At 38.1% G+C, this 144,179-nt stretch overlaps 1 protein-coding gene across 17 annotated transcripts; it reads right to left on the bottom strand.

Annotated features, from left to right (window-relative positions):
- Nucleotides 1-24,150: 24,150 nt before the first annotated feature.
- Nucleotides 24,151-125,586, bottom strand: C2CD5 (C2 calcium dependent domain containing 5). Of its 17 annotated transcripts, none has more exons than XM_080661264.1 (29): nucleotides 125,387-125,586; nucleotides 125,103-125,221; nucleotides 116,508-116,594; nucleotides 115,514-115,685; nucleotides 113,265-113,360; nucleotides 109,794-109,949; nucleotides 105,394-105,592; nucleotides 96,750-96,874; nucleotides 90,216-90,301; nucleotides 89,567-89,599; nucleotides 81,884-81,992; nucleotides 78,893-78,958; nucleotides 70,455-70,569; nucleotides 67,235-67,330; nucleotides 65,218-65,409; nucleotides 58,497-58,683; nucleotides 52,459-52,623; nucleotides 48,161-48,301; nucleotides 46,160-46,223; nucleotides 45,497-45,558; nucleotides 45,184-45,282; nucleotides 43,842-43,931; nucleotides 43,418-43,505; nucleotides 39,472-39,558; nucleotides 30,250-30,300; nucleotides 29,286-29,387; nucleotides 27,798-27,988; nucleotides 26,672-26,818; nucleotides 24,151-25,454 (listed from the first exon to the last, which is right to left on the bottom strand). In XM_080661264.1, exons 2-29 carry the CDS (start codon nucleotides 125,190-125,192, stop codon nucleotides 25,323-25,325), a joined length of 3,228 nt encoding a protein of 1,075 aa, XP_080517390.1. In that variant the 5' UTR covers nucleotides 125,193-125,221; nucleotides 125,387-125,586; the 3' UTR covers nucleotides 24,151-25,322. The 17 variants fall into 17 exon arrangements, with proteins under 17 accessions (XP_080517390.1, XP_080517380.1, XP_080517395.1 ...); XM_080661254.1 differs by lacking the exon at nucleotides 96,750-96,874 and adding an exon at nucleotides 95,608-95,759; XM_080661269.1 differs by lacking the exon at nucleotides 78,893-78,958.
- Between the last annotated feature and the right edge of the window lie 18,593 nt (nucleotides 125,587-144,179).

The following is a 144,179-nucleotide window of genomic DNA, read 5'->3' as shown; positions in this document are numbered from 1 at the left end:
AAAAAGAAAACAGGTCTTGGAGAGGATATAGTGATGTTCATCATTCAGGTCTAATAAGTAAAATAAAAAATCATTTTTAGAACTACAATTGACTCAATGGGAGTTAGTGCCTGGACCAAATAAGATTGGCAAATACTTCTAGAGTTTTGTGTGTTTTGGTGTGAAGGAAGCAGCATTGCCACAAGATTGTCAGACAAGGGAAATAATAAGAAAGAAGATGGAGCATTCTCTGTTTCTCTAGAAAATAAAGAAGGCCTTCTCCTGTAAAGGCTGGAAGCAAAAGTGAAACTAAACTCACCAATGAAAGGTAAATTAGGCTCCCTTTTCTTTTAAGTCTATTTAGGTTTAACTTTATTTCCCGTAATTGCTCGGTCATTCAGATGGTCTCCCCTGTCAGAAGGTGTCTGAGTGTGGAGTTGAAAAGGAACTTGGGGTAGGGGCTCTGGACGTGGGTCCTGCCCTGTGTGCCTGGCCCTCCCTGACCTCTGTGAGACTGTTCCTTTCTTTTCTTTCTTTCTTTCTTTTTTTTTTAATATGTTTTATTGATTTCAGAGAAGAAGGAAGAGGGAGCGAGAGAGAGAAACTTCAATGATTCTCTCTGAATCATTGATCGGCTGCTTCCTGCACGCGCCCCTCCCCCGCCCCCCCCCGGGGGGGGGGGTGGGGACTGAGCCCCCAACCTGGGCATGTGACCTCCTGGTTCGTAGGTCAACATTCAACCACGGAGCCACGTGGGCTAGGCATGTGAGGCTGTTTCTCATCCTGTCTGGGCACTGGGCATTTTTCTGGTATCTGCTGCTGAAACCCACAGTAAGGGAAACTAATAATAACAAACAAAAAAAACCCATAGTATTCATGAGAAATGCTTAACACCTTAGTCATAAACAAGCTCTTAGAAACCACTAACAGAGACACTATAATTCAAAGGGACTGGAAAAAAAGAAAATGTAATAATACAAATGACAATTAAAAATTAAGAATATATGATGATTGAACTGAACAGTGACAGAATTTCTCTGTAATATCACACTGTCACAGGATAAAAACACTGATAGCTAATGTTGTTCAGTGTTGAACTGAACTTGGTGTTGGTTGGATAGAAGAAGAACTGACTCTCTTTTCTGCTGGGAGCCCCCCTTAACCATTGCAGCCTGCCACCTGGGATGCACCCTGTTGGTTGTTCCTCTGAGAGGGCTTGAAATCCCAGCCTGTGCCCAGGGAAATGAGGAGAAATCCCCTGTTCTCTTCTGTACCAGAACCCTTTCTTGTTTTTCACGTGTCTCAGCCCAGGGCTTGCCCTGAAGCAGGGAGGAAGAAGTCATAGATCCAACCACATTCTCTTTCTTTCCTCTTCGACACTTACCCTGGAGATCTCTAATTCTTTCCCACACAAACAGCAGCCTTCCGACCTCACAGCCTGTATCCTCTCTCTTCCTGAAATCCTAGTATGATATAAATGTCAGAGCTTCAATCTTAAGGAGTTTGAACATGTAGAAATCCTTTTGTCTCTCAACAAACCTTGCCTCTCAGGAGCCCGCTTTTACAAGAGCCCTAAAGGTGTCCATGCAATGAATAGCCTGTTCTGTCCTTCCTCTGAAGCATTGAAACCCTGGTTCTTAGGTGAAAAGCCCCAGGACATTATGATCTAAAGGGAAGGAAGATACATCATTTCACTGTGTCAAATGCATATCTATTTCCCTCTTAAGGAAAACTGCTAAAAATATTGATGATGTTTCATTCCCACACATATTCTCTCAATACCACTTGTAACAAATGTTGTTGGTGGTATTTGGTGACATCATAACTTTCCTCTCCAGGACAAGGCTAGCATCTTAGATGGCTTTCAAGTCCAATATAACACAATCAACGTCCAGTAATTACTTCTCTGGCCCTTTTGCCCAGATAAGTGGTGAGTAGTGTCCATTGTCTTGGAGCCACACTGAGAGCATGAGTTTGGTTATTTTCTATATACTAGAGGTCCGATGCATGAAGATTCGTGCAAGAATAGGCCTTCCTCCCCTGGCTGCCAGCACCGCCTTCACTCCGGCCAGAGCCACCTTCTGCCTCTTGCCTTGTCGTGTCAATTTGCATATTCCCTCTTTATTGGCTGTGGGTGCCACCATCTTTGTCACAGAGTTATGGTCAATTTGCATATTCCGTCTTTATTAGATAGGAGGATATAGAAAAAGAGAGCCCTTGTCTTACTAGAATGTTAACTTATTTATGTCAGTATTACAATTAAGAGGTCATATTTTCTTGTTTACCAGTATGATTTCTTAATGGGATTTCTGAAATGAGCCTGCTCTTTTGCTAGAAGTCTGGCTCTTAAGGTCAGAAAAAGTAAAAACTTCCTCCATGTATTTGACTCCTCTTAACCCATTTTGCCTTCATTTCACCCCTCTTCCCCTTGGATAACTACCAATCTGTTGTCTGAATCTATGAGTTTGTTTTTGTATACCCGAAATTTACATAATGTTATTAACCAATGTTACTACAGTTTAAAAAGAAAAAAGCAATCTCAATTAGAAAATTAGGAAATATAATTATAGCAGTTTGCTATTCTAAATTCTACTGTGAAGAATTGCCCTATGCTGGAACTCAGCAGGGCGGTTTGCTGACTGCCCTGAAGTGTCCAGTGTCCAGGTCCCAGTCTCGAGTGAACAGAATTATTTGGGCAACCACGAGGTCAAACAGTGGGTGTGAGGAGAGAGGAAGGAGATGAGGAGTCCTCTAAACTGGTAGTTAAAGATCCGAAACAACATCCTCACTACACCCTTGTCAGAGAGACGTTTGCTTAGCCACGAACCATGAGGAATATTTTGTACTTACATATCATGAAAACTTTTTCTGACACTTACCTAATACCAACGTTCTGATTCTTTGAGCTATATTTTTAGCTGCCTCTGAGTAATAAATTTCTTGTCACGGGAAGTATTCAAACAGAGGCTGTTGAAATATGAAAATAGATTCCTTGTTAATGTACATTATACAAGATCTATAGTCCTGTGGGATCTCAATCCAAAAGAGCAAAAGAACAAAATAAGTGTTTGGGATATTTTAAAAAAAAAATCATGTCATTCCAAAAAAGTTTTGCTCTTAAGAATGGAAAGATATCCCTACCGGTTTGGCTCATTGGATAGAGCATCGGCCTGCGAACTCAAGGGTCCCAGGTTGGATTCCGTTCAAGGGAATACCTTGGTTGCGGGCACATCCCCAGTAGGGGGTGTGCAGGAGGCAGCTGATTGATGTTTCTCTCTCATCGAGGTTTCTAACTCTCTCTCCCTCTCCCTACCTCTCTGTAAAAATCAATAAAATATATATATTTTTAAAAAGAATGGAAAGATATTATTCAATAATTAGAAAGTGCTCTTCTATGCATGCATATAAGCCTAATCAGTGGACGCAGACAACAGGGGGGTGAGGGCATGTATTGGGGGGGTGGAGGGTGGGGGAATAAGGACACATATGTAATACCTTAATCAATAAAGAAATTTTTTAAAAAAGTTTTTTTAAAAAAGTGCTCTTGTTGGTTTCTCATAACATTTCCCCACATCTTTATTTTTATAACCCAACAACACAAACATCAAAGCACCTTGGCCTCCACAAAGAGTACCAACAAGAAGTTATTTTATATGTAGCCAGTAAGAGGCTATCAGAAGATTTTTTTTCCACATCTGCTGAGCATTCACAGTAATTTGTTTTAGCTTCCGATGATCTAATGTGGAATAGACGCCAATGTGCATCTTTGTTTTGAAAGAATTCTAGATATCTGAAATGCCACTGATTCGGAACTGCAGATGCCCTGGAAACCCTCCAGCTCTCTTGCATGTCTGTCCACCCTCCCCCCACCTCCCCTCCACCCCGTCTCCCGTCCCCCTAGGCGAGCCACCTCCTTCCTCTCTCAACTGCTTCATGCCCCTGGAGTAGCATCAGTAACTTCTTGTTATTTTGCCTTTTGGGTATCGAGTTGGTATCCCAGGGGAGAAGCACTTGCTTATTCTATTGTATCACTTGGCCTTTTTCTTTTCCTTGTAGCACAAGAGAAAGCAATAGAAAAAGGATATGAAAATAAAAACAGAGGTAGCTGTGGTCACCCACATTGGTAAAATGGATCCATAGAACTTTGCTCAATCTTTATTGCAATGATGAGCTCAGAGAGTTTAAATTGAAATGATAATTTTGCCATTACTGGTTGTGGTACTTTAGGAAACATTATTAATTTCTTTGTGTTTCATGGAGCACATGAAATAAAAAACAAGGAGAGCAAAATTCCTCCCTCATAGAATTGTTGTGAGGATTACAAAGTTCACAGATGTAAAGAATTCAAAGTATTGTCTGTATATAATAAGCATGATATAAATGTCAGCTATTTTTGCTGTGGTTTGTTCAGGTAGAAATAAAGGACAAGAAAGGTGAAGCTGGGGTCCTACCTTCTATTATGACTTAAGTGTATTTCTTCCTATTTGATCTTCAGAAAAACTACTGACTCCCTCTGTCCACCTCAAGGCATCCACATTCCCCTTTTCATTGATTGCCTTTTCTTTATAGCTACCCATCAGCCAGATGAGGTGATTATTAGGCAGCCTATAGCTTTCTCTACTCTATACTTGGTAATTTCACATCCCTAAAACTCATCTCATATATTTTCATAGCAGATGGTGGATTATAAAATTTATACCCTACGGTTACAGCCCACAAATTTAACACTAATAACACTGCATAATCCAAGAACTGCCCAAATCACAGTCAATAAATAATAACTGAAGGAGTTCACGCTAATAGAATTAGCTTGACCACACCCCCAAAATATAAAATTACATATATATATTACATGTCCAAACTACATGAAGTGGCTATATTTTGAGAAATATTTATATTTTCACGTAATTAAAAAGTAATTTCTATGTGAAATGTGATGCTGCCCAGTTAGGCAGGATTTTTAAAAAACTGGCCATTTAAAATTTCCAACTTCTTTTCTCTCTAGGTGAATCCACTTTTTCAACTTGTTCAGCATTTTTGTTGTTGTTGTTCAAGGCTCCACATCTCACGGTTTTTCCACAATGATGCTGTGTGTCAGCAACAGAAGTAATAGCAGCTGAAAAATGAGTCTTGCAATGGATCCATCTGAGTCTTCAGGTCCTTCCTCACCCGGCACTTGGACATAGGACTGGCCCTGTTGGACTAAGTAAGCCTTAGTTCTTACACATGTGATGGGAGAATAGGAGAGAAATGCATGAAGTCCTGCTAATTTGAGCAAATGGGTGACTGAGAAATTACTATGAAGATTAAAGGAGATAATTATTATGAGAAGACAGTGCCATGGAAGCCAAGAGAAGTGAGGGGTTCAAGCAGAGCATAGTGGTCAACAGTGTCCAGAGCTACTGAGATTTGAACAAGATCGTGAAAGGTGCCTTTTAGCCATCCCTTGGACCTATGGTTTAGATCATCAACCTGTGAGCACAGTTTCAGCGGGAAGGTTAAGGTAGAAGTCAGATTTCAATGAACGAAAGACTGAATGGCAAGTGAGGAAATAAAGAGAGCAAAATATACCATTTTCTGAAGAAGTTTGTTTGACAAAGAGAAACCCAGTAGCTAAAGACTGACATGGGGAAGAGTGGGAGCATGTTTGTATGTTGAGATTAAGAAGAAGTAGACAGGAAATCTTGAATATGAAACAGATGGACTAGAATTAAGAGGAGTTTTAGGAGGAAACTGCATGGATGTGACTTAAAATTCAGGGTTGAAACACAGAAACTAGGGTGAGAAAAGAGGAGGGACAGGTAAGATTTGAAATTGCTACTGGGAGGAAGGGGAAAGAGAGCAGACCAGAGACAGGATGAAGTCTTCTATGAATTGCTCACTGCTCCAGCAATTTGCAAGAAAAGTGCAGAGAGCCAGAATGGTCCAGAATTGGTATCTTGTCAGCTGCTATGGCAAAAAGACAGATTTTAGACTTGCCCAGCCAGACCACATACTTAGATAATTTCTTGAAATAAATGTGTGCGTGTGTGTGTGTGTGTGTGTGCGTGTGTGTGTGTGTAGACATAGATATAGACATAGACATATATCCTAGTGTTTTGGTTTCTCTGGTAGGACTCTAGCTGACACAGACATTAAGTAGCTTCCTCAATGGTACACTGGCGGTAAGTGGTAGAGTTACTATTCTGACCTTGGTGGTCTGGGCCTTAAACCAATGCTCTTAACCCACCATCCCACACTGCCCCTCCTGTAAGTAAATTCCAGTCAAACTGAATATTCAAGACTTGGCCCTGTGGGGAAAAAACAAAGAGAAAGAAAAACAAAGCATACATAATTGAAAATAAATACAGTGTAAAGGAGCTCATTGTGCATAGGGATATGCAGAGTAAAGAGAATAGCACTATTCCCTATAGGAGAGATTTTGAACTATTTTAGGGAATAAAAATGAAGAATGTGTATTTGCTTATAATAAGAGGAAAAAACAGTCTATGTGGAGTGTATGACACACTCAGAAGCCCAAAACAAATAATGTAGAATTTGGCTATGGCAAGCTTCCAAAATGAACAGAGAGCATGAAATCTCTATTAGTTATCAATTATTGCATAACAAAATGAGGTCTGAAATCAACTCCTATATCTGGGAGTTATGCTGGTTGTCTGGGGTTGGTGGCCTCTTTTTATGGTCTCTTCAGACGGCCCATTTGAGCATCTTCAAAACATGGTGCCTTGATTCCAAGGCTGAATATTGAGAAAAAGAGTGGAAGTGTGGGATGGGGTAGGAACTGACTATATCACCTTTTTATAATGTACTTTTAAAAGTTATCTTCTCTGCTTTCTTTATTCCTTTGATTCTATTTCTAATTTTAAGTGGAAAAGAAATACTTCACTTCTTGGTAGGGAAAGGTAATGTTCTAAAGAGCATGTGGAACCGGAAATATTATAGTGTCCATGTTGGGAAATAAAACCTGCCACACAATAACTCATGGCAGATTAGTCCCATTATTAGCCAGGCAAATACCTGTTTTAAAACTTGGTGGGAGAGTGAGGAGGGTGTATTACCCTCCTGTTTACTTATAGTTCCTCCAATGAACATTCTTCAAACAGTGATCTGGCTTTTAAACCAAACCATTTACTTTCACACCTCAACATCAGAGAAACGTAAAGTGCACGGAGGTACTTTCTGTTGGTGTTTTGCCATATCACCTGTGAAGAAGGGAAAGCTCATGCTGAGCATGGGAGCACAGCCCATGTGGTCAATACCCAGCTCCCACAGAGGCTGGAACTGGAGCAAGGATGAGGCAGGTATGGTTGTTTCCCTTCGACCTAGAAAGTGACTTCCACTCATGGGAGAAGCACTAACAAAATCTGAACACACAGGTTAATTATTCTTCCTGTTGACGGCACACAAGCCTGGGTTTTCTAATCTCATTCAGCGGTGTGTGATAGAATATGCTGTCACACCTCCTTCGTACAAGTGAGACTTAAAGACATCACAGATTTTCCAATCTAAGGATGTGTGACATTTTGCCCTAGTTTGAAGATGTTATCAGTGATTCACCAGGTTTCCCTAAACACTGCTTCTTTACCTTACACTAATTGAATCTTGGCTAACTGAGTCACTCTGTGCACTGTTACCTTGCTTTCAGAAGGATGGTGCTAAAATTCTCACTTTCAGACTAAGTGGAGCCACTGACTTTTTTATCTTTTCTGACTGCAATAAACACACTTTTCCCACCTAATTTTGTACCAATTAATTTTTTTCAAGGCCTCCAACAAGCCACATTGATTGACTTGCTTATTTTATCAATTACTTCTACCAACTACTAAGGTCCTAATAATCTAATATCAAGAATATGGGAACCCTAGCCTAGCCATTTTGACTCAGTGGATAAAGCGTCAGACTGCGGACCAAAGGGTCCTGGTTTTGATTCCAGTCAAAGGCACGTACCTAGGTTGCAGGCTTCTCCCTGACCCAGGCCCTGGTCGGGACATGTGCAGGAGGCAATCAATCGATGTGTGTCTCTCACGTCAATATTTCTCTCTGTCTCTCCCTCTCTCTTCCACTCTCTCTAAAAAATCAATGGAAAAATACCCTCAGGTGAGTATTAAAAAGAAAAAGAAAAAAGAATATGGGAGTCCTAGCTGATTTGGCTCAGTGGATAGAGCATTGGCCCATGGACTGACTGAAGGGTGCCAGGTTCTGGTCAAGGGCACGTGCCTCTATTGCAAGCTCGATCCCAGGCCTCCATCAGGGCTAGTGCAGGAGGCAATCAACTGATGTGTCTGTTTCACATCAATGTTTTCCTCTCTCTCCCTTTCCCTTCCACTCTCTCTAAAAGTCAATGGAAAAAATATCCTCGGGTGAGGATTAATTTTAAAAAAAGGAATATGGGAGTTTTTAAAAAACTAATAGAAACTGGTGGAAAGTTTCTGGAAAGAAGATAGAAATCAAAGGAAAAAAGTAAAGGTACTTTGAAAACTATAAAGCATCTTTATTTAAATAATAACATCTATGTGCATATAAACATATTTTATGTATACATATGTAAAACTTTTCCATTTTTTGTAGAGTTGTAGAAATATTTATTAAATAGTTATTTTGTGAGGGACCTTTGGTAGTTGAAGCAGAGGAAGCAGGAAATACGGGAGGAGAGAGGTAGGAGCTGATGTCAGAGAGGGTGTCAGGGGACAATTCTTATAAAATATTGCAGGATTTTAACTGCATCCTAAATATAATGAGACATCAATGCAGAGTGATGGGGTTAATGGAGAGAGCTTGACTGGAGCAGCTCTGTGTTCTAGATGTCACTATTATAATTGTACCCATTTTTGTTGTTGTTATTTAACGTTTTGCTATATTTGTTCTGTATATGATAACATTTTAGGATTTCTCAGGGTTTTGAACATTTATATTTGAGACTAGTTTTAACCATCTTTCCCTAAAACCTGTAGCAAAGGATAAACGGAATGGACCGAAGATTGGTCTGGATGACCTAACAGCCTCCTCCAGGCATATAATTCCATCCATTATCCTTTGGGAAACTTCCTTAGATGGGAAGCAGGGCACCTGGCAAAAGCATCCCATCCGATCCTCACTAAGTGTCGCCTGCAATTGGTAAGTGGTGTCTTTCATGTTCTCAGGAGACACATCACCTCCATTTTAGGCCTAATCTATGGAGAACAATAAGTGATAAAAACACATTTTAACAGTTTACCCAGAACATAAATCTTTTAATTTTTTATTTTTAAAATATATTTTTATTAATTTCAGAGAGAAAGGGAGAGAGAGAAAGAGAGAGAGAGAGAGAGAGAGAGAGAGAGAAACATCAATGATCAGAAAGATGCATCAGTTGGTTGCCTCCTGCATGCACCTCCGACTAGGGCCAGGGATCAAGCCTGCAACCGAGGTATGTGCCCTTGACTGGAATCGAGGACCTTTCCATCCTCAGAGCAACGCTCTATCCACTGATCCAAACCGACCAGGGCAGAACATATCTTGTATCCATCTTCCATTTCACTTGTTTATCATGCATCTGACAATGAGTTGTGTCAAATCTTTTGTTAGTCAAATTTCACTAATGTGTTATTTTTCTTATATTTTAAGCTTTACCAAAAAGTGTTCAGTACCTTTACTATTAAAAAAACAACAGTTGACCAGGAGTGAAAGATTGTTCCAAATGCTCCTAATATAAAATAGCATTCATGTGGTTTAAAATGTGACAGGTGATTAGTTTTCCATAATGTAGGATTCTGGAACTATGACAGGTAATTAGTTTTCCATAATGTAGGGCTCTAATTTATAATGAATAATAAATATATCTGGAAGAGCACAACCATTAGTCTGAACCTCTGGGCTTTGCTGTTTCAAAGGAGAAAATATATTCTCTATATAATTGCATGGCATTTTCAGTGGCTGCAAAAAATGCCAATAACAGTATCTTTGATTATCACATTAACAAAAAAGTGTCAGGGTACTTAGCAATTTTTAGTAAATGTAATGCATTCATAATTGGCAGGATATGGTGGTCGTTAAATCTTGAAATGAACTGCTTTCTGATTCTTCTTTGACTCTGACATAGAAGTAGAAATTTAAATTACGCTGGTGAGAGAAGATTCCCACACCAGTGTGAAACGTTAGCATCATGCCAAGTATCCAAAGGAGTCTGTGAGGGAAGTTTAAGACAATTCTCTCTGTGTCATGTAACCAAATGGGATGATTCCTGAGGCATCAAACTATGATAACTTACTTGATCCAAGATGGGTTTTAAAAAAGGGATGTGATGATTTTAGTTAATAATGTACTCCATTGTTCTTCCTCAGCTCTCTGGGGAAATATCTCATAACTGAAGGAAAGAAACAGGCAGGGAGCAATTAATTATACTAGAGTCAGGTACTTTCAGTAATAGAAGAAACAGTAGAAACCAATCTCAATTTTTCTTATTCTAGTTCAGTCTTTTCACTGGTATGTGGGAAATCATGGTCTCCAAGATCAGACCTCTTGAAACACAGTGAGATGTATAACAAGTTTCAGGCCATAGAGATTAACTGGTGTAGGTAGCCAACTTGGGCAGGACCTTTAGCCATCTTTAGCTGAATGGTGTGCACTTACACGCGTCATCTGGTGGATTATGGGAGTGCTCCCCAAATTCGTAGGCATTGACTTCAGCCTTATAAACAAACAATTCTGTATGTACAAAGTGGAAATTAAGCCACATCTAGAGACATAGGATCCTGAGGGCTGTGTATAGACAGGTCTTACTTGCCAACTAAGAATGTTTAACTTCTGCCCACAGACTCACCTGCAGCCAGGCCAGATGTTGGCTAGAGAGGCCACCGTGCCTTCAGACAGGCGTCTGACCTCGGCTTGGTGCCTCCAAATAATTTCTCACTTGGGAAAAGAGTCCAGAAGTGAACCCTTCCCTACATCCTGGGAACTGAGTCATATAGCATAATGTAAAGCTAAGCATACATTCCTTCCTGTTTGTAAACCCTCTCGTTGATTAGTTTTTCTCTCTCTAATGACAGTGATGCGTGGGATGTATGCCAATCCGAGATAACCTGGGAGAGAGAGAATGGGGCCAGCCATGTGACAAAAATCCCCACACATCACATAACTTACATCTTCTGAGATGAGCTCTTGAACCTCTCTTCAATTATCTGAAAGGACACCTGGGGGGATTCTTACTGTTTGACTTGGAACCCTGGACCCTTGAAGAGCAGATTGGACAGATTATTTTGTAATAGTTCTCTAAAAGTATATTGCCTGGCGTTTATACAACTTCAGCCACTTACAAAACACCTATGATGTTTTTCTTTTATCAAAGAAGGATTTTAGAGGGCTCTAGTCTAACATCTTAGTTTTCTAAATGAGAAAAATAAAGCTCAATGAATAAAATGGCTTGCCTAAGGACACAGAGAGTTGACAACAGCCATTTATTTAAGCATTCAAAAATTATTTATTTATTGAGTCCCTACAACCCTATTTTTGTGACTTAAGATGTGTAATTTTTCACATTTTGATATCTCTGAAATCAGGGTGAGCCTTAGAATTGCAGTTAGCCAGGCATTGACCGCCCATACACATCAAAACCTGCAGAGAAAATGTCACTATCTGGCGGGGGGGAGGGGGAGAGGGGAAGGGGGGAATCTCAAAGACATAAATGGAGCAATCTTTTAAGAAATATTGCTTCACCAACACTCTTGATGGGACAGACAATGACACTATGTGGAAAATGGTATTTATTGGCAACTTTTCACTGAAAATTGATACTGAAGAGTTGGACTCTTGAGTGAAAAGTTGTTTCGTGAATTGCTTAACCATTTTATTTTGCTTATATTCTCATTTTTAGAGTGCACAGTAAGATAAGTGATAAATCCATGTCCTTTCTAAAGGAATCTAAAAGAGCTCTTCCATAAATAAAAAATCTAAAGTGACAAGAAGGCATTGTCCCATAGCTTAAATGGTGGCATTTAAATTTTTTATATGTACATAAATTGATGGTGTATCCTACAGTTGATGTCATCTTGGATGCCATGTGATATGGTACATTCCTGGCTCTCTTCTAAATACTGGATATTCAGCACTGTAAAGAGATGGATAAAGTCTCTAAAGCTTAAATTCTAGGGGGATAATCAAAAGAAACAAACAAAATACAAAGTGGTGAGTGATAAGAGCTGTGTAGGGAATTAGAATTAGGTAAGGTGGCAGTGAGGACTGAGTGGCTTCATTAGATTATCAGGTTTCTCACTTCCTGGAGTGACTTTAAGCTGAAGAAGTAATATTACTAGATGGGTGCAAGACCCAAGACTAGAAGAGTCTCCTGAATACAAGCTCTGCCCAACACATCTCCACAGCCTGGTGATACCATTATTGTGCCAAAGCCGATTCACAGTTCTTCATTTCACACTGGTGGCACAGTTTTATATTTCAAAGTGAATGTGGACTTTAGAGGAAACTACTCCTTTATCTGGTCATTTTAAGAGGAAACATAACTATCTTAGGTGGTATTTTATGCAACAAAACACATTCAACTTTTGATGCAATAAGAGACATTGGGGGGATAAATCTTGAAAAGCCTGTGAAATGCAAGCAGAAGCAGGAGGAGGAGGAGGGGGAGGAGGAGGAGGAGGGGGAGGAGGAGAGAAAGAAGGAAGGAGAAGAGAAAGAAGGAAGGTAGACAAGGTCAACATTTTTATTCATCAAAACTGTTGCCAAAGCTTTACATTAGAGAAAACCACTATTAGAACTGAAGGTATCAATTTTGAGTTTGAGTAAACAGCTAATTGATCTAACTGGCTTTTTATTATTTTCCTGATTGATTGTTGTTTAGATAGCAAGTATTAAAACCAGGGTGTGGAGAAACCAAGATGGCAGCATAGGTAAACACCTAAACTGCTGCCTCACACAACAATTTCAAAACTACAACTAAAAGACAAAATAGACATCATCCAGAACCACAGGAATGCTGGCTGAGTGGAAATTCTACAACTAGAAGAGAAAAGCACACTGAGACTCAGAGAAGCTGCAGGAGGCAGAGGTACTGAGACACGCGCACAGAGAGGACTGGCAACTGAATGCGTGGCTGGCTTTCTCAAGCAGGAGGGAGACAAAAGCTCCCAACAGTGCTGAACTCCAGTTCCAGGCGAGACTTTGGGGACCCAGACTCATTCGGGGAGAAACTGGACTGTCTGGCAGCGGGCGGAACTTGAGGGCAGCTTTCTCTCAGAGGTGCTTGCAGCAATTACCATGGGACACTGAGACACAGCGGCCTATTAGGGCAGGGCTGACGGGAAACCAATGCTGTCTGCTCCACCCTGAGACTCTGCCCCATCCAAGCTGAGCACAGAGCCTTTTGCAAGTCTTGTCTCATAAGGTTGTCTCCAGCACAGAAGTTCTCCCAGCGTAGACATAGCTGATCCTCACAGCCAAGTGCCCTGGAGGTCAATTCCTCCCAGTGATACCAACAACAATCAAGGCTAAACTACAAAAAGACTGTGCACACAGCCCACAAAGGGGTGCACCAAGAGTGTCCACCTCAGGTAACTGGGGAGGCTGAGCCACTGGGCCCTATAGGACACCTAGCACACAAAGCCACTCTATCAACTCAGGGAAGCAACCAAAATGCAGAGACAAAGAAACAGATCACAAATGAAAGAAATGGAGGAAAGCAAATGACTGGATATAGAGTTCAAAACCACAGTTATAAGGTTTTTCAAGAAATTTCTAGAAAAGGCCAATAAATTTAGTGAGACCCTTGAGGATATGAAAAGGGACCAATTAGAAATTAAGCATACACTGACTGAAATAAAAAATATTATACAGAGATCTAACAGCAGACTAGATGATCACAAGAATCAAGTCAAAGATCTGAAATACAAAGAAGCAAAAAACACTCAACTGGAAAAGAAAAAAGAATCCAAAAATATGAAGATAGTGTAAGGAGCCTCTGGGACAACTTCAAGCGTACCAACATCAGAATTATGGGGGTGCCAGAAGAAGAGAGAGAGCAAGATACTGAAAACTTATTTGAAGAAATAATGACTGAAAACTTCCCCCACCTGGTGAAAGAAATAGACTTACAAGTCCAGGAAGCACACAGAACCCCAAACAAGAGGAATCCAAAGAGGACCACACCAAGACACATCATAATTAAAATGCCAAGAGCAAAAGACAAAGAGAGAATATTAAAAGCAGCAAGAGAAAAACAGTTACTTGCCTACAAGGGAGCACCCATACGATTGTCAGCTGATTTCTCAACAGAAACTATGCAGGCCAGATGGGAGTGGCAAGAAATTTTCAAAGTCATGAATAGCAAGAACCTACTACCAAGATTACTCTACCCAGCAAAGCTATCATTTAGAATTGAAGGTCAGATAAAGAGCTTCACAGATAAGAAAAAGCTAAAGGAGTTCATCACCACCAAACCAGTATTATATGAAATGCTGAAAGGTATTCTTAAAGAAGAGGAAGAAGAAAAAAGTAAAGAGAAAAATTATGAACAACAAATACATATCTATCAACAAGTGAACCTAAAAATCAAGTGAATTAAAAACCTGAGGAACAGAATAATCTGGTGAATATAATAGAATCAGGGGCATAGAAAGGGAGTGGACTGATAATTCTCAGGGGGAAAGGGGTATGGGGGGGGGGGGTTCAGGAAGAGACTGGACAAAAATCATACACCTATGGATGAGGACAGTGGGGGGGAGGTAAGGGCAGAAGGTGGGGTGGGAACCGGGTGGAGGGGAGCTATGGGGGGAAAAAGGAGAAACAATTGTAATAATCTGAATAAAGATTTATTTTAAAAAAATAAATAAAAATCAAGTGAATAAAAAAATCTGATGAACAGAATAAACTGGTGAATATAATAGAATCAGGAGCATAGAAAGGGAGTGGACTGACAATTCTCAGGGGGAAAGGGGTGTGGGGGGTGCAGGAAGAGACTGGACAAAAATCATACACCTATGGATGAGGACAGTGGGGGGGTGGGTAAGGGCAGAGGGTGGTGGGAACCGGGTGGAGGGTAGCTATGGGGGAAAAAAGAGGAATAATTGTAACAATCTGAACAATAAAGATTTATTAAATTTAAAAAAAAACACTTTGATAAAAAAAAAAAAAAAAAAGATACAGCCTCTGCAGACGGGCATGGGAATGAAGAGTTCACTTGTTTTAACTTTGACAGCACAGGAAGTGTATAAAGCATGTTACTGGTGATTCACAGAGCACTCGTTGTTAATATGACAGTAGTACATTACGTGTTTTGCATGTAAGTGCTGTTTTCCCTAGTAATTTTAGGTTGACTTCATTAAAAAACATTATCAAGTCTGAAAAAAAAAATAAAAAAAAAAACATAAAAAAACAACAGGGTGTTTATAAAAGAACTAGAAGCCCAGCACACAAAATCGCACAGCCCCGCCCACCCACACTGGTCTTTGGTCATTATGGTGTTAGGGCCACAGGCCTTTTATAATATAGACTAGTGGCCCAGTGCACAAAATTCGTGCATGGAGGGGGGTTGCCTCAGCCCAGCCTGCACCCTCTCCAATCCGGAACTGCTGGCTCCTAACCACTCACCTGCCTGCCTGCCTGATCGCCCCTAACTGCCTCTGCCTGCCTGCCTGATTGCCCCCAACTGCCCTCCCCTGCTGGTCAATTTGGTTCTGATTAGTCAGTTTCTATGCCAGTCAGCATCAAAAGCTCCACCTCCTAGGCAGCCATTGGCTCCTCACAGTTCACCCAGATTTGGTTCTGATTGAACAGTTTCTATGCCAGTCAGCATTTCCAGGCCTATCTCTAAGCCTGATCAGAGAGGTGGGGCTGATCAGCAGCCCCCGCAGAGGCCCAGAGAGAAACAGAGGCAAGGCTGCTGGTGAAGCCTGGAGAGAAAGAGAGAAGCAATGGCTGATCAACAGCTGCCACAGAGGCTGCGTCTCAGACCCTGCCTCTCTCTCCAGGCCTTTCTCCAGGCCTGATCCACAACCCCCTCGGCAGTCAGTGCTGGGTCGCTGCACCCTCACCGGCAGCAGTCAGTGCTGGGTTGCAGGACTGACTTCCAGTGTTCAGTCGAGCCTTCAGTCGGTCATTATGAACCCTGAGTTTTTATATTATTAGGATTATCTAAAAGATTCTTGGCCAGTGACCTACTTTAAGATACCAGGTTAAGATTCCAAAAACAAGACTGTGAAAGAAGTAATAACGTTCAAATACATCCTAAAATTTTGGAATCAAAGAATAATAAAATGTTAATAAAAAAAAAACAACATACAAGGTAACTCCTGAAAGAGATTAAAACTTATGATACTAAAGTGGTGATAAGCTATTAGGGACACATAAACACTAAGAGGAGCTAACTGGTTTTTAGCTTAAACAGATTTATACTTAAAAGCTTATCTTGGACCCTAACCAATAGCATTTTGAGTTTTTTAAGGAAGAAATAAAAGCATTTATTCATTTTACCTGTAATAAATATTTACTGTGCCCTTATAATGTACAATCACTGTGCTGGTGGTGATAGAATACTTCTCAACATGCCCAGATCAGCTGAAGCAATATAAAAGCAATGTAAATAGGTTATTAATAGTTTAAGAACTAAAATTTGAGAGTAAGGTAATACCTATTCCATGCTATTCAGTATTAGAGAAAATTGGTCTCTAGTTGGGACCATTAAGTGGCAATCCCTTGCTTATGTTCATGCCTCTGGAACATGAGAAGAGATATGAAAGGCCTTTCTGGAAAATGTCCAAGAGGACAAACAATAATCAGTCTGCTAAACCCAGCTGCTTCCCACCTCCTTCCACCCATTATGAATTGATGCTTCAGCTTTCATCTCCTCTTTTATAATGGTGTACTTAATAGAATGTTGTATAATTTTCAAATATTTAGGGATTTTCCAGGTATAAATATATGCATGTATAGGTAGCGGTGAGTCAAGAATTATACAATCACCTAGAGCTTCTTTGAAAAACCCACAGATAACATCATATTTAATAATGAAAGGCTGGCTGAATGCCTTCTCCTTGAGATCTGGAACAAAACTAGGAAGTCCACTCCTACTACTCTACATTGTATTTAATAGTTCAATATGGTAATCATTAATAAAGCCAATTTAGTAAGAAAAAAAAGTCAGATTGTAAAGGAAGAAATAAAACCATAACTATGCACAATCATGACAATGATTGTCTACATAAAACCCTTCCCAAATCACCACAGGAAACCGATTGGAATCAATATGTGGCTACAGGACACAAGATCAATGTGAAAAATCAGTTGTATTTGTATACACTAAAAATTAATAACTACTGGAAATTAAAAGTGCCCATTTATAATAAGATCAAAAAACATGAAGTACTTAGGTATAACGTACCCCCTACAAAAAGTTTTCAAGATTTGTATACTGAAAACTACAAAATATTCATGAGATAAATCAAGCAAGTCATAAATAGAGAAGCATATTCATGGATTGGAAGACTCAATATTAATCTGTGAATGCTCCCTAAATTTATCTACAGATTCAACACAACCTCAATTTTAAAAAATGTATATATACCAGCAGGTTTTCATATAAAAATGAATAAGTGCCCTGACTGGTTTGGCTCAGTGGATAGAGCATCGGTCTGCAGACTGAAAGGCCCCAGGTTCGTTTCCGTTCAAGGGCATGTACCTTGGTTGCGGGTACATCCCCAGTAGGGGGTGTGCAGGAGGCAGCTGATCGATGTTTCTCTCTCATCGATGTTTCTAACTCTCTATCCCTCTCCCTTCCTCTCTGTAAAAAATCAATAAAATATTTTTAAAAATTTTTTTAAAAATGAATAAGCTATTCTAAAATTTATATGAAAAAACTAGAATTATATTTTCATCACAATTCAATCGATGGTTGAGTACTAGGACCTGAACTTGCCAGGCTTTGTTGGATGGAGTAGGCAGGGACAAAATAAGTCTACCTGCTAAAAAATCCTGAAAACCTATATGAGTCATGGTCAGTGTGGGGTCATAACTGCTGAAGACCAGCTTCTTCTGTTCTACTGTGTGGAACCCATTACAACAGCGACACCATGTGGCAGTGGGAAGCAAATGCAATAATGTACCAAAGAGGTTCCTGTGTTGTCACAGCTTGGATGTGGAAGCTAAACTTAACTTCTGGGGACTGCATTGAGCCCCTAGAGTTCATGGACAGTTCTAAGTGTAGATAACTTCAAAGGAAGGAGATTCTGGATTTCTGCTAAATCAGTCAAGTGGGTATTTAAAAAATTAAGAAATAAGACTGTACTTGTATCCCGAGATTATGGAAACATTTCATATTCAATGGCATCATAAATAGCATAACTATATTGTAACTTGATATATCTCTAGAATTTAAATTTATAAGAATCTATACTAATAATAGAGGAATATGCAAACTGGTTGGGACACCCTCACGCAACAACTGAACAGCAGGCTGCATGAGGCAACCAGGCCGGCAGGGGAGACAGTGAGGGGTGACCAGGCCAGTGGAGGGGAGCAGTTGGGGGCAACCAGGCAGGCGGGGGGGGGGGGGGGGGGTTGGGGGCGACCAGGCCAGCAGGGGGGGCAGTTTGGGGGGAAGTTGGGAGCGACTAGGCTGGCGGGGGGAGGTCAGTGAGGGGCAACCAGGCCAGCGGGGGCAGGCAGTTAGGGGCAACCAGGCCGGCAAGGGGTGCTGTTAGGGGTCATCAGGCTGGCAGGCAGAGGCGGTTAGGGGTGATCAGGCTGGCCGGGGGGGGGGGGGCAATTAGGGGTGATCAGGCAGGCAGGCAGAGTGGTTAGGGGCAATTAGGCAGGTAGGCAGGTGAGGGGTTAGGAGCCAGCGGTCCCAGATTGTGAGAGGGTTGTCCGAGGGGTCCTGGATTGGAGAGGGTTCAGGCTGGGCTGAGGGGACCTCCCTGCCGTGCCCAAATTTCGTGCACTGGGCCTCTAGTTTTATATAATGTCCTTCTTTGTCTCTTACTTTTTGTGTATGGGATGACACTCCAACCAACTGAACCACCCAGCCAGGGACATCCCTTTATTTTCAGTCTCTGTAATCTTTCATTCTGAGGTGGGTCTCTTGTAGAGAGCATATATATGTATATAGTCTTGCTTTCTTATCCATCAGCAACCCTATGTCTTTCAATTGAAGCATTTAAGCCATTTAAATCTAAAGTGATTATTGATAGGTAAGTATTTATTGCCATGTTATGCTGTATAACTATGTTCTGTTTTCTTCTTCTTTTTCTCCTTCTCCCCCACTTCCTCCTTCTCCTCCTTTTTCTCCTCCTTTTTCTCTTCCTTCTTCTTCAAGAAGACCTTTAACATTTCTTGTAATACTGGTTTTGTGGAATGAACTCCTTTAGCTTTTTATTGTCTGTAAAGGTCTTTATTTCTCTTTCAATGATAAATGATAGCTTTGCTGGGTAAAGTAGTCTTGGTTGTAGGTCCTTGCTTTTCATCACTTTGAATATTTCTTGCCAATTCCATCTGGCCTGAAATGTTTCAAGTGGGAAATCAGCTGACAGTTTTATGGGAGCTCCCTTGTAGGTAATTAACTGTTTTTCTCTTGCAGCGTCAAGATTCTCTCTTTGTCTTTGACCTTTGCCATTTTAATTATTATGTGTCTTGGTGTGGACCTTGTTGGGTTCATCTTGTTTGGGACTCTCTGCACTTCCTGAACTTGCATGTCTTTTTTCTTCACCAGGTTAAGGAATATTTTAGTCATTATTTCTTCAATTAGGTTTTTGATCCCTTGCTCCCTCTCTTCTCCTTCTGGTACCCCTGCAGTGCAGATATTGTTATGCTTCATGTTGTCCCACTTATCCCTTTTTATTATTTTTGCTTCCCTGGTTGGGTTTTTCCTGCTAACTTGTCTTCCAAATTACTGATTTGATCCTCTGCTTCAACCAACCTACTGTTCATTCCTTCTAGTGTATTCATTTCAGAGACTGAATTCTTCATTTCTGACATGTTCTTTTTTATGGTTTCTATGTCCTTTTTCATGCTATTGAAATTCTAAGTTTCTTCAGCATTCTTATAAACATATTTTTGAACTCTTTATCTGGTAAATTGCTTTCCTCCATTTGATTTAACTCCTATTTATTTATTTTCTTATGAGATTTCTCCTTTTTTTTTTTTCATTTGGGGCATGTTTCTTTGTCTCCCCATTTTTGCTGCCTCTTTGTGTTTGTTTCTATGTATTAGGCAGATCTCCCAGTCTTAGTAGGGTGGCCTTATGTAGTAAGCATCCTATGGAACCCAGTGGCACGGTCTCCTTGATTACCTGAGCTGGGTGCTCCAGGAATGTCCCTTGTGTGGTTTGAGACCTCCTATTATAGGAGGGACCGCTGGCTCCTAACCCCTCACCTGCCTACCTATAACTGAGTCTTGATTGCTATTGGCCCGTTTGTGTATGGGATTGATCCTCAGGCTTGTTGATGGTGAGAGTTGACCCTGACCACATATACAAGCTGCTGTGTAGGTGCTGACCAAATGAAGTGAAATTTGCCTCAGCAGTATCTGCTGCCTAACTAGACCTTTATTTGGATATGCTGCTTTGTGAAACTAATTGGATCCTGCTCTATTGTTGTCTGAAGCTGGCCACTGGGTGTGTCTCTCCTGGGGCTTTTTGGGTAGGAGTCTGGTGCAAGTCAATGTCACACGCTGCCTGTGCCTAGCCCTGGATAACCTGTTTGTAGCTACAAAGAAATCCACAGTTTTTGGTTGCCTCTGCTAGGCCTGGATGTGTGTGGGAAGGACCAAGCTGTACACCAAGGCTGGCTTCCACCAGCACCAAGCCCAGGGGCAGGTCAGCAAAAGGTCCCAGGCACCCAGAGATCCTCCTCTGCCTGCTGGCTGCCTGTTAGGTTCAGTCACTGAAAGAGCCACCCAATCATTCCTAACATTTCCTTTGGCCTGGTTCCTTATTCCCCTTCATTCATCTTATACTTGATTTAACCTGAGGTCAATGAAGGATTTCAATAAACCTCCTGAAGCAGTGAGCAAAATTTTATGTGTTTGCTTATTTTTCTGGAGGAAAGCTCCAGAGCTTAGATCAGATTCTCAAAGTACTCTGTAAAAAGATCCCACCCTGGAAAAAAGAAAAAAAGAAAAAACTACAACAGTGTTTGTAAATAGTTGCTTTCACACAACATACATTTTCTTATTTCCTCATTTTTATGCATCTTGTTCTATGAGACTGGATGGTGTAATGGAAAGAGTATATATATAGGCTTTGGATCTCCCGCAGTATCTGACTTAAACTAAAACTGGCTAAGTAGTGATGAAATTTATCTAATAAGAAATAATGAAGAGTAGCATATTTGATGGAGAGCCACTGAGAGTAAGTGAAATTACAAGCACAAGATCCCATTTACATGGTAGGGGAGGTAGACTGACTACCAAAGGACACAAGGGAACTCTCTTGAGGAGATGGAAATGTTATCTTGGTTACATGACTGAATCTATTTGTCAAAACTCCTTGAAGCATACACTTAAAATAGATTTTTATTGAATAAACATTATACCTCATTAGCAGATTTTTTATATGCAAGGATACATACTAGGTTATTAACATTGGATTGGGAGGCATATAATGGGGAAGGAGAAAAAGGTAATAAAGTAAAACTATTTAAAAATGTATGATCCCAATTATGCATTTATAAAATAACTAGAGGCCTGGTGCACGAAATTTGTGCACAGGGAGGGGGTGTGCCTCAGCCCAGCCTGCACCCTCTCCAATCTGAGACCCCTTTAGGGATGTCTGACCGCCTGGTGGGATCGGGCCTAAATGGGCAGTTGGACATCCCAGTCACCCCTAACTGCCCTCCGCTGCAGGCCTGGTCCCCCCCCCCCCCAACTGTCCTCCCCTGCTGGCCTGGTCTCCCCCAACTGCCCTCCTCTGCTGGCCCAGTTGCCTCTAACTGCCCTCCCTGCTGGTCTGATTGCCCACAACTGCCCTCCTCTGCAGACCTGGTCTCCCCCAACTGCCCTCCCCTGAAAGCCTGGGTCCCCCCCAACTGCCCTCCCCTGCAGGCCTGGTCCCCCCCAAATGCTCTCCCCTGCAGGCCTGGTCCCCGCAACTGCCCTCCCCTGCAGGCCTGGGTCCCCCCAACTGCCCTCCCCTGCAGGCCTGGGTCCCCCCAACTGCCCTCCCCTGCAGGCCTGGTCCCCCAAAACTGCGTTCCCCTGCAGGCCTGGTCCCCCCCAACTGTCCTCCCCTGCAGGCCTGGGTCCCCTCCAACTGCCCTCCCCTGCAGGCCTGGTCCCCCCCAAATGCTCTCCCCTGCAGGCCTGGTCCCCCCAACTGCCCTCCCCTGCAGGCCTGGGTCCCCCCCAACTGCCCTCCCTTGCTGGCCTGGTCTCCCCCTACTGCCCTCCTCTGCTGGCCTGGTCACCCCCAACTGCCCACAACTGCCCTCCCCTGCCAGCCATCTTGTGGTGGCCATCTTGTGTCCACATGGGGGCAGCCATCTTTGACCACATGGGGGCAGCCATTTTGTGTCTTGGAGTGATGGTCAATTTGCATATTACTCTTTTATTAGATAGGATTATGGCCCTAGCCAGTTTGGCTCAGTGGATAGAGCATCGGCCTGCGGACTGAAGGGTCCCAGGTACGATTCTGGTTAAGGGCATGTACCTCAGTTTTAGGCTCCCTGCCCTGGTTGGGACCATGCAGGAGACAACCAACTGATGTGTGTCTCTCACTTTGGTGTTTCTGTCTCTCCCTCTCTCTTCCACTCTCAATGGAAAACAAGTCTTTGAGTGAGGATTTTTTTTAAAAAAACTGTAAAAAAAAGTATAAAATAATTATGTATATACATAAAAAATCTTGCCAGATATCCACTACTGCAATCCAATGCTTGTATCCTTGGCATGTTCAAATTCAGGAGCAGTTCAGGAGATGGAAGCCAGATGGTCATGGATTACGAAAGAATAGGAGGTGGAGGAAGTGGGACAGTGAATGTAGAAACCTAACAAAGTATTGAGATTGTGTAGTTTACCTTTGGAGCAGCAATGAAGAAGGAATGAGATGAGGTATGCTGTAAATATTGTAAGCTGCCTTATATTCCCAGCATGTTTTAAATGATCATGTCTCTCGAGAGAATCCACACAGCAGCTCCTGAGACACGGGTAACAGTAGCTTTTCTGGAAGGAGCCAATCTTTGTGTGAGCTGATTGCAAACCCTGAGTGGTTAAGGAAACTCCAGCTTTTCTAAAAATCAGCCTGGGCCTCTGCAGAGTATACAATTGTTCATACCAAAATGGAGATAATGCCACCCAGCTAGTTTTATATTTTAAGAATTAGAATAATGTGTATGCACAGGATATGACACAAAGCAGGTACTCAATTAGTGGCAGTTCTCTCATTATCCCCCTGCCTAGAAAGGGCTCTTAAACATACTAGACAATTATAAAATAGTTGGGTGGATGAATAAAACTATGAACAATAGTCCATTTCAGTGAGCTGCCTATTTTTCCAGACTGAGCTTAACTATTATTATTTCCTTTGGGAAGCTACCTAGCTACCCTTATCCCAAACATTTTCTCACTTAATAGTGTAGGTATCAGAGTCAGGTTGCTGGTGCTTGAATCTTGGCTCCACTACTTATTGTGTCTTGGATGTATCACATAAACTCTCAGCTGCCTCAACTATAAAATGGGGCTTACCAATAGTATCTACCTCATCGGATTTCTGTAAAGGCTTACCACAAAATATATTTATTAGATCGCTTGGCATGTAGTAAGCATTCAATAAACATTAGCAATCGTTACAGGGCTATAAATCACATTTTATAAATTACTTTATGTGTAGTTCATGAAAATAAGCTTCATGAGAGCAGTAACTTAGGTGTGTGTTTTTTCACCGTCTAAAACTATACCCTGGGATCTGTAGGCCTTCATAAATAGTTGTTGAATGAATACCTACCTACCAAAGACACAGAGTGCCACAATTATATATATATATATATATATATATATATATATATATATATATATATATATATATATATATATATTTTCCCCCCCCAAATTAAGAACAGGGCTTTGCATAGAGTAGATGCACAACAGATGTTTGTTGATTGAAGGAATGAATGGAGATGATCAAATGACAAGTGACTCCAGACTACTGACAGTAGTGCATCCAGGAGGCAAAAAAGAGATTAAGGAATATCCCAGTTTATCTTTATAAACATTTTATTTAAAAATAAAATTATAAACAAAATACAGAAAAATATTGACACCTGTGATAACAAGAAAATGACTCCTAATCTTTAGGGCAGTTTGTTATCCTGGAAGAGCAAAATCATAAGTTTTATAAAGAAATTTCATTGTGCAAAGGAAGAGTGTACTTTTTAAGGTTCATTTAAAACAGGTATTTGGCATTGACAGAAAAAGTATCCCTATGCATACATTCAACATTTTGCAGCATATTTACATTCAAGTTACATTTCCAAATTCTATGCCAAATACAGTCTAACTCACCATCAAAAGTCCCTAATACATTACTAAAATTCTATTTGGTAGAAGTGCATTATTATTTTATTAGAAAATAATTTTATGTTCCTATTATATCAATTATGTTTTAACTATTTCAACAAAATTCACTGACCTTTTCTTCCCTGGTGAAGCCAAACCTCTTCTAGACAAATTAAGCACCAACTGAAATGGGACACTTATAAAGTTAAGTAGTAATTTATTTTCCTCCCTCCTTAGAGATATCATTAAAACTTTCAATAAAAGGACACAGGCACCGATATCTGTCTTCTTTCACAGTAGCTAAAACATATGGATACAAGCAGTGGAACTGGAGCTTCTTTTTAAAAGATGGCCGAAGCACTGCTCCCTTCAGTTGTGACCAAATTCTTCATCAAAATAAAACGCATTAAGAAACCCACATCGTTTTCTGAAAACTTTTCTCCATTTTCCCACACATTCCTCAAATCAGACTATTAATTCATTAACCATTTGTGAATCTGTTGCTTAACTTTCCTAAGTTACACAAGGGCAGCTATTCTAGTTTCCTGATGATCTTCCCATTTCATTTTGTGAATTATGATTTTAATAAAATCAACATAAACTGCAAATATCGTCCACCTACAGTTCTCTGAGAAACTTAACTTACTCAAGGGTCAAGATTCCATGGGGCCTGTCTATCTAGACTTGGCAAACAAAATGTCAAGATTAGAAAATTCTCATGCTTCCAAGAGATTCTAGACAAATCAAACCTACTCATAATGTATCAGTTCTTTTTGAATTATCTCAGATCAAGTTCAATTTTTTAAGAAGTCTAGGAAGATAATGACAAAACGATGGAGACATAAATTTCACGTAGCTGAGCTCTTTCTTTCCAATTTACTTCAGGTTGTAACTTCTCCTCCAGGACATGACGACTGGCAGTTGGCAGTAGGTGGCTGAGATGATACCACTTCTAATTCAGATTCACGGACAAAAACCACTGCATCACCACTTACATTTATAAGACACTGTGCCTATAAGAACAATGGGACATGTTCAGTCACAAATTCAACAATATGCTCATACTCGTCTTTACATTAGGGGTACCACATTCATTAGAGAAAAGATAGACAACCCCCTAGAAAAATGAGCAAAGAATAAGAAGGGAATTCATAAGAAAGTAAACTCAAAGAAACAATCATTATAGTAATTTAATTTTTAAGACTCTTTAACAATTTTAAGTGAGTTATCTTAACAAAAATGACAAAAGAAATTTATTCTAAAATTTAACCTAAGCAATACACTTTAGGCCCCATTAACAGAATTACATTACTTGTTTAAAAACAAAACAAAGCAGTGTGGCCCCATTATGATGTACTTTTCATCAGCATGGCAGTGAGAACCTGATGGTATCATAATCCAAACTAGAGGAGGGCTTTTTAAATATATATATTGATTTCAGAGAGGAAGGGAGAAGGAGAAAAAGACAGAAACATCAGTGATGAGATAATCATTGATTGGCTGCCTCCTGCACACCCCTCAATGGGGATCGAGCCTGCATCCCAGGCATGTGCCCTGACTGGGAATCCAACCGTGAACTCCTGATTCATAGGTTGATGCTCAACCACTGAGCCATGCCAGTCGGGAGGCATTTTTAACTCTCCTCGGTCAGCCATCACTGTATTCCAAAGACCCACCAAGAAGATGATGAAAAAAGTAGTAAATTAGAAGCGAAACTTCTAGAAGTATTTAGGAACAGCTGGTTACCTGGGATGTGAAAACTGCATCTGACCTCTGTATGACCATGGTTATCAATATACTACAGGCCTGGTGCACGAAATTCATGCACCGGGGGTGAGGGGATTTCCCTTAGCCTGGCCTGCGCCCTCTTGCAGTCTGGGATCCCTCTTGCAGTCCAGGACCCCTTGCTCCTTACTGCCCGCCTGCTCACTGCTCCTCACTGCTCCTTACTGCTCAGCTCGCTGCTCCTTCGCGCTGCCGCGGAGTCAGGTGAAGCTCCTGCCACCGCCGCTGCACTCGCCAGCCGTGAGCCTGGCTTCTGGCTGAGAGGTGCTCCCCCATAACGGTCGCTTAGGCTTTTATTATAAAGATTCTTTAGAACATGTTCTAAGCATCGAGAATCAAAGAGCTTTATAAAGAGCAAATCTCTTTTGCAGGGGAGGGTGGCAGGTGGGAAGGCCATGGGGGACATTCCCACGTTCCCGGTCAGAGGTCTTTAACTACCTCTTACCTGGTTCTTATTTGGATTCTCCATGAAGACACACTGCTTCATGATGTAGGAGACAACAGCATTCCCTCCTAATGCAGCAACATGAGCTCTCACCATTGCAAACACCTCAGCGACAAAAGCATGAAGAAAACCACTGACTCCTCCTTCCTACATAATAATGCACAGGAAAATCAAATTATGTACTTGTATAAATAAATGAATATAAAAAGTCAAAGAAGATATATTAAAATTTTTTCAATGATCTTAATATAATGGATTATTTTTATGTCCTTTGTGAGGACTTGTTGCATGAATGAACAAACCTTTATTGAACACATATCTATGAAAGGGATTACTCTCCTTATTTTACAGATGATGAAGCTCAAAGAATTTGTAATTTGCCCATGACTAGCTATAATAATATGACTAGTAAATAAATGGCAGAGCAAGAATTCAAACTGTTCCTCCATCTTCAACATCTCCCTCTATCAAATTGTTTCCATCCTCCTTCAAGTAAATTAATGATAAATATAAATAATAAAACCTCCCTGCTATCCATATCTCCCCTTCTGAACCATGTTCTAGTCATGTTTACCTTTTATCAGTTTCTCAAAAGTGTCAAGCACTTTCTCTGCGTCGAGGTCTTTACATATGCTGCTCCTGAAGGTTCTAAGGATCGTTACCCAATTTTCTACCAGGATAACTCATATCTAGTTCTTTAGGTTCTGGCTGAAATGGAACTTCCTCAGAGATACCTTCCCCAAGTCTAAAGTGAGTTCCCCTGTTATATTTTCTAATGGCCTCTGTTATATTTCTTTATATTACTTACTATCACTAGTGGTTACATAATTATTTGTTTAATGTCCACCATGCTCCAGTTTCACTAGACTGTAAATTCCATCAGGTCAGGGGCTCCATCTGTTTTGTTCATAAGTCTTATGATAATACTAACTACTGTGTGAAATTTGGTAAGTCTAATCGAGAATCAATCCAGACAGGTTATTGGAAAAAAAGAAAAAAAAGATGTGTTAACTTTTGGCAAAAAAAAAACAATAATAATAATAATTGAAACTTGTTTGGTTTTGTCACTAATATCTTCAATCAGAGAAAATTCACAAAAATAATGAAATAACATCCATAAAATTACCTCACGTAGAGAAGTGGTTTCCCGAATAAAAAACATGTTAATTATCCCAAGATATTTCGTTATTTTTGCTCCAGGAATGAAAGAAAGAGGTGTCATCTTAACAACCCCAACTGTAGAATTTGCACAAGGTGGAGCAGAACGATTCCGGAAATTTCCTTCACTCATTGGACTTGCTTTTTCAACTGTCACAGCTAAAAATTGAAGAAAGAAGAGAAAGCACCAAGATCAGATGCTAGTAACTCAATTACTCCCCAAGGTTTCCGAGTAAGTGGTGACAACATTCAGCTGTCAGTGAGGCTAAGCCATGTCATGAAAGTCAAGAAATTATCATGCAGTGCATGCAATTTAAAGAGAGAGAGAAAGAAAAACGTAAGAGAAAATGCTGGAATGGAATTCTTTTGGAAGAAAAATGGCATTCCTGCAAAAGAAAATGTTGATGCGGTGTAGCTATACATACAATGATCGTTAAAAAGTGAAGAAAAAGAAAAAGCGGCAGAGCAATTAAAAATTATCTGCTGTGGGAACAAATTATTACAAAGAGTGTGAAAGTTGTTATATTTCCCAGTTTTTTTTTCCAACTTTTTCAGATGACTTCATCATTGTCAACTTGTAGATAAACCTTGTTAACTAGTTGTAATAGGTTTATTTTCTAAACCATTTTTATCAAACTCATAATTTTAAAAACTTAGAAATAACCTTGGCTATCTAAAAGTTGATTGTTATAAAATATAAATAATAATAGCTACCACTTATCAAATAACTATTATAAACCAGGCACATATATACATCTAATCCTTACAACAACCCAGCAACCTAGGTTTTATCCCCATTTTCAACATGAGGAAACTGAGGCTCAGAGAAGTTAAATAACTTTCCCAAGGTCACACAGCTATTAAAATGGCACTTCTAAGATTCAAAACCAGATCTAACAGGTTCCATATCCTGTGATCTTTCCTCTAAAACATAGTTCCTTCCGTATTAATGTACTGTAAACTCTGACACTCAAATAAATGTACCTAAGAATCTACCAAAACACATGGAGTATAGATAAAGAGCATCTGATGATCTTGATTCTAACAGTGAGATAAGAGCTTACTTTCTCTCTAAAAATACCTCATTCTTTCAGCACTCTGGATATCACACTGATAAACTGACACATGCCATATGCTAGATAGTACCTTGGGTCCTGGAATTGTATCTCTTCAATAAGAGAGCTGACAATTTCCTTCCACTAGAATATAATATCTATTTACATACTTTTAAGAATACCTTCACAAAAAGTAAAATTAAAAAAAATTCTACAGTTAAAATCAAGAAATCTAAAGGCCCTTCAATAACTTCTGCTAAATGACCATTAGTCTGCAGCTTTCACACTCCAACACATGATTGATTCGCAATGTTATTACTGGGTGGAAAAGTCTAGCCTTCACCACTGGGAAATCAGGGATATGCTTCTCAGATCATAATGTGGTAGAAACATCCGCCTACTTGTCTTAATTGATCCGCGCCTTATGGTCTGAGCTTTCAGTTTAATGAGCTCTATCCAGCTGCTGCATCTGTCTGCAAAGGAACTGTAATCAACTGACGTTGCTGGAAACACAGACAGAAAACAAAAGAAAAAATATGTATGACGTCTCTTACTCGTCATAACACTCCTTCTGATGATGTAATTTAACTGTAATACAGAAAAAGAATGGTCCCTTTCAAGTCAGATAAGAGAGACAGTAAAGAGTCAAGCTTTAGACACTGATTTGTCCAAAACCAATTTCTCAGTTAGCTGGCTGAGCGTTTTTGGTGATGTCATAGTTGTGTGGTCTCTTAGGGAAAACGGAAGTAGGGTTTAACAGAAATATCAGGACCATATACCACATTTTAACTAACTTTCTCCGCATTCTTTTTACTTTACAATGTTTTAGCTGTTTACACTTTAGGACTTTAATTTGCAATCCAAACTTTGTGAATAATTGCCTTCCTATGTCTACTTTAAAATCAAAACAAAAAATAATGAGTTAAATTTTGAAGATTAGATGAAAAAAATCACTAGTTGACTTATCTTTTATTAAAATACCTTCTTTCTACCAAGAGTAACAGGAAAGCCAAAGGATCGCTTCTGTCCATAATCTCTTTTCCATGTATGTTTATGGCAACAAAGCTTCTCATAACACACAGGAGGGCAGCAGGTGTGAACCTAACAAGTTCTCCTTTTACTGAACTAAAAAATATATATTAAAAGGCTAAAATTTTATTTTTAGAAACTGGAAAACTATGAAAATGCTTTAAATTTTTAAAATATTAGTTTTATTAATGTTTTTGAGACACAGTCTAACTACAATAAAGCCACATTTTGGTGTCTGAATTCCACTGTCCAGTGCATTTTTCCAATGTCTGTATGTTTATGCACCACCACACTAGAATTTCACACCTTGGTGACTATTTGATTAGACGAACTCACCTCTCTGTGCAGCTGGTATACCTGAGTTAGAACTTGCACTCTCCAGGTGTTCTAATAAGACAATATGAACAACATTAGCTTGTATGCTAAGTATAAACCAGTTTCTCTTCTTTGTTGTTTGTAAGTACTCTCTATAAGCCAGAAGAATAGGAGGAAATCTTTATGGCTTCATTGTAAAAGCAAACCAAATAGAAGTATTTAGATTCCTAATGCAATTTCTATTGACATATGAAAACTAGCTCAGTTAATAAATACCATGCCAAGGAAGACTACTTGTTATTATAACACAAAAAGAGTTTCAGAAATTTTATAGGCATGAGAAAATATAAACACAGTAACAAATAGAATGAAAGCAGGATGTGAGAAAACTGAGCAGAGAAAAGGATCAATGAATTGGGAAGAAAATCTGAAATGAAACATGGAAGGGAAATATTTGTGTGGGGAAGAGCCAGTAAGATTAAAAATTACAGACAAGGCAATGAATGATGTCTCACAGACAAACACAAGCTCCTTACTAGCCATAACTCTCCTCCTTACCACCAACCCCTTCATTCAAGGATATTACTGTCAGCAAAGTCCTCTGGTGGTATCAAGATTTTGTGGAACGAAAAAGTGACTGTTCTCCATAGAAATAACCAGGAATCCCAATCACTTCCTTTCCAGTTCCTCATACAAATAGTATCCAGAATTCTCTGATATTTTATATTTTTATAGATTTTTAAGGTATTGTACAAACTTAAACAGTACTATAAAAATCACCTATTCCTAATGTTCAGGATCTATCCACACTAACACATTTGAATTTTTGTTTCAAAGAATTTTATAATTGAAGGAATAGTGTTGTCATGTAGAAATAACCCATAAGAAACACGGAGAATTATTTGGGTCAGCCAGTTGTTTTTTTTAATTTATAAACTAATTAAATACATATTTTTGTCTCTGCCTAATGGGTTGATCGTTTGGTACTATTCTTAAGTTAATAAAATTTACACTTTCCAAAAGTAAGATTTGTATAGAATGTTTCTGATAATTGGGTACAATGGAAGTATCTCCCATGCCGCCCACCCCACCCCCCATTTTTATAGGTCAAGTGACCACTAGCTAATACTGAGAGTGTACAATGGTTGACATTCCTCTTACAATAGAGAGCTGATAAATAAACAGGGTCACTAAGTGGGGTCCACAAAATGCCTGTGAGGGTGCTAAGCTGTGGACATGCCCGGATAATCATGGCCTCAGACTGGAGATCCAGACAGGGAGAGTCCTCTGGGTTCCGGATCTGGAGGGGCACTGGAAGCCCAGGAGGAGATGAAATCTACAGGAAGAAGGCCAGAGCTGACATCTTGAGACTGACCAGATCTCTAGGGGACAGCTCAGCACAGCAAGACCCAGTGCTGGGACAGCCGGAGACCTACCCCAGGCTTCCATGTCCCAGGAGGGTCCCAGGGTTCTCATATGTCCTTGGTGAGCATAGAGTTATAGAAAATTGGGAATTCTGTGAAAATTTTTAAAATGTAGGGGCAGGAGAGGAAGCCAAAAAAAAAAAAAAGTGAAAATCACTGAAGTAAAATTATCTTCTGTACCTCATTATCTGGGAAATATGGGATTCCCCAGTAGGAACTATATATGTTAAAAGCAAATGTCCACAAAAAGAGTTTAAATGTAAAAAGTGTCTGTTCCCTCCCAGCCAGTGTGACTCAGTCAGTAGTTGAGCATCTATCCCAGGAACCAAGAGGTCATGGTTTGATTCCCAGACACGGCATATGCCCGGGTTGCAGGCTCGATCCCCAGTACAGGTGTGCAGGAGGCAACAGTCGATGGTGTTTCTCTGTCATCTATGTTTCTATCTATCTCTCTCCCTTCCTCTCTCTCTAAAAATCGATAAAAACACATTTTTTTAAAAAAGAACTTTGTCTTAAAAAGAAAAAAAAAAGTATCTGTTCCCATCTCTAAGTTTAGCAAGTGAAAAGAAAACACAAAGGTACACAATGATGTGTATAATATTTGTGTTTTTAAAAAAGAAAAATATAGAATATATTTGCAAAGACAGATAATAAGCTATTAAGAGCAGTTGCCTCAGCCCTCGCCAGTTTGGCTCAGTAGATACAGAGTGTTGGCCTGCGGAGTGAAGGGTCCCAGGTTCGATTCCAGTCAGGAGCACATGCCCAGGTTGTGGGCTCAATCCCTGGTAGGGGGCGTACAGAAGGCAGCTGATCAATGATTCTCTCTCATCACTTACGTTTCTGTCCCTCTCTCCCTCTCCCTTCCTCTCTGAAATAAAAAATAAAGAAACAACTAGAGAACAAGACCAGAGCAGAGCATCAAACTCTCTCACGGATGTTTCTCCCTCTCTCTCTCAAATCAATAAAAATACATATATTTTTAAAAAGAGTAGCTGTCTCGCCTGTGCCGTGTGGTTCACTGGTTGAGCATCGACTCATGAACCAGAAGTCACAGTTCAATTCCCAGTTAGGGCACATGCCCAGGTTTCTGAGTTCAATCCCCAGAAGGGGTCATGCAAGAGGCAACCAGGCCATAATGTTTCTCTCATCAATGTATCTATCCCTCTTTCCCTCTCCCTTCCTCTCTCTGAAATCAATAAAAACATATTTAAAGAGTAGTAGTTGCCTCTTGGGAAGGGAAATGAAGGGAGATGAATGCTTTATTGGACTATATGATTTTTTGGTAGGATTTGAACTTTCTACCATGTGCATTTACTACTTATATCCCATCAAATTTTACAAAGGAGAGGGAAGAGGGAAAATAAAAGCAAAGGGAAATATTTATTCCTGGCCCTCAAATATGAATGTGTTGGAATTAAAATCTGGAAAAAAATCAGTTTTAAAATTGGAGACATTCTTAAGGGAAAGGGCGAGAGAAAAGATTTATCTCACTTAAGAAGAGCAGGTTCATCTGTTAATATGCTAGCTATGACCTTAATTTTTTCTCTCCGAGAAAAGGCCCAAGGTGAGCTGGTCCTGGCAGCACCTTGCACTGGTTTGACTACTTCAAATATTGGGCTCTCTGTCACACTGCTCCTTCTGATTACAACTTGCGTTCCCAGGCAACAGGCTTTTCAGAAGAGAAGGTACTACATATATAAGCTGTCTGGCTCATTGACAAACTAGTAATTTTGATTAAAAAGAAATCTTATTAAAGTCATTTGGGCTTTGTTGAGGGCTAATGCTTAGTGTGGGCCATTTGTGTATCCATGTGAAAGAGTTTGAGACAAACACTTATGTTAGGTCCCCATTCTAGCTGTAAAGAGAGTCTCAATCAAGCCACATGGCAGCCTACTTCTCTTACGATTTCCTTTCCCACTGAATACAAGAAAAAGATTATTTTGTTTTAAAAAGCACAAGTAAGTGATAACCCTATTATCCCCAAATAAACAACCCTAGAAAGTTAGCCTGGCACTCACACAGCACATATGGCTTTCTTATTCTCTTAGTACATTCTAGCAATATTTAACAAGCCCTAATGGTGTGGGGAGAGGGACTAACCTTAGTCAAAAGCAGTTTAGTGAAAATGAGCAAAATGATGACAAAGAAAAAAATGTGGCAAGAATTCTTCCTCAATTATACATGTTCCAATGCCTCTGAAGGTTGAGGCTTCCTTATTTTCCTAATTAATCTGTCATACCAATGACAAAGGTGTTGATTAACTATGATAAAGTTCTATACTGACCACTAACTCTTCTGACCACTTACTCACTTTATATCATTAGAATTCACAGAATATCTTTGCTCTTAATAATTAAAAAATATTTGAGACAATCTTACATGGTCAACCTAAGAAAATTACTAAAACTGAAAAAATTCCTGCAAATTATGAAAAAGTTCTCTGGCAGATTAGGCATTTCCATCAATCTATAATGCACTGATTAGCTAAGTCATATAACTATAAAATCTGGATTAATAACCAAGTTAGATAAAGGATGTATATGAACATTTAGCATAAACTTTGTCCATAATTATATTCAAATACTGGTGGATTGGTAATAAAATGACCATATTATAGCTAAAAATTATTAAGGCATAGAAAAAGATAGAACTTCAATTTGGACAGTCCATAAGGAAAAAATTTCAATTATAAAGGTAATACATATGCTAGAGGACAAAGACAATTAAGTAGCTTCTCTATCGGGGTCGTTAAAGCTTCCAGCTAAAGGTGTACAACATCCTAAACCACTTGTGCTTTTCCTTCAATCACCCTTTATTGATTTCCCGCCTCCATTACCAGGTACCCACTCCTCCTCATATCGTCTCTTCCAAATAATCCCTGTTTTCCATCAGTAACTCAATTCAATTTTTCTTTGCTTTTTTTTTTACTCCCTACTCCAGCTTTTACTGTCCTCAAGCTACCTTAAAGAAGCTAAAATTCCTTAACCCTACTTCTTTTCTTCCTTCCTTCCCATTTTGTGGGTAAGTTTTCCACACACTTTGCTCTCTTTAGTTTCTATTTTCCTCTCATTCTCCTTTCCCCTCAGTATCTCTCCCTTTCAAAATCTCCTGTGGATTGTCGTGGTCATCAATAGCATGGAGAACTTTCTATTGTTGATACCAATGTGACAAAATATATTTTAAAGAGAGAGAAAAAACAGGCATGCAATGAGTTGTTAATATATAAAGATATTTAGTTAGTATAATGAATTATTTAGACTTGTAAGAATTTAGAGCCGTTAGTTGGCAGAAAAAAAAAATGAAAGCTAACTTTAAAGGTTTCATAGATTTGTATTTCTAATAGCTAGTTTAAAAAAATGTGAGGGAAGTCATTAAATTTAAAAAGTTAAGCTATCTTTTAAAATCAAATTTGATTTAACAAAAAGAAAAACTAATTCTTATAAACCTACAATAAAAGATTAAAAAAAAAAACTTCTGATGTGGATACCTAATTATGGAGTACAACATATTAAAGGAATAAGCCAACTTGTTTTCTTTTATATTGAAACCCAGATTTTGTCCTATGCTTGTCACATTAGTCAGCAGCTGCTTAATGAAAAGAGTAATCTTGGCAGCATATAGCTTATGCCACTGAGCATGAGGAAATCACGCCAGCATAAAGCAAAATGAAAGCAGGAACAAGATGGGTATTATAAAAACTTTTCCTCTATACAGTTTTATCCAACAGTATATAAAAACTAGGATCGGTTTAATCAAACCTTTAAAGTCTTAAAACTCTCAAAATTTTAATGAAAATACTATCCTATTATAGATTAGATTTGTAAAGTATTTGAAATTTATTTATAATAGGATAAAATTCATACACTTTTATCATTAATGTAAGTCCTTAAACCCTACAATATGGTATCTAATATCTCAAGATTTATATCTTTATAAATGCATCTAAAGTAATATGCCAATCTTTTATGAAAATTACATGTTTAAAATTCTTGAAATCAACTAGTTTATGAGAAAAATCTTACTTATTTTTTTACTTTCCACGCAAATTATATTCACTCAGATTCCCCATTTTTACTATATTTGATCCCTTTTTTCCTATATATATCATTTTATAAGTCTCTTGAAACTATTTCGAGAAAAACTGAAGTCTAGATATTAATAGTTAGGAAAAACACTATGAAAGTGGCATAAAAATTCACTATAGCCATCTTTTTTCTCGTAACACATCTTCACGTGAAAATAATTTATGTCAACGCCACATCATCTATGATTCTCATAATATTCATCAAAATATTTGGATGACCTTCATATGACAATATCCTTTAAGAAATTATTTCAGCTCAGCACCTTTTAATATTTCAAATCTGAAAAATCAAGATAACTAGCAAGGTAACATCAAGCCAAGCATAAATTTGAGACATACTTCAAACTATTTTGTTACCTTGAGAAACAAAACCAAATATAACAAAAGATGGAAGAAAAAAATTGAACATGGATGGACAATTCAGGCCCAGGCTTACTCTATACACAGAAATAGGATACATATAATTGAAGCATCTTTTCTTCACATAATATGCACTCATTTCCAATAACATGAAAGGATAAGAAAAGGTTTATCTACAAGTGAAAAGATGGAAGTATTAATAAACATACTGTGCTTAACTTAGCTCTTAAAACTACTCTGTCAACATAAAAGAAAATGAACATTTTAACAAATTATCCTATTTGTGATAGAATCCAAAATTTTCAGAATTAAAAAAGAAAAGCTCCATCAGCTTAGCTAACTGAAATAACAAAACTATAAAAACTATATATTTATTTACTTCTTACTATTAGTAGTTGACTTTTAAGTCTCTGTGGGTTGCATATAGAAAAGTAGAGAAGAGCCCAGCTCATGTAGCTCAGTGGTTGAGCATCGACCCATGAACCAGGAGGTCACGGTTCAATTCCTGATTCCCAGTCAGGGCACATGCCCAGGTTAGGGGCTCGGTCCCCAATGTGGGGCGTGCAGGAGGCAGCCGATCAATGATTAATTCTCTATCATCATTGATGTTTCTATCTCTCCCTTCCTCTCTGAAATCAATAAAAATATTTTTTTAAAGTAGGGACATTTTTGAACATTTATTCCTAGCACTCTTATCTTGCCCTCTCCTGCCTGTTTCCTCTGAATTGTTATGCTTAATTTTTTCCAGATATTTGTATTCTCTACTCAAAGCCTTTTCTTCATGTTATAATGCCCAGTAGCTACATTCATGTAATAGCACTCTATTATAACAATTTTAGGATCTTTACAAAACTCATCCTATCCTCTAATATTTGAAAATACTTTCTTTAAAATAACTTTTTCAAATATATTTAGTATAGTTCATGTCCTCCTAAAAAGACTTTGAGGGAACAAAGACAATAAATAAGCATGCAACATAAACCACAATTTACAAAACTGTTTACAACAGATACAGATAAACTTTTTAGTGCTTACTGATGATTCAGAAATGCAATATTCATGGAAAAGCATACAGGTTTTTCAGTTAAGCACTTAGTATAAAAAGTTTTATACACATTAGTACTGGTTGTGATGATGTTGATCATTATGAACAAGATGATGGTGATAACAATGATAATAAAGGTGAAATGATCTGATTCCATTATTTCCCAACTTTGAAACCCTTTCTTCAAACAAAATCACATGTAGAAAACAGATACCCAAAAACACACTGATTGGGGGCTGCTCTAGTTCAGAGGTAGGGTAGGGGGTCCAGAGACCTATCCCCTCACATCCCCAACCCTTTTCAGCTCCCTCCCTTCCCACCCTGCCTCCTGGGAAGTCATGAGGCACCTCTGAAGAAACACTATGGTGTAAAAATTATTGGTTTAACTAATTAGAAGCTATTTGGAAAATTTTAAGTTCAGTGTGACCATAGGCATAATTTAGCTTTTGATTTGTTTTTAGTAATGGGAATATGTTAATTGAAGAACCACAAACTACAGAAACCCAGGGAAGTGGAGAATTTAAAAGGCAAGAGGGAACCTTAATCCTTTCACGTTTTACAGATGAGGAATTGAGGTTTAAGTTGGCCTAAAGTCTCACACTTCTGAGTAGCAGAACTGAGAAGAGATCCCAGGTCTGTTGCTTTATTACTCCACCCATGGCCCTTCTCTACACTCCTTAAATTGAATTGCAAATATTTTAGGTATTGTTCAGATATTACTTATTCCACTCAAATTCTTCTTTCCTTATTCTTCAGTTCACACAGTATAATTTACACAAAATATACTAATGACAAGAAATACTAGTTATAATGACCTTTGAAAGGACTGCAGATACTGTGTTATCAACACAGATAAAGCAAACTTAAGAGTTTAAATTTGATCTACAGAACTCAGTAGCTATTAACATGGTAAAATACAGCTAACAGGAACCCCAAGAACACATATATATTCCAATAGATTAACAATTGATGAAATCTTTTTTGTTAATTCGTTTTTTGTTTTGTTCCTCCCCCCCGCCCATACCGAGCCCCCCACATTTTAGGGTAAGGATGAATAAAAATGATACCTAAAAGTAGTTTGGAACTAACCCTGCATTAAATACACATTTCTGTATAAAGTAGGTATTTAAAAAAAATCCTGTCTAGTCAGTTCAAGGGAGCTTCTTAACAGTTCTACTTTTTATTCTGGGAGCTATATTTATTTTATAAAGCTGAACTCAGATTATCTTTGGATTTGATTTTTCCTCTCTATTCTTTCAAGGAAGTTGAAGTATGCAAAAATTCTCCATGGAGTTTTAAATTAGAATTTTAATTTAGACAAAAAGGAAAAAGGACCACAGTTACCATGTCAGAAAGTTCAGAATTTGAAAGTACCTCATCTTTCCAACTTCAAAATAAGAGATGGGATCTACTTATCTATATGGACAGGCTTTGCACTGATTTAGTAAAGATTATTAATATACATGCAATGTGAGTATAAAACTATTCCATATTACATCTAATTTGGTATCAGATAATAATACCTGACAAGTAGAAATCATGAAATAATTTCACTTGTATTATAAAATATAAAAATCAGAAAAGTCAATATGGTTTTTTAAATAACAGATGTACCATTTTTCAGAATAAAACATTTAGGAAAAACACAAATTACATTTATTATATATGTAATGCTATGAAGTATAATAATTCTATAAATTTTATAATAAAAATTGCATTGAAATCAGAAGAAAAATGAAAGAACTACCATTTTCTCCCAAGAGTGTTAGATCTAAGTAGATGTACTGTTATTAAGAGATGATCATTTTGTATTTGAAAAAATGGCAGCATCTTGTAAGTACCTAAAAATGTTCCTCAATTGTACCCAATATACCTAAAAGAGACAAAAACACATTCCTTTCTCACATTACTGCTGCCACCCAAAACCTCTCCAAATACCTCTGGAGAAATTAAGTAGTTTGTTGTCATTTTCAAAATGAATATTTTTATAAGGTTTAATTGTTGCTAAAAAAAAGTACCAAACGTAATATAAATTTCAAATATATCAAATAAATCACTATGGGAAATCCAAATCTCTGAAAATAAAACTTTAATACATTTGATATATAAAAATTGAGTCTCATATGAAAAATTACCTTAATATGTGCTGACATTACCTGAGAAATTAAAATGAGAATATTACTTTCCCCCCCTTTATGAATATGAACATAACAATGAAAGAATGAAGAGTAAATCTTCATCTCAAGATTCTAAGATTATCTACAATAATGAAGCAAGTAAAAAACACTAGAAACTAGGATTTGGGTTTGCATTTCCCTTATTTAACCAACCTTTAGCTGGTGGAAAAGGATGAGAAGGAAGTGAATCTGAACAGAGTTCCAGTGGAAACTGCAGAAGTTCTTCATTATCTGTAGAGGCTTAGGAAGCAAGAAAAACACTAATTATTTAGTAGTAACTTATTATTAATTTTTTAAAATTAAGAATCTGGTATAACAGATTGTAAGAAAATACTTTGAACATCTATATGCCAACAAAGTGGGCAACCTGGGAGAAATAGACAAACCCTATGTACAATCTGCCAAAACGTAACCAGGAAGAATCAGAAAACCTGAATAGGCCAATAGCAACTAATGAAATTGAAGCAGTAATCAAAAAACTCCCAGCAAACAAAAGCCCTGGACCCGGTAACTTCACAGGTGATTTTTACCAAACATTCAAAGACGAATTAACACCTATCCTCCTCAAACTCTTCCAAAAAACTTAAGAGGAGGGATGACTTCCAAGCTCTTTTTATGAGGCTAGCATTATCTTAATTCCAAAACCAGATAAAGACACTACAAACAAAGAAAACTATAGGCCAAAATCCCTGATGAATATGGATGCTAAAATCCTCAACAAAATATGAGCAAATAGGATCCAGCAATACATTAAAAAAATCATTCACCATGACCAAGTGGGATCTATTTTAGGAATGCAAAGATGGTTCAATATTCACAAATCAATAAATGTGATATGCCACATAAACAAAATGAAGGATAAAAATTGTATGATCATATCAATAGACACAGAAAAAGCATTAGACAAAATCCAGCACTCATTTTTGATAAAAACTCTCGGGAAAGTGGGAATAGAGGGATCATAAATTAACATAATAAAGGTCATATATGACAAACCTACAGCTAACATCATACTCAATGGTCAAAAACTAAAAGCATTTTCCTTAAGGTCAGGAGCAAGACAGGGATGTCTGTTTTCACCACTTTTACTCAACATAATACTGGAGGTCCTACCCAGAGATCAGACAGGAAGAAGAAATAAAATGTATCCAAATTAGAAAGGAGGAAGTAAAACTATCATTCGCAGATGACATATATTGCACATAGAAAACCCTAAAAGACTCTACCAAAAGATTGCTAGATTTAGTAAGTAAATTTGGCAAAGTAGCAGGATACAAAATTAATACCTGGAAATAGATGGCATTTTTATACACCAATAATGAACTCTCAGAAAGAGAAAAAAATCCCATTTACCATTGCAACAAAAAATAAGGTATCTGGGAATAAACTTAACCAATGAGGTGAAAGTCCTATACTTGGAAAACTATAGAACACTGAAAAAGGAAAGAGAGGAAGACACAAACAAGTGAAAGTATATACCGTGTTCATGAACTGAAGAATTACATCATTAAAATGTCCATACTATCCAAATCCATCTATAGATTCAATGAAATCCCAATTAAAATATCAAGGACATATTTCACAGATCTAGAACAAATATTCCAAAATTTATACGGAACAAAAAAAAAAACCTCGAATAGCCACAGCAATGTTGAGAAAGAAGAATAACATAGGAGAAATCACAATACTTGATATCAAACTATACTACAAAACCACTGTAATCAAAACAGCCTGCTACTATGATCTCATATGTGGATTCTAGTGATACGTCTGATAAGGGGTTAAAATAAACTAATAAACAAAATAGATCCAGAGTCATAGATGCATGGAACATACTGTGGAATCTCAGAGGGAAGGCAGGGAAGGGTGGGTGGGTAGGAGGAGATCAACCAAAGAACTTGTATACATATATGCATAACCCATGGACAGACAATAGGGTGGTGAAGGCCTAGGGTGGAAGATAGAGGCAGCCTAGAGGAGGTCAATGGGAGAGGGGGAAAAGGAGGACATATGTAATACTTTCAACAATAAAGATTAAAAAAACACACAAAAAAACAGCCTCGTACTGGAACAAAAACAGGCAAATAGACCAATGGAACAGAACAGAGACCCCAGAAATTGACCCACGCCAATATGGTCAATTGGTATTTGACAAAGGAGGCAAGAGCATACAATAGAGTAACAATAGACTCTTCAATAAATGGTATTGGGAAAAATTGAACAGGTACATGCAAAAAATGAAACTAGACCACCAACTTACACCATACACAAGAATAAACTTAAAATAGATAAAAGACTTAAATGTAAGTCAAAAAACCATAAAAATCATAGAAGAAAATAGAAGCAGTAAAATCTCAGACATCTCACTTAGCAGTATTTTCACTGAGACTTTGCCCAGGATAAGGGAAACAAAGGAAAAAATTAACAAATGGGACTACATCAAACTAAAAAGCTTCTGCACAGCAAAAGGAACCATCAACAAAATGAAAAGGGAAACTACTGTATGAGAAAACATATTCACCAATGATATATCTGATAAAGGGTTAATTTCCAAATTATACAAAGAACTCATACAACTCAACACCAGGATAATTCAATTAAAAATGGACAAAAGACCTGAATAGACACTTCCACAAAGAGGACATACAGATGGCCAATAAACACATAAAAAAATGTTCACCATTACTAATCATCAGAGAGATGTAAATTAAAACTACAATGAGGTATCACCTCACACCTGCCAGAATGGCTACCATCAATAAATCAACAAACAAGTGCTGGCGAGGATAATGAGAAAAGGGAACCCTAGTACACTGCTGGTGGGAATGCAGACTGGTGTAGCCACTGTGGAAAACAGTGAGGAGTTTCCTCAAAAAATTAAAGGTCAAACTGCCTTTTGACACAGCGATCCACTTCTGGGAATATATTCTAAGAATCCTGAAACACCAGTCAGAAATAATGTAAGCATCCCTACGTTCATAGCAGTGTTATCTGGAAATAGCCCAAGTGCCCATTAGTAGATGAAGGGATAAAAAAAGCTGTGGTACATTTACACCATGGAATACTATGCAGCAGTAAAAAAGAAGGATCTCTTACCCTTTGAGATAGCATGGTTGGACCTGGAGACTACTATGCTAAGCTAAATAAGCCAAGTAGAGAAAGACAAATATCACATGATCTCACTTACATGTGGAATCTAATGAACGAAATAGGTCCAGAGGTATAGATGCATGGAACAGAATAACAGACCTCAGCGGGAGTTGGGAGGTGAGACAGGAAGAGATTAACCAAATGAACATAGGTAATAGCATGGGGACGGCCTGACATAGGGTGGGCGTTGGGTGGAGAGAGGCAAAAAAGGAGAAAATGGGAGACATCTGCAATACTGTCAAAATATGATGGGCCAGTGTGGCTCAATGGTTGAGCGTCAACCCATGGAAGCCGGAGACCAGAGTTCGATTTCTGGTCAGGGCACATGCCCTGGTTGTGGGCTTGATCTCTAGATCTCTAGTAGGGGGCATGCAGCAGGCAGCCAATCAATTATTCTCTCATCATTGCTGTTTCTATTTCTCTCTCCCTCTGCCTTCCTCTGTAAAATTAATAAAAACATATTTTTTAAAAAATACAATAAAAATAAGAAAGAAAACAAAATCCTACTTTTAACACCTAACAAAACAAAAAAGAATGATACTTTCTAAATTTTACTGGGTAAATGACAACTCTGAGAATCTGTTGACTACTATGGGACTTTTCCTAAGAAAAACACGTGATGCTTACTACATCAGTAGTTTCTCAAATGCCTTGAGGACCTCCTTAGAGCTACTACGATAGGAACCTCTAAGTTACTGCAGAATTAATATGCTACAATTTTAATCTATAAAACAACAGTATCTCTATGTAAATACCAGTCCACCACCTTCTCATGTATAAAAGTATCAAATCAGCCATATGCTTATCCACACCGTTACTTTGATAAGCAAAAAGTGGCAGATTCTCTTCAAGAAACAATTCATTTATTTATTCTACTATCCTCTATATTTTATCACTAAACTATCATGTAGACGAACATGAACTATGATCCCACTCATCACAGATTTACCTCTTTGCAATGATTTTTCAACCTGTGTTTTTGTTGTCTGTAAAGCCTGATTTTTGTCAAAAGTTATTGCAACGGCTGTGACTGTAACCTAGAATCACAGAAACAGTAAGATTAGCAAAATAATCATTGTCAAAATAAGTTTCTTACACTTATTACTCAGTACCAAGAACAACTTACACTAATTGGATAATTTGCCTTTCCTGGTTAAGATTCTCAGTTCTAATTCTGGTTAAAATTCTCAGAGAATTATACATCAGCTCAGATATTTAAACTATAACTAAGCCCAAAATGTACACCTAAACATAGATATTCCAGAAAGAGTTCAAGAACTTTGTCTAACGGATGGGGACTGGAGAAATTGCATTATTAACAGATCAGATAAAAGCTAGAAATCTTCTTTAATAATAGACTGAATCTTAATTACCTGAATTAATTCATCTTCAGGAAGAGATACTGTAAAATTTACATGGCAAAGGCAGCAGGGGATCATAGACCGTAGTTTAAAATACAGGCTCTATACAATAGAAAATATTAGCAATGTCATTTCTTTTCATTTAAAAATTTACAAAAACTGACATTTTAATGCACATTATGGCAAATGGAAAGTTTAAAGGATTAAAACAAAGCTGGTCCAATTCTGTTTTGTTTATCCTCACATTAAGAATCCATCTAAAATAATAAAAGCGTAATATGCTAATTAGACCAGATGTCTTTCTGGACATCCTTACTTCCGGACAAAGTCACAGCGGGCGGGGGCCGTGGCAGCGGGCGGGTGCTGCGGCAGCGGGCGGGGTCCAGGGGGAAGGCCCTTGCACAAATTTCGTGCATTGGGCCTCTAGTCTATAATAATAAAAGCATAATATGCAAATTGACCGAACAGCTGATCAGTGGAACGACCGTCCGGATGACCACGCTATGACACCCACTAGCGCCAGGCCAGCCAAGGCAGGTGTGATGCAATTGGTTGGGGGCCCAGCCATCACCCCATGATCGCCTCGCAGAGGCAGGCCCAGACCACCGGCCAGTGGGTAATCAATCAGGGAGGCTCCACAATCACTCCAAAGAGGGAGGCCCAGGCCACCAACTGGCGGGCTGTGGCGGGTGGGGCCTCCCTCTGCGGGGGCGATCCATCGCAGAGCCCCGGCTGAGTCAGCAGGGCCTACCTCTTTGGGGCTATCCATCCCAGAGCCCCGCGATCCATTTCCCCAAAGAGGGAGGCCCAGGCTACCCGGCCAGCAGTGCTACGGCGGGTAGCCTGGGCCTCCTCTGCGGGGGCGATCCATCGCGGAGCCCTGGCCAGGTGGGCGGGGCCTCTCTCTGAAGGCAATCAATCTCGGGGCTCCCAGACTGTGAGAGGGCACAGGCCTGGCTGAGGGACTCCCCCACCCTCCAGTGCACTAATTTTGTGCACTGGGCCTCTAGTTTTTAAAATTATGGCAGACAATAAGGTTTAATCATATCATTTAAAATAAAATCGATGTCATAAAAAATAATATAAGAAAAAGGTATTTTAAATTTACATACACACAATAGATTTTATGAAGTTTAAAGCTATGAGATAACTTAAAATATATTTCTTTTATAATATGGTACATTAAGATAAACAGGACTTCAGCATTTTATCTGATGGCAGAGCTAAGTTGATATGTAGATAAAAATAATTCAGTCCATAACTGTGTAAGGTATTCCAGACAATAGGTACACATTTTCAATTTCATGATTCTTAGGAGTTTTAACTAAAATATAGTCAGTCAGAAGGTACCTACCTTGAGCAAATTTTCACAGAGATCGTTAAAGTTCTTATTGAGGGCTTGATTAGTCAGGTTAAGGCTGCTTAATCGGATTACTCTTACTGATGTGAACATCTAAATATGGGGAGATATGATTGTATGGCATTTTATTACTTTAACTAATCACTATAACAATAAAACTGCCAATAATGAACAATAACTAATGTGGTATGAAAAAGGGTAACATTTTAATTGCAATAAGGAGGTGCAAAAGAAAACATATATTAAGAAGGAACTTGCTAAAATCACTTATGTTGTATTTATTTAAAATTAAAAATGAAAAATTCACCTGTATTTCAGATGTCCAATTATTTATGCCAGGCATAATTTCTGTATTGCAACTATAAAAGCCTGTCAAAATAAATTATAGTTAAAATATGATATTTCATTTATTTTTGTGTTAAGAATAACCTGTTTCAATTATTACATGACATTCTAACTATAAGAACCATTCATTCTTTTCTAAAATGTTAGACCAGCAGTGGGCAAACTACAGCCCGCGGGCCGGATCCGGCCCGTTCGGCTGTTCTATCCGGCCCGCGGAGCCAAAAGAGCGGAGGGTTCTCTTGCTCTCCCCTCCGCTCCTTTACTTTGAATTTATATTAGTTCACACAAACACTCCATCCATGCTTTTGTTCCGGCCCTCCAGTCCAGTTTAAGAACCCATTGTGGCCCTCGAGTCAAAAAGTTTGCCCACCCCTGTGTTAGACCATCTTAACTAATTACCACTTTTTAAAAAATGTGTAATCTTAAAAGGATTAAAAATCAGTTCATCTAAGTTCTAACAGAAATATTTTCAACCTGTTTTCCGCCTTGGAGCAGCAAAGCACATGACAAGGTGTGACACTGATAAAGCCTCTAAAATAAAGTTAGTGCCATAATAATTATGAACTAAAATACTGATGTGCAAAAAAAAGACAGTCTCATCTCAAAGGTAATTTTTCCTGTTTACCTGAAGGAGGAGGAACATCAGTAAGGAGAGAATGTACATCTTCCATAGCATCTGTGTCATCAATCTGAAAATAGAAAGATTTAAACTATTACATAAGTAATAAATATATAATCATTTCAATTTTAAATTTTTTTTTACTAAATAAAAAATGTAAGAGTCAAAAAAGAACCTTTTCCCTAAATTAAAATATAAAACTTGAAAGAAATTCTTTTTAAATATCGGTATTATTTCTCTACAGTAATAATTATAAATACTTCCAAGTGAAATATTTGTAAGTATAATTAGTTTTTTCTTTTAACAAGCCTTTTCTCAATCCTTTAGGAGGGCATGTTTCAAATGAAGGTACCATAAGCAAAAATTATCTCTGTTTAAATAAATATAGTGCAATTAAAAAAAATTTTTTTACTAAAAACACAATTGCTTTAAAATAAAATTATGTAGGGATAAATTTAAAGGCATGCCTAACAAATTAAGTATAATCCTATTTTTCTTATATCACTATTTTTTTCCCATTGTGAATAATAAGGAGTGAAACTATGCAACTAGACATATACTGAATTCATCTGTACATCAGGGGTCTAAGTCCTGCCTCACACACTCTATGCTTCCACTCACATCTCCCCTGTGACTTCTAGAACCACCTTCACTCCCACTTGACCTTAGCTACCTTGGTCATAGCTATACCTCAACACTGTTCCCCAAACCATTCCACACCCAGATTCAAGCATTCTCCAACTACAATCCCCTATCCTTCTGCCCTTTCTCTTACTGAATCTACACCTTGTCCCCCCGTCTTCTGCCCACATTTGAAGCACTTCTGTTCATTACTTAGTCAGGATCCCAGGATGAGAAGTATCAATGATGCTCCAGATCAAACTTCAGGTAATGCTAAGACTCACCTGGAGAGTTTGTTAAACAGATTCCTTGGCCCCACCATGAAATTTTCATTTACAAAGTCTGAATTAAGATCCCCAGAATTTGTATTTCTTACAAACTTCCAGAGAGTGCTAACACTACAGTAGTCACAGCCCACTTTGAGTAGCACTGCTCTAAACAGTACCCTGGATCCTTTTACCTCCTTAACCTGACATATTCTTTACCAACTCCCATGATTTTTCCATTCTCAGACAGTAAAAAAAAGATGAGAAAAAAAGCACAAATCCATACAGATTGAGTTTTCTACAAATTAACTCTCTTACCTCAGGTTAAGCCTTGTACATCTCCCATGGCTGACATCCTGATCACACTCTCAGGCACTGTTCTAGACTCTTCAGAACTCCAATCCCATTCCAATACAATTCTACCGTCAGCTTCCTGCTTCACTGAGATCAAGGGCACCTGACTTTTTCTTTCAACAGGTACCTTACCAGGACATTTCTGAACATCCTCATTTATTTTCCTTTCCTTCAATTTCAAAGGAATCTATCTCTTTCAAAGCTAACCATTCTAGAGAGGGCAGGGGGAGCAAATTTGTGAGAGAGGAGGCTCCCTGAACCTTTTGTACCACATTTATCATCCAGAAAAGCTAGTTCTGAGTACATTTTTATAATGAAAGTTCAATGATATCTTCTGAATTCAACAAGAATACACTACATTCAGAATTCACAGTGCCCATATTATTACATGTAAAAATGTTATAATTATAGTAAAATGTTACAACATATAAAGCAGGGAATTCTAGTAAGTGGAAAAAATAGCACATTAATTTCTTATTTAAATTCATTCAAGTTTACAATAAATAGCTCCAAGAGTTAATATTATTTTAATTTTATTTCAACCCATACATAAATTTTTCTAGAACCACCTGCATTATTGTTATTGGTCTTCTGGTATTGAACAAAAATATATTACTAAGTTCTGAAATTCTCAGGTTTATTGTAATATTTACATATTATATTTTTTATATTTGTATCACTTGTAATATACAAAAGAATCATATCAAGTATGATTGTAAAATTACACATCTAAAAACTTTAAGAAATTACTCCAATGCAATAATACCTCCAAAACAAAAGCATCTTTTTTCCCATGTGAAAGGTCCAATTCTGCAACTTCATCAGAACTTTCTGATTGAGATCTTAAGAGTCTTGAGCGTTGTCGAGGTTCTGGAATGGGTGATCCTATAATCTCTTCAGATATCTCCTAAAAAATATATATATATAATTGCTTTATATTACACAAGACCATAATTTTCAGTTTTTTCTTTTTTTTTTTTAATTGAGGTATAATTGACGTATAACATTATATTAGTTTCAGGTGTATAACACAATGATTTGATATTTGCATACTTTAGTTTGGTTTTAAATTTTTATAATTACAGGCAACTACCTTTGGGGGAAGTCTACAAAAAATATTTAAAGTGTATATTTAATTATAAACTTCATGACTAACTTTTTATAGTCAAGACGGATATTTTCTTTAATTGATAACAGCAGGCTAATTCAAAAACAGACATGGCAAGGCATTACTGACATCTACTGCAGGGAGAGAAAACTACAATGAGTAGGGAACTGGCAGTCCTTCCAGCTTAGAAGGTATTTTCTGCACAGCATTTAAAAATCCTAACAGTCCACAAAGAATTAAAGATTTGTGCCCCTAAATATGATTCTACTCTTTATATCTTTTCTTTACCCGTGGTAATTTTTCATAGCTCAACACAGTAAAATGAGGAATATAATAGATGTATGTATGTATGTATACATAGTGCACATATTACACATGTATTTGCTTTACTACTTATTAAGCTAAATAAACTTTGGTAGTTACAATAATGATCTTTTTGAGGTCAGTGTAAGGTGCAATCCTGTATGGTTTAATCAGCTTTTTCCTATTACATAGCCAAATATCAGAGCTAACCAGAGGTTCTAAATATCTGTTGGCAACAAGGATTATCAGGAGAATGTGGATATGTGAGCACAAATGCAAAAGACACAGCTTATTATTAGTGCCACAGACACATCTTTTTTTTTTAAAAAAAGGAAGTTATAAGAAAAAGCTTTTCAAAAGGCTAATTTTAAATGTTCATCACTAGCGCATAGGTTACATAAGATTACCACCACAGTTTCATAACACAGCTATCTATGGAGTACTTTCACATCCATTTATTTTGCTTGCACTCCAAATTAACCTGCCCTATATAAATTTGACAGGGTGCCTATTATAATGAATACAAAATGAGAAAGAGATGCAGTTCAGAAGCAGAGTAGTTTGCCTGGGTTTTTGCAAACTAGTAAGTGATGAACTTGTCTAGATCAGTTCTTTTGACCCTGAATGCAATATTGAAACTATCCTTCATTTTATAATTTTATAGTAGTTTAAAATTTAGTTATGCCTCTCTTTATTGTATCATGGATGAAATAAATGTAACTATCTGAAATTGAATATATCTTATATTCATAATGACGTTTCACCACTGGTGCTGTTAATTCCAAATAAAAGCTTTGCACCTCATTTTGATACTCTGGTTGACTGAGTTATCTCAAGTGGTACTACACCTTTGCATTACAAATGTTTTTCTTAGCAACATAGATGGATCTTGAGAACATTATGCTAAGTGAAATAAGACGGAAAAAACTAAGAACCATATAATTTCAGTAAGATGTGGGATATAAAACTGAAACTTGGGAACACAAACAGCCAGAGGGAAGGGGTTGGGAGCAGAAGGGGGTCCTAATATGAGGTGACAGGAGATTTGACTTGAGTGGTGAGCACACGGTGCAATACACAGATCTTATAATATAGAAATCCACACATGAAACCTATATATGTTCATGCTGACCAATGTCACCCCAATCAATTTAATAAATTTTTTAAAAGTTTCTCAAGGTATTGAGAAAAAAAATTAAACAACAGCACTCACTTCTGTGCCATGCCAGCACAGCCAAGGGTTCGGCGAGCCTGAGAGAGGGCCGGCGAAGGATGAAGAAAAGACAGACAAAGAGAATAAGCTGGGTCTAGTGGATCTTCTGTGAGTGACTGAGACCACAGAACAGATCCAGACTGCAAGCCGATGCTTTATTTTATAATCAGAGGCAAACAAGGTAATTTACAATGTTCTTATAAGTTTCACTTGTTTTGGCAGCACTTTCTGCACCTCCCACAGCCCATTAGGTACCCAGGAAAGGCCTAGGGAGCAGTCACAAGATCAAGCTTAATTATGCTAAGAGGGCTTTGCCAGCAGGTCAGTCTGAGGCTTAACCCTATAACTGCTCCCTACAACTTCAGCTGGGGCTACCTTTCTAAGATATGGAACACTGATCCACATTTTCAGGGTGGGCATACAGTTTTAGAAAACTGAAAACACAAAACTAATATGAGTAGTGGCCTTGTACACTGACATTTTCAAACAAATTCTGAGAGGTTAAGCTAAAAGACCAGAATGTACCAAGAATTGAAATAAGGAAAGCCATAGTAGAATACTCATAAATTGATTAGTCCTTTTGTAGAAATACAGTCATATTCAACATATGAAATCCATATATGCCGAAATTTTTAAATTCGTAAAAGATTTGTTCCCACCCAGCCAGTGTGACTCAGTTGTTGAGCATCGACCCATGAAGCAAGAAGTCCCCGGTTGATTCCTGGTCAGAGTACATGCTCAAGTTGCAGGCTTGATCCCCAGTAGGGGGCGTGCATGAGGCAGCCGATCCATGTTTGTCTTTCATCGATGTTTCTGTCTATCCCTCTCCCTCCCTCTCTCTCTAAAAAAATCAATAAAAACATATTTTAAAAAGAAAGATTTACTCCCTCCTCTAAAATGCAATACTAAACAGTAGCTCATAAATATTTATTGAATAGATAAAGTAACTTAATTCACATTCTCTAAATATGTCTCTGTCTTCAAGGGGCTTTTATTACAGTAAAGGAAGAGAGACATGTAAAACTAAGTGCACTAAAATGTAACAGGAACCATGACAGAAGCAAATACAGGTACAAGAGAAACACAATGAAAGAGGCAGGTCCTGTGGGAGGTGAGGATGGAAGTAGGGTTGATAAATACTGTTACGTGAAAGTTCAGCTCATAGCATTACAATTCATATATGGAATCCTCACATATATCTTTGCAAATCATTCTTCCCAACAGGAATAAATACTACTAGTAGATGTTTAAATATCAAAATATAATTATAAAAGAAAACTAATTACAGCAAACAAGCAGTCAAAAAGCATTTTGCAGAAAGTTTTTACGAAGGCTATGTAAGTAAATATATTAACACGTTAACATTTTCAGTGAATTTAAAGAAACTCTATATCAACACTGCTCAATAGAAATATAAAGCAAGCTTCATAGGTAATAATATAAAAAGATACAAATGAAACATGTAATCAATATAAAAAGAATCCATAAGATATTTTACATTCTTTTTCACTTACTAAATCTTCAAAATCCAGTGTACTGGTACATTTTATACCAACAACACATCTCAATTCAGACTAGCCACATATCAAGTGCTTAATAGCCACATGTGACCAGTGTCTACCACACTGAACTGTGTAACTCTAGTCATGTCCTTAAAATTCCTCCCAGCTTAATAACTTTGCTAGAAAGCTATAAGTTTGAAGCAGGAATTCAGATGTACTGTTCCAGTAGACTAACCAAAATTCAATAGCATATATAAAATATAATAATAAAAATGTTATCCAAACACCTTTTACAGAAATATTTCATCATCAGAGGCTTATAAAAACAGTTTCACTCCTACTTCAACACATATTTCAATTCAGATTAAATCTATAAGACATCTGTATTTCAATTCAGATTAAATCTATAAGATATCTGTAGAGTAGGAGGCATTGTGATACCGATTGCAAAGTTGGTGAAAAGACTGACTATGGAAATGACTGGTAGAAAAAATGTAAGAAAAACGCCAAACTAAAAAAATCTCCATTCTTTCACACTTTACCATTGGTAAGCAATCTTTCTTTTTATTAAAAAAAAAAAGATTTTAAGCTATTTAACTATTCAATAAGTATTTATAAAAAAAAATGCCAGAAGGAACTGTTCTAGGCATTAGGGATACAGTACTGATAGAGCAAGATTCTACTGGCAGTAACAAACAATAGATCAGAAAGGGGGATAGGAAGTACCAAAAATTAGTAAGAGAGTTACAATTCTTAAATAGGGTGGTCAGAGTGAGACATTTAAGCATAGGTGTAAAGGGAGGGAAAAGAATGAGTAATGAGGAGAACATATCTGAACAGTGAAAAAAGTCTTTAATGTCCAAAATAAGATAACCTAAAAATATACTAACAGCTAAACAATAACTTATATATTCACAAAATAGACTTAGTTTACTTACTGGAGGATTTATTTCATATAACTCTTTATTCTTAGCGATCGTGTCATTTATCTTCTTTTGCATATGAGATACATGCTGTTCGTAGGAGCCATCATTAGGAGTCTTCCCAGCAATCTGAATTCCACCAGGCGTTGGTAATGCTGCTAAATATACACCTGTGGCCGACTTGTAAAAATAATGGGGAAATAATCTTTAAAAATATCTGTAGGCCAACAGCCCTTAAGTTTTCATTTTTAGGAATGTGGTCTTTGCCCAGAAGGAGAAAGATAATTAGCATCAATGGATGCACAGGACATAGATGGACAAGCACAGCAAAACATAACTGGGAACAGGGGTTGGCTGCTTCTGTTGAGAACCTGGGGTAGATGGTTTAGGAGGACTTACTTTTCACTGTATACCCCAACTGTACTATAAAATTTTTACCTATGGTTGCAAGAATTAATTGCTTTGAAAAAGTTTAGGGAAAAAAGATAAAAAGTTGTTAAAAGTAGCCCTGGCTAGTGTGGCTCAGTTGGTTGAGCATCGTCCAGTGCACCTAAAGGTCACAGGTTCAATTCCCTGTCAGGGCACATACCCAGGCTGCAGTTTCAACCTCTGGTCAAAGGGCCTACAAGAGGCAACCAATTGATGCTTCTCTCTCACATGAATATTTATCTCTCTCTCTAAAATACACACACACACACACACACACACACACACACACACACACACACTAGAGGCCTAGAGCATGACATTTGTGCACGGGTACGGTCCCTAGGCCTGGCCTGCGATCAGGGCTATCTTCCCCAGCTGCCCGCAGCCAGCCCCACCCCCCGCCGCCACCCACCCCCGGTCCCCCATTCGCCACTGGGCAATAGGAGCATGACGGCCAGGGGAAGGGACTGAGAGGTTGGCCATTCCCGCCCACTCGCTGGACCCGCCCCCACCACGGGTCACCCTCTGTGTGTGCAGTGACCAGCGGGGAGGAGGCCTTGGCCTGGCACCACCGTGTCCCCCAAAAACCACCCCTGGTTCCCTGTTTGCCATCAGGCAGTAGGATCCTGCCGGCCAGGGGGAGGGACCGAGAGGTCTGCCATTCCGCCCGCTTCCCGGCCCTGCCCCCTGCCGCCATCCACCCCAGTTCTCTGTTTGCCATTGGTCAATTGGAGCCTGCTGGCCAGGGAAAAGGACAGAGAGGTGTTCAGTGTGCCTCATAGTGCTGGTCAAGCAGTTATCCTGGTCGTTCTGCTATTAGGGTCAATTTGCATATTACCCTTTTATTATATAGGATATATAAAGTTTTTAAAAGTTTTTCATCAATGAGTAGATAATTGACCTTTTCTGTGGCAAAAAAGGGGAAACTTTGCAAAGAAAGTAAAGATACTAAAGTGCAGAAAGAATAGGGAACTTACTCAAGACCACACTGTCAATAAATGTGAAAAAGGGACTTGAATCTGTTTCTCCAAACCCAAGAACTTTTCACTAAACCATGCTACCTCTGTAATCATCAAGAAGGAAAACAGCATGGATGGACCTGGAGAGCATTATGCTAAGCAAAATAAGGTAGTCAGAGAAAGATAAATATCACATGATCTCACTCATTTGTGGAATATAATGAACAACATAAACTGATGAACAAAAAGAGTCAAGAAAAAAAAATTTTAGAATATAATAGAAGTAATCCTGTAATTTGCAGATTTTTAATACTGCCTACAACTTTTGTGATATTATACTACGTTAGTACAGTTTTGGTAATATTATTATACTAGAGGCCCGGTGCATGAAAATTCATGCACTCGGGTGACAGTCCCTCAGTCAGGCCTGCTCCCTGGTGGTCAGTGTGCAACATAGCGACCGGTTATTCCCAGTCGTTCTGCCATTAGGGCAAATTTGCATATTACCCTTCTATTATATAGGATTTAAAATCTTTTTTTCTTGAAATATTAATGTTTAGTGCATGTAATCCTATATAATAAAAGCCTAATATGCTAAGTGTCTGGTTAACCAGTCAGCCATTCAACCAAAGCATAATATGCTAATGATATGCTAAGGCCACTCAACTGCTCACTATGACGTGCACTGACCACTGGGGGCAGAGAGTCGACCAGTCAACCAGTCGCTATGACGTGCACTAAGGGGAAGATGCTCCGACTAGTAGGTTAGCTTGCTGCTGGGGTCTGGCTGATCAGGACTGAGCGAGATGGACTGAACACGCCCCAGAGCCCTCCTGTGGTCCCTCCCTGGCTGGCCAACCTTCCACATCTCTCCCTATTCCCAATCGTGTACCAGTGGGTCCCTTGGCCTGGCCTGCACCTCTTGCAACCTGGGACCCCTTGGGGGATGTCAGAGATCCGGTTTCAGCCTGATCCCGCAGGGGGAGCGCCACTCAGCCAGAAGCCGGGCTTATGGCTGGCGAGCACAGTGGCGGTAGCAGGAGCCTCTCCTGCCTCCGCAGCAGCGCTAAGGATGTCTGACTGCCGGCTTAGGCCTGTCCCCCCAAAGCCAGCAGTCAGACATCCCCCAAGGGCTCCCGGACTGCGAGAGGGCACAGGCCAGGTTGAGGAACCCCATCCCCCGAGTGCACGAATTTCATGCACCGGGCCTCTAGTATTATATTTTAAATCGTTTTTCTTTTTTTTTTTTCATATATATTTTTATTGATTTCAGAGAGGAAGGGAGAGGGAGAGAGAAATAGAAACATCAATGATCAGAGAGAATCATGACTGGCTGTCTCCTGCACACCCCGCACTGGGGACTGAGCCTGCAACCCGGGCATGTGCCCTTGGCCGGAATCAAACCTGGGACCCTTCAGTCCACAGGCCAACACTCTATCCACTGAGCCAAACCAGTTAGGGCTAAAATCGTTTTTCTTTAAATATTAATGTTTATTGCATATAACATTATTATATTTAAAATCATTTTTCTTCAAAAATAAATGTTTATTGCATGTAACATTATATTTAAAATCATTTTTCTTGAAATATTAATGTTATTGAATGTAAATGGCTAATTATTTTGTATCTACAATCTGGTAATAGATTTATTTTGTATATTGTAAAAAAAAAAATCAAAGAAAATAAAGAAAAAAAGAAGGAAAACTTTACTTGATACAGATTTACTTTAAATTTTTAATTAACGGGCTATTAATTTCTGACTCTGTAACAGTACTATATGCCATTAGTACTAGAAAGCTATTAGGGGAAATACACACACACTCCACACATCTATGTGCATATGTTTAAATATGCTTATATAAAAACAAAGCAAAAAAATACATAGACATATTAACATTAAATTGTTCACATCAAAGGGGTAGAATGGGGCAAAGAGAAGACAATTTTTAAAATCTGGATATTTGTGTATTTTAAATTGAGGTGGGGTTTTTAAATTAATCAATTGCCAATTTTATAAAAGTCCATTCTCAAAAAGTATGACACTTTATGATGAAGACTGGGCAGTAGATGAAACTGATCCTTAGAAGCTCTCCCTCCTGGTGTGTTCATTAGTGTCCATGACTGCACCTATGACCCAGTTTCTGATGCTCAATCTCAGAATACCCTCTGTGCCACATGAAGCTTTACTGTACCACTTCTAACATTAACTGCAATGGCTAATGAGGCAATGGCCCAGAATAGTTGAGAACACAAAGACTCTAGAACTAGACAGTCCTGGGTTTGAAACCCAGTTCCAGTACATGTAACCACATCACTTTGGACAAGTTTCAACCTATTACAGCATACATTTCTCCTCGTGCAAAGTAAAGATAATATTACATTTCTTCTGGAATAACACAGTGCCAGACACCCAGTAGCACTCATCAGAGGTTAACTACCATGGAAGCTACTCTTGGGACCTTGAGTGCACAAGCTAAAAATACAAAGATCCAAATCTCAAACAGCTATAAATGATGTCACTACATGAGCCTAAGAAAGAAAAGATTAGTAAGAATTAGAAAAGGCAGTATTTGAGTCAGGTATTGAAGAATTATACCAGGATCACATAATAGTTTCCTGGGGTTCAACCACAGGAAGTGTTTGATACATTTGGCCCAGTGTTTCTTAAACCTTTGAATACAAATCAAGTTCTTAGTTCCTATAGATGCCCACCAGTAACTACAGTTTTGTATATTAAGTCCTGGCTAAGTGTGCGAGTTTTTAGATGAATGGATTATAATGGATACTTTTTCCCCAAAGTTAATCTAACTATCAAATATTTGAATATAAATCAGATTACTTTCATTAATCACTATAAATTCCTATTGTTAAAATTTGTGATTACATAATTAATCATTACAAAATTATATCCTACATATAGAAATTTCCATATTTGCTCTTATAGAAAAGTGGATGAAGCAAGAAACAATTTATCATTTTATGCACAAATGCATACTGAAAAAAAGAATCCAAGTTCCATCAATTTCTTAAGTAAAATTTCTATGCATGTCTCAAAAAGATGGCAGAGAATTCCAAATTTAAAAGTACCAATGACATAAAATTCTGGCTATCAAAGTATCTTGCGTATGAGAGCATTTCCATAAGCATTGTTGCTCAGATTCCATCTAATCAATATATATTTCACAGGTAACTAGTTCTCTGGATCTCAGGCTATTTATAAAGGCAGCTCAGGCTCATTACAACTTTTCTAGACAGAACTTGTTTTCTAACAAGCAAAGATAAACATGAAGTTGAGATAAAGAGCTTTTCACTGCCTCACAATTTATCGGTACTTTAGAAACAGATTTTACTGCATATTCTACTGTCTTCTGACCACAGATGTTACATTTATAATCCTAATATATAAAAAACCAGGGACCATCACGACCTAAACAACCGGATGGATGACCAAACAGCAGGCTGCGTGGGGCGACAAAGCCAGCAGGGGGACTAGTGAGGGATGACCAAACAACTGAACAGCAGACTGTGTGGGGCGACCAGGCCAGCAGGGGGGTTAGTGAGGGACGACCAAACAACTGAACAGCAGGCTGCGTGGGGCGACCAGGCCTGCGGGGGGGGCAGTTGGGGATGACCAGGCCAGCCGGGGGGGCAGTTAGGGGCGACCAGGCTGGCAGGAGGGCAGTAAGGGACAACCAGGCCGGTAGGGGGGGGGGGGCAGTTGGGGGTGACCAGGATGGCGGGGGGTGGGGGAGTTAGGGGCAATCAGGCCGGCAGAGGGGGGCAGTTGGGGGCAACCAGGCCAGCAGGGGGGGCAGTAAGGGGCAGCCAGGTTGGTGGGAGGGGCAGTTAGGGGTGATCGGGCCTAAACCGGCAGTTGGACATCCCCCGAGGGGTCCTGGATTGGAGAGGGTGCAGGCTTGGCTGAGGGGTACCCCCGCCCCCCCGTTAACTAATTTTGTGCACCAGGCCTCTAGTAAAATATAATTCTCTGTCCAATAGTAGGCAGTGTCTCATGGGTATTGCTTTACTTTCTCCATTAAAACTAACGATTATTTTAGTTCTTCCCCCCTGCCACCCTCCTTTAAGGAGTGATTTTGCCCCCTTAAGGACATCTGGTAATGTCTGGACACATTTTTTGTTGTCACAGTGGAGGAAAGTTATTAGCTTCTAGTCGGCAGAGGCCAGGGATGGTGCTAACTATCCTACAATGAATGAGACAATCCGCTACAACGAAGTGTTATCCAGCCCCAAATCTCAACAATTCCAAACAGGAAAAGCCCTGTTTTAGCAATGTATAAACAATAATAAAGCCCAGTACAATGGTGCTCAACTTACTAAACAAGCTGCACATGATAGTTTTTAGAAATCTGACTACTGAGGTTATGGGCAGAATATAAATATATAATAATAACATAAATATCAATCAATCAATATTTTATGCGATAACTTATTAATTTAATTTTAAATAACAATAATTTTATAATTAAAAATAAAATATTTGAAAGCCTATCACCAGATCTGTTCATTCTTATGTCTCCAACGCTTAAAAGTCTTGATGCCAGTTTCTTGAGATAAGTCTTTTAAAAAGACTCTTTGAATCACTTAAAACAGAATCTACTACAACTACAGGTATTGCAAAAACAAAAACAAAACATGCAAACTTACCGCTAAGCCCATCAACATATTTTCACCCACTGTGATCTGAATCCTCAGTCCAAATAAAGCATTCATTCCTTTGAGTTTTAGTTTATTCATTAGCTGAGTATGGACTTCATATTCCATAAATGGCAACAGATTACTGATAGCTGTGGCATTTGCTTCTGCCTGTGCTTTCTTTTTTAAGCGACATAACCTGTTAAAAAATAATGTAGTCAGGCCTGGCCACTGTAGTTCAGTGGTTGAACGTCGACCTATGAACCAGGAGGCCATGGTTTGATTTCTGATCAGGGCATACGCCTGGATTGTGACCTCATTCCCCTATTGGGGTGTGCAGGAGGTAACCAATCAATGATTCTCTCTCATTAAAGTTTCTCTTTCTCCCTCTCCCTTCCTCTCTGAAATTAAAAATATTTATTTTTAAAAAAGAAAGAAATGTCCGATTTTTAAAACTTCTAAGAGTGTACTTGAGAAAACATTTACTCATTTCAAATAGGCTTAATTAAGTTTATCAATAATCTTTTTGCTATTTTTTTCACTGTATACATTTTTGCTGAAAATCTATTTCAACAAACAAAAACAAAAAAAATCTCTAATCTCTAAATATGAAATACTGATCAAAATCACTAGAGAATATAATTTAAATCTTAGCTTTCATAACTCCATGTGATTGTATCATGAATGGACAGCAAAGGTAAAAGTTAATTTACTCATTGAAAGAATATAAACTTATAAAAACGTAGTTTATAAAAAATATAAAACTTGAATATCTATCATGTGCCAGGCACTCTTTTAGGTGGCGAGCACTAATCAATGAAAAAAATACAAAGTCCTCTTTCTCGTGGTTGTTAGGCACATTCTTGCACTCCATTATGCTCTGCTTGGGGCTCTCACCCCTCCCTGGAAGCTCCATTATGCTCTGCTTGGGGCTCTCGCCCCTCCCAGCAATTGTCCTGTTATTCTCACTATAGGTTTTATGATTAATGGCCTTCGGCTTCCAGTAAACCGCCTCACCCAGTTTCCAGTGACCGCCTCCACCTGGCCTCCACCTGCACTTGATCCAAGCCATTGCTCTGACTGACCTTTACAAGAGACATAAATATCCTGCTCCCCCTCCTCTGCCCCGCTGATGCTGCTTTGGCCTCAGCCCTTCTGCTAGCAGATGTAATAATAATAAATTATAATTCTTTATCCCTTTTGGCCTCGTGCGTTCCTCCTTTGACCACCCTAACAGTTATATTCACAAAGACCCTTGTTCTCACGAATATAAACCAATGAGAGAGGCGGGGGGGGGGGGGGAGGCGGGGGGAAGGCGGGGGACATAAACAAGGCAACCTCAGATTATGTTTAAGAATCAAATAGCTGAAGAAAATAAACCAGTTAAAAATAGTGGGAATAACTAGAGAGTCCTCACAGGAGAGATGACACCTGAGTTGAGATCTTAAGAGACATTATGGAACTGGGAGAACAGGAGAAAGACAATCATAGAACAGAGCTAGCTAGCATATTAGAAGAACCAACACAAAAGGTGACTGCTGTAGCTACAGTGAAGTGAGCAAGGGTGACAGTAGTACTTAGAAGTGTACAGGTAAGCAGGGGCATGATCATATTAGGGACTTATGGCTCATGGGAAGAAGTTTGATTTTATTCTGCCAGCAATGGGAAACCCCAAATAGGTTTTGAGTAGTAACATGAGCCAATTTATATTTTAGAATATCATTTATATTGCTACACAGAGAATGAAGCAAAGATGACAGAATTGATGTAGGGATGGTAGACAAAAGGCTACCATCCCCCAAACTGGAAGCCAGGCTATTTATCCTAGTAGTTCTCAAACTTTAGTTACATCAGACCCACCTGGAGAACTAGTTAAGAAATAATCAGTGGGCCCCATCACCAGAGTTTTAGATTCAATAAATCTGGGGTGAGACCTGAGAATTTGCATTTCTGTTAAGTACCCCTAGGATGGTAATGCCATTTCTTAGTCTGGGAACACACTCAGAACTGTTGACAGATACCAACCCCTTCTACCTAAAACAAACAAAAAAAATGGTTAAGATATATACATATATATTTTTAAATCTTCTGAAAAACATCACAGGACCAAGGTAAGGTGCAATGTGGGGCATAAACATAAGGAGGTAGCACAAAAAATTTCTTTTTTGCCCTGGAACAATTCTGTGTCTTGATTGTGGTGATGGTTGTAAAAACTGAATAAGGTATGCAGTAGAGTTAACAGAATTATACCAATGTCAGTTTCCTCACTGATACTCTATGACAGCTGTATAAGATGTCACCAATGAGGAAAAGTGATGAAACTCCTTGTACCATTTTGTAACTTCCTATGTGCCTATCACAGTCAAAGGAAACAAAACACTATGAACAATAACCAGCAGAAACAACAGAAAACAAAAATATTTCAGATATTAAAATTATTAATAACAGAATCAGACTATAACATGTGATATTAGATTTGCAAAAGAGTGAAATAAGACTTCTATAAGTAAAAAATAAATTACCAAAAATTTAAACTCAAATTATTAGGTTTCTTAGCATATTAGAGACAGCCAAAGAGAAAAATAATTGCAATACAGATAAGAAAGTATCTAAAATATAGCAAAGAGAAACAAAAAGATAGAAAATACAGAAGAGACAGTAAAAGACATAGAGGAGGCAGTGGAAAGTCTAACATATTTTAACTGGAGTATCAAGAAGAGAGAAGAGCCCTAGCCGGTTTGGCTCAATGGATAGAACATTGGCCTGTGGACCAAAGGGTCTGGGTCCGGGTTCAATCCTTGTCAAGGGCACATACCTTGGTTGCAGGCTCCTCCCCAGTCCGGGCCTTGGTCGGGGCTCATGCAGGAAGCAACCAATCAATGTGTTTCTCTCACATCGATATTTCTCTCTGTCTTTCCCTCTCTCTAAAAATCAATGGGAAAATATCCTCAGGTGAGGAGGAGGAGGAGAAGAAGGAGGAGGAGGAAGCGAAGAGATGGAATCACAGAAGAATTAAAGTGTAAAAATTTTCTAAAACACATGAAAGACATTATTCTACAGATTCAAGAAGCCCAATATATAATAATTAAGATAAAGATAACTCCAACCTAACACTTCGTAGGGAAACTGCAGAAAACCAAAGACAAATAGCTTACACACAGCCTGAGGAAAAATCAATGATACCTCCAAAGAAAGAGTCTAACAGATTATTTTTCAAAAGTAGCAATAAAAGCGAAGAGGCAGTGGAAGAGTACCTTCAGTGTGCTGAAATAAAGTAATTGCCACCCCAAAATATCCTTTAAAGATAAACACATCCAGATAAGCAAAAATAGGAAGTTCACCACCAGTAGACCCACCCAAAGAAATACTAAAGTATATACCTCATGCTAAAGTAAAACAACCCAAAATGAAAGGCCTAAAATGCAGGAGGGAATAAAAGAAAAGTAAGTAGATTAAAAATATATTTAGAAGAAAACGCAACATGATTTTGTATTAACAAGTGGGGAAATTAGGAAAAGGAAAATGTCAAAAAATACCATATTCATCATGAAGAACTGGATAGAGCAAGGCATAATTTATTAAAGTAGAGAAGGCTAATATAAAAGAAGTAGAGAAAATCAGCAGTTTTATTTGCAACAAGTATGAGACATCGGAGGAGGTCAATGGGTAAAAAGGGGGACATCTGTAATACTTTCAACAATAAAGATAAATTTTTAAAAAATAATTTTTTAAATGGGATGTGAAGTAACAGGTTAGTATATGGGTCTGAAGCTCAGAAGAAAGTTCTGGACTGAAGTAATAAATTTGGGAGACACAGACACAGATAACATGGGTTCAACTATGGAGAGAGTTTTGAAAAGAGGATCCAGACCCATGGCTCTCAAGGATCAAGAAATGAAGAGGAATCAACAAGGAGACTAGACACCATTCATAAAGGTAGGAAAAAGCAGGAGACAAACCAAGATGGCGGCATAGGTGAACACCTAAACTACTGCCTTGCACAACTATTTCAAAACTACAACTAAAAGACAAAATGGACATCATCCAGAACCACAGGAAGGCTGGCTGAGTGGAAATTCTACAACTAGAAGGAAAGAGAAAAGCACACTGAGACTCAGAGGAGGTGCAGAAGGCAGAGGTACTGAGACCCACGCGCAGAGAGGACTGGCAACTGAGTGCGCAGCTGGCTTTCTCAAGCAGGAGGGTGACAAAAGCTCCCGACTGCGCTGAACTCCAGTTCCGGGTGAGACTCTGGGGACCCAGACTCATACGGGGTGAAACTGGACTGGCAGGAAAGAGAAAAGCACGCTGAGACTCAGAGGAGCTGCGGAAGATGGAGGTACCGAGGCGCGCACACAGAGAGGGCGGGCAACTTGAGTACGCAGCTGGCTTTCTCAAGCGGGAAGGAGACAAAAGCTCCCAACTGCACTGAACTCCAGTTCCAGGCGAGACTCTGGGGACCCAGACTCATTTGGGGAGAAACGGGACTGTCTGGAAGCGGGCAGAATTCGAGGGAGGCTTTCTCTCAGAGGTGCTTGCAGTGATTACCACGGGAACTGAGACACAGGGGCCTATTAGGGCAGGCCTAACAGGAAACCAATGCTGTCTGCTCCGCCCTGAGACTCCGCCCCATCCAAGCTGAGCACAGAGGCTTTTGCAAGTCTTGTCTCATAAAGGTGTCTCCAGCACAGAAGTTCTCCCAGCGTAGACACAGCTGATCCTCACAGCCAAGTGCCCTGGAGGTCAATTCCTCCCAGTGATACCAACAACAATCAAGGCTTAATTACAACAAGACTGTGCACACAGCCCACAAAGGGGTGCACCAAGAGTGTCCACCTCAGGTAACTGGGGAGGCTGAGCCACTGGGCCCTATAGGACACCTAGCACACAATGCCACTCTATCAACTCAGGGAAGCAAACAAAATGCGGAGACAAAGAAACAGATCACAAATGAAAGAAATGGAGGAAAGCAAACGACTGGATATAGAGTTCAAAACCACGGTTATAAGGTTTTTCAAGAATTTTCTAAAAAAGGCCGATAAATTTAGTGAGACCCTCAAGGATATGAAAAAGGACCAACTAGAAATTAAGCATACGCTGACTGAAATAAAAAATATTATACAGAGATCTAACAGCAGACTAGAGGATCACAAGAATCAAGTCAAAGATTTGAAATACAAAGAAGCAAAAAACACTCAACTGGAAAAACAAAAAGAAAAAAGAATCCAAAAATATGAAGATAGTGTAAGGAGCCTCTGGGACAACTTCAAGCATACCAACATCCGAATTATGGGGGTGCCAGAAGAAGAGAGAGAGCAAGATACTGAAAACCTATTTGAAGAAATAATGACTGAAAACATCTCCCACCTGGTGAAAGAAATAGACTTACAAGTCCAGGAAGTGCACAGAACCCCAAACAAAAGGAATCCAAAGAGGACCACATCAAGGCACATCATAATTAAAATGTCAAGAGCAAAAGACAAAGAGAGAATATTAAAAGCAGCAAGAGAAAAACAGTTACTTGCCTACAAGGGAGCACCCATACGATTGTCAGCTGATTTCTCAACAGAAACTATGCAGGCCAGAAGGGAGTGGCAAGAAATATTCAAAGTGATGAATAGCAAGAACCTACAACCAAGATTACTCTACCCAGCAAAGCTATCATTCAGAATTGAAGGTCAGATAAAGAGCTTCACAGATAAGAAAAAGCTAAAGGAGTTCATCACCACCAAACCAGTATTATATGAAATGCTGAAAGGTATTCTTTAAGAAGAGGAAGAAGAAGAAAAAGGTAAAGACAAAAATTTATGAACAACAAATACATATCTATCAACAAGTGAATCTAAAAATCAAGTGATTAAAAAAAATTGATGAACAGAATAAACGTGAATATAATAGAATCAGGGGCATAGAAAGGGAGTGGACTGACAATTCTCAGGGGGAAAGGGGTGTGGGGGGTGCGGGAAGAGACTGGACAAAAATCGTACACCTATGGATGAGGACAGTGGAGGGGCGGTAAGGCAGAGGGTGGGTTGGGAACTGGGTAGAGGGAAGCTATGGGGTAAAAAAGAGGAACAATTGTAATAATCTGAACAATAAAAATTTATTAAATTTTTAAAAAAAGGTAGGAAAAAGCAGAAGATGTGAAGCTGTGAAGTCAAAGAAGTTTCAAAAAAGAGAAAACGATCAACTGTATGACTATGCTGAAATGTCAAGGAAAATGAGAACAGAAATGCTTACTGGACTTGGTAACCCAGCAGCTGGTAGTGACCTGGACAATCAGAGCTGTTTCCCATATGCCTACCCCAATTTAGCATTTCCTACTCTTGTCAGTTTAAAAGGAACTCTTACCAGCTAAGTGAAGTAATAAAAGAAATACTAAACAGCACTGTTCTTTAAAAGAAAAATGTCAGTTTCCAAAATGTATTATATACTTAATGTCATTAAAGCATACTGAATCACATCCCAGTCCTTTAACAGGTTAATTAATAATTATGATAATAATAAAAATATATACAGAATTTAAATGTTTAAAACTAATATAAACTTACTTAAGTTTTATAATGAGGGTATTTTTCCTCCCAATTTTCCCTATGATAATATACAAGGTTCAGACACTTCCCAGCCTGTCCAGGATCCCAGGTAGGAAACAGCAGATATTTGAAAATAGGTCTATTTGGCTTCATACCCCATACTCTTTCAGGGACTCCAAACACTGATTTCACAAACATACCTTGCTTGAATGAGACAACCTTTTCCAATTACTGTTGCATCTGTTGGGAGGTCTATAGTTGTAAAGAGAACATCAGGAACTTTTTGTTTCCTGCAGTTATAGCAATATGTGAGATGAGCTGGAAATGGCATGTTCAGTTCATCATATGGTATATGGCAAAATCCACAGCCTGCAGGCAAATTTTCTTCTAGCCTATATGAATACATTAAGAAGAAAAATAAGGCATGCTTGAAAATTCTGTGCTTCTTTAAAAAAAACAACAACAACATATTACATACATAGTACTTGTGTACAAACTACACCACAATTTCTACCACAGAGAGTACCACTATGACTGGTAAGAATTACAAATGACCATGAAATGAGAACCATGTGAGAGAAAAGGCTTATACAAATAGAAAATCATTTTTTATCAATTCGTATGTGTGATGACTTACCACCTGACAACATACACTATTAATTCAAAATTTTTTCTTTGGGATACAACATAAAAACAAACGGTTAGACAAAGAAGGTGATATTTTCTTATTGTATGACAGATATAATGCAAATGTAATTTAAGAATTTCTAATAAAAACATTTTTTTAACCAGAAAACCTAACAATAGAAAAAAATTAGGGTTAAAAACAAATTTATTTAAGAAGAAAAAAAAAGTAAGCCAAAAATATTTCAAAATTTATAATTTCCAGTGACTGTTTTTACACTTGAGAACCAAAATACCGGTTTCATAAACAACATACATATCATACATAAACCACAAACGAATAACCCACAACCTTCCCATTCATTGTAAAATGTTTGTTACATATGCTGTTTATGATTTCATTTTAGAATGATTAAGTATTTTGTAACTCATTAAGTCTGAGGAAATCAGGATCATGGAAATGGAAACAGAGAAAGCCCCATAGAGAACCCCAGACTTTCACCTAGCCCTATCTTCTAGGGCTCTGGAAACATGTGGGTTCTCATTAATCTAAAGCACCCCCTGGGGCAAAAGTAGGTATAAAGTTGTTAGTGGAAAATACAGTAATTAATAAATAATACAAGAATAAATGTAAACTTACTTTTGCCCTACCCTGTATATTAATACTGAAAAAAAATTTTTGAAAAGCAAATAATGCATACTGTTTGGTAAGGGCTAATTAAAATTTTTATTATCCAAGTAGACTCTGATACCATACTAACATTTTTCTTGCATACATATTTGATAATTTCATCTGTTTATAGAAAGCATTTTTTACATTTATGGACGCTAACAGATTAAAAGGACTGATAATCAAATAAACCAGAAAGTAATCTCATTTTACCTAATCTTTCACTTGCTTTTTTAAAAATATTTATTTATTTTATAGAGAGAGAGGAAGGGAGAAGGATAGAGAAATAGAAACATGAATGAGAGAGAAATATCATCAATCACCTGCCTCCTGCACACTCCCTACTGGGGATTGAGCCCGCAACCTGGGCATGTACCCTGACTGGGAACTGAACTAGTCACCTCTTGGTTCATGGATCGACTCTCAACCACTGATCCACACCAGCTGGGCTCACTTTCACTCTTATATATATTAAAGTTATACTTCACTTTCCATGAAGCTTAATATATAATTTTGGTATAATATAGTGTATTGATGGTTTGATAAATGAAGAATTCTCTTTATGAAAATTGTTTCATGGTCTTTTTCCGTTTTAGAGGTAAGATAAAAGAAAGAAAAAATCAAATCAAAGAAATTATTTCTATAATGTAACAAACAAAAAAATGTCTCCTTCAAATTCTGTAACTGGTAGTCATACAAGTCACTTATCAAGATACTAGAAATTATGTGTGTCATATAGTGCAGATCTCAATACTGATCTGTTTCTGTGCATTAGGTAAAAATCAGTAAAGTGCCTGGTCCTGATTCCTACACTGTACACTGCAACCCACCCTCACAGAGAAGACTTATCCCAGCTCTGACAAAAGAAATCAACCTCTCCCTTCTCTGCCCTTATGGAAAACAAGCCAGGCTGCCATGACAACCTCTGTTCCAAACAGCTCTCCACGGTGCCATCCTGCAGAAATCTAGGGTTCAGTACAGCTGCTGTGCCAGATGCAGATAAAATACAGACCTCTTCACTATAAAAGAAAAAAAAATAAAACAAGTTAACATTTTCAGGTAATCTAAGTTTGGAAAACGTTAAATATCAGAGTGATTACAAGGGTGACAATTTACATTCAGGTTAGACTCTACTAAATATTAATAATATCACAGGATTACCTCCTAAACCTAGGAGAGAAAATAGAAGAAATGTAATGTTATTAAAATGGAGGGCAAGAATTCTTTATTAAAAATTGTAAAAGATAAAGTATAATATTAATGACAATAAATTCCTTTAAAATATGGTAAAGCTGAGTAAGATAGAAATATTTCAAAATAAAAGTAGTAACTATATTGTTGAATCAGGCAATAAACTCATTAAAATATATTACAATCTTCTAAGTGCACATTAAAATGTATTTAAATTATTCTAAAAGCAAACTACATATATATCTATATCACTAAAGCTTAATATAAACTTAATAATAAAAAGTATCTGAAACAAGTAATATCCAAAATATACTAAGTGGAGCTTAAACTACATCGTTTTATGTATATATGAAAAATTTATACTCAAAAGAATTCTTCGAAAGTCTTTACTATATATTACCCAATTTGAAAGCCAAAAAAAACTAGACAACACAATTATTGAAAGAGATCACAAAGCAAATCAGAAAAGTAGCAGCCTAGGGACGAGGGGCTGGAAACAAAGTGTAAATGGATGGGAAGCCTAAGAGGACAAGAAAGAAATGATTACTTGATTAGAGAGAGACCAGGCTTAAAATGTTCAAGTGGATACTGAGAATGTCAGAAGGAATAACACAGAGTCACTAGAAGACACTGAATCAAGGAGCTATAAGAGCGGGTGTACTTCAAGGAGTTTAATCCAGTAATAGTAAGTTGGATGGGTTAGAACAGAACACATTGGTAAAGATGAGATTCAATACAAAGACTTTTTGAGGTCTAGAGAAAAAAAGGAGTTTGTGTCAGATGAATTCAAACTTCTAAGTAAGTTAATTGGACTCATGTCTGTAGACCTTGCATTTGTGACCTATTTCCAGCCTCATTGAATCTAAAACTTCTCCAGTGTTATGTTTTTAGCTTTTAACACTCTCCTTATGCCTCTTCACTTCATTTATGTAATTCATACTCATCCTCCAAGATTCCATTCAAGCTTCAGTTACTACATTAACACTTTCTTCCAATCCTACCCTTAACCTCCAACCCTCTGGGATCCCAAACCATCCTGGGATATCTCTATCATAAAATGTCTATTCATCATAATTCTCCAGTATAATGTGAATCTGATAACAAGAACTATGTTTTTTAAAACCATATCCCTAGGACTTGAAAGTGTGTGCTCCTAAATCTGTGAATGAAGCAAGACTATATATTGGGGAATACAGCAGGATAAGCATAATAGAGTTAGTAGTTTAACAAAAGTAGAACTACAATTGGAATAGAACAGTTCAAGAAGATAATACATGGACTGCAAAGATAAAGATGCAATAGGCATGGCTCTGTAATATCCACATTTACTACAGTCTAATCCTTCTTCTCTAGTAATGATCACCACAAATGCAAGAGAATTATCCATGTAATAATTCCAGTAAGAATTATCTAAGAACAGAAGATGGAAAATAAGATAGCAGAAGGTTAGTTTCTAGATGATATCTTACCTAATAAAAGAGAAACATGCAAATTAACCATCACTCCACTACGCCCACAGCCAATCCGAGTGAGTATGCAAATTAACCCAACAAAGATGGTTAATTTGCATATGCAGGCAAGGAGTGGAGTGAAGCCTGCTATGAGGGGAAGGGGATGGCGGAGGGAGCTACTGTAGTGGTGCTTGAGACAGAAGCGAGGACTTGCCAGCTCTGGGCAGCTGGGAGCAAGGAGGTGCCGGCTCCCGGGCAGCCAGGGAACAGGGACTTGCCGGATCCCGGGCGGCCCGGGAGCTGGGACTTGCCAGCTGCTGGGCGGCCGGAAGCAGGGACTTGCGGGCTCTGGGAGGCCAGGGAGCGGGGACTTGCCGGCTCCGGGCGGCCAGGGAGCGGGGACTTGCCGGCTCCGGGTGAGCTGGGAGCAGGGACTTGCCGGCTTCCGGGCAGCCAGGGAGCAGGGACTTGCCAGCTCTGGGTGAGCCGGGAGCGGGGACTTGCCGGCTCCTGGGTGGCTGTGAGTGAAGCCTGGGGAAGGAAGGCCTATTCTTGCACAAATATCGTGCAACGGGCCTCTAGTCTATTATAAACTTTTGAAGGAAATAATAGTAGGGCACAAGGATTGCAGAAATAAGTTAGAAGCTGAGTAAGGAACTAGAAAAACTCTTGGTTAAGATAAAGGCCCAAACAAACCAGGTGTGCATGAGCAAATGGTGTGGATGGAGAATTACTATGATCCAGGAATGAAATCTTAAGAGTTTCACATTTTTAAGAGGCAACAGTTTTGAGTGAAAATGAGGTCCAAAGTATGGTTGAAAGTCAAGTGGAGATAGAGGACTTAAGAATGAGAAATACAATGCTAGGGTGATAGCAGTGAGATAATTACTCTAACTGGAGGAGATGGCAGAGAAGAAATTAAGATAGACAGAAGATTGTTTCGGAGGGAGGGAGAAAAGTCTGAACTGTGGAACGGCATGGACTTTAAAGGAGAAGAGGTTGTTCAAATGAAAAACAGAAAAAAAGGTTTTGAGAACTAACAGAATGGAAGTCCCTTCAATGCTTGGCGGAGTTAGAAATGACGATTTGGTTAGTAGGAGAAAGTCAAGTAACAGTAAAAGAAGGTAGAGTTTACAGATGAGCATTAAAGACACAGGCAGTTTATTTACATAGATCAAGGATTCCAAAGATCCCAGAGGAAGAAGTTAATGGAGTCACAACCTGGAATAAAATCAGCCTAGAGTTAATATTTGCTATGTGCCACTATTATATTCTCATTCAATGTGTACACTGAGGCTCAGAGGAGTAGAGTAACTTTCTCAAAATTTCACAGCAACTCAGGGGCAAAAATGGCACATAAACCTCAGTCTGAGGTACTCTAAAGGCCATGGGCCTGGATCACCTGCTGTTCTTCTCTCTATATTTGCATAAAGCTTTTCTCCTTTCAGAGGACAATCTGTAAGTTACAACATCTAGAAAAGCATGTTGTATTATCATTTACCAGATGCTAGTCGATTCACTGTAGCCCACTACAGCATGACAGCCTAATGCTTTAGCATGTGACTTTATTTCTTGTCTGATTTCTGCCCACCATGCATCTCGAGTTTCTGGTTCATCTGAAAAATAAATTTTAAATCAGTTTACTACACAATAGTACATTGGCTATATGAACAAGAAATGTTTAAAATAAACATACTCTGGAAGGCAAAAAAAAAGTACTGTTCTGTAACAGATTTTATAACGTCACATCTTTAAAATACTACTTCTCAAAAGCTTAACATTTTAATGTAATGCTACTTCTCAAAAAGTATAACATTTTAAACCTGATTGCTGGAAAAAAAAAACAACACCTAGTTCTATTTGCTTTATTACTTTAAAGGACATCTATAGAGATGTATTTAATTAGATACAACTTAAAATGTAGACCCAGACTTTCCAGATTATAATCTTAAATTGAGACGGTACCTTATATCTCACCTCACTGAGAGAACTCACTATGAATCATATCTATAAATTTAATTTAGATTCAGATTTCATTTCCTGGTACCTATCTTTTATAGCCCACTATATTCTGAGTTCTTTCCAAGGTAAAGATTTAACGATGTTAAAAAAAAAAAAGAGAAAGCCCTGGCTGGTGGATAGAGTGTCAGCCTACAGACTGAAGAGTCCAGGGTTCGATTCCGATCAAGGGCACATGCCTGGGTTGTGGGCTCGACCACCCAGTAGCAGGCATGCAGGAGGCAGCCGATCAATGATTCTCTCTCATCACTGATGTTTCTCTCTCTTTCCCTCTCCCTTCCTTTCTAAAATCAATAAAAAATATATTTTTTAAAAAGAGAGAAAGCCATATGTAGCTATCCTTCTAAAAAGATGTGGGTCCTAAGGCAAAATGACAAAATATAAAGGGACTAGCCAATTCAAAATAAAGAAAACAAATACATTTAAAAGATTAATACAAATAATTTGGTCATTGTATATAGGGACAAATTTCAGATAGAACACTGTAATTCCACATATGGCTCTGTAATTAAGTAAATGCCTTAGAATCCCAGAATTAGATTTCATTACCATAGAGAACTCCAATATTGCTTTGTAATGGAGCATTATAAATGGAGCATCTGTCATACATACTTCCTAATCACTTGCATATAGCTGCAAACTACTGGTGAACAGCAGCTGCAAATTATAGTAGCTTTTTATGTACAAAGATGTTAAAAACAGAAATGGTCTATAATCAGCACATCCTAATTTATTTCTTTTTGTGGCAAATTGTTGAGATAGAAAAAAACTTAACCAACTCTAAATAGTATGTTAAGCTCTTATTGTAAATTTTCCGCATATAAGGCACTATTAAAACCGCAAATTAAACAATCTCCAAACTCCATTTTTGAATTTCAGTATATATCCATTTTCAAAATACGTTTTGCAAAATAAGAAAAATAAGTAGAATTATACTCACTAGTGAAATATTGAAGACAGCAAAGTAAAGAAAGTTAAAAGGCTTACTATGACTCACATTCCTATGATGTAATTTTGTTTCCTCCACGGGAGGAAGATCAGCAAAAGGGAGAAATGAGGAGATAAAGGCCAGAACTACAAATGATGCCAGCCACTTCTTGAATTAAAGCTTTGGATCCAAGAGAGAGCTACCCTAAAACTTTCTTTCAGAAGAAAAGAAAAAAATGCAGACTCCCGGAAACTAAGAAAAATGTCAAAGTAGGAGAAAAATAAAGGAAGAGAATAGAAAAGACTACAATACGGTGACAGCAATTAATATTATGAATTAAGACATGTGTGAGAGAATTAGGTGGTCCTATTCTGCACATACATTATTACGCTAAAGAATTTCTTCATAGTTTAACTGAAATGCAGACATTAACAGCACAAATACACTTTCAAATCCATACTCTTTCTTTTAAGACATGTATAAAAGACATCTATTTAATATCATCCTTTCCTAACAGGGAATTTTTAGAACATAGTTACTTAATCTATCCAATTATTTATTCTTTGAAAATAGATACCATAAATAATAATAGAAATATTTGTTTAGAAAATAATTATTTTTGTAAAAAACTGTGTAAAATAAAAAGTCTAACTTTTCCTAAATGCACTAGTAGGGCCTGCTATTTACTTCTTACATCTTTCTGCAAGTTTAAACTATTTTTTGCTAAGACAAATAATTATATACTATGGTTTTATAAAAATATATCTTCTCACATTAGGTGTGCCTACATTTTTGTCACAAGTAATACATGGTAGCTTTTCTAGTTTAAGAATGGATTTTACAAGAAGTAATACATAACACTGTTTTTCAAATTAATGAAAGATGGAGGGAGCCACTTAGTTTATGTTCAAGATATATTTAGAAATGACTAGCATGTCTAAATGGAAAAGTATGTAATAATAATTACTATGAGATACATGTAATCACATAGAATACAAAGTTTATTACATCAAACTTACCTTGGTATAACACATAAAATAATCAGATAATTAAACCAAACACTATGAAAGAATAGGTGGCTGATTAAAAAAAAATTAAAAATAAAAAGCTGAATGCAGCACAAGTGGAGCATTCATATTCTTCTGACAAGTTCACAAGCAGCCTTTATTTTGACACACGAGCCACGCAGTTGCACATGAGGATGCCACTGTTGTAATTATTTACAAGTTTAATAAAAGCTAACAAGTTATACATAACATGGGAGCTAAGGAAGCAAATGGCATATGTCCACACTCCAAAGAATGTCTTAAATTTGGTTTTTGGCTAAAGCAAAAGCTCAAAGAACGAAAGATTTTGCAAAGCAGATTCAGCAGACAGGAGCCAGAAACAGTGGATATTTTGGGCGCATGCTTGGATCAGGTGACAGTACAGACCGAAAACTATGGCAGCTCACTGAAATGGTTACAGAAAGTAATGGCCCTAGATTCTAGGTGAAAGCAAGGCAAGCATACAGTAAGTAGGGAGCACTTCATCACAAACTAGTAATTGGATTAACAATAACTATCTACAACTGTAAGCAGAAAGCCAAAGGATGAATTTTTTGGCTATTAAATTTAGAGGTTTAATATGAAGGTTAATCAATTTATTTAATATTAAAGATAAATTAAATTTATCTTCAATACCTATATCATACTTATGCCGGATAAGCCAGAGAATCTTGAAGTATTAATTATAATCCAGTTTAACTTAATACAACTGCAAATTCAGCAATATCATAGTTTTTAACTGCTACAATGGAATCTTAAATGCTTAAAAACTGCTAACTAACATTCTTATAGGAAACACACTAGTGAATTTAAATTGTTTTATTTATCCTACATAAGTCAAAAATTAGAGGATCTACCATACTTATATAAATAGCAAAACAAAGAATCTGGCTTAAAAATATGGTGCCTGGATGGTGTGGTTCAGTGGTTGACTGTCGATCCATAAACCAGGAGGTCACAGTTCAATGCCCGGTCAGGGCACATGCAAAAAAAAATCAATAAAAATTATGGCAACCATACATGCCATACATAAAACTGAATACAATTTAGTCACTTGGAGGATATACAGCTGAGATGTGAAGGTCACAATTGATAACATTTCAAAGATGTTAGGAAAAACATACCTTCACTTGAAATACCATGCGCCACCCAATAATCTATGTAGATTTATTTATAATTATAAAGATAACATTTTAGGAGGTAATAACATATATTTATTGTACAAATTATGTTTCATACTATTTTATGTTTTTCTTCTATGAGTCAAAATTTCATAGGTAATATCACTCTTTTCATATTTTTAATATATTCTTTTCATTGTAGGCATGAACTGAGCTCTAGAATAGTACCTCACTGATTCCTTTTTTAAAAGTAATGTCTGCACACTTGGGTTGATATCATAATGAATTCATTTTGCGGCTGTTATTTTCTAGAGCATAGCCATAGCTTGATATCTTGCCATCTTTTTAGCATTCTATCTTGTTTCTGAAATGCAGGTGAAACTGGTAAAGGTTCCTAAAATAACAGTAATAGTTTACATCTCAGAAAGGAAAAAAAGTAAACAACTCAATACAACATGCCTCTGTAAAACTCAATCCCTTTGAGTTTTTAGGCAATCATACACTTGCAATTAAGAATCACTGACTATTTGAAATGTTAAACTTAGCTCTATTTTTACATAACTCTGGAATAGAAAAACTCTGTCCTTAAGAATCTTTTCATCTAATTGAAAGAATAAATAAAATATCATTCAACCAACTTTTTAAATGAACAAGAGGAGATAAACTGTTAGGTAGAATCAAAAGTTTATAATACAATTATATTCTATCTTGTTATTGGGAGCATAAAAAGCTATATTCTCAAATACCTGAAAGAATTATTCTAACCTAAAACTTTGAAGAAGATATCTTTTCCCTAATGAAATAGAAAGTAGAAAGTTTAGGTTCAAGTGAATATAAAACCCCAAATTGGGTGGGGATTCAGAACCAGACCAGGAAGAGTCTTATTATACAGGGAATAATGTACAAATTCAAACAAACATCATGATGCAGTAATTTGGATGTTAGGAGGTAGCTGAGATATAATCCATATTAGAGCAAACTGGAGTTCTTTACTATTTGTGAAAAAAAAAGTTATATGTAAACTTCTCCCTAATTTTGAACTTAAACTCTTCATATATAAAGACCAATTACAGTATATATATAAAGAAAAAATTATATATATTTACATGTTACATTATAGTAATGTAATGAATATCCAATTGCACTATTATACATATAGAGTGAAATTTCACAATAAAGATTATATATGTAATTTTATAGACAGTAAAAAAATGGATAGTAATGAACATAGAGTCACATTACATAGAGAGAAAATTATATATACAGTTATATGTTACCTTATATATGAAGAAAAGTTCACATAGCATACATGCTATATTTATGCCTTCTTGAATTCTACAGGGTAGAGCAAAAGTAGGTTTACAGTTGTGAGAATGCAAAACACCATTTATTCTTGTGTTATCTATTAATTATTGTATTATTTTCCATACAAATAACTACAAGCCTACTTTTACCCCAACCTGTACATATCTATTTCCTAAAAACCTTATTAAAATACTAAAACCTAAAAACTGCTTACCTACTTAAGGCTTAGTTTGCACATTTCCTTATGTGTACCTCCCTCTCAGATATAGTAAAAAGAATAACTGCTGAGATCATCAGTAGAATTCAAGTTCCAAGAAAGCCTATCTCCATTTAACTAATACACACACACACACACACACACACACACACACACACACACACACAGCAAAACAGTATAAAAAGTAACCTAGACTAGATGTGTACATAGGATCTCTGCCTGGCTGAAGAATGGTGTTCCCAATCTCCAACACTGTGCTTAAGACATGGCAGGCACTCCATGAATATCCACTAAATAAAAGGCTCTTCTTTAAAATTATTTTTTAAAAAGTTTTGGATGATCAGACTGATATGTATATTCTATAAGTATTTCCTTAAACATAATTTGGTACCAGGCCAGAAACATAAAAAGCAAGATAATAAAAGGTGATATTTATAAAATAAATTCTCAGATATTGAGTTCCTCCTTCCTGCTCTATAAAATATTTTCTACCACTGAAGTTAACACAAACTAAGATAGCGAAGCAGGAGAAAAGAGAATGGGGCGCGGGGAGCTAAACTAACAAACACATTTTGTACTCAATGGGGAAAACTTAAGAATGAAGTAAGTAACAATCAAATGAGTACTGGCTAGAATATAATTTTGCAAATGCTGAAAGTGTCAGAACTACATTCAAAGAATGTACATTAACATCGCTCCAAAAACACTGTCTAAAATATAAATATACATGAATTGCCTATATATCCTTTAAAAACTGAGCTCAAGAATTACTTCTACAAACTTCCTTGCCACAGAGAGTTAATCATGCCTTCCTCTCTAACACTGTATCTTGTATCACATCAGACCACACAGTAAACTACTTACATATTTTTCAGGCCCTGGCATCTTTGCACACTTACTATCTAACAAACTGCATGGCAGAAAATAAATTATAGTAAATGCTTGCATGATATATCATATTTCATGCAATATTATTGTGTAACATAAAATGTTTTCTTATACCATTCCACATTTTAATGTTTGTGAAATAAGATTGTCTATAATTAATAAGTAGGCTATTATTACATTGATGATACATCATATAATACATGGTATCAGAAAATCCAGAAAATACACAGTATGGATGAACAATTTTTAGCATTAGCAGAAATTACATCAACAAATAGTTTTCTCACTGACTTGGTCAACTCTTGATTCATATAGTAATATGGGACAACAATATTCCCTAATTACACAGAAAAATACATAAATAACTTCAATATATTTACCAAAATATATTACTTTTTTTTTCAGAAATGTCAAGTTATTTTTCCTAAACTAATGTCAAAATCAGCCTGATGTCTGAATATGTACCAACTGTTACCATAATGATTCTAATACCTGAGTCAAAAGCATACAACTTTTGGAACATTAAACTGACAGTCATCTTTTGTGTTCTTTTAATAGTCTATAACTTATATCCATCTTTTTTTCCCCATACACTTATGACTGGACTTTATTTTTAAATGATGGCAAGATATACTGCTTCCTCAACCATGTTTCTCCTTGCCAAATTCTGTAATTTTGCTTACATGGGACAAAGTCTTTATTATGTCTATAGGATTTATCTTTTCCCCTTTCCACTTTTCAGGACTGTTCTATCATCTAACACACACATCTCACCCTCAACCTCTTTGCCCTAACAAGGTTTCAACTCTTTAAATTAATGATTAATCTGCTCTCAGTGTCCTTTTTCTATGCAATAAGCTTTTTTTCTTCCCACTATACTAATCTGCCTAATGTTTTAAATATATATTCTTATTTATGAAAGTAATCAAACAGGGTATTTTTAATTCCTTACTAAAAACTAAGTATACAGCATTACATTAAAAATGAGTATTTTAATTCTAATCAATGTGAAAACATGCTGGCCAAAACTTGGATAGCCAATAGAGGTAATTCCCCTAAAGATTTACCAAGTGATGTCAGTCTAAATCTGCAAAGGTTGGACCTGATCAGATTGTTTACTAGACTGAATTTAGGTAAATCTGCATGATGAACATGAGTTACTTCATAGTCAAACATGCATTACTTACATCAGAACTTACATCCTGGACTCCTAAGAACAAAAAAAGTTTACAATATTGAAAAGATTATAGGATATTCTCTAAAAAGGTGAGCTTCTGGTTTTTTGTTTTTCTGACACAATGAACTGAAAAGATTCTTTAGGCAAAACAACAGCTTCTGATATTGAATCAAGATGATTCTACTGTTTAATTCTAACATGTAAATGACATAAAAATTAAGATATCGGTATTATTAAAAGAATATTCTTTTATCAAAAAGGAAAATAAAAAACATTATTCTAAGTAAAATAAGAAAGTTAAAAGAAGCTAAGAACCATATGATTTCACTCATATGTAAGATATAAAACTGAAACTTGTGGACACAGACAACAGTGTGGTGGTTGCCAGAGGGAAGGGGTGGGAGTGGGGAGTATAGGACGGAAGATGGTTTGACTTTGGGTAGTGGGCAGTGCAATATACAGACCGTGTATCATATAAGTGTACATTTGAAACCTATATGATCCTACTAACCAATGTCACCCCAATAAATTTAATTTTTTTAAAAAAAGAAAGAAAAATTAACTGGCTTTGACTTTAAACCACATCATCAGCTGTAAAGTTATCTTAGTTTAGTTTCTTTAAAAGCTACAAACAATATCTGTATGTAAAAATAATTAAAAAGAAAAAGTATATTTTCCTGTAGAAGAGGATTGAGAAAAGCTTATGTAAGCTGTTAATCTCCCCAAAATCTGCTCTTACCAAATTTTGGAACACTTTTAGAATTATAAATAAAAATGCTAACAGTTACATTATTATCATATTTGTAGAACACGGAGTACATTATATTCAAATCTAGATTGAAGTTTAAATATACTTTAAGATTATCAAGCTAGTCATTTAATTTATATTTAATAATATTTCCTTAATCATAAAGCTAATGCTTGTGTAATTTATCTGATATGAAAAAAATATTCAAAACATAACATATTTTAAAGTTATTATTCTGAAGGTCAGTCACCTAACAAAAATCATTTATAATTTATGGTATTTCTATGGTTTTGATTAATTCATTTTAGTTCACATATTTTTATATTTGCATTTCCATGGAAATTATATGAGTTAGAATATATGTACTGAAGAATATATCTATATAACTGAATTGATATGAAACCTATTTAATCTAGAACATTTCTAAAAACTTCACTGAGCTGCCATAATTTTTGTCAGCATATGTAGTACTGAATGACCATTAAAATACCTGAATTGAAACTATTCCAGTCTAGCAGTTTGTAAGATCTTGTGTTACCCATAATTCCGACAAAGGCTGAGTTCAAAACAGCAAATTAGAAGATCAGTTTTAGGTGCAGAATAGTAGGGGGGGAAAAAAAAACTATAAATAAGAACACAATTGACAACACCACTCGACAGGAACTGGAAAAACACAGACAGCAGAGTTAATAAGAAGTTGAAATAGAAAGAGAAGAAGGAGCATGCTATCATAATCTAACATTAACTAAAGTTTAATTATTTAAGATAATTACCTTGATTTTTAAAACCACCCCATTTGTTCCTTTGTTGTATGACTTGGTTTGCTAAATCCTTAACAAAGGAAAAAGTTCAAAAGAAATAACTACAAAATAATAATCCATAGAATTAGCAGGTGGTAGTGGTTTTAAAATAAGATTTTTTTTCTTCTACACTCAGTTTGAAATGCAAATTTCCCATACTCACTAGTCAAAAAAAATAGCTGCAGCATTCATTTGAGAGTGCAAATACAGCACTTTTAACATTAGCACATGTATCTCAATTCACCCTAAGTTCTGCAGATGAACTCAGTGTCATAAAATTAATACAATATCATTATGGTAGATGCTAATCTAGAATTTTGTTTTGTTTTAACATTCAGCTACTTTCAATAAATTGAAATGTTTTCATAAATATTTAATGGCCTAAAGATTAAGAAAATGTTCCTTTTTAAAGTGTAAAAGATGTATTCAGCAATCAAAAGAATGTGATATCTGTATCTAACATTGGAACCATTAGAATATACAACTGATTTGTATTTAACTGAAGATAAAACAAAATTAATATATAACTTATATACCATTAAAGCATTTATATGTTTATGTCCATAATCATTTGGGAAATAGCCCATTATTAACTAAGAATTTCTATATGTGAATTGAAAAACTACTCTGAAAAGAAAGGCAAAGAATGAGTGAGTTAGTAATTATAATATACAAAATGTGTTCTTAATAAGAGTTCATATTTTCTTCCCTGGGCCTGGATTCTTACATTTCTTGCACAGCTAGAATATCTGACAAGTACAACAGATCCCACAAAGCAGTTTTTTATATAAAATAATATGATTTTAAATACAGCTCTCTACTTAAACTTAATTAAATAACCTTCACTTGCTCTCCCAGACTTGCATACCACTTACTCAGAGTAATGGAAGCAACAATAAAAATGTACATAAGCCCTCGCCGGTTTGACTCAGTGGATAGAGCGTCAGCCTGAGGACTGAAGGGTCTCAGTTCGATTCTGGTCAAGGGCATGTACTTTGGTTGCACGCTCCTCCCCTGGTCGGTGTTCATGCAGGAGGCAACCAATCGATGTGTTTCTCTCACATCGATATTTCTGTCTTTCCCTCTCTTTTCCACTCTCTATAAAAATCAATGGAAAAAAAATATCCTTGGGTGAGGATTAAAAATAAATAAATAAATAAAATTTCAAAATGTAAATAAAAATACATTACCAATAATTAAATATATTCCTAATATCATTTTTGAAGTTATTATATCAGGTATGCAATCTAACAAAATATTTTGAGTCAGTGGCCCATAGAAACAGAGGCAACTAGCCCTGGTCATATAATGTCAGGTATCTAAATCCAGTATTTCCTTACACTTTCCAAATAATCCAAGTTCCTAAACACAAAAATATAAACTTTGCATAGTCTTCAAGGTCTCAATACATTAAACTGGCATCAGTCTAAATTTGCCTTTAATTACTGCAGAATATACAAATACTATATGAGGAGGGGAAAAAAATTTAAATTGACCAGAAAAATAAGAAACGGGGGAAAAATAATAAATCTAGAAGAAAAAGAAGACTGATGCTTAAAAGATGTATTTGCTCAGCTTTAGAGTTTTTATAAATAATCCCAACTAGTATTGCTTCTCTGAAATCTTGTTCAGAGTCTAAAAATTCCATTGTTTCTGTGTAATTAGTAACTCAAAATAATTGACATCAAACCACAGGGCACAGATTACTGTATTTAATTTAAAAGAATAGTAATTTTATGTATCCTCAAAATTGTTATCTGCAATGTTTGGCATTAATAATTTCAAAGCATTTCACTCTTTTTATAGTTGTCAGTACAGGCCTCAGGAGGAGGTCACTGGAAGTGATAATTTAAAATTTTCAAAAATATATATGTATATATGCCAAATAAGAATATTAACATAACTTCAGGTTTAAGGTATGACATTAAAATAATAAATGCCTTGGACAAGTGATTGGGCATCTTGTCAGAAAGATGCAAGAACACATTCCATACGAAAAGTTCCTACCACATTTATTATGCTTTATTGGATTTAGAAAAGTCACCAAACCATTTCTAACCCAAGGGCCTGAAATTACTAGGACTTTAATGCTTTTCTTCTTTTATAATGATGGCCCATGTCTTAAAGAAGTAAGCTTTCTTTCTTACTTGTTCAGTATACAGAACAAATAGCTACTCAAAAGAATCCAAGGAACCAGACAGTTTTGTTTTTAATTCTTAGGTACTCTACACAATGTTTACAATTACATTTTAAAAGAATACTTCTTTTAGGAATAAGGAAATAACTCAATCTATAAAGAGTTATTGTCAGAAAGAATAAAAAAGAGTTATTGCCAGTCAAAAGAATTAACACCTTAATTTAATGGTCACAATGGGTCAACTGTATCTGCCTGGCTCAAAGAAAATAGAGGACTCAAAAGATACTTAATGATTCCCTTGGCCAAAAGTGAATCAAGATTTGTATTTGTATTTTGTATAAAAAAGTAACTAAATTATACTTCTTCTTAAGTTTATTTTTAATTAAGGTCAGTGCAAATATTGTAAAGCTACGTGTGTCAGTTTATACTCTTTTTCATCTCTCACGCAGATAAATTTGGCTTAAAAACAGCATTATAAAAATCAACTTTAATAATCATAGTCTAAATAAATGAAACATCGAAAACAAACTTTTAAAGAACATACCAGGATTGTGGATACGATCCAAAAGCTTCACAGAGCGTGCACTAACAACGCCCCCAACGTGCACAAGAAATCCAGGAGGAAATGCCGTCAAGGTAAAAAATGGAAATTCCTAGCAGAAAGAAGAGGGAAAAATATAACTGAGTGTGGAAAGTACAAAAAAATTGCTTGTTAAAAAGCTGTCATAAGGAAATAAATTCCATCCCTTAAATTCCATACATTATACATGCTTTGTATGTAAGTTTCCTTAATGTTTAGAGTTTTTAACCCATTTTCTCGTATATGCAGAATCCAAGCACTCTTTTCATCAGTTCCCAGTAAGAAAAATGTTCTTGGAGTTCCTTCCTCTCAATCTCTTATTCTGACGGACTTCGAATTGAGTTGAGGGGATGCCCCTCTATCCCATACCTACTTCTTATTGGGACTGACTTCCCCTCACTTTAATGCTTTTCCCCAAGTCCAGGCTACTGGTAAGATTCAAAGGCCTGGAGCTAGAGATCTAAAAGAATGGGGAATGAGGGAGATGTAGGGAGAGGATGAGCCGTGTGGGTTAAGAAATACATAGAACGGTGAAGATAGGGCAAATTTCAAGCTGAGGTGTGTAGAGAATCGCTATGTGTGATCATTGACTCTATTAAGACCAGGGCAGGAGAAAATGTAAGTTCATAAATGTATTTTAAGGAAAGGAGAGAGGTATTTTAAGTAGATGACAGCAAGGGAGGCAATACAATTCCACACGTTTTTTGAAGCTATATTCTTCCTTTCTCTCTCAAAGACATCAATCTCATCAATTTAGAGACAAAGAGAAGCATGCAAGAAGAAAACAGTAGAGAAAGTAAAGTCATTGAAATAGTACCCAGGAAGAAAAGGGAGCCCCTGTAGCTGCCCAAATATAAAGGTCTATCACATTATACAAATTGCATTTGGGTCAGGGAACTAAATATCTGACCTGTCTGGCTCCAAGATTAATGTAGCTCACTTAACCAGAAGTCACTTACAAGTAGCCTCAGCTATTCAGAACCTAACTGAGAACTGGAAAATAAGCAAAACAGTGCTCTCAACAGGAAAAAGAACTGTTTCCGTTCCAAGTACTAAAGTTTATGTACTTTATTCATAAGAGATCTCCACTGATCATATTCACAGTATGGTATATAATAATTTTAAATATTTCGGGACATATTCTAAAATCTCAGTATCCTTTTCCCAGACCATAGTAGATTAAATGCAGCAAATAAAAGCTGGAAGATAAAGAGATACAGAATACTACTAGAAGCAGGTACATTAAAAGCAGCAAGAACACTGACTGGAGAATACAAACTTAAAGGATGGAGAATACGAACTCACCAAAACATAATTAACAAAGCATAGCAATTGGAGTCATTCAGCAAAAGGCAAACAGTTTGGTACATCTCAGTAACCCAGGGAGATACAGAATAAATATATATACTAGTATGTATATGTACATATGTGTATATATGTGTGTGTATGTATATATAATTAGAAGGTAATTCAGTTAGAATGTATAATTAATCTTTAAATTAATAAGGGCAAGAAAGCCTAGGCTATGTAAAGAAGAGTAAAAAAACAGTCTATGGAAGTGGGTAGGTTTGGCCCAAATGAAAGCAGAGGAAAGAGAAGGCAAGGGAGAAGACAGAAGGGGAATTTCACTTAAATGTATTATAAAGTATTTAGTCAAGATGCCTTTTTATTGCCCCCTGAACTTTTTCAATATATGTTTTAAGTGAAAAATGTCCAGCTAAGCTTGTGTTACTACAAACTTGAGTATTTTATCTAATAAGCTAACGCTTAGAAAAAAAATTTTTTTCATTTTTAAGAACACAAGTTTTTAATTTCCTCAAAATACTGAGGCATAATATAAAAAAGCCCTTTATATTTACTCTTTACACTTAAATATAGGGTGTCCCAAAAATATATGCACATACATATTTTTGATAGCTCGACTGATGTTTCTTTCTTTTCCAATTTAACCCGCTGGAATTAATAATTATTCAAAGTGTGTATACATTTTTTGGGACATCCTGTATTATAAATATTCTGGACAAGAGACAAAGTAAGTTTTTTAAGCAAATGGAAAGTACTACTTCCTTCTAAAACACAGAAATAAATTGGGTAAATTCACATATTAAAAACTTCTGCAACCCTAGCCGGTCTGGCTTAGTGGATAGAGTATTGGCCTGTGGACTGAAGGGTCCCAGGTTTGATTCTGGCCAAGGGCACATGCCCAAGTTGCAGGCTCCATCCCGAGGTGGGGGATTGGGGGACATACAGGAGGCAGCCGATCAATGATTTTCTCACATCATTGATGTTTCTCCCTCCCTCTCTCTCTCTCTCTTTTTCTCTCTCTCCCTTCCTCTCTGAAATCAACAAAATCATATATTTTTTTAAATCTGCATATAAGATTTGAGGTATGAAAAAATGAAGCTAAATGCTTTCCCTATTTCGGATTCTTTGACTCTTGTATCCAAATTTCAGAAGATAGGATAAATGGATGAGAGGAAAGCAGAGTGTCACAGCAGAAAAAGTAGGGGAATAGCTGCCCAAAGAGGCAGAGGCCAACTTCACCTCTGTCCTGCATGTCCCCAGTTCATGCACGCAGCACACCCACTCACTTTAACACACATACTTTAACCTACAGTATAGAAAATGGCATTGTTATTCAACCTTCTCAGAAGAATTACTGCTCATGTCTACAGCCTACCTGTAGCTATGAGGTTCAGCACCTATCGTTTCTACCACAAACACCAGCGGCTGCTATAAAATACTCAGAATGTGCCAGCCCTGTGCAAAGTATTCTAAAACTGTCCTTTATAATTGTTCCCATACCCTAAGAAGGAGGAACTATTATCTCCATGTTTTAGGTAAAAAAACTGAGCTCAAGAGGGCCGACTCTTACTGAACAACAAACCTCATCATCTGTCTTCTTGTTATTTCTGGTTAAAACATGAAGTTAAAGAGTTGATTTTAATCTCTAGTCTATTATTATACCTGATGAATGTATGGGTTCTCTAGTCCATAAGGACAGCTTCCTTAAGATCAGCCCAAGCACACACTGCTTTCATTGCTCAGATGAAACTTCCAGGGACTGTAGGAGACGTTTTCTCTGGAAAGTCCTTATATTTAAAACATCTTGCCCTTTGGTACCTAGGTAAGACTTCATATGTTGCTGCTTTGACATAAGCCAAGTGCATGCAGCATAAATCTATTAATAGCATGTACTCAAGACAGGCTAGTTGAAAAATCTTAAGATTACAAGGGAGTATCTCTTTTAAGATTTAAATAAGATTTTTCTTAGATGTTTAAATAGCTTATTTTAAAATCGTATGTTCTTTTTATTATCCTAAGAGACCAGAGTAAACTTTCTAGACATAAAACTCCATGCCAGATTCCTAGGATTTATTATATAATTTTACCTCCACTTGTAAAAAAAAAATCATAATTTATCAAATAAGTTTGCTCTTATCAATGTTTCCATAAAATGTGTTCCTCACTAAAACATATTTAAATGAAAGATTCCATGGTAAAATATATTTAAAACACACTAGGTCAAACTAAGTTAACTAGGTTTCTTTAGTGAAGAAAAATAAACATCCCAGAATCGACAGAGTAATTTTATTTTTCTTACAGGTGAAAGAGTCATATTGAAATATATATCTATTTGCCTTACATCAAATAGTTCATAGGAAAAACCTAAATCTAAATAAAACTTTTAATTCTACTTCTCATCTCCTAGTAATCTGACACCTGTTTCCAAGATCTTGTCAAGTTATCCTATATAATAAAGAGTTAATATGCAAATTGACCATCACTCCAACACACAAGATGGCTGCCCCCATGTGGACACAAGATGGCTACCACAAGATGGCCAGCAGGGGAGGGCAGTTGGGGGTGACCAGGCCTGCAGGGGAGGGCAGTTGGGAGAGACCAGGCCTGCAAGGGAGGGCAGTTGGGGGTGATCAGGCCTGCAGGGGAGGGTGGTTGGGGAAGACCAGCCTGCAGGGAAGGGCAGTTGGTGGGGACCAGGCCTGCAGGGGAGAGCAGTTGGGGGCGACCAGGCCGGCAGAAGAGGGTAGTTAGGGGCAACCAGGCTGGCAAGGGAGGGCAGTTAGGGGTGACCAGGCCAGCAGGGGAGGGCAGCTGGGGGCAACCAGGCCTGCAGGGGAGGACAGTTAGGGGCAATCAGGCCAGCAGGGGAGCAGTTAGGCATCGATCAGGCTGGCAGGGGAGTGGTTAGGGGGTAATCAGGCTGGCAGGCAGGAGTGGTTAGGGGCAATCAGGCAGGCAGGCAGGCGAGTGGTTGGGAGCCAGCAGTCCTGGGTTGTGAGAGGGATGTCCCAGATTGGAGAGGGTGCAGGCTGGGCTGAGGGACACCCCCCATGCACGTATTTCGTACACTGGGCCTCTAGTCTCATATAATAAAAGCCTAATATGCAAATTGTCCCCTTGGGTGGTCATTCAACCAGGAGTTCAACCACTAGCTATGACATGCGCTGACCATCAGGGGGCAGCATGGAACATGGCGGGTATCAGCGACATGCTGCGACCTCTCGCCGGCTACCTGGAGGTGGGGGTGATGGGAATGGAGGTGCAATGAGAATGCGGGGTGTCCGCCGAGCTCGCTCTCACTCCTCCTGCTAACCTCCCCCGGGACACCAGGGCTCTTGTGCCGGGGAAGCCCCCGAGCTCAGGTGCCGGGCGCCTGTGAGGAGCCCACCCCGCACCCGCGCAGCCTCACTCAGGTGAGCCAGGTCGCAGCTGCCAGGACTGCAGGGACAGTTGATCTCCCTGTGAATTCACACAGGAGCCAGTCTGAGAGGGCAGCTGGGAGAGAGCACACTGCCCGCCCTGCTCCTGGTGCAGCGCCGCGCTCACCACATCTCCGCGTGGGGACTCAGGTGCCGTGTCTCAGGCGGAGGGGGGCGCGTGAGGGCCTGGGGCCCAGGTGCTACCCAAGACCCAGAGGTCAGCTGGGACCTACCCTTCCATCCAGACACTCACACTTCGATCACAGGTCAGGCCTAGGGATTGCACCCAGGCACAAATTTCGTGCAGTGGGCCTCTAGTTTTTTAATATTTTTGTGAAGGGGAAAATAATACTTTTATTTTTGAGAACTCTACTTGAATAATCCATTAAATAAAAGATGTTCAAAGTTTCTCTTTTCCTCAAGGAAAAAACATCAATATAATTTATTAAGGGTGGCAAGAGGTAGAAATAAAATATTTAAAGTGAATATAAAAAAATGGTACAAGTAGCCTAGGTTCAACTTGATTCAGTGTTCAACTGGGCAGAGTTAAGGCACATCTGAACACATATAGAGAGAATTCTTCATACTTCTGTACAAATATTTCCCAAAAAAAAACCACACTACTGGCAGCCACAGGTGAATGGGAAAGTCAAAGATGATAATGCTCTTTCTATTTATTTTGTACACAGGGTAGAGAGGTGGTCTCATAAACTCAAGTAACTGATACTGCAAGGTTAAGATTATGTAAATATATTGCTAACACAGGTTTTACCAAATTGTAAAGGAAAACTTAAAGTTCTCCACACTTCTGCTGTTAATTCCATGAAGATTATCTAGTAATGTATGCCCAATGTGTTAATGTGTCCAAAATTTTGAGAATGTTTAGAAACGTATTTGAAAACATAAATTTTATTGAAACCAAATCCAAAACCATTTGCAGTGATTAGAATTATTTTTCTTATAAAGCTAGACTAGAGGCCCGGTGCACGAAATTCATGCATAGGGAGGGGGGTGACCTCAGCGCAGCCTGCACCCTCTCCAATCCAGGATTCCTCGGGGGATGTCCGACTGCCGGTTCAGGCCCAATCCCAGGGATCGGGCCTAAATCGGCAATTGGACATCCCTCTCACAATCCGGGACCGCTGGCTCCTAATCGCTCACCTGCCTGCCTGCCTGGTCACCCCTAATTGCCCCCCCTCACCGACCTGATCGCCCCTCACTGCCTTTGCGTGCCGGCCTGATTGCCCCTAACTGCCCCCCCTACCGGCCTGGTTGCCCCCAACTGCCCTCCCACCGGCCTAATCACCCCTCACTGCCCCCCTCTGCCAGCCTATTCACTCCCAACTGACCCCTGCTGGCCTGGTCGCCCCCAACTGCACCCCCCTGCCAGCCTGGTCACGCCTAACTTCCCCCCCCCCCACCAGCCTGGTCGCCCCTTACTGCCCCTCCTGCTAGCTTGGTTGCCCCCAACTGCCCCCCTGCTGGCCTGGTAACCCCCAACTGCCCCCCCTGCCAACCTGGTCGCACCTCACAGTGCCCCCACCAGCTGGTCACCCCACGCAGCCTGCTGTTCAGTTGTTTGGTTGTCCCTCACTAACCTCCCTGCCGGCCTGGTCATCCTATGCAGCCTGCTAGTTCAGTCGTTTGGTCGTCCCTCACAAACCCCATTGCTGGCCTGGTTGTAGGCAGCCATCTTGTGAGGGTGTGATGATCAATTTGCATATTATCTCTTTATTATATAGGATGCTTTTAAAAGTTCTTAGTACAGAGTAAAGTCACAGGTACAACATACAGGCAAAATCTCGTTATATCAAACATCAAGGCAACCCAAGTTTTTCTGTTCCTGTGAATTCTAGAATGATAATTAGATTACAGGACATAATCCTAGTGAAAGGGACTCTGTAGAAAGTACAAAACTGGGAGGATTGGAAGTAAGAGCATTCTGCACTAAAAAATGATAGGGGACACACACAGCTTCACTCTGGCCTTCTTCTCCCTCTTTTTAGTCATTTTCTAGATTTCTTTCAATGGATGATTTGAATATTTAGGTGGGCTTTTTGTGCCTGCAAGCTGTGAGAATAGCTGAAAGGCAATTGCTGCTTAATAGGGTATAAAGCCAAGAACTGGGTACAGCTAAAGTCTCATCACTCTGCTTAGTTCAGGTCTATTCTCTCCAGCCTGTCTAAAAGGCAAACAGTGCCCTAACCCGTTTGGCTCAGTGGATAGGGCGTCAGCCTGCGGACTGAAAGGTCCCGGGTTCAATTCCGGTCAGGGGCATGTACCTTGGTTGCGGGCACATACCCAGTAGGGGGCATGCAGGAGGCAGCTGATCGATGTTTCTAACTCTCTATCCCTCTCCCTTCCTCTCTGTAAAAATCAATAAAATATATTTTTAAAAATTAAAAAATAAATAAAAGGCAAAAAGTGCATACACAGATACTCTCAGCACAAGCAAAGAAAATCTAAAAAAAAAATTTTTTTATTGTTTATAATAATGGAATCTGAAAAACACAAGTATTCTCAAAAGGCCAACCTCTAGGAGGAAAAAACACACCTCTGTTTTATAAAGTGCATCCTTTTATAGGTATTTGCTATACTGCAGCTTTTTTTTAATGCCAGTGTAAAATGGAACCTGTGAAAGACATCCTGTAAATCAGACATAATGAGAGCTATGGAACTGTGCCTTAAAATAACTGACAGGACATAAAATCATGCACAGTATTAGTTAAGTAGGAAAAAGAAAACAAAAACAGCCTCATAGTGCTATTAAATTAAAAAAACAAACAAACAAACTTTGCATTATGAAAAGAAAAAAAGCTGGCAACATGTGTTAAAAGCATAAATAAAACTTAAATGACCAAGATTAAAACTAGAAAAACTACCATACAAGAAATAGGCTCTCACACATGTTTTAGGAACATACCCGCCTTCTACAGAACCTATGAGGCGATCCTCCCTTAGCATTGAAGTTTATAAAAAAATAAAAATGAAAAGAGAAAAATCATCCAATAACTTAACTACTCATTTTTCCATTTAACATATTCAATAAAATGTTAACTATAATATTTTAAAGAAATGTACTCAAATACTGAACAACCACATTATTTATGTTAATCTATAGAAATATGAAATCTGTGCATTTCTTACGCTAAAGAGATTAGCCAGTAATAAAAATAATCTCAGCAAATAAAAATATTTATATACTAATAATATACTTTTAATGTTTAAAACTAACTTTTTTTCCTAGGAAAAATACCTATTATTTCTTTTTATATATTATAATTTTAACGTAAAATTAGAAATAATTTCACCTTCAATGAATATTTGCAAATAGACTATTTCTAGTAGGAGACTGGAGGATAAAACAAAAATAGCTATACAATTATTCCAAATTAAAAGTTATTATACATAAACAAATCACTATGATACCTTAAATACAGTTTAGACTTTGAAATTACAATATTACAGATACGTAACCAAAATCAGTATGGAAATAAGTTATAAGTACATGGGAGATTGATAATACAATCACATTACCAGCGTAAAAATAAAGAATGTTGAGTGAATCTTACCCTCTGTTCCAATGCTGACTGCGTCTGTTGTCTTAAAAGAGCTTTAAATGGCCCCCCTTCTTTTCCAGCACTACCACTTCCCATTCCTACAGAACATCAGTACATAAATAACAAAAAAACAACTATAGAAGCAGAAAGATTAATTGCATTCATCTTTATAAATATCATGAGTCAAAATCTGTTTAAATGATCCAAATATTTAAAAGTATTTGAGGCAAGTAAACACATACTTTATTCAGCAAGTTCATTTTAGAAGCAATATGTCAACTTTCTACAGATCACAACTAGTTTTAGACTTAATTTGTTCTATAAATTATTTTTAAATTAAATTAAGGTATTGAATTTTTGTATAATATTCAATTTTTTAAAATGAATCTTCCAATAAAATACAATCATGATAATAGCAATTACTTATGCTAACAATTTAAGAATACTAAATATGAGAAATCTTAAATGTTTGTCTAAAAGTAAGTACAAAAAGGAAAGTACTAATTGTCCTTACTTAAAATATTCTAAAATTCTCTAAAGAGCATGAATTTCAGGGTAATTTTGAAATATAGTCAAATGTGTTTTCTGATAAATTCCATTTCTAAACATAACATTAATGTCAAAACAGTATTAATATTCACAGTTTTCCACACTCGTTTGCAAAAATCAACATAAAATTTTTAAAAAACTAAAAATCACAAACATGTAATAGACACATCACAAATGTATGTCGTTATGCATGAAAGAATTATATTTCACAATTTCTTAAATGTATTTTTAAAGGCTTAATTTTAAATTTCTTTTCCTACCTTATTTTATTCTTTTGATACCAAAAGATCAACTATGGTAAAAGAATTTTAGAAAGCAGGGGACAGGTGAGAAGCCAGTTCTCTACAAACTAGAGTCACTAGTTCAATCCCACTGTTTAAACTGAAGAAACATATAATCATAGTCACTATAATGACTTTTACATTTTTAGCTGTTCTTGGATAAGGAAACAAAGGTTAGCATATGTATAGTCCCAGTCTGTTCTTTTTTTTTTTAAAGGAAATTTATTGTCCTTGTAGTAACCTAAACATGATTCTTAGAGACTATACAATACTAAACACAGAAATTAAACTAAGCTCTTTACATGAAGCATATTGAAAACCATAAAAGAAAATGTAAGTTTGTAGAGGTAAATGAAATATAAAAAAATACAGCAAAATAACTTAAAAATTAAAGCAATGGACAGAAAAAAAATGGATAATGAAATAATATTACCAAAACGAGACTTAAACTGATTCAAACAGAATAATTTACTAATGTAACCATATGGTTTAGCAACATGATGGTACAGGTCCAATGTGAATAGAGTTGGTATGAAGGGAAAGAAAGTAAAACAGACACTCCAGTAATAAGAACCTAGTAATAATTGGAAATATGTCTATGTCCTTAGAGTATAATACTTTTTAATATAAAAATAATTTTAGCAGAATATTCACAATTATCTATCAAGTAATCCTCAATCATGTCCTCATGATAATTCTAATCACTTAAATCTGTCTAACAATAAGAAAATAAAAAGTACATCCTGCATAAAATACCCACTACTTCTTTGTAGTATCAAAAATGATTCAAAATAAAGGGATTAAAAAGCTGACATTAAGGTGATCCTACCAGAAGCAGCCAGGAACAGCTCGTCACTGAAAGAAACACTTTTCCTCAGAACTGGGCTGACAAGGCTAGAATGATGAGGGGGAAGGCTAGATTCCGAGAGGAGGAGACAGGACTTTTTAAGATGAAGGGAACCACAAGAGAGAGAGGGGGAGCTGGGATACAGGAAAATCCTAGAACCCTGTGGGTAAGGTGCTGTGGAGGAAAGTAGCAGAGAAAAAGATGTAGATTCAGAAGATGATCAGAAAATGCAGGATAAGGAAAGCAATGATGAACCAAAACATAACAGTAAAAATGAATTTTAAAATGCATACACAAATTACACTAAGCTTATGAAGTCATTAGCAAGACATATACCCAACATAATATAAATAGAAGGCATAGTCTAAAACTTAACAAAACCTTTACAAACTTTGCATTCTTTAAAATTTTTAAATCACTAATGTAAGATTTTATGCCATTCTAATAACTTTTATTTGATTTCTTTAAAAGACTTAGTTACCTGCCTTCTTTGCGTAAGAATGTGTAAGATTAAAATGTACTGCATCTAACAAATTTTTAAAGCCAGAAACTTGTTGCCTCAAATAGAAACACTTATTTAAAGTGGTAAAATACAGCTCTTCAAATGTTACTAAGAAAAAACAAACATATCCCTATGAGTATTTAAATTGAAAAATCAAACAGTACCACATTAAGCAGTTGCCATTATTCATCTTAAATAAATAAATATTAAGTTATTTCTGTCCGGCTTCAAGATGTTAATACTTTTCTTTCTCCTCTAAAATTTTTAATACTCAAATTTGACCATAGTACTATTTGAATTACAAAGATTTGGGTACCTAGGGGTCAAATACCATTTCTTTACATGGTTAAAAGCCTGACTAAAAAAAGTAAAATTGAGCTTGAGTTAGGTGTCAAGTCAGTATCCTAACACTAGCATTCTAAAATTCCACTCTGACTAGTTGAGTATTTGGGAAAAGTATGAAAATAAAATGTCACAAATTTGAATCAACTGAAATAAATCAATATGAATTTTTTTTAAAAATGAGACCTACCTAAAAAACAAGTGATAGCTTTAACTACGAATGGACAAAAAAATTTCGCAGTCTAAGGTTTATTAACTTCATTCTATTTTTGGCTCCCCAGTTTACATATAATAAATCAATAATAATCAGCTTATCTATTCTATTTCTCAGGAAACTGATTTTGAATATAGGTAAATTAGAAGACAGAAAATTATGAACTAGATACTGAATTACAGTTTTAGAAATTTTAGAACAATCATATTTGCCATTTTAAATCTCCACAAGAAATGAGAATGCTCCTCGGGAATATTTGAAGATATTCAGGGAATCATGATAAAGCCAAAGGACTAAAAATGACTATTATCCTATAAATATGCTACTGAGGTAGTGAATAATTATAGGCAGAACAAAATAATTTATTTAGAGGTAGCTTATAAATATAGAAATATATGAGAACACCTCTATTATAAATAAATTTTAAAAACTAAAAAGTTGGAGCTAGAAAATAAAATACAAAAATATTTTCTTTTGATAATAAAACTGACTGCAAACTAGAAAGCTAAAAGAATAGACTAGTTCAGTTAATGTATTACTTGACAATCTTCTTTAGTCTTGGACTTTATGGTGAACTAAAGAAAAAGAAACAGAAAGATCAAGGAAATACTTTAAAAAATTAAAGATAATATTAAAAAGTGGCCTGGAATACACAAATAAATAGCAAGTGGACAGTTTTTAAAATATTTTTAAGAAAACTTTTTCTTCAAATACTATCCTAAGTCTTTCTTGTTTTTTATTTGTTTGTTTTTTAAATATATTTTTATTGATTTGAGAGAGGAAGGGAGAGGGAGAGAGAGATAAAAATATCAATGATGAGAGAGAATCTTTGATTGGTTGCCTCCTGCACAATCCCTATTAGGAATTGAGCCCTCAACCTGGGCATGTGCCCTTGACTGGAATCGAACCCAGGATCCTTCAGTCCATAGGCCGACACTCTATCCACTGAGCCAAACTGGCTAGGGCAGTCTTTCTTGTTTTGATTATCATGAATTCAAGGCCAGAATCTCATTCTTCAGTAAAAAACAAAGTAAACTACTATTTGAAGATTCTATATCATAGAAACCCATGCTTGAAACCTATATGTTCATGTTGACCAATGTCACCCCAATCAATTTAATAAATAAATATGTTTTTTAAAAAAGAAAAGCACTATTTGAATGGTTCCATGAATATGGTTAAGATGTTACAAATCATGTTAAAATGCTTAACATGAATATGGTTAAGATTACTATCAAATATCAATTATTTTTAGATGTCAGTCATAATTATCCTATATAATAAAAGCCTAATATGCTAAGTGTCCGACCAGTCATTCAACCGTTCGACCAGTCGCTTTGACGCGCACTGACCACCAAGGGGGCAGATGCTCTGACTGGTAGGTTAGCTTGCTGCTGGGGTCCAGCTGATCGGGACTGGGTGAGATGGGCCGGACATGCCCTGGAGCTTTCCTAAGTTCCCTCCCCGGCCCTGATCGTGCACCAGCGGGGTCCCTCGGCCTGGCCTGCACCCTCTCATAATCTGGGACCCCTCGGGGAATGTTGGAGAGCTGGTTTTGGCCTGATCCCCGGAGGCCAGGCCAAGGGACCCCACTAGGGACCTCTAGTGTATATATAAAAATACAGATACTCTTTTCAAAGAATTAGGTGCTCATATAAATGACTACATTTATAAGAGCAGATATTAAAACTATAGGCTTTTTTTTAATATCCTTTTTTACTTTGGAAGTAGTACTGGTTCTGGAATTAGATTTCTTTACATTGCCTTCATAAAATCAGGTCATTTTATAAATTTCTTGGCTAACATAAAAATAAGGTTATTCAAGATAAATTAAAAATAACACAAATAAGAACTATGCAAAATGTTTTCATTAATCTGGCAAGAAATTGCCAGACAAAAATATTTACAAAAATTGCCAACTATTAACTTTTTAATGTTTTATTTATTTTTCTTTTTCTCAAGAATAATAATTTAAAGATTAAGTTAATTCTATTTTATGTAGTAAGGAACAAATTTAATTTTTAATCAATTTTTGTCATAAAATGTATTCAGAAAATCTCAAATTATCAAAACACACATAGGAGACAGAAAAATTATAAATTTCATACATTGAGATATATGCAAGAATAAGTAAAGAAAAACTGCTATTTTCTAATCTAGAAATTAAGACAAGAAAAAAACAAACAAACATTTTAAATAACAAAAAGTTAATAGGTATATGTATTCCCAAATAACCATATGAGTTGTTCTTAAGATTTTTTTCATAATAAAATCTTTACAAATATAGTCAGAAATAGACAGAAACAATGAATTCAAAATGCTTATACTGCATGAGGGATTCAACTGCAACTAATAGTGTTCCTTTTTATTCAAATGCTTTCAGATGTTATTCCTCTTAACTTGAGCATGAAATGAAAAATATATACTGCAAAAATAAATCGTGGACTTCATATCTACACTGTGATTAAATCAATAAAATGTTGATTTCTGAACTATACAAAATCTTCGTATTTTAATTGTAGTATGAAAATGATCACTGTTCACATTACCTTTAACCTTAAATGCCAAAAAACAGGAGAAAAGGCTTGGATGGAAAGTTAACAAGAAACAGAACCAAATTTGAAAAAGAAAAAATAGAAAAAAATAAAAGGTGGGTGGAAGCGCCTTACCAGTTTTGGGTGTCAAACTCAAATCTGTGTCAGAAGAAGAGGACTGTCGGCTGTAGGACTTGGAAGGTGAAAAGGAATAAGTTTGGTTTTTCAGAGGGGTGGAGGGTCCTGATGAGTGAGTATTGGGGTTGGGATCTTCATTGAAGGGAATCCTGCCAGAAGAAGGTGGAGAAATATTAAATAATCATGTGCCAAAGGATTTGATGGAAGGCAGCATGATCCAAACACCAGGAAATATTGGGGCAGGGCCAGCAGTCATTTCTTAAGTGTGGAGCTGGGTATGAGGCCAAAGTCAATCAACTGCTGTTTAACCATTCATCATTCTTCAAATAAATAATTATCTGCATTGAAACAGTTAATAAGCCAAGTAAAAAAGCAAAAAAGCATGAAATGACATACTAAGGGGGGTAAAAAATATTAAAAGGAGAAATAAACAAAAAGAATAAATACATGACTGAAAATACTTTCAAATAAACAATGCTCTTTTTCAGGTTACCAAAGAAACAATGATGACTGCAAATAGTGTGTGTAAATATTCACAACTGTTTTTATATTTGCACACACAGATATCATCAAAAGAAAAATGTTTCCTTATCCTATAGCATCAAGAGTGCCACAGCTAAAAACAGAGAAGAGAGGAAAATGAATATAGCTACAAAAAGTCATTGCATTTATGCAGCATGGTTGCTTACCTCTTTTCCAAAAGCTCTCTTCCACAGAATACAACAGACCCTACTGAAACAAGTTTTGTACATAAAGAACATCAGCAAATCAGAAGCTATGGTAGCTATTTTGTTTAGAATCCAATCATCAATTTTTATTCTAACCAAATGCAGTTGTAATGGCAAAAATACATCCTGGAGGATTCTCCAAAAAAATGCACAGAGTGCATACAGAACCCAGGGTTGTTAGAAGACCTATGGAAGAGACTTTGGAAACTGGAAGAACACTTTAAATTCCATGTAGTTAGAGCCTCTATGGAGGCTAAATACAGGATTTCTTCACTGCAACTGGACTTTGAGTGAGAAAAGGAAGAAGCCAAGACTTGTGGTACCTGCCTACACTACCTGCCTGCCTGCCCTCTGCAGCCACTCTGCCTGTGGCCTGCCTTCCCCAGCTCTGGAGTCTGAGCAGTCTCGTACCAGTATAGATGAGAGTGGGAACAGACACAGAGAAGTTCTGAGTAAGTCGTGAGCCAGTAGCAGTGTGAATTGGGCTGTTGTGAGTCGAGCGGCATCCATGGCTTGGAGGATGAACCAGCGGAGACCTGGGGGAATTTGTGGTCAAAGTGGAAGAAAAGAAAACAATACATACAACAGATAGCAAAGTTTTGTTAAAATAATTTGAACGGAGCTTTAGTTAGGGGAGAGGAATTATTTTTTTAATCCCTAGCATACAAAAAAAAAACAGTTGAAAAGTTTTAAAATAGCTAAATATTCATTCATTCATTAGGATATAATTATAGTCTTAAAGGGTCAGATTAATAAATTAGGACTGTGAATACGAAAGATAGCAGGTAGAATTGTCAGTGGAATTAATTTCTGAAAAAGACTAAGATTTAGATTTAAGCTGCTCTAAAATGTTTATTATTTTGATCACCACAGAATTTTAGGAAGAAAATACCCATAAAATTGGAAAGTCTATAAATATAAAGTTCTTATATTATTTTTAAAACTGATATATAAACAATTGCTGATATAATTAACTATATTTTCCATAAAGAAAGTTTAACAAACCTATTTCTCTCTAGAATCTTGAGATAGGGGTACTTAAGAATAAGAAAAATGACAGCATAAAGAGAAGTGACTGAACTGAATGGATATAAGCCGATGTAAACATTGCCTATTTTAGCATATCAAGTATATAGCTTAAACTCAAGTTATACTGGGAACCAAACAAAACAAGGAAACACTGCTTTTAAAAACACATTAATAAAGCAATGTAAATTATTTTTGTCTAGCTCTCTCAAACAAAATATATTATTTAAACTTAAAATAGATTAAACTACATTCTGAATTGAAATATTATAAGATATCAACTTATATCCTGCAATAGACCACATCATGCGCATGTATGAATATATTTAGATCAGATACACAGGTATATATTCATGTACAACATTTCAAAATAAAGTATATTACAGAACTAAAATTCCTAACTTCATATTAGCAATTATTTCACTATGCAATGCCTTTGCTTATATATAATGTGAAAATAATCCTTATATATACTCTGAAAAATTATCATGTCTCCACTTTTTAATTTTAATTTTTTGTTGTTACTCCTCACCCAAGGATATTTTTCCACTGATTTTTTTAGAGAGCGTGGAAGGTAGGGGGAGAGACAGAGAAAAACACTGATGTGAGAGAAACACATCAATTGGTTGCCTCCTGCACACACGCCGACCAGGGCTAGGGATCGAGCCTACAACCAAAGTACGTACCCTAGACTTGAATCAAACCTGGGACCCTTCGGTCTGTAGGCCAGCGCTCTATCCACTGAGCCAAACTGGCTAAGGCAATCATATCACAATTTTTTTAGAATTCATATTAAAAGCAGGCCAAGAGCCCAACTTTTCCTGGCATCTCTTTTTCTTTTCCATTGCCCAGTAGACACTCCCAACAACCACAATTTGTCAAGGTTCAAACATGAGCTATCATTAAATGACAAACAATAATGGTCTACAGACTACTTTCTAGAAATATCACTGATTTTACAAAGGGACAATTGTTTGTTTTTGTTGCTAGTTTAAATTTAAAATGTGTTTAATATAACTAATAAAAATCAAACATCTCATTGATGATTTATTTGTATACAAACTGAGTGAGGTTTTATTTTTGTTTTTTCTTTCTCTGTTGAAGTGACTAATAAAGTTAAAAAGTCTAAGAATCAGCCCTGGATGGTGTGATTCAGTCATGACAGAGTCAGCCCATGCACAGAAAGGTTTTGAGTTCAATTCCCAGTCAAAGGCATGTGCCTGGGTTGTAGGCTGGATCCAGCCTCGGTCAGGTCCTGTGCAGGAGGCAGCCAATTGATGTGTCTCTCTCACATCAATATTTCTCTCTCTCGCTCTCTTTCTCTTTCTCTCTCTCTGCCCTTTCGCCTTCCCTCCCTTCCACTCTCTAAAAAAAAGAAACAATGGAAAAAATATTCTCAGGTGATGATTAACAAAACAAAACAAGAAAAGTCTAAGAATCAGTGTCATAGAGAGGAGGAATTATGGCTAAAATCTCTTAGAAAGTACTTTTTTTTCTTAAGTAGAGAAGTAATAAATCATATTTAATTACACTTTGTACCATCAAGATAATTCAGCTAGGAAACAAAAAAAGATTTATATTGTACATTACATTAAACATCTAAAATAAAAAAATTATGGAGTAGAACACACATTAATAAAGGTAAAATAAAATAAAATGAGCATTGTAAATGTTCAAATTATGGTATCACATTAAAACTCAAATACACTGGAGCAGTGGTCGGCAAACTCATTAGTCAACAGAGCCAAATATCAACAGTACAACGATTGAAATTTCTTTTGAGAGCCGAAAACTGACTTCTGCGCATGGGCCACGAAGTTTCAATTGCACTGTAGGTGCGTGCCCACACGTGATATTTGGTGGAAGAGCTACACTCAAGGGGCCAAAGAGCCACATGTGGCTCGCAAGCTGTGGTTTGCTGACCACTGCACTGGAGCATCATCATAATATATTGTTGGAGTTCTAATTCATAACAATCTCTTTGCATGAAAGGTTGCCTTTCAATAATACCCTAGTGGCACTTCTAATATCAAATCCATCCAGGCAGGAACATAATCCAAACTATCTTTTATTAAATTCCCATCTAGAATCAACAATGTTATAATTAAATACCAGAATAATTGTAATCAACTGAATCATAAAACAACTTTAAGCTAGCACTCAAATTGATTCATTATCAAAAATACAAAAGAAGCTAATTGAAATAAAGCATGCTGAGTATTGAGGGTTTTGTGGTGTTTTTTTGGGGGGGGGGGTAAAATAACATGACTTAGGTAGTAAGATGTCTTGCAGAAAAATCTTAATGAAGCAACTTAAATTCTTCATGAATATTTGACAATTTAAGGCAAATGGCTACAACAAAATTAGGAGAAAACTTACATAATCCCAGATTTACATTATTGAAACACTTCCTGAATGCAGATAAAATATATTCCCCTAGTACCCATACATCATTTTAAGTCACCAACAGGTACTATAGCTTTCTCTTTCCATTAAGTTAGTGAAAAGAGGAAAATGTCAGAAATCACAAATGCAAAGGCCAGACCCCTTAAGGCAATATAATATAGATAAAGAGGGAGGGTGGCAGGAGGAGGAGGGACCCAAGTCCTTACTTAAATTTGCTATGGAAAGAGGAGAAGAAAAAAACACCTGAATTCCAAATTCCCCCCAAAATCTACCCCTGCAATCTGACTTCCCCTGTAGCAGCAGGCAGTTGATATGTTTTTAAGACACATTTTAAGTAGAATATAAAGCATATTCACTCTTCCATTTTATTTCAAAATTATTTCATTTGCAATGTATTTCCAAACAAAATAAGGCAATATATGTGCTCCCTCTCTTGTGATAAAATTTAATCCAAATAACTAAAGGCCAGCAGAAAGAAATAAAAAGAATAAACTTAAGATAAAGGGGGAAATCTTTTTTTAAAAGATTGTGTTTTAGGGCCTGGCCGGTTTGGCTCAGTGGATAGAGCGTTGGCCTGCGGACTGAAGGGTCCCAGGTTCGATTCCTGCTAAGGGCACATACCTGGGTTGCAGCTTGGTCCCCAGTTTAGGGCGTGCAGGAGGCAGCCGATCAATGATTCTCTCTCATCATTGATGTGTCTAACTCTCTCTCCCTCTCCCTTCCTCTCTGAAATCAATAAAAATATATTTTTAAAAATGCAAAAAAAAAAAAAAAAAAGATTGTGTTTTAGCCAGGCACACGCCCGTGCATTGGGGGTTTTATCCCCACTAGGGGGCGTGCAGGAGTCAGCCAATCAATGATTCTCTCTCATCATTGATATTTCTGTCTCTCTTCCTCTGAAATCAATAAAAAAATTTTAAAATTTAAAAATAAAAGGATTGTTTTTAATAAGACTGTGATTGTTTTCTAGTCAACCTCTCTTGACTACTGCTGAACTAGAAAACATTTCAGGTTTCTGACTACAGAATTCTGACTCTCTGATGATACAGGAAAGGGGTCAGCAAACCAAACACAGGCCAAATCCATCCTGCCATCTGTTTTGTGAGGAAGTAAGTTTTATTGAACACAACCATACTCATTATTTTTGCATACTGTTGATGGCTGCTTTCCCAGGACAGTAGCTGAGTTGAGAAGCTGCTGGTGGCAAAGATTAAATTATTTACCTGTACCTTCTGGTTATTGAGAAAAGGTTTGTTGATCCTTGATCTAAAAGACTCTCTAGATCAGTGATTGTCATTGGAAGTACTATTGGCATTTAGGATGGAAAAAGTTTTCATAATGAAGAGTTGTCCTTTACTGTACAGAATAGTCAGTATTTCTGGTCTCCAACAGGATCATCTCTCTCACCCCAATCATTATGACAGAAAGTCTATTACAAACATTCCCTTTTCACAGCACCAGCACCACCATGTTGAACGATGACACAGGCTGAATCCAGCCAACAAAGTTGTTTTCTTGGATTACACATATTTTTTTAAAATGTGTAAGCCTAGAGGGAGAAACCAAGATGGCGGCATAGGTAAACACCTAAACTGCTGCCTCGCACAACAATTTCAAAACTACAACTAAAAGACAGAACGGACACCATCCAGAACCGCAGGAAAGCTGACTGAGTGAAAATTCTACAACTAGAAGGAAGGAGAAAAGCTCACAGAGAATTGGAGGTACGGCAAAGGGTCTTTGTGCGCGCAGAGAGGAAGGGCGGCGGAGTGCCTGGCTGGCTTTCTCTGGCGGAAGGGGGAAGGGAGCCCCCGACCGCATTGAACCCCAGTTCTGACTGCAGTGAACCCCAGTTCCAGGCGAGCCCCCGGGGACCCACGCTCTTGTGGGGGGAGTCTGGACTCTCGGGCGGAGACTCGGGAGCCGGGGAAGGCGGAAGACTGAAAGTCCGCTCGCGCCAGTGCGCACAAAGGCTGCGGGGGCTGCCGCAGGCTTTCCCTAGCGGAAGGGAGTGGGAGGCTCCTGACGGCACCGAACACCAGTTCTGACTGAGGTGAGCCCCAGTTCTGACTGCAGTGAACCCCAGTTCCGGGAGAGCCCCTGGGGACCCACGCTCTTGTGGGGGGAGTCTGGACTCTCGGGCGGAGACTCGGGAGCCGGGGAAGGCGGAAGACTGAAAGTCCGCTCGCGCCAGTGCGCACAAAGGCTGCGGGGGCTGCCACAGGCTTTCCCTAGCGGAAGGGAGTCAGAGGCTCCTGACGGCACTGAACGCCGGTTCTGACTGAAGTGAGCCCCAGTTCTGACTGCAGTGAACCCCAGTTCCAGGCGAGCCCCCGGAGACCCACGCTCTTGTGGGGGGAGTCTGGACTCTCGGGCGGAGAATCGGAAGCCGGGAAGGCAGAGGACTGAAGGCACACACGTGCTAGCAAGGGCAAGGCTGACGGGAAGCCAAGACTGAGACTCCACCCCATCCAAGCTGAGCACAGAGGCTATTGCAATTTGGCAAATCTAATCCTATAAGGCTGTCTCCAGCACCGGGCTTCTCCCAGCATAGACACAGCTGATCCTTACAGCCAACTGGCCTGGAGGTCAATTCTTCCCAGTGATACCAACAACAATAAAGACTTAATTACAACAAGGCTGTACACACAGTCCACAAAGGTGTGCACCAAGAGTGTCCACCTCAGGTTAACTGGGGAGGCAGACCCACTGGGCCAAATTGGAAACCTAGCACACAAATCTACCAACTCAGGGAAGCAGTGAAAATGCGGCGTCTAAGAATCAGATCACAAACGAAAGAAATGGAGGAAAACAAACGACTGGATATAGAATTCAAAACCACGGTTATAAGGCTTTTTAAGAATATCCTAGAAAAGGCCGATAAATATAACGAGACCCTCGAAGAGATGAAAAAGGACCAACTAGAAATTAAACATACACTGACTGAAATAAAAAATATTATACAGAGACCCAAAAACAGACAAGAAGAACACAAAAATCAAGTCAAAGAATTGAAATACAAAGAAGCAAAAAACACTCAACCGAAAAAGCAAAAAGCAAAAAAAAAAATCCAAAAAGTTGAAGATAATGTAAGAAGACTCTGGGACAACTTCAAGCGTACCAACATCAGAATTATGGGGGTGCCAGAAGAAGAGAGAGAGCAAAATACTGAAAACCTATTTGAAGAAATAATGACCGAAAACTTCCCCCACCTGGTGAAAGAAATGGACTTACAAGTCCAGGAAGCCCACAGAACCCCAAACAAAAGGAACCCAAAGAGGACTACACCAAGACACATCATAATTAAAATGCCAAGAGCAAAAGACAAAGAGAGAATATTAAAAGCAGCAAGAGAAAAACAGTTAGTTACCTACAAGGGAGCACCCATACGACTGTCAGCTGACTTTTCAACAGAAACTATGCAGGCCAGACGGGAGTGGCAAGAAATTTTCAATGTGATGAATAGCAAGAACCTACAACCAAGATTACTCTACCCAGCAAAGCTATCATTCAGAATTGAAGGGCAGATAAAGAGTTTCACAGACAAGAAAAAGCTAAAGGAGTTCATCACCACCAAACCAGTATTATATGAAATGCTGAAAGGTATTCTTAAAGAAGAGGAAGAAGAAAAAAGGAAAGATAAAAATTGTGAACAACAAATACATATCTATCAACAAGTGAACCTAAAAATCAAGTGAATTAAAAACCTGAGGAACAGAATAATCTGGTGAATACAGTAGAATCGGGGGCATAGAAGGGGAGTGGACTGATAATTCTTAGGGGGAAAGGGGTATGGGGGGGTTCATGAAGAGACTGGACAAAAATCATACACCTATGGATGAGGACAGTGGGGGGTAGATAAGGGCAGAAGGTGGGGTGGGAAATGGCTGGAGGGGAGCTATGGGGGAAAAAAGGAGAAATAATTGTAATAATCTGAATAAAGATTTATTTAAAAAAAAAAAAAAAAAAAAAAAAAAAAAAAAAAAAAAAAAAAAAAAAAAAAAAAAAAAAATAAAATGTGTAAGCCTAAACGCCTTTACAGGATCAACAAACTCCTTTTTTTAACAAATAAAGTTAAAAACTATATCGCTAGTGCCTGAAATACCTGGCCTTCTATTTATATACTAGAGGCCCGGTGCACGGATTCGTGCACCAGTGAGGTCCCTCAGCCTGGCATGCGCCCTCTCACAATCTGGGACCCCTAGGGAGATGTCAGACAGCCGGTTTAGACCCGATCCCCGCAGGCCGAGCCTAAACCGGCAGTCTGATATCCCCTTAGGGATGTAGCAGTGCGCCAAGTGGCAGGCGGCCAGGAGGAGCCCGAGCTGGGGCCAGGCACCACGCCGCTCCAGCTCATCCTGAACCCGCTGCGCCTGCCGCCACCACTCAGTAGTACTGCCACGGAGGCAGGAGAGGCTCCCACCGCCACAGCTGCACTCGCCAGCCATGAGCCCAGCTTCTGGCTGAGTAGCACTCCCGCTGTGGGAGCGCACTGACCACAAGGGGGCAGCTCCTGCATTGAGTGTCTGCCCCTGGTGGTCAGTGCACATCAAAGCGACCGACTGACCGGTCAACCGGTCGTAACGGTCACTTCTGCTTATATATATATTTATATTTATATTTATCTACACTAATAAAAGAGCTACATGCTAATTGACCATACCTTCGCAACACACACCAGCCAATCAGGAGTGAGTATGCAAATTAACCCAACAAAGATGGAGACCATACAGGCGTTCCACACTGCCCCAGCCACTCCGGGTCTCTGGGCAGCGTGGAAAGGCAGAAAGGCGGCTTTGGACCAAAGCGGAAAGGCAGCTCCGGGCAGAGCGAAGGCAGTGCCGGCAGCCAGGGGAAGGAAGGCCGATTATTGCACGAATCTTTGTGCATCGGGCTTCTAGTATTTTTATATATATATATATAATTGATTTCAGAAAGGAGAGGGAGAGAGAGATAGAAACATCAATGATGAGAGAGAATCCCCTATTGGCTACCTGTTGCATGCCACACACTTGGAATCAAGCCCGCAACCCAGACATGTGCCTTGATGGGAATCGAACCATGACCTCCTGGTTCATACGTTGATGCTCAACCACTGAGCTATGCCAGGCGGGCAGTACCTGGCCTTTTATAGAAAAAGTTTTCTAATGTCTGCTTTAAACAGTCCCGGTATTACCTATTTAATTATACCCAATTATTTATATAAACTGCTTGGCCTCTGTAGACATTCAAGTTTGAGACCCCTGCACAAGTCAATCTTTCCTGCTTTCTATTATATGTTGCTAATAATAAGCATAACTGAATTACCAGGTATAGGGTTTTAAGCATTCCCCAGAGAATAAGTAAAATTCCACACAATTCATAAATATTCATTTTATGCTTTAGATATACAGTGTTTAAAGATCTGGATAAGTTTCATTGTATCTTACTTTATTTAAATTTCATATTAAGACTATATATAAAATATTAGAAGTATCTAAATAGTTTTAAGCTTTAAATGTTGACAGTCATCGTTAGGAAAAAATGTATGGCGAACGACACTACTAAAATTTTCGAGCCAAATGAAAATGTATAGGTAAAAGATAAAAAGTTCCTTAAGAACAATTCAGTGATTCATACTTACTCCTTCATGTCTTTGGATGGGGAATTACATGCAGGAAGGAATGCTGCTGGGCTACTTAATTTATCCAGTGTACACGCTGTTCCTATGGCTCGTACCACTAAACCAGATTCGCCTTCCAGATCAAAACACTGTAAGTACCCAACAACCGCATTTCCTCTCATTTCAAGCACTTTCAAGCCAATCTTCCTCTGCAGTTCACCTACAAAAAAGGAAGGAAACTCATTCTGCTTTATATTTCCACATTATATAAAATAAAACTGGATATAGTAGTAATAAAAGCGTCTAAAAAATCATGAATTTTTAGAAACTGAAGGGAACCAATTTTCATGGAGGTAAGATATTATTAGCTACATTTTACCGATGTGGCAGGTAGCATTTATTTACCAAATAATTTTTAGTTGTGTGCTATGTGCCTGGCCTTCCTCATTCTTCGAAGTGCTAGATATATAGAGATAACCTAGAAAGATAAAGCCCCAAATCTAGTGGAGTTTACATAATGTGAGAGAAACAGACAAAAAACAACAAAAATAAACATTACATATAACATATAGAATACGTAGCATATAATATAGTCTAATATAATCACATATAATTTATGCATTATATATTACATATCATATAATACAAATATGTAGAATAACTATAATACAAAGTAACAATTAAATGTATTATTTAATATATTAAATCTAATGCATGTTAACTATGAATTAACATATTCATATTTATAAATATTAAATAAATATAATTAATCTAATACTACTTTAAGTATATATTTATAATTTAAAAGTAACATAAATATAAATACACTTGTAAATAAGTAATGTAAGTATAAATATAATTAATTTAATAGTAATATAAGTGTAAATATCTATTTAAAATACATACATTTATTAAATATAACTTTTTCTTTTTTTTCTTTATTGATTAAGGTATTACATATGTGTCCTTATCCCCCCATTGCCTCCTCACCCCACTCCTATTCATGCCCTCACCTCCCTGGTGTCTGTGTCCATTGGTTAGGCTTATATGCATGCATACAAGACCTTTGGTTGACCTCTCCCCCTTACCCCTCTCTCCCCTACCTTCCCTCTGAGGTTTGAGCATCTGATCGATGTTTCTCTGTCTCTGGTTCTGTTTTTATTTTTGTAAATAAATCTTTATTGTTCATATTATTACAGTTGTTCCTCTTTTCCCCCCCATAGCTCCCCTCCACCCAGTTCCCACCCACCCCCTGCCCTTATCCCCCCTCCACTGTTCTTGTCCATATGTGTATGATTTTTGTCCAGTCTCTTCCCACACCCCCCCCACCCCCTTCCCCCCGAGAATTGTCAGTCCACTCCCTTTCTGATTCTATTATATTCACCAGTTTATTCTGGTCATCAGATTTTTTATTCATTTGATTTTTAGATTCACTTGTTGATAGATATGTATTTGTTGTCACTTTGTTGTTCATAATTTTTATCTTTACCTTTTTCTTTTTCTTCCTCTTCTTAAAGAATACCTTTCAGCATTTCATATAATACTGGTTTGGCAGTGATGAACTCCTTTAGCTTTTTCTTATCAGTGAAGCTCTTTATCTGACCTTCAATTCTAAATGATAAGCTTTGCTGGGTAGAGTAATCTTGGTTGTAGGTTATTCATCACTTTGAATATTTTTTGCCACTCCCGTCTGGCCTGCATAGTTTCTGCAGAGAAATCAGCTGACAATCGTATGGGTGCTCCCTTGTAGGTAACTAACTGTTTTTCTCTTGCTGCTTTTAAGATTCTCTTTTTGTCTTTTGCCCTTGGCATTTTAATTATGATGTGTCTTGGTGTGGTCCTTTTCAGATTCCTTTTGTTTGGGGTTCTCTGTGCTTCTTGGACTTGTAAGTCTATTTCTTTCACCAGGTGGGGGAAGTTTTCTGTCATTATTTCTTCAAATAGGTTTTCAGTATCTTGCTCTCTCTCTCTTCTTCTGGTACCCCTATAATTTGGATGTTGGTATGCTTGAAGTTGTCCCAGAGGCTCCTTACACTATCTTCATATTTTTGGATTCTTTTTTCTTTTCTGGTTGAGTGTTTTTTGCTTCTTCATATTTCAAATCTTTGACTTGATTAGTCTGCTGTTGGATCTCTGTATATTATTCTTTATTTCAGTCTGTGTATGCTTAATTTCTAATTGTTCCTTTTTCATATCCTTGAGGGTCTCACTACATTTCTCGGAGGTTTCTAGCAGATTCTTGAGTAACCTTATAACCGTGGTTTTGAATTCTATATCCAGTCATTTGCTTTCCTCCATTTCTTTCATTTGTGACCTGTTTCTTTGTCTCTGCATTTTGGTTGCTTCCCTGTGTTGATAGAGTGGCTTTGTGTGCTAGGTGTCCTATAGGGCCCAGTGGCTCAGCCTCCCTAATTACCTGAGGTGGACACTCTTGGTGCACCCCTTTGTGGACTGTGTGCACAGTCTTGTTGTAGTTAAGTCTTGATTGCTGTTGATATCTCTAGGAGGAATTGACGTCCAGGCCAATTGGCTGTGAGAATCAGTTGTGTCTACGATGGGTGAACTTCTGTGCTGGAGACACCCTTATGGGGCAGGACTTGCTTCAGTGGGGCTTTGGCACTCACTGAGTCGCCCCGAGTGTGTCTCTTACAGATGTGAAGAGTTGTAATCTGGATAGTTTCACTCTGACCACTGGAGGTGCAAAGTCAGCCTCTGCCTGAAGCCACCCAGCAGGAACTACAGAGAGATCTGCAGATTCTTCCTCTTTGTTTGGCGTTTGGAGGTGCCCAGATGAGGCCCAGCTGTGAAGCAATGCAAGCTGCTGTGGAGCCTTGGGCCTTCTTTTGGCAGCTCTGGGGCTCTCTGACCCAGCTGCAGTTTGTTAGGTTTAGATTGCAAAAGGCCAGGCCATTCATATGCAAAAGCCTCTGCGCACAGCTTGGGTGGGATTGTAAATTGGGTGGGACGGGGTCTCAGGGAATCACCAGGGTGGAGCAAACAGCAATGGTTGCCAGTCAGCCCTGCCCCAAAGAGGCCCCCGGGTCTCTGTGTCCCGCAGCACCATGCTGGAACAATGATCGCTGCAAGCACCTCTGAGAGAAAGCCGCCCTCATGCTCCGGCCCGATGCCAGACAGTCTAGTTTCTCCCCGTATGAGTCTGGGTCCCCAGAGTCTCGCCCAGAACTGGAGTTCAGAGCAGTTGGGAGCTTGTATCTCCCTCCCGATTGAAAAAGAGAACAGCGTACTCAGTTGCCAGCCCCTTTCGCATGCTCCTCTGTACCTCCGCACTTCACTTCTGCACCTCCTACTGGACTCAATGCGCTTTTCTCTTTCCTTCTAGCTGAAGAATTTCCACTCAGCCAGCCTTTCCGTGGTTCTGGATGATATTCGTTTTGACTTTTAGTTGTAGTTTTGATATGGTTGTGCTCTGCAGCAAGTTCAGGTGTTTACCTATGCCGCCATCTTGGTTGTTCTTCTCCTCTATTGTTTTATTTTTTTTAATAAATATAAGTGTAAATATCTATTTATAATACATAAATGTATTAAATATAAATATTTATACTTATTATCTACAATATATGTATGGATATGTGTGTATACTGTCACTCACACATACAGTAGGTCCTCGGGTTACGTCGGAGATCCGTTCCTATAGTGCGACATAATGCGATTTTCACCGTAAGTCGGACCCCACCTACATAAGTACCTACGTCACTAACATGGAGCACATACACAGCAGTAATGAAGTGAAACAGTAAAAAATATGTAAAAGAAAGATAACAATTCCTGACCTTTACTTGTGGTAAATACAGTAAATAATAAAAAACATAAAGCACATATGTACATACGTCGAAATGACGGAACTTTTTTTTTTTTATAAATAAATGGGAGATGGCGACGTAACCACGAAACGATGTACGTCGAGTCCGATGTAACCCGACGACTGCCTGTATATACATATAAACATAAATTTTAGGTAATAAGTTCTTCAAAGAAAAATAAAAGTAATTGGGGAAGAGTGGCAGGTAGGGGTAGAAAGAGCTATAAATTATCAGAGAAGAACCATGAAAAGGCAGAATTTGAACAGAAAGCATTAGAGAGATTACCTAAATCTGACTACAAATAAATGCTAGAGGAAAAAAACTAGAACCCAGTTTCCTATCTCCTTGCCAGGGCACTTTCTACTCTACCACTTCATGAACACAATTTTTTTTACTGCCTAGTTAAGAAGGAATTATAAGCTTCTAATTAGATTTATCCTTGTTATAAGATGGAAATTCATGTGTTCAGGAGGATGGGGGTAGAGAATCAGTCACTTATAATTCAGTCTTCTTTATAAAATTTGAGATAACATGTCAAAAGGAAGTGAAAAATTTTGGAGTATTAAGTCAATCAGTAATAAGGGTGGTTTTTTAAAATACCTGACATCAAAGAAATGAGTCTCTGTCTGGCCTCATTTGATGCCCTTGGTGTGCGAATTCGATCAATCCACTGATATTCTGGGTCTTCATTGACCACAAGTTCTTCTACAAATCCATGAATTACTACAGCTCTATAGCACTTTGGAATAGATGTTGCTGTTAAAAGAAATGATCTATTATGCTTCTATTTATCATAAGGTTAAATCAATTTTTTTTAAATGTACAACTAAGTTCTTACCTTTTGGATAAATAGTACAAGAACATCTACTGTGATAATCTAAATGTAATTATATAATACTTGCAATCAGTCTTCTAAGTTCCATTTTACTCTTACAAATAATCATTTTCTTTCATGAGACCTCTCATCTTTCCCATGTAAGCATAATGAATATACATTGTACTTTTATAACTTAGAAAACAGCTAAGACTTCTTAAATAGCATTCAATACAAAGTGCAAAATTAAAGTCGGCTAGCTGATTATCTAAATAGGCGAAAAACAGATAAAGTATACAAAAAACTTTACTTACTCAAAGCCCTATGAAAAAGTTCTGTACACCAGACTCAAAAATCAAACCTTTCTGACATAATTTGAGGAAAAACAAAGCTCTGAAGTTTCTAATAATGTATGGCCATATGGCCAGTGGTTCAGTAGTCACTGAACAGACTCATTTAATATGTAAAACACCAAATGTCATTGGATTTAACTAAAATCTGGTCAGATTCAAAAAGAGAAGAACCTCAGAACATCTACACCAAACTAGTTTCTTAAAATAGACATTCGGACCTTGAAGCTAACTCAACTACTTAGGATTTTTCAAGCCTATTAATCCAAACTGGCTATAAATTGCCCAGATCTGCCCAATTCTGACGCATACTGCATGGTATTCATGAGGCTCCATACCTGTGCACGCCTATGTAATTTTAGATAGCACCATAGCTTAGCAATACTACTCTGCTCCTATCTTTCAGTGCTCTGTACTAAAGTAAAATCCCACTGGATTTTTTTTTCTTTTTGACAGTTATACAAAGTTTAATATAGTCATATCTTTTACACATTTGGCAAAAGTAACTTGCTCTAACTTATGAAAAAATTTACTGGGCAATAAAATATTAACCTCTGTGCAAAGTAATAAAATAAATATGTGAGTTATTTTTAAACCTTGTTTTTCATAAATGTTGACCTACTGGTACAAGAGTAAAACCTGCATTAGATGAGTGGCCACAAGCTTGTCCATACGATGGTGTCTAATAATTATGGTTAAGGTCACTGGAGACTTTTACAAGATACATACATATATCTATCACAAAAGGCTCCACATCCGTATTGTTTAGTTTTAGACGGCCCATTTGAATGAAGTCTGAACATGCCACACATGTAGCCTCATCAAATTTTTCCCCAAAATGCAAATATTAGAGAGTGTGGGATTTGTTTTCATTGATTGAGAAAGTGCAATAAGTCCTTCTCCCTCTATGCTGTTGCTGACTAATGACAACCAGCAGACATCAAGGTAGCATAGGCTACTCTTCAGATACAGTGCATCACCTGTTTTATAGCCCATTTTTTAATATTCTTACACATATGTAGTTCAATAGGCAGTGATATTCTTTTTAACATGTGGCTTAGTTGAGCTGTAGAGTCTCCTGTTCCATATAGGTCAGTTTAGTTTCATTTCCTTCGTTATTTGGTTTTGAGTTAGGGCTATAGCAAATATTATCACACTTTACCTTCTCAAATGACAAGTACCACATCTAATTTCTCTAAGGATAAATTAATTTGTAGCATTGCAGCAAAAACACATTCGACCTGTTTTCAATCTTTTTTCCAGTCATTCTTAGTTATCTGAGAATTTTATTCTTATATAGTGCTTTAACAATAATTCTTCACCTTTGGTCCCATTACCATGAAATATAAGGTTTAAAAGTAAATGAATCGCCCTGACCGGTTTGGCTCAGTGGATAGAGCGTCGGCCTGCGGACTGAAGGGTCCCGGGTTCGATTCCGGTCAAGGGCATGGACCTTGGTTGCGGGCACATCCCCAGTAGGAGGTGTGCAGGAGGCAGCTGATCGGTGTTTCTCTCTCATCGATGTTTCTCACTCTCTATCCCTTTCCCTTCCTCTCTGTAAAAAATTAATAAAAATATATTTTTTAATAAAAAAATAAATAAATAAATAAATAATAAAAAATAAAAGTAAATGAATCATATGACCCAACAATCCCTCTCCTGAATATATACCCCCAAAACTCGAAAACATATATTCACGAAGATATATGCACCTCTATGTTCACTGCAGCATTGTTCATGGTGACCAAGGCATGGAAACTATTGCAAAGTGTCTTGCAATAGAGGACTGGTTAAAGAAGATGTGGTACATGTACATAATGGAATACTACTCAGCCATAAGAAAGGATGAAATACTGCCATGTGCAACAACAGGGAATGACCTTGAGACAATTATGCTCAGTGAAATAAGTCAGAAAGAAAAAGCTAAGAACCATTTGATTTCACTCATATGTGGGATATACTAGTAAAACTGAAGCTTATGAACAAAAATAGCAGTGTGGTGGTTACGAGGGAAGGAGATGAGGGGAGAAAAGGAGGTCCTAAATATAGTGACAGGAGAAGATTTGACTTTGGGTGGTTGGTACACAGTGCAATATACAGATCTTGCAACATAGAAACCCACACCTGAAACCTGTATGATCATGTTGACCAATGTTGTCCTAATAAATTTATTTTTTTAAGAAATATTAAAAAAGTAAATGAGGTTGCCCTGTCCGGTGTGGCTCAGTTGGTTGGGCATCATCTCATGCACAGAAAGGTTGACAGTTTGATTCCCAGTCAGGGCATGCATATACCTGGATTGTGGACCTGATCCCTGGTAGGGGTCTGCAGGAGACAGCCAATCAATGTTTCACTCTTATACCAACGTTTCCCTCTCTCCCTTTCCCTTCCTCTCTCTCTACAAGTCAATAAAAAAAATTTTTTTTAAAAGTAAATGAGGTTAAATTGTTTCATTAATATACGGATTCTTTAAAATTCTGGGAAAAATCCAATAACCTTCACCTGGTACTCTTTCTACTGGCATTAAGTGGCTATTACCAGCAATGTTTAATGTTATTCCTGCTAATCATGCTCACAGGCTGGAGGTAGAGACTGGAGTAGGAGCTGGAGAAGGGGATAGAGGTGGAGCAAGCATTGTCATGACGACCACGTGTACACATGTGCCCCACTGAATATTTCTAATAAAAATTTTGATGAACTTGTAAAAAATTACATATAATTTATTTTTAAATCAGATAAGTAGTCTCTAGAGCTACAGCAGTTTCTGAAAATTAACAACTTTCTCTTTGCTATTAAAACCAAAGTATAAAAGATTTTCCATTAGCCTTCTAAAATATTAATTTGATTTCCCATGTTTGTGAATTATTAAATGTCCTGTTAAATGAATCATAAAATGTATTTACTTACTGCAAAAGAATTTGACTCCACATGATGACTGCCTAAATCGATTTAAATCATTGAAGAGGTCTACTTTGACAACTACGTTGATTTCCCCACGAATACCTATAATTTCAAAAGGAAAATCAAGTTCCTACCTTAAATAATAAAGTATAATTAAATAATCAAGCAATGCCAATTCATGATTTTAAAATAATGTATTAATCATAACAGCAATGCTAACTTTGTTTCCCTAATTATTTTCATTCTAAGTAGTTTATTACATTTTCTGAAGAACATGTATACATTAAAGAATGAATAATATTCATTTTACCACAAGTCTTCACTTATTTGAACCAATCTAACTGGAAAGGAGTACCATTTAATTTGATGATGATAATGAGCATTGATAATGTTCTAAATGCTTTACAAGTAGTATCTCACAGTGCTCATGCCAACCCAGTAAGGTAGTTTCTTTAGTATTAGTATTACATTTTACAGAGGAAAAAAGCTACAGTTTAATAAAAGTTCAATAATTTTTATAGAGTCAATAGTTAGTAAGTGGTGAAGCTAGGATTAAAAGTCAGATCTGTATATCCCAGAGTAAATGCTCTTAACAACTAATGCAAGAATCTGATTTAGCACAAAAGAACTTTTATTCTTTTCAACGAATATAAAGTAATAAGTTAAAATAAGCTAACTAAGAAATTCTAAGATAACAGGTTTTTAGAAGATGCCCTAACAAATAAAAATGGCCCAGCTTCTACCTCTAAACATTTTTTTTTTGGCTGTCCTGACTTCCTGTCAAATTCATACTTACGGAGGAACCCTTCTAAGAAGAGTGACTTGCTCATTTACCTACTGAAATAACAGATTATATTCCTAACAAAGGGCCCATTTAACCTATTAAACCAACTAGAAGCAATTTTTAATATGTTTAGAAAATTCATTCATTCTGATAGCTACTGCTTTTAATCCAAGTCCAGATTCACTCTCAGTAGCTTTTTTATTGGTAATATAACATAAAATGGGATTTTATTTTTTTATTACCAAGATAATACATACAGGGTGGGGAAAAAAGTTTACAGTTGTAAGTGTGTGAAACACAGAGTTCATTCTTGTATTATTATTTTTTAATTATTGTATTACTTGTCATACAAACAACTGTAAATCTACTTTTGCCCAACCTGTGTACATTGTAAAAAGTATAGAAAAAAGCAAAACAGGACAAAGAGTAAAATAGGACTATAGTCCACAAATAAAACTATCCAAAAGTAAACATTTTATCACATATTCTGCCAATTTCATCAAGAGCATTACATATATACAATTCTCTTGTTTCTAAACCAACTTGGGATTATCCTATAATGTTTTATAATCTGGATTTTGCAATTCATAATACATCATGCACATTTCCTTATGCCACTGTATTATGAAAACATGCTTCTAGTTCCAGCTGTGTAACTTATGTTCTACATTATTTAAGTAAATCCTATTTTGCAACTTATTTTTACCAATTTAAACATTAGTAAATGATAATAGAATGTAAGTAACATCACAATAAATATATATAAATCTCAGCAAACGTCTTGGTTTCTTACAATAAATGACTATCAATGGAATTGTCAGGTCAATAATATAGACTAGTAAGAAAGATACAAGACTAGATAGAATCATCTGTCTGTGCCTTTTGGGTCCATTTACCATTCTAAAAATGGCTAGCTGTTATTCAAACTTTTCAAATGCAGGACCCGTCCCAACTTAAAAATTACTGAAGTCCTCAAGGAGTTTTTACATATGTTACTTATATCTATCAACATTTATCATATTATAAGTTAAAATTGAGAATTTTAAAAAGTATTTGCTTATTACTCCATTGAAAGTAATAATGAATCTGTTAATATAAGCAATATTTTTTATAAAAATAACTATATTTGGAAAGAAGTAATAGGAGTGGCACTGTGTTACATTTTTGCAAATCTCTATAATGTCTAGCTTAATGGAATACAGTTTGAAAGTATGTTTTAGGAACACAGATTACAAATATGAGATGATTTTTAAATAATGCATTTACTTGCTATACTGTACAAATTTAACTCAGAAAATTGTTTCAAGTTATGTTCAGAAAATAAACAATTCTACCAAAAATAATTTACTACTAAGTCTAAAAAGGAGATATCTTTCAAAGATGTAAGTTTTAAAACCACAAAGTATACATAATAGTCTTTAAAGATAAATTTAAAAGATTGTGATTTATTTTCTTAAAATATACTCCTTACCATGTATGGTATCATAAATGGGAAACCATCCTGAGATAACTGTTGCGGCTTCACTGTAGAGTAAAGGATCAATATCAATGTACACTTTACCAATGGCATCATTTGCACTGTAAGTATCATGGTCAAGAACTGTGATCTGTAGAGGTTCATCTTGTAAATCTTCATCATCCACCTAAAAGCATACTTTAAATTAAATCTTGTAATTTAAAAATCTTTGTTATCATAAATGTAAATGTAAATTTGTATAGCAAATGTAAAAAATTACTTATTTATGGGGAGGAAAATCCAATTAATATACAAACAAAAAATTGTAACTCAATTTTCTACACAAGATGCCAAGTTTCTAGGGGAGGAGAGAATGTACAGTCTGCCTCAAGCACAGAGTTAGGATACTTAACCAAAAAAAAAGTTATAATTCCTTTTCTGCATATTATCCTGTGTTTTACTACTCTACCAATGGTTTCCAGCAAAAATGCTTTAGGAATATCATAACAGAGTCCATATATTAACTACAGAGTAAGGATGCTAATGAGCACAATGACAGCATAATTTCTAAGGACAATTTCAGAGAATAAAACTGTAAGCAAAACTAACATTATTTGTACGAAAAAACAACTTAAGTTCTTGAATTAAGTTCATAAAATAAATGTCTACCCTCTCTCTCTCCTTATGTTTACTCATTATAAAGTACTTATAATGTGCCAAGCACTGTGCCAAAGAGAGGAACTACAATTGTCCTTAAGTGATTTCTGATATATGCTAAAATTCAGAGAAATTACTATATAATAATATAATACCATTTTAATCTGGGTTCTCCTACATATATTTATATTTTCTTAACTGTAACATAATTTCTTAAGTGCAATATTCCTAAGAAATATTTTTATGTCACAGGAAAACTACTATACCTGAAATAAAAGGTGTTCTTATCATTCCTAGGGAAAGCATCACCTCCAAAAACACACGCTAAAAATGCTAACATTTAAAAACTTACCTCAAATTTAAACCATTCTGAGTTCCACTGAGGGTTGAGGGACTTGAGATACACATCTGTTTTAAAGGTGGTATTACCAAATTTTACCTAAAAACAAATAAAAAATAATCAAATACATATATCAAATGTGTGAATATAAATAAAGTTTAATGTGAGCCAAGCAATGGGAGGATTAACATTGGAGAGGAAAAAAGACAACTATCCTCTGAGCCAAAAAGAAGAAAGTGTGGATAGTTACTGGTAAGTTTATAGACTACACCTGGTACAAGGGATTACCCACTGTTCTGCTTGACTAGCTTTATAAGAAAATTAAAACATAGACCATTATGTCATTATAGAAAAAGGAATCAGGATGCCCTTCACTAATCAAGAGCTTAGACAAAAGAGAGTTTTAAGGGTGGGGGATAAGCAAAAATAAAATCAGAAGGTGAGAGGATATCTTTCTCTGGCCATATCAGCAAGGGAATCCAGAACTACAGCTCATTATTACAAGAACTCAGTAATAGATCCCTGTTGTATCTTCTGACTTCTCCATACATATTTTTAAATTTCTTATCTGTGCACACACAGGGATCAACAATAAACTATGGCCAGTAAGGGTTTTATGTTCTCACTAGAGGCCCAGTGCACAAAATTCATGCACGGGTAGGGTCCCTAGCGGCTGCTGGCTGCCGACTGGGGCCTCCCTTCCCCCAGCTGCCTGCTGCCACTGCCAGCCAGGGCGGGGCCGGCCGGGGGGAGGTGCTTCGGGCAGTTGGCTGGCCAGCCCCACCCCCTGATTGAACTCCCGGACGAGCTCCCGGTCAAGGGGACAATTTGCATATTAGGCTTTTATTATACGTTCTCATCTTTAGGGACAATGAAAGAGGTTGGATGAAAAGACTTGCAAACACTAAATCACAAAGATCCAAAAATCTATCTATCTATCTATCTATATATAAAAGCCTAAGTGACCAAACGACCCATTGATAGGTTGCTATGATGTGCAGTGACCACCAGAGGGCAGATGCTCAACGCAGTAGCTGCCCCCTGGTAGTCAGTGCGCTTCCACAGCCAACCTCCCACGACCCCTCCTCCAGGCCGGCCAGCCCTGATGGCCCCAATCAGGGCGGCCAACGTCCCTCGGCTCCTCCCCCACTGGCCAACCTCCCATGGCCCCGATGTCCCTGATCGCCAGCCAGGCCGAGGGACCCCCACCCGTGCACGAATTCATGCACTGGGCCTCTAGTAAATAAATAAAAGGAAACAAAGGTGGCATGAAGCAGGCTAAATCTTTGGAACTTGTTTCCAGCAAAAAATGGAAATTGTGAAACAGATGACTTAAGAAGTGGTCAGGAAGCTTAGGAGCAAAACAGCTAGGCAACTACATCACTTTTCCTAAATTTAGTCTCTTCAACTCTTCCCTAATTCTATTAGTTATCACCTTTTGTAATCTCAGAATTCACTGAAGGTTATATCCCCTTTATCACAATACCCAGCACAGAGTTTTTTGCACACTGCAAGCACGTAGGAAATGCTAGTTCAATCAAATAATCGATAAAAACTCCTTTCCTTTTTTACTATAATCCTACTTTTGGTATTATAATACTTATAGATATTAATGTTTAATCAATCCAGGAAATTTTCTAAAAGCAAAATATCCAAAACTATTTTTTTATCTTCTGTATATTTTTCTATTTATTATATCATTCAATTGGAATGATTGGGAATGATAGCAACCATGTGGTACCTAGGCAGTTTGGTTAGAAGATAAAAAAGTTTTAAAAATTACCTAAAAATACCTTCTTGCATGACAAAGAATTTGACAGAATCAAAGATAAATAAGAAACTTAGAAAAAGTATTTACCAAATACATCATAAAAATATAATTTACTCAATTTTTAATGAGTTCCTACAAGCCAATAAGAAAAATATCAATAAACCAATTGAAAAATGGACAAGGGACAAGAACAAACAATTAAAAGAAATGAAAAAATAAATGTCTTAAATATGTCAAGAGATGATCAATGAGTGTAAATTAGAACAATCTCAATGGACTACAGTTTGACAATACATATCAAAACTTTAAATGCCTATATCCTTTAAGTTCAGATGTACAAAGGATATACAATGCATATAAGCAGCATTATAATAGCAAAAGATTGGAAATAACATAGATATCCATCAGTTTGGAACTGGTTAAATTAAATATGGTAAAGCCACACAAGGCAGTCCTAAATAGAAGAAATGAAGCAGTTCTCCAAGCACCAGTATGGAACAATGTCCAAGATATATCTTACTACTGCAGAACAGTATGTATGGCATAATTTGCGTAGAGAAATATGACAAAAGTTATGGCAAATAACATATGCCTTCATATGTACAAATTATTTCTAGAAGGATATATAAGAAATGTTAATAGTGGCCACTACAAAGAACAGAACAGACTGCTTTGTTAAAGGAAAGGCAATGAGAGGCTGACTCACTTTGTTACCTTTTGGATTATGAACCATGAACATATATATTACCTATTTTTGAAATGTATCATTTTAAATGAAAAAAATTAAAATTAAATCACATGACAAAACCTTTATTTTGATTTGAATTATAGAATTCTAGATCCACTTCCAGGATTTTAACCTAAAGAAGTACTTTCACATAAGGCCTCCTCCCCTACAAATATACAAAAAGCTACATAGTGATTCAACTGCAAAATGACTGAATAAATAACTAAAGAATCCTACTGAAAAATGGAGTTGATCACATGAACTGTCATGGGAAAATGTGAATGACATAATAACTGAAAAAACCGAGTAGTAGAATATGTAACTAACAGCAATTTCCTCTGAAGAAGGGACTGACAGGGTGTCGGCAATACAGTACGGTGTAATAAGAAAGTAGTAAGGAACTTTCAAGTTTTATTTTTGAGTATTAAAATTTTTTGTAATGGGAGCTATTCGAGTATTTCTTGTGTAATTTTTTTAAATTTTAAATCACAAATGTTAAAGAAATGAAACTTAATGGGGGAACAAACAACCCAATTAAGAATGGGCAAAGGACATAGACACTTCTCCGAAAAGGGCATACAGATGACCAACAGACATATGAAAAAATGCTCAACGTCACTAATCATCAGAGAGAGGCAAATTAAAACTACAATGAGATAATCCCCTCATGCATGTAAGAATGGCTATCATCAATAAATCAACAAACACAAGTGCTGGCAAGGATGTGGAGAAAAGGGAACCCTCGTGCACTTTTGGTAGGAATGCAGACTGATGCAGCCACTGTGGAAAACAGTATGGAGTTTCCTCAAAAAATTAAAAATGGAACTGCCTTTTGACCTAGCAATCCCACTTCTGGGAATATACCCAAAGACTCCCAAAACACCAATTTGAAAGAATATATGCAGTTTATATTCACAACAGCGTTATTTACAATAGCCAAGATCTGGAAACAGCCCATCAGTTGATGAGTGGATAAAAAAAACTGTAATACATTTACACAATGGAATACTACTTGGCCATAAAAAAGAAAGAAATCTTACCTTTTGCAACAGCATGGATGGACCTGGAGAGCATTATGCTAAGTGAAATAAGCAAGTCAGAGAAAGAATAGCATATGATCTCATATGTGGAATCTAATAAACAAAATAAACAGACAAACAATATAGAAACAGGCAGGGAGGCATGGAACAGACTGACAGCTGTCAGAGGGGAGGCAGGGTTGGAGGGCTGGATGCAAGCAGGTGAAGGGATTAAGCAAAAAAATACACATATATAACACATAGACACAGACAACAGTGTGGGGATAGACAGAAGGAAAGGGAGGGTAGGATAGGTGGAGGTAGGCCAAGGGGGATAAATGGGGACAGAAAGAGATTTTGCTCTGGGCAATGGGTGCACGATGCAGTATACAGATGATGTTTTGTTGAGTTGTACACTTGAAACAATATGGTTTTGTGAACCAAGGTTATCCAAAAAAATTCAATTAAAAAAAAAAGAAACTTAATGCAGGAAAAGAAGAATAGAGGTTACCACTCATTTATTAATTTAATGTTCATTACATTTTAATAGTCAAAATATCAAAGAAATAATATCTAATTTACCTAAAAACTGCTTTATTTGAAGTAAAATGTAGTTAGGATTTATAAAACCATTCAAAAGCCAAATGTACTTAAGGGTTCTGGTTCCATTGCCAAAAATAGCATATTATTTTTTAGGTTCTAATTTAAAACCCCCTTCAGTTTTATCCCACTATATTGTAGTACTATATTGCACTTTTTTTGGTCAACTGTCCATTCTGGATATAGTAAAGATGTGACAGTCCCCACACTGCATTAAACAAACAAAAACCAAGATTTTAGAAAAAGGCTAGAGTGTGTATTTTGCCAACATTGTGATGATTCCCCTTCTACTAAAGAAGAATCACAGTCCATTCGGTCTTATTTAATTCAAAAGGAGATTTAATTACTCAGCAATTAAGTGAATGCCTTACAACTTTGTTAAAGAACATCAGGGATTTTAATGAGATTACCTAGTAAAGTACAAGTGTTCTCTTTCCCCACTCATTAGCTAAATTACCTTGAGAAGGTTATTTAAGGCTGCTTCCTCCTCTGAAAAAGGGGGTTGTTGTGAGCATTACCTGAGGTAATGCATGGAGAGATCAAGCAAAATGTCTGATACAAAGAAAATATTCATTTAACAATAATTTCTTTTCCTCTCCCTATTCCCTAATGGCTCCTGGATAAACACAAAATGATCGTGTAGTTCAGCAGAACAGTTTGTAACATGCACATTAACACTGAAATATATTTCCATTAATACTTTCCTTATACAGAAACCCATCCCATTCATCCATGAAATTCCTGCAAGAATAACCATCTTTAACTACTACTTGGTATTGACTTCACATCATATTGTAGAAGTTCCCGATTGATAAATCAAATAACTAAGTTAAATCAGAGAATCATTAAAAATGATACAAACAGCCCTGACTGGTTTGGCTCAGTGGATAGAGCGTCGGCCTGCGGACTGAAGGGTCCCAGGTTCGATTCCGGTCAAGGGCATGTACCTTGGTTGCGGTCACATCCCCAGTGGGGAGTGTGTAGGAGGCAGCTGATCGATGTTTCTCTCATTGATGTTTCTAACTCTCTATCCCTCTCCCTTCCTCTCTGTAAAAAATCAATAAAATATATTTTTAAAAAATAAAAAATAAATGATACAAACAGTAAACATTAAGATAAAACATAAATATTAATTCCTCTATCTTTTTTTGTTAATCCTCACTAGAGGATGTTTTTCCATTGATTTTTAGAGAGACTGGAGGGGGAGAGACAGAGAAAAACATAGATGTGAGAGAGATACATCCATTGTTTGCCTCCCACACAGGATTTAGCCTGCAACCAGAATTGAACCTGGGACCTTTCAGCCCATGCGTTGATGCTCTCTCCACTGACCCAAACTGGCTAGGGCCATTCCTCTATCTTTTAGTGTAAAACTGAGTAAGGGTCCATTCTTTTTTTTTTTCTTTTTTTTTTTTATTGATTTTTTACAGAGAGAGAGAGGGATAGAGAGTTAGAAACATCAATGAGAGAAAAACATCGATCAGCTGCCTCCTGCACACCTACTAGGGATGTGCCGACAACCAAGGTACATGGCCTTGACCAGAATCGAACCTGGGACCCTTCAGTCTGCAGACCGATGCTCTATCCACTGAACCAAGCCGGTTAAGACAAGGGTCCATTCTTTAGAGTTGTACATCATCTTCTTCTGCACCCATAAAGTATCATCTATAACTGCTAGTCTAAATTACTTTAAAATGTAGTGGTAGAACTTAAAATTGCTTTTAAAAAAACCATGAACATAGAATCCTAGATTTTTTTTTACCATTTTCATCTGGTTCACAGTAATTTTTAGTGACTGTATCCATAAGTCTTTATGTAGCATTTATCAGCATACTTCACAATTATTTCACTAATTTATAGATTTAAATAAATTACAATTATACAGCTGGCATAAACAACTGCCTCTTGGTAAAGTACATCAGCCAACCGATGGGCGAAGCAGGTCCACTGGAGAATAACCTAACTGTACGGGGTACTGAAGAATGTGCTTGTGGAAGGAATGCAGAGCACTGGGGACTGTAACGAGTCAGTTAATGGAAGTTGGTTAAGAGAACTTCTACTGAAGACTATTCCTTCCAGCTTTCAGACCACTCAGTGGTCTGTATGCCCACCTACCTAGCCAAATTTTATTTCTCACTTCTATTTAACAAAAACCCAGCCTTCAGTTACATATGCTCTATCTTGCCTTTCCTTTTAAACCAAGTTGGTCCTATTCATCTAAAAAATGCCCCCTTTTCCATTCTGCCTGTGGAAATTTTACCCTTCTTCAAACCCAGCACAAAGATTTCTCATCACCAGCCCAGGCTTCATTATGTCCCTCTCCCATGAGCTTATAAAGTAGTCTACATCATACAATTTATCCCTTTATTAAATTACAATCCTTCATTATCCCCTTTTTCCTGCATTAATCTTTCCCTTCCTGCTGGATTATCCCTATTAGCACACAATTATGTTCTATTATCTTCTAACTTACTTTTTTTAGTACTAAAAACTTTGTACTCCCCCAAATACCACACTATTTTTCCTCTCCCCTTCATATTTCCTGTAACAGTTGCCTATTCATATCACTCCTACTTCCTCATCTTCCACATTCTTTAACCCTCTTTAACTCACTAGAGTACATAGGCTTCTGTCCTTATCACTTCTCCTGCAATCTAGGTATGTGCCCTGACCAGGAATCAAACCCACAACCTTTTGGTGTACGGGACAACGGTCCAACCAACTGAGCCACCAGGCCAGGGCAGAACTGTTTTGAAAACTAATTAAAAAGTACTTAGCACAGCCCTAACTGGTTTGGCTTAGTGGATAGAGCGCTGGCCTTGGGACTGAAGGGTCCCAGGTTCAATTCCGGTCAAGGGCACATGCCTGGGTTGCGGGTTCATCCCCAGTAGTGGGTGTGCAGGAGGCAGCCGATCAATGATTCTCATCATTGATGTTTCTATCTCTCTTCCTCTCTGAAATCAATAAAAAATAAAAATGGTGGTGATTTTAAAAAGTACTTAGCACAGACCTGTCAATAAAAAAGACTCAGTACCTGTATTAACCTATGCCAGTCTCTGAACTACCTGAAAGCAGACTATGCCTTGGAAATCTGTGTATCCCCATTACCTAACATCTGGCCCAAGAACACACTCAGTAACTATTTCCCAAACTAAGCTGAGGTTGAGAATCACCACAGCAATGTTTGGGGGCAACATCGCAGTTATTAGGTTAGAGAACCTTCATGGAACATCAAGAATATTTTATAGCCCGACCTGCGTGGGTGCGTGGGTTCGACATGCCCAGGTATTGGGCTCAATCCCCACTGGGGGAGTGTGCAGGAGGCAGCCAATCAATGAGTCTCTCTCATCATTTTTTTTAATATTTTTATTGATTTCAGAGAGGAACGGAGAGGAGAAACAGAAACAGCAATGATTAGAGAAAATCATTAATCGGCTGCCTCCTGCATGCCTCCTACTGGGGATGTGCCCTTGACCAGAATGAACCTGGGACCTTTCAGTCTGCATGCTGACGCTCTATCCACTGAACCAAACTGGCTAGGACTCTCTCATCATTGATATTTCTATCTCTCTCTCCCTCTCCCTTCCTCTATGAAATCAATAAAAATATATAAAAGAATATTTTATAGAGATAAAATCAAGCTATATATTATCATGTATCTATTAACTCCCTGCATTAATAGGTCAAATGATTACTGTTCTAATCCTCTGGCTCATCATGTCAATTTTTATTACAATTTTTACTTGGCTTCTTTTATACACTAGCATATTACTTTCCGGGGCCCTAGGCCTGTGATAATTTGCATGAGTTATAAACCAGTCATTAAATTTAAAAGGCAATTTTGCAATTTAAATATCCATAGCATTTAATTGACTTCCTACCCCAAGGCACTGTATTACCCTAAAACAGCTTTTCAGACCTACCAGTCCAGACAAGAGCAGGAAGGGTTTTAGAATTTACAATGACAATTCAGAAAAGACTATGGTAAAGAGTGGATCTCCTAGCCTTGTAGGTCTCCAAAGTGCCTATTCGAACTGTTTATCTACATTCTTGAACATCATCTCCATCAGTCCAGCGTGAAGAACCCCCGCTCTCCCCCACCCCCACCCCCACCCCCACCCCCACCCCCACCCCCAAAGAAGGGCGTGGGTAAGCATGCGTGCGCGTGTGTATCTCGGTGGCCACGCGGCCACGCCTTGGGATCTCCTGACTGGCAGGTGGCCTGTTATGAGCCCTGACATCGGGGTCACCCCAGCATGCAGAGCAGTAACAGCCACCCCGCGCGGCGCAGTGTGCCGCGGACGCCTGGAACCGCACACCCTTCACATGGGCTGCAGTCTCGGCAGACAGCCCTCCAGGGAGGGCGGGACTAGCAAGGCACACGGAACAGTCGGCAGGGAAATGGGCTGAGGGGCTGGGGCCAAGATGGATAGGATCCTTTCGAGGGCTTGGCGTTTCCTGTGTTTTGAGCAGCAGGACCTTGCACCAACCTCCACGAAGGCATCAGTCAGGTCACTAGCTCGGTCCATCACTGGCAAATGGCGCCCGGCCACGATTTTCACCTTCAGCTTCCCAGGCATGGTCTCGGCTTGGGCCTCTCCTTAAGCTCCTGCAGAAACAAACAAGCGAGTCTGCACCGGGCGCCAAGCCCCGCGGGGAGGGGCGGGAACGCGCGAGGAGAGGCGGGAACGCGCGCGCGCGGGGAGCGGCGGGAGCGCGCGGGGTAACTGACAGCTGGGCGCGCAGGGGCGGGACGCCGCCGGCTGTCACTCACTCTCGGCCGAGGATGGCGATCCGGCGCGAGAGCTGAGGCCTCATTCCGGAGAGGCCGCCGGAGGAGTGCCCGTGGTGGGTTCTTCTGTCCCGTTCCCACAACGCTGGCAAGAGAAGGAGAAGCCTGTCAACATCCCGCTGAACCCCGGCCGCCGCTCCTAGGGTTTCTCCTCCCCCCAAAATGGCGGCCTTCGGGGCGTGGAGGGAGCATCGATGGTTCGGCGCTCGGCCCACTTCGCCGGGGAGGTAGAGGGGGCGGGGCGGACTCGGAGGCGGCGGGAGGGCAGGGAAAGAGGTGAGCCCTGCATCATCCACCGGGCTGTGCGTTGCAGCTTTCCCCGGAGGAACACTCGCTCCATCCTGGACAGAGTGTGGGCGCAGCTCGGCGCCAGGTCTGGGGGCCGCTGCCTTCCCGGCTGCAGGCGCCGCATTTCCCAGGGGCTGTGACAGGACTGCTACAGGAGCGATTTCATTCTGTCTTTAACCACCCGTTAGTGTTCGTAACATCCATTTAGTTGGTTTCTACCTGGACGAGGTGACGTTTTTATATGAATAGAGTACAAAATGTCGGGAAATGTCGGGTAGCTGACTTAGTTTTATTCACTGGGTTACGGATGCTACAATAGGTGTTGGGCACACACACACACACACACACACACACACACACACACAGTACCTTGAGATTCTGCTTCCTGGCAAATTGTTGACAGTTTAGCTCAAGTTAACTCACAAAAAATCTTAAAAAAAAAAACCACACACACACACACACACAAACAAAAACACGCAACAACTTTGAAAAATCCCAAGCCACTGCTTGAAGGAGTTTACTCTGCCCTCACAGATCATCTCAGTGTGCTTATTGTTGACAAGCCTAAAGATCAGACATGGCTGGCAGGCGTTCAGGACCTCCTAGGTATAGATGCTAAAATGAATAATACGTAGGCTCAGACCATCAGAAGAGTAGGGAAACTGAGGAACACGCACAGGAGGGAACACAAAGCATACCAAATACAAAAACAGGCTTACAAAATCATTAACAATTCCATTGGAAAGGTTATACTTGGATTCATCAGGAATGGAAAATTGCTAAATGAAGGTATCGGGATGATTATCTTGAAAAACACTCAACAGGTTAAATTCAGTACTCCAGGTGACAGACTTATCTTTTCAAGGCAAAAAAATCCTTCTGCAGAGAGTATTGTTCACATAACTGAGAAGTTGGACTGTTGCAAAAAGAAAAGAATAAGGCTTCCTGAAAATAAAAATCTAATAGATAAATCGCTGACTTTTGGGACTAGAGAAACCTTTACCCATTCAAACCTAACAAAAGGATAGAGGCCTCATACAAATTTCCTTAGATCCACCTGCAGCTTTTTGTGGCATCTAACTCTACCCTTAAAATGCCCTTGCCCAGCTCTCAAGGTCAGCTACCCTAAGTGATAACTCTGGTGTGTTTTAGTGGTAGAGTCGAAATAGCCCTTTTACTAAAATCAAAGAATTGCCATGCTACCAGTTCATTTTTTTTAAATACCAAAATGTATAAAGAAAAAATATTAGAAAACTTAAGTTTAGCAATAATCTTAATGGAAAATAACACATTGTATAACATCATGTTGTGATGTTTAAAAAAATTGCAAATTGAACAATTAGAGGTTAGCAATCTCCGCTTCCTAATTAGTAGCCTGTAAGATACTTATACATACCTGTTGCCTTAGGCATCATCAACAGGAGATTATAATTAAGATGCTTCCTGAAGACTTTTTTTTTTTAGTTGAATTAAGCCTGACTTCAGTTTCTTTTTCAATAATTGTACTAGTTTGTTTTAATTAATGCTGGGAGCAATGCTGACTTTTGTGATAAATCTCTCATGACAGATCATCCTGATTATCTTTCTTAGCCTTATATCTTGCCACTCTATTTGCATTTTAGATCCTACAATAATAACAAGAATTAACGCGTATTGATTATTTGCTAAGTATAAGCCACTGAATTCAGTGCTTCACAGCTTTTAAGCCTCTCTAAAATCCCATGTGATAGGAATTATCAGCCTTCATTTTATAGGTGAGGAGCTGGTAATGGAGGCAGGATTTATATCTAAACATTGTGATTCCAAGAACCCATGATCTTTAAAGGCTACATATAGTTTTCCAATAAGCTACGCTTTTCTCTCCATCTGGGATGTCTTTCTCATAGTCATCCTAGCAAACACTTAAGAATTCATAACTCAATTTACATATTACTTTAAAGTCTTCCCTGATCTCCTTCTTAATAAATCTACTCTCCACTACCACCACTATACTACCACTAAGTCTAACACTTCTATTATTGCACTGTCCTTATACATAATTATTGATCTGTTTCTCTCTCTTATTATTAAACTTTGAGCACCATGAGGGGAGGGACTATTTCCTATTCTCAATTCTCAGTTCCTTGCCATGTGCCCTTCATGTGATCAATAAATGCTTATGGGATTAAATATGAGGGACAATTAACACTTACACATTTACTACTTTGCTTTCTCTTTCCTGACTTCCTGAAATGTTCCTTTTAATATCTCTTCAACTCTTCCAGGTTAAACTTCTCAAGGTTGTCTAAATTTGGTGCCCTCTCCTTCCCTCACAGGCATGCCCTAAAACTATTTCTATTTGGCTTACCAAAACTACTTTCACTAAGGCCATCAATAACCTTTGATTGATAAATCTAGTGGTTTCATTTTACCACTGGTTTTCATTTTACATGATTCTCAGTAGCATCTGACACTATTGATCACGCTTTCCTTGAAATACTCTTTCTCTTCGTATTCAGACACCATGCTTCTCTTACCTATTCTGCTATATATATATCTTTCTTCTAAGCTTGCTCACTGTCCTTAACAAATACAGTTTTCTCAGGATTCAGTTCTTAGCCCTCTTATCTTCTAACTATACTCTCTCCCTAGGTGATCTCATTCATGCCCATAAGTTCAATTTTCTATCTGGTTAGCTAAGGTTTCTGACATTTTTATCTTTAGCCCACAACTTTCTTCTGTGATCTGGACCCATACATGCAATTGTCTAGTTTCTATTTCCACTTGGCATATGAAAGCCACCTTAGCCCTAACCGGTTTGGCTCAATGGATAGAGTGTCGGCTTGCGGACTGAAAGGTCCCAGGTTCGATTCCGGTCAAGGTCATGTACCTTGGTTGCGGGCACATCCCCAGTAGGGGGTGTGCAGGAGGCAGCTGATCGATGTTCCTCTCTCATTGATGTTTCTAACTCTCTATCCCTCTCCCTTCCTCTCTGTAAAAAAAAAAAAAAAAAAAAAAAAATAATAAGATATATATATTTAAAAAAAGCCACCTTAAAGTCATCATATCCAAGACTGAACTTTACCTCTCCCACAGCTGCAGTAATTGCAATTACAACAAGAACAATACACAAAAAGCTTAGTCCTCCTCCGCTATGTTCCCCATCTCAAACAGTAGCAGCCTCCGCTACATAGTCAAGTGCTCAAGGCAGAAACACTGGTTTAAGGTTGAGGTTGTATGCAAATGACAACTTAAGCTTAGTTCAGCTATTTTTGCCTCAATTTACTTCTAAAACCACAAATCAGCTGAGTAAAGGGTAAACATGGGCTAAATAGATGGTTGAGGAGCATTTTCTTATTGGTTCCCTTGTACCTCATAAAGGTGTGTCTAGAGTGGGCATAATGGCCAGATTGAGTAAAATGTTCTCCGGATTAGAATTGAAGTGGCACATACCACATTGTATCAGAACCCATTAAATGCACTCAGTGAGCCACATGATGTAATTACACCCAGGTGTAATGGGCAGGTTATAGGCCTTGACTTTTCATTGTGCCAACACTGAAACAAACTTTTCCTTTTGGTGCTTGTACTGCAAAGCCTGAGAGGTTTTCCACGTATATCTGCTTAAGGCCTTTGTGGAAAACTCTAGCCACATTTAGCAATTATCTTTGACTCTTCCTGTTCCTTACCTTTGACACCCAATTAATCACTAAGTCCTGTTGTTTATAACTCCTAATTTCTACCATTATCACCTGAAAAACTGGTATTTCCCAATTCCACTCTTGCTTTCCTCTAATCAGTTCACCATAAAGTAGCCCGAATGATCTTTTTTCTTTTTAATATATTTTATTGATTTTTTTACAGAGAGGAAGGGAGAGGGATAGAGAGAAACATCGGTGAGAGAGAAACATCGATCAGCTGCCTCCTGCACACCCCCTACTGGAGATGTGCCCACAACCAAGGTACATGCCCTTGACTGGAATCGAACCTGGGACCCTTCAGAGTCTGCAGGCCGATGCTCTATCCACTGAGCCAAACCGGTCAGGGCTTAATATGTTTTTATTGACTTTTTTAGAGAGAGAGGAAGGAATAGGGATAGAGACAGAAACATCAATGATAGAGAAAGATCATTGATTGGCTGCTTCCTGCAGGCCCTGGGGATTGAACTTGAAACCCAGGCATGTGCCCTAATCAGGAATTGAACCCCAATCTCTTGATTCTTGGGTCCATGCTCAACCACTGAGCCACACAGGCTGGGATGGAGTGATCTTTTTAAATAGCAAATATGTTTATATCACTCTTTGGGGGAACTTTTCATCAAAGATCAGGGGACACTCCCTTACTATCAGACCGTTTTCTTTATAAGAAAGTAAAAATGTTCAGAAATTCAAGAGAGAGAGATGGGTAAGAAGTGGATTATTTTATTTTATTTTTGCTTTGTTGAGATTAAAGTCAAACTATGATTTCTCTACTTTGTGTTACACTATCACCTAGAGCTTGATTGTTTCATTTTAATTGATTGTTGTTCAAATGAATTTTTCCGTTTCAGTATCTGCAAACTGAAGTAGGTCCCAATTCACCTCTGTTCATGTGATCCAAGTTATATGCCTGATCCTTAAAAGTTTTGTTCAGCCAGTGTGGCCCAGTACTTGAGCATCGACACATGAACCAAGAGGTCACTGGTATGAGTTTTCATGGGTTTTGTTAATTCTGTACTTCACTATCTGGTTCAGCCGTGGGCAAACTACGGCCCGCGGGCCGGATCCGGCCCGTTTGGCTGTTCTATCCGGCCCGCGGAGCCGAAAGAGCGGAGGGTTCTCTTGCTCTCCCCTCCGCTCCTTTACTTTGAATTTATATTAGTTCACACAAACTCCATCCATGCTTTTGTTCCGGCCCTCCAGTCCACTTTAAGAACCCATTGTGGCCCTCGAGTCAAAAAGTTTGCCCAGCCCTGATCTGGTTTCTCTTCTTTCATCTTGTCATATGTCCTTAAGAGCATGGCCTTTATGACCAGTGGAAATATTTCTTCTCTGGCCCCCACCATCCAGAGGGTATATTTGCCTAGCTCTCTGTACTGCCATGCCAAGCTCTCAAAGCAGTTTTTTGTGTCTATCCATTTCCTCTGAGAGATGGTAAAAACAGGGCTTCTCATTCTTGTTTTTCACCAGTCAGAGGATACATATGCATCTGGCAGCCAGGCTAGTAGACTGAGGATCTGAGTGTAATGAATCTAAACACCCCGTTCAAAAATGGAGAGGGGCCATGTGTTTTGGAATAGCTGTTTTTAACTCTGGAAATGAACTTTATCTTGTGAGGGTTGCATCATTTAGCACTCTGTTTGGGGGATACATCTTGCATCCATAGTTATTGGTTTGAGTTGCTATTAAGATCCTACTTATCAGCCCCCACTGGTTTGGCTCATTTGATCGAGTGTTGTCCCATGAATCAGGAGATCATGATTTAATTCCCCATTAGGATAAAGCCCAGTTTCAGGCTTGATCCCCAGTAGAGGGCGTGCAGGAATCAGCCAATCAATGTTTCTCCTCTCCTCTCTCTCTGAAATCAATAAAACATTTAATAAATAATTTTAAAAACAGATTTGGCTTTTAAAAAAATCCTACTTGTCAAGGCCAGATGATGGGTCTTTTGAATTGAAAAATCTTCTAAATTGAAAAGAAAAAATTTTAGAGAGCTTTTAAATTATTATAATGGCTAGTCACCAGAGTTCCTTAATAAGATGGAAGGACATTATTATCAACAGAAGATGGCGGCTGAATAGGCAGACCTTTCTTGCACCTCCTCCCAGGGCCAGGCTGGAAATAAAACTAAATTGGGGAACATTCACCCAGAATTACCAACTGAGGTCCAGCTGAGGAGGAGATTTATATCAAGGAAGAACAGAAAACACCTAGAGAATAGTAGGAAGGGCAAGATCGAAAGAGGGGCTGACCCAGCTTCCATGGCCAGAAAGATCTTTTCCCTGAGAAGATCAAGGCATGGAACCCAGGCTGGGCTCCACAGCCCAGAACACCATAGATGAGACCAGTGGCCCATGTTACATCCAGCTGTGAAAGGCAGCAGGGCTTCTGCCTGCCTGGGAGGTCAGAGGTGGTAGACCAGAGACTGTCAGAGAGAAAGCCTCAGTTTTCTTTTTTTTAAAACCCAGAGCACAGCTACTCATCCAAGGCTTTGGTGGAAGGAGGGCCGTGAGGATCCCAGGTGCTAGGGTGGAAAGCATGGGGGGCGGGAGGAGAGGGGTGGGAAAGGGGAGAAAGGGAAAAGCAGCAGCTAGGAGTCTTGCATTTGGTTGTACCCCCACAAACCAAAACAGCCATTTTTTCCTGAGAGGTGTTGGATTCTTCCAGAAACCACATTTAAGGAAAAGGAAAAAACCCCGCCCTAGGTGATACAGCCTGCCCCACCCTCAGGAGCCCTGCCTACCACACCCTGCATCTTGACCTTTGCAGAGGAGAGACAGCTAGAGAGGCCAAGCCCTCAAGGGTTTGAACAGTCCCAGGAAGCCTCAGTGACTGGATAAGGGTGGGGCCATCCACCCCGCTATCCCAGGAACCTGACTGGTGCTTCCCCAACTCAGGAGAGCTGATGGAAACTCCCAAGTATCCAGCTGCTCCCATTGGACAGCATGTGAGGGTCTCCGCCCAGCTGAGCACAGAGTAATATTCTGGGACATTCTCAGAGGAGTAGCTCTGGGATGGGGAAACACACCACTTTCCCTGAGATCTGAACAGCATCTCCCTCAACAGGGGAGACCCAGAAGTCTATACTCCCAATTCCTCCTAAAGCCCTTTCAGAAACAGACTTTTGAGTGATTAAGATTGACAGCTGGCTGGCAGACGAAGGCTGGCAGAAGCGGTGCTTGGGGAACCTGGGTAAGTTTGCTGGCCCAGCCTTAAAGTGCAGCTTGCCCCCTCTTGCACTTAGCCAAGGCCTGTGGAGACAGACACAAACTGTGGATTGCTTGGAGCTTCAAACAGGCTGCTGAAAGCCAACGAGGACAGTTTCTGACAGTGGTTAGTACCTAATTATCTCCCAGGGAGCCCAGAATTGGCGGATAGAACAGTCAGCTGCAGTCATCAGAAGAGCAGGATCCAAAGAGAGCTCCCAGAAGACATGAAACTGCTGAGATGAATGCCACTTCACCTTTTTTTCTTGTTCTTTTTTCTTTCCCTTTTTTCATCTGCTTTATTGATTTGTTATTAGTTTAGTCTCTTGTTTCTTTCACATATCTAATTTTTCTTTCCTTTTCCTACTCTATTTTTTTTTCTTTTTCTCCTGCTTTCTCATCTTTTTTTCCTTTTCATATTTTGTGTCTATCTGCTTTTTTCCTTTTCAAAATTTTTTCTTCCTCTTTGCTTTTATACCATTTGCCTTCCCATATTCTTTATTCTTATTTTCTTTATTATTTATCTGCCCCTTCATATTCCTTTTTCTTCCCCTTTTTCTTTTCTCCTTGTATTTTCTTTCTTTTTATTTTTCTCTCATTTTCACTCTCTTCTCTCTTTCCTAATTCTCTCTTATGTTATAATTGCTTTTGGTGTTGTTGCAGGGGTCTTGTGTATGTTTTTGCTTTGTTTCTTATTTTGTTGTATTTTGTTCTGTTCTGTCAACATCTCTACAACTCGAACAGTGTGGTCGGGGATGAGCCTCACAGTCAGCCAATCTGAGAGGAGATCCCATCCACGAATGGGACAGCAGCACTCAAGATCCAATTATAGCAGGAAAACCCAAATAACTCAAACAAGGGGCACTCCCAGAGCACCCAGCTTAGGAGATCTAAGAGACTGGGCCCCACAAAACACGTACTACATAAGACCACCTCCCAAAGACTGGGAGGATAAGCAGTTTGATCTAATACATAGAAACAAATACAAAGGGACAGTAAAAATGGGGAAATAGCCCAGTGAGTATGACTCAGTGGTTGAGCATTGACCTATGAACCAGAAGGTCACGGTTCATTTCCAGATCAGGGTACATGTTTAGGTTGCAGGCTTGATCCCTGGTGTGGGGTGTGCAGGAGGCAGCTGATTGATAATTCTTATCTTTGATGTTTCTATCTCTCCCTCTCTCTTCCTCTCTAAAATCAATAATATATTTTTTAAGGAATGGGGAGACAAAGAAACAACCCACAAATGAAAGGAAAGGAGGAATTGCCAGAAAAGGAACTAAATGAAATGGAGGCAAACAATTTGTTAGATAAAAAATTCAAAGTAATGGTTATTACGGTGCTCAAACTTAGCGAGAACTATAAGGAACTTAAGAACATAATGGAACTTAATGAGAACTATACCAGCATAAAGAGGTAGAACCCTGGCCAGGCTTGGCTCAGTGGTTAGGCAATTAGCCTGTGCACTTGAGGGTCATGGGTTCAATTTCTGATACAGGATACCTGGGTTGCAGGTTTGATCCCCGGCTCTGGTTGAGGTGCCTGCAGGAGGCAACCAATCAATGTGTATCTCTCACATCGGTGTTTTTCTCTCTCTCCTCTCTTCCTCCTTCCCTTCCACTCTCTCTAAAAATCAATGGGAAAAAATATCCTCACTCTAGGTGAGGATTTTAAAAAAAGGTAGAAACCTTACATAAGAATCAAGTGGAAATGAAGAATGACAGCTAAAATAAAAAATACTCTGGAAGGAATCAACAGACGAGAAGAAGCAGAGGATGGAATCAGTGAACAAGAACATCCATTTTAGAGCAGCAATTGGAAAAAAATTTAAAAAGCAGGAGAGTTTAAGGGAGCTTTGGGACTATATGAAATGTAACAACATCTGCATGACAGCGGTTCCTTAAGAATAAGAACCTGAGCAAGGAATAGAGAGCCTGTTTGAAGAAATAATGACAGAAAACTTCCCTAACCTGGTGAAGGAAAAAGTCATTCAAATTCAAGAAACACAGAGAGTTCCCAATCAAGATGTGCCGGGAGCCATGAAAGCAGTTCAGTCTTACTTCCTGGTCAGCCCTACTTCCTGATTGAGCAAGGACAAAGAGCAAGGACAAAGAAAGCCCGCGCGCCCAAGGGCCAGAAGAACCCCCCACATCAGAATAACCAATCAGCTAGGACAGATACCCAGTCCCCAACCAATCATCCCATGGCAACTCCTTATCCTACCCCTCCCCTCCTGAGTGCTTATATACCGCAACACTCGAATAAAAAAACGAGGCTTGATCAGAACCTTGTCTTGCCTCCGTTCTTTGCGTTCCTTGTTTGTTTCATTCTCTTAGGTGGTTCCTGTGTGCCCTCGTTGCTGCCCTGCGGGCCGGGGCATCTGGTGCCCAACGTGGGGCACCCTGGGGACCCCCGACGAGAACGTCTACTGGAGAAGCCCTGGCCAGGCACCCCCCCAGAGTCGCCGCAAGGACCCGCGAGTGAAGACTCAGCATTAGATCGCCACGGTCCCACCCGCTGTGAGACAGATCGGAGTAAGGTAGGTAGACGATTTTTCAAACAAGATTTCAGAACATTTCACCCCTTTTTGCTTGACTGCTATTATTGGCTCTCTTAGTCGATTCTTTCCTGCCCACTAATAAGCACTCACTTGCCGATTTGGGGAAGAGTGAAAGGTACCCATCTCCGGCTGTGAGAACTCTGATTCACTTGAATTAGTATTGTTGCCCGGCTTTCTTGTCGTGAATTCTCTCCAATTAGATCTACTCTTAAAACCTTGAGCTTGCTTTGAACAAAAGGTCGTTCACCTCACAGACTCAACAAAGGGAATTCCTACTCCCTGAAAAGGGCAAAAGGGGTCTTCCCGTCTGTGTGGATCCGTGTAGGCAGATTATACCTACCGACTGTTTCACGCAAGCAAGGGAGTAAAGGGTAGAGTCGAAAAGAGAGTAATTCTGCCTGAATCCCTGGGTTGACGGGAAAATTCAGGCTGACCTGGAACGGGGATTATACGTCCCAGAGGCTTATGTGGGGGAAGGAGTCACTCGGAGAGCCATCCAGTCGACCAATAATGGGGAATTCTTTGAGTGCCCATGAAATGTTCCTTGACGGTGTCAAGATATCCCTCAGAGCGCGAGGAATAAGGGTTAAAAGAAAAGACCTTAGGCAGTTCTTTGAGTTTGTTCATGATACCTGCCCTTGGTTCCCCCTAGAAGGAACTATTAATCAAAAACGCTGGGAACGGGTAGGAGATTCCCTACAGGATTTTTATCGGGCCCTTGGCCCTGAGAATATTCCCGTTAATGCCTTTTCTTATTGGAACTTAATTCATGACATTCTAAAAATCCATTCTCAAGACCCTGATGTTAAAAAGGTCATCAAAACAGGAGAGGAGATTCTTAAGGAAAACTCCCGTCCCCCCTCAACATGCCCTTCAGTCGTTATAGATCTCCCAGGAGAACCCCCAGAAACCCCTAAAGACCAAAAATCTTTAAATATTAAAGAACCAGAAAAGCCACAAGAAAAAATCCCCAATATCTACCCCTCGCTTACCTTTAAAAGAGATCATTCAGATCACCTAACCCCCGAAGAACAAGAAACCTTAGATGAGGAGGCGGCTCGCTATCATGATGACCCTTGGCGCCTAACTGCCCCGGCGCTTCATAGACCCCCACCCTATAATCCCAATTCCCTAGTTCATCCTTCTCCTCTTCCAGATTTTAACTCCCGTCCATCTGACCCCATCAGACAAGCTAAAATAACCCTTGCTCGAGAAGTTTCTTCTTTAAAGGAAATTTTACAGCAGAAACGAGAGCATGTCCAACTTATTAAAGAAATTCAAGCCCTCGAGGCTGAGCTTTCCACCCTAAGTCCTACCCAACAGAATACTCCTCCCTCAACAAAATCACCCCCCAACAGACGAAAAACTAAAACTAAAGCCCCGCCCCAGGCCCTATCGGCTAAAATACAATGCTAATGAACCTTGTTAAAAAAGTTAACTTTTAAGGCCTACGAGAACATAAATAAATTTGTCTCTGTTATAGAATTTATCCAAAGTGAATGCTTGAAAATAATTATAATTGACTCTAGAATCTCAAAGAAATTGTTGAAATATAGATAAATAATGTATTAATTATGAAGAGCTAAGTAGCCCATGTAACTGGCTACGCCCATTGTTAATGGAGGAAGGGGTAGACGCCCTTCCCCCAGAAGACAGGTAATCTAGTTTCCTGCCAGGAACCATCTTTGAAAAATGTGGTAATTTACATTAGAATAAACCAAACGGAGTTTTACAGAGCTACTGGCAAATAAAAAGTAAAGTTTAAATTTGCCTCATAAAAAACCTAGAGGACAGAATTGAATCTATTAATTGATTATGTCTTATATTTTTCTTAAAAACGTAAAGTGTTATTAATCTAGGAAATGCTAAATATATTTGACTTGCCAGCTTTAAAAGTTCAAAGTGCAAATTAAATTGGGAGAAATTATATAGTTGTGGTAATTAAATGTCTAAAGTATAAGAACTTATTTTTGAGAAAATAAAATGTTGTGTTTTCTCTAATAATTAGGAATTCAAAATAAGTTGCTTATTATTGGTCTAATTAAAAAAGAGGATTAATTCAAATTTTTCTATGCAAAAACTAGTTTAAAATCTAATTGATATCTTAAGATAATTATAAAAAGTATTATAATCTTTAAATCATATATGGATATATATATATATATTTGATCATTTTTTCCATGTTAAAATTTCAAGGCTTTAACAGAGATGATTCTTGGAAAGTTCCAAGGGCCCGGAGTAATACAAGAACTTTATTCTCTTCTTAAAGGAAATCTTTTTAAATTTAACAGATCTAATATACTTGAAATTGCATGGAAAGCCTTATCAAATAAAAATTAATAAATTTATTTTAAATGTTATGAAGGTTTTGTCCTCTAAGAAGGGTGAAATGAAGTAACTAAATATTTCTTATAATCCAACAGCAGAATTTAAAATGACAAAAAGCCCATAGCCGCCTGCATTCTTAATTAAGCTAAGAGGCGGGGCAACATTTGCTGCTTGTGAATCAGACAAAAACATTTACTAAATTTGCTTTGCTTTTTAAATGAAGATACCTACTTTAATTACTTAAATATATTAGCTTTTTAAATTATAATCAAGGTTTTCAGCTAAATAAAAAGCCAATATTTTTATAAACAATTCTAATAAAGACCAGAAACAGCTAGTGAGATTTTTGTTTGTCTGCAATATAAATTTGACTGTCTTTTAAAGGAACGGATTAGACAGCCACCATGATGGCCACATGTCTTGCTGCTCCCCCTGGGGGCCGCCATCTTGGAAGCCATAGGGGCCAACCCTTTCCTTTGGAATAAGCCAGGTCTTTGTAAGCAATTTGATTAAGTATTCTAAGAAAGTTACTGAAGGCTTCCCATGATCCCTCTGTATATGCAAATTAGCTAATGGGGATACTCTTAAAAAATAAAATTCCAGCTTAATAAAAAAGGAGAAATTTGAGAGGCACAGAAAATGTAACTAGACCTTGTCTATACAAAAAGAAATTGACCAGTTTGAAATTGAATTGCCATGGCCTAAAGCAAAGAATATCCTTTCATGATATTATTCTACAATGTCATTATAATTTTTGATATTTTACAAACAGCATATTGTACAATTAATCCAAACAAACTTAAAAATCTAAAAATTTTTTTTTTTAATGTTTGGCAGCAATTTAAAAGGGACATGAAAGGATTCAATTCCTTCCACTGTGTGAAAGGCCCCTTGGGAAGGTACTTGAGCATTCTATATTGGCCCTTTTTGTCAAAAGGAACTCTCTTCTCACAATTCAATTGCCCACAGCTGTTGCTTGAGTTTTCAGTTCATTCTGAGGTTGAAACCTCATGTTGGATGGTACCATAGATCTGTCTCTCGCACAATGGCGTGAGCTGGGCCCTCCCTGGAGAAGAAACCTGGGTTCCCCAAGATATATGATCAATGCCGGGGCCCCCCACCAGTGGGGGGATCCCAAGGCAGGTGCTGGGCATGGAGGCCATAGGGGCATAGGCTACCAAGGAGACAGAACTGAACCTTACATCACCCTGCTTGGCCCCGGAGGATGGCTGGTTAGTCAATGACGGGTAAGACTCCTCAAGGGAGGGGCAACCTAAGACAGGCACAGTCGCAGGGGGCCATCAGGAGAGAACTTGGGGGTCAACAGAGATGTGGCACAGATCCTCACCCCCCCAACATTACAGGGGCTTGGCTTGAACACTCGCCCCTTCTGAGGGAGGTCTCCTGCCCCATGGCTGCTTCGTGCTTCCCATGCCCAGCTCAGATTGGGACCCAGGCAACAAGAGACTTGGCCCAGCTAAGACTGAGACCCAGGCAACAGAGAAGTGGTTGATGGCAGCTGCCCTATACCTAAATCTAGCCTAAATCCAGGAGTGCTCAGGGCTTTCTCAAGGATGCATATAATCCTTTCCATTAACAAAAATTGTTGTTAAAGTATTAAATTTGACAGTAAAATGGTCAAGTTTTCAGATTAATTTAAATTGGCTAAATGAAATAAGGGAATATTCAAGAAAATCTAATTGTACAAAAGGCTGTTCCTAAAGTATTAACCAAAATTTCTATTTGTAGTTCATTTCATGGTAAAATTGCTTAACATGCAATGAACCTAAAGCAGTCATATTTTTGTGCAAAAAATTAAAATTTAAAGTTATCAAGACTGCATTATATATTTTCCAAAAGCCTCCTAATAATTAAATCAAAAAAAGGGGGGATAGTGGAGTAATATTATGTAAGGAAAAATACCTTGTAAGTAAATTACATCTAGAAAAATTTTTTACTTTGAAAATTAATTTTCATTTGTTATGCTAACAGCAAGACTCCCATGAAATACACACATGGTGTCAAAATAAGCCAAAGGAAAATTATTTGGGCAAAAATAAAAAGGATTCCAAGTCAAATTTATAGAAAAGACACCTTTATTAACTTTTGGTCGAGAATATGTTTGTATATTTTCAGAAAAAAACTCCAGGACCATGTGGATTCCTGCAACAGAGAGGAATTAGCAGGAAATAATTCAGCCATGAAGACAAGAGGAGACGGCATACGCTGAGGGACTCTTCTATAGGCCCTACCTGCAATCTAAGACAGGCACTGGATCAGAGCGATTCAGTTAGACCAATGACAGGTAATGCAGGTGTTAAACCAGGTGTCCCAAGTCTCCCGACCTAAGACAGGCGCAGCCACCGCAGGGAAGGCTCTCTGGCCTTAATTCCAGGCTCTACCTCTCCTCCTCAAAAGATACCGAGAGCCGTTACCTGTGGGCTTGGGAAACCCACGGGAGGAGCCGGGTCACTACTCCCTCGCTCCGTTAAAGCCCACTCCCGCTTAAAAACAGAAAGGGAGGAGATGCCGGGAGCCATGAAAGCAGTTCGGTCTTACTTCCTGGTCAGCCCTACTTCCTGATTGAGCAAGGACAAAGAGCAAGGACAAAGAAAGCCCGCGCGCCCAAGGGCCAGAAGAACCCCCCACATCAGAATAACCAATCAGCTAGGACAGATACCCAGTCCCCAACCAATCATCCCATGGCAACTCCTTATCCTACCCCTCCCCTCCTGAGTGCTTATATACCGCAACACTCGAATAAAAAAACGAGGCTTGATCAGAACCTTGTCTTGCCTCCGTTATTCGCGTTCCTTGTTTGTTTCATTCTCTTAGGTGGTTCCTGCGTGCCCTCGTTGCTGCCCTGCGGGCCGGGGCAAAGATGAACCCAAAAAGACCCACATCTAGACACATCATAATTAAAATGGCAAACATTAAAGACAGAGAAAGAATCTTAAAGGCTGCAAGAGATAGAAAGTTACCTACAAGGGAACTCCCATTAGACTGTCAGCTGATTTCTCAATAGAAACACTTCAAGCCAGAAGGGACTGGCATGAAGTATACCAAGTAATGAAAAGCAAGGGACTGAATCCAGCAAAGCTGTCATTCAAAATTGAAGGAGAAATAAAGAGATTCATAGACCAAAAAAAGGCTAAAAGAGTTTATCACCACCCAACCAGCGCTATAAGAAAGGCTAAATGTACTGTTAGAAGAAGGGGAAGGAGAAGGAAGGAAGGAAGGAGAACAAAGGAACATAGGCATAAAAAAGGGATGGAAAAACTTTTCCATACCAATGGAAATGAAAATAAAGCTGGGGTAGCAATATTCATATATTACAAAATGGAGGCCACTACGTATTACCAAAGGGATCAATACAACAAGAGGATATAACCCTGGTAAATATATATGTATCCAATACAGGAGCACCCAAATATATTAAAAAAAAAAAAAACTTATGGAGGATTTTAAGGGAGAGATTGACAACAATACAATCATAGTAGGGGACTTTTAACACCCCTCTCACATCACTGGATAGGTTTTCTAGACAAGAGGTCAATGGTGGCAAAAGGGAGTCATGTGATACTTTCAATAACAAAGATTTAATTTTTGAAAAAGACATTAATGGGATTTAAACAAAGGTTTTAATACAACACTACCTAAGATTGGGTGAGCCAAAAAGTCCCTTTCTTTGTCCCCCAACATTAAAGGGCCCTGAACAAGTCTGCTCTGGTTATCCCAGTTTGGAGAAATTAAAAAGCTGAAAGATGGATTACAATGAGAAAACCTAACCAGCAATAGCTTGGGGCAACAATTAGGCAAGTTAATCAAGTTAAAGATTGACAACAGGGCCAAGTGTGTGACCCCTCGCTGAGGACCCAAAGTCTTTTTACTCAAGAGTGAGTAAAATGATCAGGGGATAGAAAAGAGAAATTTCCAGGACCCTTTGATACGGCAATTCAAGAACTGTTGTACCAAAACCCATTGATTAAGTCCTGACTCAGGCTTTAATTAGATTAAAAGAATATGAAAATGTAAAGATTGATAAAATTATGAAAATTGAAATTTTAACAAGTCTTATGTAAAGAAGTTATGTCAATTTTACTTGATTGTTTTATGGGAATGCTTATATTATAGCTGGCTGGAAACACATCTCCTACCCAGTATTGTAAAACCAAACTTACTGATAAAGTCCTAATGGAAGCTACAGTTAAGAATGTAAGAGTTGATGAAATTAAGATCAAAGTTTATAGGTGAATTGGTAAATTGTGAAAAGGTTTTATATGAAGTGTCTCTTTTACCTGATTGTATTGTGGAAATAGACATTGTGTCTTATTGGGGGAACATTCCCCTGCCTATCATACAGTGTCCGAAAAAATGTATACACACACTTTGAAGAATTATAAAGGCAGTGTTTATTTTTTAAATTTACTTTTATTGATTTCATAGAGAAAGGGAGAGGGAGAGAGAGAGAAATAGAAACATCAATGATGAGAGAGAATCATTGATCAGCCATCTCCTTCACACCCCCTACTGGGGATCAAGGCCAAAACCCAGGCATGTGCCCTTGACCAGAATCAAACCCGGGACCCTTTAATCCACAGGCTGACACTCTATCCATTGAGCCAAATAGGCAGGATTTATTAAAATACATTTTATTTTCAAAATTGAATTATCAGCTGTTAAAGTGTGTATATATTTTTTGGTGACACCCTGTATTATAAAACAGAAGGCATATACATCCACCCTTCAAGCAATATTACTTAGATATGCTAAGCAGAAAAAAATTATAGCTTTATTGAAAGATTTGTTGCAAAAGGCTTGAAATGTTAAAGAGATAAAAGGTACCTAAAAGCAAAGACTATAAAACTGATGTTATTTCTTAAAGGTGATTTCCTCAGATATTTTTTCCTTGGTCTAAGGACAGTCTAAAGGCCATGTTGAGAGGGATTCTTGAACCAAGGAAGATTCTCAAAGTTTTCGTAACTGGATTATCTCCTGAGCCCAGATAGAAAGGGAAATAAAATTGCACATATTCTTTTCTTTCCAAATCTAGACCAATTGGTTATTGATCTTTTTCTCCCAGTTCTATTGACTGTCTAGAGGTGGATGTGGCTTTCTGCCTGCCTGGGACTTTCAGGTGGTCAGCTCTTTTAGCTATCGGAGGGAATGACTCTGGAAGGTAATAAACTGCACTATCTAGAGCCCATTTGATCATTTAGTACTTCCAGAAATATTTACTGTTTGTCCAAGCTGAAACCTGACAAGACAATTGAAAGAATTTAATGACTTTTTCTCAGAAATTTGGCAAAATTAGAAGCTGATGATTCAGAATCTGATAGGAATTTTCTCTCTCTTTTTTTGATAGGAATTTTTTAAGGCCTCCTCTCCTAAGCTAAAATAACACTATGTGCCCAGAGTGAAAGAGTCAAATCAGGAATTATATAGTTGGACTGGTAGATAAACCTTAAATGTCACTTAAGTTACAACCCAATTCTCTTATCTTACACATCTTTGTGAAAACAGAAATGCAGTTCTAGAAATAGTTCAAAGCCCACCTATCTTTACCATCTTCAGTTTCTAAGACTGAAGGAAAAAAGGGGGTGGAGGTTAAGTTTTTTTTAAGTACAAATGTTTATAGGAGCACCCTTGCCCAAAATCTAGCTGTAGTATCTGTAAGATTGTTTTCTCCATAAATATTAATAAGAAAAAGCATTAGCTATCTAGCAGGTAACCTTAATTTATTCCATCTGCCAAAAACAGTTTGAATCCAAATGTTCTTTTACATTATCATACCCATCTCATGAGAATCATTTTAAAACAAAGACTGTGAGATCTCAGGAAAACACATACGTTTGTCAAGCATTTAAAGAATATGATAAAGGATGCAGATGAAGAGATACATAGGGAGAGGTCTAAGAGGGTCCCAGGTACAGGAGTTTCTGTCTCCATGGAGTTGGGGTGTGTCATCCTCCCAGTACATGGATGTGTTCACAGAGTTGGAAGCTCTCTAGTCTATTGGGATATTTTTATGGAGGCTTTACCTTTTGGCATGATTGATCATTAACTCAATTTTTAGCCCTTCTCCCTCTCAAGCGAATGGGGAGCAGGGCCAAAAATTCCAAGCTTTTCATCATGGCTTGGTTGTTCCAATGACCAGCTGTCATCCAGGAACCATCCAGAAGTCCACCCAGAGTTGCCTTATTAGAACAGATGACACTCCTACCACCCAGGAAATTACAAGGGTTTTAGGAGCTCAGTTTCAGGAACCAGGGTCAAAGTCCAAATATTATCACAAAAGATATTTTTAGTCCTCTTATCACTTGAAAAATTCCAAGACTTTTAGGAGCTCTGTGCCAGTAACAGGGATGGGGAACAAATATATATTTATTATTATAAATCACAATACCACATCTATATGTCCTGACTGGGTATTCTCCTAAGGACAAAAATAATTACAAATAAATATTATCCTATCTAATAAATAGGGAATATGCTAATTGACCCTCATGTCATCACAAAGATGGCGGCGCCCATAGCCAATGAGGGAATATGCTAATTGACTACCAAACCCTCAAAGATGGCAGCGCCCACAGCCACAAGATGGCAGCACCCAGTCCCCTCAGCCCCGCTGGGGCGGCAGGCGGGCAGCAAGGCCGGGCTCGCCCCCAGGCCCGTCTGACCGCTCTGCGTGCCTGCCTCCAGAGTCCCCCAGTCCC

The sequence above is a fragment of the Plecotus auritus genome (genome assembly GCF_963455305.1).
Source record: "Plecotus auritus genome assembly, chromosome: 3".
NCBI lineage: Eukaryota > Metazoa > Chordata > Mammalia > Chiroptera > Vespertilionidae > Plecotus > Plecotus auritus.
This window is presented reverse-complemented; position numbering and strand designations above follow the sequence as displayed.

Bases quoted from the DNA above. Each gene is read 5' to 3' on its own strand.
- C2CD5 (XM_080661254.1), bottom strand. From the start codon at position 125,192: ATGCCTGGGAAGCTGAAGGTGAAAATCGTGGCCGGGCGCCATTTGCCA. The intron at 52,624-58,496 runs GTAAGTTTGCAT...TATTTTTACAAG, and splicing joins ATATGTTGATGGGCTTAGCG to TCGGCCACAGGTGTATATTT. The intron at 46,224-48,160 runs GTATTATTGCAT...TTCTATTTTCAG, and splicing joins AAGATGCTTTTGTTTTGGAG to ATTGATGACACAGATGCTAT.